This window comes from Bos javanicus, chromosome 3, assembly GCF_032452875.1.
Source record: "Bos javanicus breed banteng chromosome 3, ARS-OSU_banteng_1.0, whole genome shotgun sequence".
Classification (NCBI taxonomy): Eukaryota; Metazoa; Chordata; class Mammalia; order Artiodactyla; family Bovidae; genus Bos; species Bos javanicus.
Genome location: NC_083870.1, coordinates 106,132,722 through 106,257,483, shown reverse-complemented (window position 1 = coordinate 106,257,483; position 124,762 = coordinate 106,132,722). Strand labels below are relative to the sequence as shown.

General features: G+C 38.9%; 2 protein-coding genes across 7 annotated transcripts; both read left to right on the top strand.

The window, feature by feature from the left end:
* Positions 1–31,288: 31,288 nt before the first annotated feature.
* Positions 31,289–111,564, top strand: RLF (RLF zinc finger). 6 transcript variants are annotated; one of them, XM_061412371.1, is made up of 8 exons: positions 31,301–31,593; positions 62,576–62,730; positions 63,635–63,716; positions 66,340–66,472; positions 73,202–73,404; positions 96,775–96,911; positions 101,759–101,900; positions 106,449–111,564. In XM_061412371.1, exons 1-8 carry the CDS (start codon positions 31,357–31,359, stop codon positions 111,096–111,098), a joined length of 5,739 nt encoding a protein of 1,912 aa, XP_061268355.1. In that variant the 5' UTR covers positions 31,301–31,356; the 3' UTR covers positions 111,099–111,564. The 6 variants fall into 6 exon arrangements, with proteins under 6 accessions (XP_061268359.1, XP_061268360.1, XP_061268355.1 ...); XM_061412372.1 differs by lacking the exon at positions 31,301–31,593 and adding an exon at positions 31,610–32,059; XM_061412376.1 differs by lacking the exons at positions 96,775–96,911; positions 101,759–101,900; positions 106,449–111,564 and adding an exon at positions 72,441–72,529 and having other exon boundaries at positions 31,294–31,593; positions 73,202–73,271.
* Positions 111,565–118,800: 7,236 nt separating this feature from the next.
* On the top strand, positions 118,801–121,529 carry TMCO2 (transmembrane and coiled-coil domains 2). The gene is made up of 2 exons (XM_061412378.1): positions 118,801–119,188; positions 121,129–121,529. The coding sequence occupies exons 1-2, from the start codon at positions 118,955–118,957 to the stop codon at positions 121,441–121,443; spliced, it is 549 nt and encodes a 182-aa protein (XP_061268362.1). The 5' UTR covers positions 118,801–118,954; the 3' UTR covers positions 121,444–121,529.
* The last annotated feature ends 3,233 nt before the right edge of the window (positions 121,530–124,762 follow it).

The following is a 124,762-nucleotide window of genomic DNA, read 5'->3' as shown; positions in this document are numbered from 1 at the left end:
ATGAAAACTGACTCGAAAATGTCAGTCCTGTGGCCAGTCCTGTGGAAAACTGCTGAGTTTTCCAAATTTGCTGACATATTGAGTATAGCACTTTAACAGTATCATCTTTTAAGATTTGAACTAGCTCAGCTGGAATTCCATCACCTCCACTAGCTTTGTTGGTAGTAATGCTTCCTAAGTAATGGTTTGTTGGTAAGTAATGCTTCCTAACTCCAGGATGTCTAACTCTAGATGAGTGACCATACCATTGTGGTTATCTAGGTCATAAGACCTTTTTTGTACAGTTCTTCTACGTATTCTTGCCACCTCTTCTTAGTCTCTTCTATTTCTGTTAGGTCATTCCCATTTCTGTCCTTTGCTGTTCCCATTTTTACATGAAATGTTCCCTTGATATCTTCAATTTTCTTGAAGAGATCTCTAGCCTTTCCCATTCTATTGTTTTCCTCTATTTCTTTGCATTGTTCATTTAAGAAGGCCTTCTTATCTCTTCTTGCTATTCTTTGAAAGTGTTCATTTGGGTATATCTCTGCCTTTCTCTCTATTTATATTAATACCCTCATATTAAGAGAGATCCTTTCAATTGCCTCTTGAGGAGGAAGAATTGAAATTTCTTCTACTTTCAACTCTCCTGGCTCATTTGAGAACCATTCAGAACAAAATAGAGGCCCATTTATTCATATTCTCTTTGAGGAGGTGCTCTTTTCTGCTGAGGAACAAAATAAAAGGCAGCAGTTTAGCCCTGGAAAGTACTGGGATGCTTGAAACTCAGCTTTAATGGATATTAGCCAGAAACACTAAGCCATCAGGGTAGATAGGGTCTATTCAAGCGGACATGGTCATTTATTTGCTTAAAACAAAGAAAAATTCTTATCAAAGTGAAATTTAAAATGCACATAGGATTATTCCATCATAAGAGCAATTACCAAAACTTGCAGACTACACAACATTAATTGAGCCATCCAGAGATAGCAATCCCTGACTGCTTGCTGGTTACCCTCAGAGGTTTTTGATACCAGCTATCAAAATGTGATAACTCAGCTGTTAGTAATAGTTGAATGGCAACTTATAATAAATAGATAAACTGAGTTACAATGATCAGTGGGCCTTAATAGAATAATATGATTATAGCCATTGGGGAAAAATCTACAGATAAGAACGAACTGGATTAGTGCACTGAGTTTTTAATATTGCAAGTGGAAACAGTGGCTGACTTTATTTTTCTGGGCTCCAAAATCACTGCAGATGGTGACTGCAGCCATGAAATTAAAAGACTTACTCCTTGGAAGAAAAGTTATGACCAACCTAGACATCATATTAAAAAGCAGAGACATTACTTTGCCAACAAAGGTCTGTCTAGTCAAGGCTATGGTTTTTCCAGGGGTCATGTATGGATGTGAGAGTTGGAGTATAAAGAAAGCTGAGTGCCGAAGAATTGATGCTTTTGAACTGTGGTGTTGGAGAAGACTCTTGAGAGTCCCTTGGACTGCAAGGAGATTCAACCAGTCCATTCTGAAGGAGATCAGCCCTGGGATTTCTTTGGAAGGACTGATGCTAAAGCTGAAACTCCAGTACTTTGGCCACCTCATGCGAAGAGTTGACTCATTGGAAAAGACTCTGATGCTGGGAGGGATTGGGGGCAGGAGGAGAAGGGGACGACAGAGGATGAGATGGCTGGATGGCATCACTGACTTGATGGACGTGAGTCTGAGTGAACTCTGGAAGTTGGTGATGGACAGGGAGGCCTGGAGTGCTGCAGTTCATGGGGTCACAAAGAGTCGGACACAACTGAGCAACTGAACTGATCTGATCTGATTTGGTGGTCTAGTGGCTGACTCCAATGCAGGGAGCCCAGGTTCGATTCCTGGTTGGAGAGCTAGATCCCACTTGCTCCAACTAAAAATCCCAAAAATGCCAATGAAAATTGAAGATTCCACGTCCTGCAACTGAGACCCAATGCAGCCAAATAAATAAATAAAAATGAGTATTTTTTTCCAGAAGTCTATTATAATAAGTGCAAAAAGTATTTTTCAACTATAAAATCAACTTAAAAATTAAATGCTAACAAAAAGAACTTGAATTTATGGATGATAACATGAGGGACACACATTCATAAAATGTGTTTTTTGAATGCCTACTGTATTCCAGGCACTAAGTTGGGTCCTGGGGAAACAGATGAGCAAAAAGGAGTAGGCCTTGCCGTCATGGGACCTGTAGTTTGGTGGGGAGGCAGATACAAATGGAATATCTGTGAAAAAATTATGACATTACACTTCTGATTAGTTCTATTGGTTCTAGAAAGGGGACTTGACCTAGACTGGGAGGTCAGTGAAAGTTTTCTTTTGGAAGTCACTCTTGGCCTGCAATATGAAAGATATGTTTACTTTGCAGAATTGGAGTTGACAATGAACAGAACATTTCAGGCAGAAGAAGGAGGCCCTGCAGAAGGAGTAAGTGCAGAATCTGTCCCTCATGTAGGTGCTCTTAACGCCACCTAAGGGTTCGATCAAAACCACCTGAAAGCTACGTATTTGCTTGTGAGTGTTTGTTGGTAGTCGCAACTTCCCTGGAGGCCCAGAGTAAGGACAAAGACAGATCACTATCACTGTGAAAATTAATAAATGGAAATCTCACTAAAGCGGAGTCTGTAGGCCAGGAAGGGGAGCTCTCACTGCAGTAGCACTCTATGTGGCTTACACGAAGAGCTGTCAATTACAGACCTCGATGAAAGAATCCACAGGGAACAGCCATCAGTTATAGGCTCCAACAGGAAAAATACGTGGGAAACAATGGAAAAGTGACAGACTTTATTTTCCTGGGCTCCAAAATCACTGCAGATGGTGACTGCAGCCATGAAATTAAAAGACGCTTGCTTCTTGGAAGAAAAGCTATGACCAACCCAGACAGCATGTTAAAAAGCAGAGACATTACTTTGCCAACAAAGGTCCGTCTAGTCAAGGCTATGGTTTTTCCAATAGTCATGTACGGATGTGAGAGTTGGACTATAAATAAAGCTGAGCACATAAGAACTGATGCTTTTGAACTGTGGTGTTGAAGACTCTTTAGAGTCCCTTGGACTGCAAGATCAAACCAGTCAATCCTAAAGGAAATCCGTCCTGAATATTCATTGGAAGGACTGATGCTGAAGCTGAAACTCCAATACTTTGACTACCTGATGTGAAGAACTGACTCATTGGAAAAGACCCTGATGCTGGGAAAGATTGAAGGCAGGAGAAGAAGAGAACGACAGAGGATGAGATGGTTGGATGGCCTCACCGACTAGATGGGCTTGAGTCAGACAAGCTCCGGGAGTTGGTGATGGATGGGGAAGCCTGGCGTGCTGCAGTCCATGGGGTGGCAAAGACACAACTGAGCGACTGAACTGAACAGGAAAAGATGTGCACTGCATCTCCTACAAGAAATTGACTACACCAGCAACTCAGTCAATGAGAAATCTTCGTCACCCTGAACTCTCACTTTTTTCCAATAGATTTTCATTGAAAACAACCCCTTTCAACTTCCTCCTTTTTCTCTATAAAGCAACATTGCTCTCGTTTTGTTACTGGGTTTGCCTATGGCTTTTGCTATAGCTTGTTTGTCCCAATTGCAATTCCCCAGCTATTCCTGAATAAACCTGTTTTTGCTGGTGAAATAACTATTTTATTTTTAAGGTCAACATCACTGATATTTATTGAACACTTACTATGAGCCATCAATTTTTTTGTTGTTGTTTGGTTTTTTGGCTGTGCTGGGTCTTCACTGCTGCGTACAGACTTTCTTTAGTTGCAGAGAGCAGGTACTATTCTTTGTTGCTGTGTGAAGGCTTCTCATTTTAGTGGCTTCTTTTGTTGCAGAACCTAGGTTCTAGGGTTTGGGCTTCAGTAGCTGTGGCACACAGGCTTAGTTGGCTGTGGCTCCACAGCACGTGGAATCTTTTCGGACCAGGGATCAAACCCGTGTTCCTTGCATTAGCAGGTGGATTCTCAACCGCTGGACTAGTAGGGAAGTCCCAAGAGCCGTGAATTTTGTTAGAGGTCATAAAGAAAAATCTGCACTCCTCCTGTGTCTTTCTCTTTTACTCTCACACTACCTTAACACTGCTTCTGACACCAGATGTGTGGGTTTTCCACATATCAAGTGATTCCATGACATCACCTGTTATACTATAACAAAACTTATTTTAGTTTAGCATGTTTCTAAACATATTATTACTATAAAGTTCATTGTTGCTGCTGCTGCTGCTGCTGCTGCTGCTAAGTCGCTTCAGTCATGTCCGACCCAATGTGACCCCAGAGACGTCAGCCCACCAGGCTCCCCTGTCCCTGGGATTCTCCAGGTAAGAACACTGGAGTGGGTTACCATTTCCTTCTCCAATGCATGAAAGTGAAAAGTGAAAGTGAAGTTGCTCAGTCATGTCTGACTCCTAGCGACCCCATGGACTGCAGCTCACCAGGCTCCTCCATCCATGGGATTTTCCGGGCAAGAGTACTGGAGTGGGGTGCCATTGCCTTCTCCGAAGTTCATTGTTAACTTTGTTTAAATTACATTTATGATACACAGAGATAAATTTAAACTTTTTCCAATTTAACAATTGACACACACTGCTTATTTCATCTTAATTAAGAAGATTCATAATTTACCAACATATCAATTTAAAAATTACATATTTGTTGACCAGATATATTACAAAGTGAAAAACAAGCAAAAGTTGTCTTCCTGACTAATTTTTAAGGTACTGTGGGTTAAAAATGAAGAATTATTTGACTCTATGTGGTAGGGTGGTTGACTGCCAAATAAAAGCTGCCTGATTCAGGGAAATAATTTGGGAGTTTTCCAAATCTTTATGAACAAAAGTAAACTATTGCTTTTAAGGATAATTTTTCCTGTAATTTGTGTGCACATGTGTGTATGTTTATACTATACACCCATGGAATTCTCCAGGCCAGAATACTAGAGTGGGTAACTGTTCCCTTTTCCAGGGGCTCTTCCAAAAGCCCGTATGTTTATACAGGGAAAGTGTTTTCTCTATTTGCAGTTATTTGGAAAATCTATGGGCAAAACAAATAAACAGTGATGGACTTAATTTTGTTAATATCTAAATGCAGTGTATTTTCAAAATACAATGAACAGAGCTAGGGTAAGCAGGCCAGTGCTTTATGAGAATGCAATTTTATCTTGAATATTCAATATGGAAGCAATGAGATTCTGGGAACCCACTTGGTGTTTAACTGGCTATGCAATTTATTTCCTGGAGACCAGCACAGAGAGTTTGATAGTTTCCTAATTCAATCCATAGACTGTCAAAAAGAAAATCTTGTTTGCAGGTGAGAATGTATTGTTAGGTATAATTTATAATATGTAGTGTGGATTTTTAGAAAATTCTTGATTTTTAAAAGTCTTTTGGAATTTTGAAATTGGTAGTGAACAGAGAAGATATATATGCTTTCTTAAAAAATCTATTGAAGTATAATTGATTTACAATGTGTTAATTTCTATTGTACAGCAAAATGATTTAGTTATACACACATATACATATATATATATATATACACAACATACTTTTTCATGTTCTTTTTCATTATGGTTTATCACAGGATGTTGAATTCCCTGTGCTATACACAGTAGGACCTTGTTGTTTATCCATTCTATATATAGTTTGCATTTACTAATCTCAAACTTCCAATCCATCCCTCCCTGCCCCCTCCCCCTCGTCAACAACAAATTTGTTCTCCATGTCTAAAATTTGTTTCTCTTTCATAGATAAATTCATTTATGTCATATTTTAGATTCCACACATAAGTGATATCATACGGTATTTGTCTCTCTTTGGAGAAGGCAATGGCGACCCACTCCAGTACTCTTGCCTGGAAAATCCCATGGATAGAGGAGCCTGGTGGGCTGCAATCCATGGAGTCACTGAGTTGGACACGACTGAGCAACTTCACTTTCACTTTTCACTTTCATGCATTGGAGAAGGAAATGGCAACCCACTCCAGTGTTCTTGCCTGGAGAATCCCAAGGATGGGGCAGCCTGGTAGGCTGCAGTCTATGGGGTCGCACAGAATCGGACACGACTGAAGTGACTCAGCAGCAGTGACTTACTTGTGACTTAGTATGATAATCTCTAGGTCCATCCATCTTGCTGCAAATGATAGTGAAAATGTCTAAATACTTTAAAAAGCTTTGGAAATTATCAAGTTCATCCATTTAATTCATGCAATTAATATATATTGACAGTTACTAGTGGGCTTCCCTAATGACTCAGCAGGTAAAGAATCCACCTGCAATGCCGGAAACAGGAGACGTGAGTTCAATCGCTGGGTTGGGAAGATCCCCTGGAGAAGGAAAGGGCAACCCACCAGTATTCACGCCTGGGAAATCCCGTGAACATTGGGGTGTGGTGGGCTACAGTCCTTGGGATAGTAGAGATACGCCAGGCAGTGTTTCTTGGACCTCCCTTGTGGCTCAGCTAGTAAAGAATCAGCCTGCTGTGCAGGAGACCTGGGTTCGATCCTTGGGTTGAGAAGATCCCCTGGAGATGGGAAAGGCTACCCACTCCAGTATTCTGGCCTGGAGAATTCCATGGAATGTATAGTTCATGGGGTTGCAAAGAGTCAGACATGGCTGAGCAGCTTTCACTTCACTTCAGGAAGTATTCCAGGCACTTGGGGTAGGTCAGTGAGCAAACTGCACAACATTTCCTGTGGTGCTTATCACAGGGATAACAGACAACAGCAATAAACACGATAAACAAGCAAAGGAAAACAATGTTAGTAGATGATAAGTAAAACAGAATTAAGAAAACAAAAATAGAACCGAGCAAGGATTGCTAGCGCCTGCGCAGGTATTGTAATTTTATGTAATGTGGTCAACGTAGATCTTATTGAGAAGGGACATTTATTCCAAAACTTGTAGAAAGAGGGGGGACTGAGCTGTGTGGTTATTGGGGAAAGAGGCTCCCAACTAAAGGAACCAACATATGCAAAGCCCCCAAGGCAGAAATGTGCCGGGGAAGTCTGAGAAAGAATAGATCAGTGTGATTGACGGAGAGTGGGTGGAGCTGACAATAGAGGCAGACTGCACCAGATCAGGTAGAGCTGTATCAGCCATGGTAAGGACCTTGCTTTTTACTCTAGATCAAGATGGCTCAGCCATGGCACTGCAGAGATTTGGGGCTGAATATTTCTCTCGTGTGGAGGACTGCCCAGGGTATTTTAGGATGCTACGCAGCATCCTTGGCTTCTCCCCACTAGGTGCCACTAGCATCCTGCCAGTGAGACAAGTCAAAATGTCCCCAGCCAATGTCAAATGTCCCTTGAAACAAATCCTCTTCCCTTCTGACCCTGGTCAGGAAATCCTACCTTTCAGCATCTTCCCCACTTTTACTTCCAAAACTACTGTCTTCTTTATTTTTACATGATCAAGATGGGAAATATTTACATCCAATCTTCTGTGCTGTGCTTTGTCTGTAGGTTGATTCTAGAAGTGGAAATCAACAGCATAGAACTTCTGTTGTTCTGACTATGTAATTATTATTCAAAGCAAAGACAAATAATAAATGCTAATTTATATCAATTTCTTGTGGTTTTTATCCAGAAGGCAGGAGGAATAAAGCAGAGTTAAAGCTGTGCTTGGTAAAGAAGCAGCTGCTGTTGCTGTTATTCAGTCATTAAGTTGTGTCTGACTCTTTGTGACCGCATGGACTGCAGCACACCAGTCTCCTCTGTCCTTCACTGTCTCCCGGAGCTTGATCCAATTTAGGTGATTGAGTCGGTGATGCTAACTAACCATCTCATTCTCTGCCACTTCCTCCTTTTGCCTTCAATCTTGCTAGCTTCAGGGTCTTTTCCAGTGAGTCGGCTCTTCACATCATTTGGCTAAAGTTCTAGGGCTTCAGCTTCAGCATCAGTCCTTCCAATGAATATTCAGGGTTGATTTCCTTTAGGATTGACTGGTTTGATCTTGCAGTCCAAGGGACTCTCAAGGGTTTTCTCTTGTACCACAATTCGAAAGCATCAGTTCTTTGGCGCTCAACCCTCTTTATGGTCCAACACTCACGTCTATACACGACTATTGGAAAACCCATAGCTTTGACTATACAGACCTTTGTCAGCAAAGTGATGTCTCTGCTTTTTAAAACACTTGTCATAGCTTTTCTCCCAAGGAGCAAATGTCTTAATTTCATGGCTGCAGTCACCATCCATTGTGATTTTGGAGCCCAAGAAAAGAAAATCTGTCACTGCTTCCACTTTTTCCGCTTCTATTTGCCATAAAGTGATGAGACTAGATGCCATTACCTTAGTTTTTTAATGTTGATTTTTTTTTTTTTGGATGTCCCGCTGGGATATGAACTTAATGTTGAGTTTTAAGCCAACTCTTTCAATGCTCCTCTTTCAGCAGTAGTCACTCTTATTATCCAGGGAAAGGGAATATGTTATTGTGGTTTAGACAAGCTCCTTGTTTTTGTCTGCTCAGACATGATTATGGAGTAGTCCTGTTTTGTCTGCCTCTGTCATAATCAGAATGCTCTTATCTGATGTTTGTGTCCTGTAAAATTGTTTATGTTGAACAGGGGAACTCCATGGCTGAGTGGTGAGCCCCGGGCTAGCTCAGGCCCAGATGTGAGTGCCAGGACAGTTCCAGAAAACAGTCAAGGACTGCTTTCAATTTTTAACGATATTAAGAATGTGGGGACTTTCCTGGTGGCACATTGGATAAGAATTCACCTGTCAATGTAGGGGACACTGGTTCGATCCCTGGTCTGGGAAGATTCCACATGCCACGAGACAGCTAAGCCTGTGCGTCACAACTACTGAGCCCATTTGCTGCAACTACTGAAACCCAAATGCCCTAGAGCCCGCACTTCGTAACGAGAGAAGTCTCCACAGTGAGACGCCTGAGCAACACAACGAAGAACAGCCTCAGCCTGCCGCAACTAGAGAAAGTCCGTGCAAACAGCAAAGACCCAGCACAGCCAAAAATAAAAAATAAAATTAAAAAATTAAAAAGAGAAATCAGGAATATTGGAGAGGGAGAATTGCACTAGTAAATAATTAGAATTAAAATTTCTATTTAGAATTATTATTCACATTAGAGTAAAATAAAAGTAAGGAGATTAGTGTTGAATTGAGCTCATGACTCTGAAAGGCTTCCATTCAGCCAGTGAAATGATTAATGTTTATTTTTGGCCAGTTGACACCCAACAGTCACTGAGAATGATACAAATGTAGCTCTAATACCTAAATCCTTCAGGTTTATCCCTCACTAAAAGGAACCCAGGCTTCTTGGAAGAGAGCCAGTGCCAATTCTCCAGGCAGAGAAATGCCTGGTACATATTGTTACTGATGGGAAGCACCGGTTCTTTGGGGAGTTCATGTATAGTGTTGGAGGAGGCAAACAGGACAGTTTGAGAAGAAAGTTTTCACACCCAGGGACAAACTAAATATTGAAAATCAGTGACTGTAACTAACTGAAACAAGTTGAATCTAGAAACTGTCTTGAATCCAGGATAATATGGGGGAAAAAGAGATATTAACATGAAGTACAGTTAAAATATAATGGCATGTAGAGGTAAATTATTAACATACCTTTATAAACATTTGGAAATGTTACTGATTAAGCAAAATTATGAGAATTCCAGCTTAAAGCTGTGGTCATGACTTTAAACAATCATCCAATTGTTATCCTATGAGGTAGCACTGTCCAGTTGAAATAATGTGTGAACCACATATGTAACTATTTTTATGAAGAAAAATTTTAGTGAACTTTATTTTTTAGAGCAGTTTTAAGGTTACAGCAAATTTGAGGGAAGTTGCAGTGATTGCCCATGTACATCTGGCCCCCATACATGCGCAGCTTCCTCCATTATCAACATCCCCACCACAGGGAAACATTTATTACAATGGATGAATCTACACAGACACTTTATTATCACCCAAATCCATAGTTCATGTTAAGTTTCACTCTAGGTGTTGTTCAGTCTCATGGTTTTGGCAAGTGGGTACTGACATATATCCACCATTATCAGTTCAGTTCAGTCTCTCAGTCATGTCCGACTCTTTGCGACCCTATGAACCACAGCATGCCAGGCCCCCCGTCCATCATCAACTCCCGGGTTCCACCCAAACCCATGTCCATTGCATCGGTGATGCCATCTAACCATCTCATCCTCTGTCAAACCCTTCTCCTCCTGCCTTCAATCTCTCCCAGCATCAGGGTCTTTTCTAATGAGTCAGTTCGTCGAATGAGGTGGCCAAAGTATTGGAGTTTCAGCTTCAACATCAGTCCTTGCAATGGATATTCAGGACTGATTTCCTTTAAGAGGGACTGGCTGGATCCCCTTGCAGTCCAAGGGACTCTCAAGAGTCTTCTCCAACACCACATTCAAAAGCATCAATTCTTCGGCACTCAGCTTTCTTTATACTCCAACTCTCACATCCATACATGACCACTGGAAAAACCATAGCTTTGACTAGATGGACTTTGTTGACAAAGTAATGTCTCTGCTTTTTAATATGCTGTCTAGGTTGGTCACAACTTTTCTTCCAAGGAGTGTCTTTCAATGTCATGGCTGCAGTCACCATCTGCAGTGATTTTGAAGCCCCCAAAAAGTAAGTCTGTCACTGTTTCCATTGTGTCCCCACCTATTTGCCGTGAAGTGATGGGACCAGATGCCATGATCTTCATTTTCTGAATGTTGAGTTTAAACCAACTTTTCCCCTCTCTTCTTTCACTTTCATCAAGAGGCTCTTTAGTTCTTCTTCACTTTCTGCCATAAGGGTGGTGTCATCTGCATATCTGAGGTTATCGATATTTCTCATGGCAATCTTGATTCCAGCTTGTGCTTCATCCAGCCCAGCATTTCTCATGATGTACTCTGCATATAAGTTAAATAAGCAGGTTGACAATATACAGCGTTGACATACTCCTTTCTCGATTTGGAACCAGTCTGTGGTTCCATGTTCAGTTCTAACTGTTGCTTCTTGACCTGCATACAGATTTCTCAGGAGGCAGGTCAGATGGTCTGGTACTCCCATCTCTTGAAGAATTGTCCACAGTTTGTTGTGATCCACACAATCAAAGGCTTTGGCATAGTCAATAAAGCAGAAATAGATGTTTTTCAGGAACTCTCTCACTTTTTTGATGGTCCAACAGATGTTTACAACTTGATCTCTGGTTCCTCTTCCTTTTCTAAAACCAGCTTGAACATCTGGAAGTTCACTTTTCACGTACTTTTTAAGCCTGGTTTGGAGAATTTTGAGCATTACTTTACTAGTGTGTGAGATGAGTGCAATTGTGTGGTGGTTTGAACATTCTTTGGCATTGCTTTTCTTTGGGATTGAAATAAAAACTGACCTTTTCCAGTCCTGTGGCCACTGCTGAGTTTTCCAAATTTGCTGACATATTGAGTGCAGCACTTTCACAGCATCATCTTTCAGGATTTGAAATAGCTCAACTGGAATTCCATCACCTCCACTAGCTTTGTTCATAGTGATGCTTTCTAAGGACATTTGACTTCACATTCCAGGATGTCTGGCTCTAGGTGAGTGATCACACCATCGTGATTATCTGGGTCGTGAAGATCTTTTTTGTACAGTTCTTCTGTGTATTCTTGCCACCTCTTCTTAATATCTTCTGCTTCTGTTAGGTCCATACCATTTCTGTCCTTTATTGTGCCCATCTTTGCATGAAATGTTCCCTTGGTATCTCTAATTTTCTTGAAGAGATCCCTAGTCTTTCCCATTCTATTGTTTTCCTCTATTTCTTTGCATTGATCAATGAGGACGGCTTTTTTATCTCTCCTTGCTGTTCTTTGGAACTCTGCATTCAGATGCTTATATCTTTCCTTTTCTCCTTTGCTTTTCACTTCTCTTCTTTTCACAGCTATTTGTAAGGCTTCCTCAGACAACCATTTTGCCTTTTTGCGTTTCTTTTTCTTGTGGATGATCTTGATCATTACCTCCTGTACAATGTCATGAACCTCCATCCATAATTCTTCAGGCACTCTGTCTATCAGCTCTAGTTCCTTGAATCTATTTCTCACTTCCACTGTATAATCATAAGGGATTTGATTTAGCTCATACCTGCTTGGTCTAGCGGTTTTCCCTGCTTTCTTCAATTTGAGTCTAAATTTGGCAATAAGGAGTCACTTCATGGCAAATAGATGGAGGGAAAGTGGAAACAGTGACAGATTTTATTTTCTTGGGCTCCAAAATCACTGCAGACGGTGACTGCAGGCATGAAATTAAAAGATGCTTGCTTCTTGGAAGAACAGCTGACAAACCTAGAAAGTGTATTGAAAAGCAGAGACATTACTTTGCTGACAAAAGGTTCGTATAGTCAAAGGTATGGTTTTTCCAGTAATCATGTATGGATGTGAGAGTTGGAACATAAAGAAATCTGAGTGTTGAAGAACTGATGCTTTTGATCTGTGGTGCTGCAGAAGACTCTTGTGAGTCCTTTGGACACCAAGGAGATCAAACCAGTCCAACCTAAAGGAAATCAGTCCTGAATATTCATTGGAAGGACTGATGCTAAAGCTGAAGCTCCAATATTTTGGCCACCTGATGCAAAGAGCTGACTCACTGGAGAAGACCCTGATGCTGGGAAAGATTGTGGGCAAGAGGAGAAGCAGGCAACAGAGGATGAAATGGTTAGACGGCATCACTGACTCAATGGACATGAGTTTGAGCAAACTCAGGGAGATAGTGAACGACAGGGAAGCCTGGTGTGCTGCAGTCCACGGAGTCGCAAAGAGTCAGATAGGACTTAGTGCCTGAACAACAACAGTAACATACAGTCACAACATCTTTAATGACCCAGTATCACCCAGCAGTATAAAATGATCTGTGATTTATTTCTTCAAACAATACATCTGAAAGCAAATCTTCAACATGACCCTCCTGTAAGACCGGAAAAAATAATAAGTAATGCATATTTTTAAAATAAGCATACAAATTGTGGATCTGCACTTACTTAATTTCTTTGTGTCTCAGATTTTTAAAAAAGGAATAATGAAAGAAATAGCATCATATAGTTGCCTGAGGATTAAATGCATTAATATATATAAACTTTGAAGAACACTTATATAAATGACAATAATTATTATTACATTACTGGGTATTGACAGAGTAAAATAAATGAAATAACCCTGAAACTGAGCAGGGCTCTATGGGGCTCCCAGGCATGGAGGCCTTTCTGTACCCATTTTTGTAGGCAAGACTCCAACCTCCATGACCTTCCTTGAGTTCCAAAGGGCAGATCAGAATAGTTGCCAAACGCAGATTAGAATAATCAAAGGAGAAACAGGCAAGGAATCACCTGAGGCAAGGTTAAAGGGATCAGAGACTAGCAGACTGGTCAAGACTAGGAGACTGATCACCTGAGACAAGGTTAAGGCCAAACAAGCCCTCAGTTCAGGTCAGTTCAGTTCAGTCGCTCAGTTGTGTCCAACTCTTTGCAGCCCCATGGACTGCAGCACTCCAGGCCTCCCTGTCCATCACCAACTCCCGGAGTTTACTCAAACTCATGTCCATCGAGTCGGTGATGCCATCCATCTCATCCTCTGTCTCCCCCTTCTCCTCCTGCCCCCAATCCCTCCCAGAATCAGGGTCATTTCCAATGAGTCAACACTTTCCATGAGGTGGCCAAAGTACTGGAGTTTCAGCTTTAGCATCATTCCTTCCAATGAACACCCAGGACTAATCTCCCTTAGAATGGACTGGTTGGATCTCCTTGCAGTCCAAGGGACTCTCAAGAGTCTTCTCCAACACCACAGTTCAAAAGCATCAAATCTTCGGTGCTCAGTTTTCTCCACAGTCCAACTCTCACATCCATACATGACCACTGGAAAAACCATAGCCTTGACTAGCCGGACTTTTGTTGGCAAAGTAATGTCTCTGCTTTTTAATATGCTGTCTAGGTTGGTCATAAGTTTCCTTCCAAGGAGTAAGTGTCTTTTAATTTCATGGCTGCAGTCACCATCTGCAGTGATTTTGGAGCCCCCAAAATAAATTCAGCCACTGTTTCCCCATCTATTTGCCATGAAGTGATGGGACCAGATGCCATGATCTTCGTTTTCTGAATGTTGAGCTTTAAGCCAACTTTTTCACTCTCCTCTTTCACTTTCAACAAGAGGCTTTTTAGTTCCTCTTCACTTTCTGCCATAAGGGTGGTGTCATCTGCATATCTGAGGTTATCGATATTTCTCCCAGCAATCTTGATTCCAAGCTTGTGCTTCATCCAGCCCAGCGTTTCTCATGATGTACTCTGCATATAAGTTAAATAAGCAGGGTGACAGTATACAGCCTTGACATACTCCTTTTCCTATTTGGAACCAGTCTGTTGTTCCATGCCCAGTACTAACTGTTGCTTCCTGACCTGCATACAGGTTTCTCAAGAGGCAGGTCAGGTGGTCTGGTATTCCCACATATTTCAGAATTTTCCACAGTTTATTGTGATCCACACAGTCAAAGGCTTTGGCATAGTCAATAAAGCAGAGATAGATAATAGCAGAAACAAGCCCTGCTCACACCCTAATATTATCAGAGACTGAATCTTTGACCCAGTGTCATAAGTATTCTCATCTAGTTCTCTGGGGCTGAGACACAGTTTTTCAAGGCAGAAATCTTGTGTGCCTCCTCCCTTTGGCAAAGCAACAACGCTGTCCTTTCCTGCTTCACGCATAACTCTGTCTCTGGGATTTGATTTGGCACTGGTGTACAGAGAAGCCAAATTTTTGGTAATAACCCTTGTGAGGCTCATGGTACAGTGCCTGACACATAGAAAGTGCTAAATAAGTGTTGGCTAGCATTATAAATAGAGATTTCTGTGATTTCCTATGAAGCTCACCCGTTTACTTGGACATATGAAGAATAAGTTATCATAATAAGCATTGATTTTTTTTGACATTTACCCTCCAACCAAGCAACTCATTTTTCAGGCCTTATGTCTGCATTTCCAACATGGTAGCCTATTGTCACTTAAGGTTATTGAGCACTTGAAATGTGGCTTGTACAAAATAAAATGAGCTATAATTGTAAAATACACACAAATTTTCTAAGTCTTAGTATAAAAAGAAGGAAAATTTCATTAATAATTTTCTATTGATCACATGTTCAAATCATTATATTTTCAATGTATTGGATTAAACAAATATATCATTAAAGTTAATTTTAATTGTATCTTTTTTTAACATGACTACTAGAAAACACCTTAACAGACCAAAGAAAAAGAAATGCAAAAAATCAAAATGGCTGTCTGAGGAGGCCTTACAAATAGGTGTGAGAAGAAGAGAAGAGAAAAGCAAAGGAGAAAAGGAAAGATATACCCATGTGAATGCAGAGTTCCAAAGAACAGCAAGGAGAGATAAGAAAGCCTTCCTCAGTGACCAATGCAAAGAAATAGAGGAAAACAATAGAATGGGAAAGACTAGGGATCTCTTCAAGAAAATTAGAGATACCAAGGGAACATTTCATGCAAAGATGGGCTCGATAAAGGACAGAAATGGTATGGACCTAACAGAAGCAGAAGATATTAAGAAGAGGTGGCAAGAATACACAGAAGAACTGTACAAAAAAGATCTTCACGACCCAGATAATCACGATGGTGTGACCACTGACCTAGAGCCAGACATCCTGGAATGTGAAGTCAAGTGTCCTTAGGAAGCATCACTATGAACAAAGCTAGTGGAGGTGATGGAATTCCAGTTGAGCTATTTCAAATCCTGAAAGATGATGCTGTGAAAGTGCTGCACTTAATATGTCAGCAAATTTGGAAAACTCAGCAGTGGCCACAGGACTGGAAAATGTCCAGTCAATCCCAAAGAAAGGCAATACCAAAGAATACTCAAACTACTGCACAATTGCACTCATCTCACACGCTATTAAAGTAATGCTCAAAATTCTCCAAGCCAGGCTTCAGCAATACGTGAACCGCAAACTTCCAGATGTTCAAGCTGGTTTTAGAAAAGGAAGAGGAACCAGAGATCAAATTGCCAACATCTGCTGGATCATTGAAAAAGCAAGAGAGTTCCAGAAAAACATCCATTTCTGCTTTATTGACTACGCCAAAGCCTTTGACTGTGTGGATCACAGTAAACTGTGGAGAATTCTGAAAGAAATGGGCGTAACAGACCACCTGACCTGCCTCTTGAGAAACCTGTATGCAGGTCAGGAAGCAACAGTTAGAACTGAACATGGAACAACAGACTGGTTCCAAATAGGAAAAGGAGTATGTCAAGGCTGTATACTGTCACCCTGCTTGTTTAACTTATATGCAGAGTACATCATGAGAAATGCTGGGCTGGATGAAGCACAAGCTGGAATCAAGATTGCTGGGAGAAATATCGATAACCTCAGATATGCAGATGACACCACCCTTATGGCAGAAAGTGAAGAACTAAAGAGCCTCTTGATGAAAATGAAAGAGGAGAGTGAAAAAGTTGGCTTAAAGCTCAACATTCAGAAAACTAAGATCATGGCATCTGGTCCCATCACTTCATGGCAAATAGATGGGGAAACAGTGGAAACAGTGGCTGAATTTATTTTTTGGGGCTCCAAAATCACTGCAGATGGTGATTGCAGCCATGAAATTAAAAGACACTTACTTATTGGAAGGAAAGTTATGACCAACTTAGACAGTATATGAAAAAGCAGAGACATTACTTTGCCAACAAAGGTCTGTCTAGTCAAGGCTATGGTTTTTCCAGTGGTCATGTATGGATGTGAGAGTTGGAGTATAAAGAGGGCTGAGCACTGAAGATTTGATGCTTTTGAACTGTGGTGTTGGAGAAGACTCTTGAGAGTCCCTTGGACTGCAAGGAGATCCAACTAGTCCATCCTAAATGAGATTAGTCCTGGGTCTTCATTGGAAGGACTGATGTTTTTGTTTTTTTTTTTTGGAAGGACTGATGTTGAAGCTGAATTCCAAAACTTTGGCCACCTGATGGGAAGAGCTGACTCATTTGAAAAGACCCTGATGCTGGGAAAGATTGAGCACAGGAGCAGAAGGGGACGACAGAGGACAAGATGGTTGGATACCATCACCAACTCAATAGACATGAGTTTGAGCAAGCTCCAGGAGATTGTGAAGGACGGGGAAGCCTGGCGTGCTGCAGTCCATGGGGTGACAAAGAGTCAGTCAAGATTGAGCAACTGAACAACAACCACTCTGCATATAGGTTAAATAAGCAGGGTGACAATATAGTTTTGAAGTACTCATTTTCCAATTTTGAACCGGTCCGTTGTTCCTCGTCTGGTTCTAACTGTTGCTTGTCGTTCATATGAGTTTCTCAGGGACAGGTAAGGTGGTCTGGTATTCCCATCACTTTAAGAATTTTCCTCAGTTTGTCTGGTATTTGTTGAATGTTTTTCTCCATGAATAAGGTAAAGCAATTCTATCAAAAATGTTAAACTCCACCTAACTCTTAAAAAGTCTTTGGAACAAATAAACCAATGTCAGATAAGCTCTCTTTTCTGATGCAATAACTTCAGGAAAAGAGGACCAGGAGGGTTATCGAGCCTGATCTCTTATGGGTAGAAACAGGGACTGGAGATCTCATAAAATACTGTCTTAGAATTTTCAATTTCCTCTGTACAGACATTCCTCTGTACAGACATTAAGGCATGTCTCCAGAGGTTCCCTAATTTCATCTCCATGGCTAGTCACAAGCTTTCTAAGGAGAATCTTGAATTTTAAAAATGTGTACCAAGGATTTCCCTGGAAGTTTGGTGGTTAGGATTCAGTGTGTTTATTGCTGTGGCCTGGATACTATTTCTGGCTAGGGAACTAAGATCCCGCAAACTGTGTGGTTTGGAGGAGGGAAAAAAAAGTATACCATTTCTTTCCATAGAAAAATATTTCTAAAAGTTTGTATTTTTATAGAAAAAAAATCAGCCTAAAGTTCATATAGTATCTCAAGGGGTCTCTAACAGCAAAAAATAATATTGAAAAAGGACAAAGCTGTAGTTCTCACAGTTCCTGATTTCAAGTCAGCTTAGCAACTAAATAACAATAATGGATTAGCTACCACAGAGTACAAATTGTGAACTATTTCACTAACTGCCCTTGTGTGTGTGCTCAGTAGCTCAGTTGTGTCTGACTCTTTGCAACCCTATGGACTGTGGCTTGCCAGGCTCCTCTGTCCATAGGATTCTCCAGGCAAGAATACTAGATTAGGTTGCTCTCCTCCCAGGGATCTTCCTGACTCACGGTGTGAACCTGAGTCTCTTAAGTCTCCTGCATTGGCAGGCAGATTATTTACAGCTATCACCATCTGGGAAGCTCCTCCTGGTTTCAAAGCTTAATCCAAAGCTACAATAATCAAAAAAGTGTGGTATTGGCATAAAGACAGACATATAGTTCAACAGAAAAGAATAGAAAGCCCAGAAAAAATAACCTTGCATATATATATATATATATATATATATATATATATACACACAGTGAAATGATTTTTGACAAGAATGGCAAGTCCACTGGACAGGCAGAGATCAGGCTGGAGGCTCAAGGGAGAATCTTTTATTTATCTCTTCCAGCTTCTGGTGGCTGCTGATATTCTTGCCTTGTTGTTATACCACTCCAATCTCTCCCTCCTGCCTTGTCATCTTCCTCCATGTTCTTCTTCAGACCTTTCTTAAAAGGACAATTATGACTGCATTTAGAGTTGACCTGGATAACCCAAGATAATTTCCCTGCCTCAAGATCCTTTATTAACTTCATCACATCTGCAAAGACCCTTTTCCATGTAGAGTAACATTTATGGGTCCCAGGATTAGAACCTGATACTGATGAGGGTCAATATTTAGTTTACTACCTCCTCATTCTTTGACCAATTCTTTTAGTAAGGAACAAATAACATATTTTACTACCCTAGTCATGGGATCAGCTATTTCTCCATATATGTTTGTTCTTTTTTTAATGAAGAATGGTATTTAGAAGTCAAAATGTAGATGCTAGGTGGGCTTATGGCTATTAGAATATCATTCTTGTACATCCTTTCTCTAGGACTAGGAAGTAGGACACCCATAGGGAAATAATGTATGATTACACACACACACACACACACACACACAAAGATACATATTATGTGCACTCTAAACAGTTGATCTGGAATCAACTTCCAAGGGTTTGCAAAAGTCTACAATTAAATATACTGGAATACTGTTAAACTAACGGCATTTTGAAATCAGCTATGGTGGGAATACTTTCACCATGGAAATCAGCAAACATTATAAAGCAGTTTTTGTTTTAAATAAGAAAGCCCTTTTACTAGCACATAATTACATCTAACACACATATACCTTCTCTCTCTCTCTCCTTATAATGGTTAATATTATACACACACATGTACACCAAGTAGGCTCACACCTCTACTTCTAATTCTAGTCCAGCAGCACAGGGTTTGAAAGAGACTTTCCTGCTTCCTATATTTCTATCTTCTTCAATACTCAGAAATCTGGCTCACATTATTCTGAATATATTGACTTATTTACTCATTTTCCTGGCTATAGGAACCATCTCATTGGCCCTGTCCTTAGTGATCCCGACCAAAAGAACTGCCTCCCTAGCCCTGAACACGAAGGCCTTTTTCTGTCCTGACCTTTTGAGTTAGACCTAAGCCCCAGCCCTGCCAGCCCAGACCATCAGAGTTGTCTCCTTGGCCTGGGACCCCCAGCCCTAAACTCTACAACCAAATCTTGCCTTCAGTTCAGTTCAGTTCAGTCACTCAGTCATGTCCGACTCTTTGCGACCCCATGAATCGCAGCACGCCAGGCCTCCCTGTCCATCACCAACTCCTGGAGTTCACTTAGACTCACGTCCATCGAGTCAGTGATGCCATTCAGCCATCTCATCCTCTGTCGTCCCCTTCTCCTCCTGCCCCCAATCCCTCCCATCATCAGAGTCTTTTCCAATGAGTCAACTCTTTGCATGAGGTGGCCAAAGTACTGGAGTTTCAGCTTTAGCATCATTCCTTCCAAAGAAATCCCAGGGCTGATCTCCTTCAGAATGGACTGGTTGGATCTCCTTGCAGTCCAAGGGATTCTCAAGAGTCTTCTCCAACACCACAGTTCAAAAGCATCAATTCTTCGGTGCTCAGTTTTCTCCACAGTCCAACTCTCACATCCATACATGACCACAGGAAAAACCATAGCCTTGACTAGACGGACCTTTGTTGGCAAAGTAATGTCTCTGCTTTTGAATATGCTATCTAGGTTGGTCATAACTTTCCTTCCAAGGAATAAGCATCTTTTAATTTCATGGCTGCAATCACCATCTGCAGTGATTTTGGAGCCCCCAAAAATAAAGTCTGACACTGTTTCCACTGTTTCCCCATCTATTGCCATGAAGTGATGGGACCAGATGCCATGATCTTAGTTTTCTGAATGTTGAGTTTTAAACCAACTTTTTCACTCTCCTCTTTCATTTTCATCAAGAGGCTCTTTAGTTCTTCTTTACTTTATGCCATAAGCTCCTTAAGGATCATAAGCTCCTTAAGGATCTTGCCTTAGCTCCTCATATTTCCTTCTTTTTATACTCTTTGCATTAAAAATGCTTATTTCCCTATTTTCTCTTTTAAGTGCATGGTGACAAGTGGTCAGCTTGACTCATTTATGTCAGATAAAATACTGTTAAGTTTGGATCTGGGACATACTTATACTAAAACATTGTTTATCTCAACTGGAAATCTAACTGGATGCTCTGCATTTTTCTTTGCTAAATCTGGCGATCCTAGTTAGAGAGAACTACAGACAAGCTTCTTTTAATCCTAAACACCATCTATAACTCTAGACCTCCCTGCGCCTCTGGGCTTCTAGCGGTTAGGTGTGCCTCTTTCTAGGCTTACTTTCTATACCACACCTTTTCTTTACCTTTGACCTTCACATACTGTTTTTGCTCCCTCCAAACAGCTATCAGAGCTCGGGACAGTGTCACACAGCTGCACACAGCCTACCACTAGAGAGTTTATTTTACTAATTAGTTCAAGTGTTTTTATCTTGGAATATGCATAAAGAAGACGAAGCAGCCTCATCAATCCTCCAGAAACCTTTACCTAGTTAGCCAATAATCTGTACACCCATGGAATTCTTCTCATTCCTCTACCATTATTTTTATCTTCTGTTAACCAGAATTTGAGAAACAAAGAACTGATTGAAATGAAAGGGTGTTTATTTGTGGTTTGTTAGGATTGCAGCCCAGGAAACACAAATTCAAGAAGCACTTGAAGTGTGTTCCAACGGACTACAAAATGAGGGGGGCTTATAAAGGCAAAAGCTGCAAGGTTACAGTTAGTTACATGAATTGTTTATCAAGATTGGAACTGGAGCTGGCAAAAAGTAAGGGTGCATGCTAAGTAAGGATTTCTTGGGGTTGAAATGATTGTACAGTTACAAGGACAGAACTTGTGATCATAAGGTGGCAGGTGGTGTTCTGAATACAGCTGGTAGCGTCCTTGGGCCTGCTACAAGTCAAAGAAAGTTCCATTTCTCAGTGGTGCAGAGAGGTGTCTGGGACCAGATCCTCCATGGCCATCTCACTCTATTTTGGTATGCCTGAACTGTGATTACTCCCATTATAATTTCAATTTGTCATCACTTCTTGTATTGAAAACTACCTATTTGATTTGTTTGTTGTGGAATTATCTCCAGAGTAGACTGTTCAGTTAAAAGACCAACAACAAGGAGAAGAACTAGAATAAAGAGAAAATAAAGCTACTATAATATAATGCTATCATATCTATACTATATACAAACATGTGTGTATATGAATAGAATAATCTGTTTCATGATAGTTGCTTTCAAGGAGGAGAATTATGAGACTGAGAGACAGGGAAGGGAGGGACACTTTTACTGTCTATCAATAGATATTTGATCAGTAAAAATGTTTAAAAACTAAATGCATATTTTAATTATTCAAAAATATTTAATTTTTTAAAGGTGAAATTATCTTTCTCTGTGGATGTGCCCCTCCTTAGACAGTAAGCTACTGCTTGAGATCAGGGACCATGTCTATCTCACTTTATACCCCAAGAGCCCAGCACTGTGTCTAAGTCAGAGTCATAATTTTGGCTCTTTATATGTGTATAAAAATAGCATGCCCCCCCTACCATTTCATTTCCATTGCTATTACTGATATTATCTAAGTTAAACTAAACTGTATTAAATTATTTACTATCAAACATAAAAATTAATGAATAATAAAAATAATAAATGCCAAATTCAGTTATTAAATTAATTTAAAGGGGATAACTATTAAAATAATAAGGCCTATAAAAACATTGGAATTTTTAAAAAATTAGCTCTACTGAGGTACAGTATACAAATAATAAAACACCCATTTAGATTGGTTTGATGAATTTTGACGCATGTATATACACATGCAATGACCACAATCAAAAGACAAAAAATTTCTGTTACCCTAAAAAGTTCTGAATGTCCCTTCTCAATCAATTTCTGCCTCTACCTCTCACCCCTGGCCACTGGCAACCACTGAATAATCACATTGCCACCTATTAATGAATTTTAAATAAATTTACACACATTTATTAACAGAAAGTTTATATTTTGCAATTAAATCAAAAAGCAAAGACTGCCCCCACCCCCAAAAATACATAGTTTGATCATGTTCTTATTTCAAGTCATTAAAAAAAAATCTTTATTAGAGTAAATTTGTCAAGTAGCATAAGAAGGAAAAGTAGAAAGCCTGCCTTCTTTTCAAGAGCAGTAATAGCAGTTGCCATTTATTGAACATCTAATATCTACCAGCACCATATTTGCACTTTACATGAATCCCTTTTCTCATTAGATTCTCACATCTACACTGACAGCTGAAATAGTCATTATTATCTTCCTTTTGCATATGGCTTAGAAGTACCCCTGACCTCAACTATGGTTAACACAAATGGATCACCCATTTTAAAATACCCCAAATTCCAAGCTCTAAACAACCCATGGCATACCTTCAGTTTCAGTTCAGTTGTTCAGTCATGTCCGACTCTTTGCGACCCCATGGACTGCAGCACGCCAGGCCTCCCTGTCCATCACCAACTCCTGGAGTTTACTCAAACTCAGTCTATTGAGTCGGTGATGCCATCTAGCCATCTCATCCTCTGTTGTCCCCTTTTCCTCCTGCCTTCAATCTTTCCCAGCATCAGGGTCTTTTCCAGTGAGTCAGTTCTTTGGATCAGGTGGCCAAAGTACTGGAGTTTTAGCTTCAGCATCAGTCCTTCCAATGAATACTCAGGACTGATTTCCTATAGGATGGACTAGTTGAATAGTAAATCCAGTCACTCAACCAGGTCCCCTCTCTAGTTCTCAAAAACTCTGTGGCTCAGGATTGCTGATCTTATCCAAGTCTGTGCTTGGATAGAAGCAAAAGGCAAAGGAGAAAAGGAAAGATATATCCATTTGAATGCAGAGTTCCAAAGAATAGCAAGAAGAGATAAGAAAGCTGTCCTCACTGATCAATGCAAAGAAATACAGGAAAACAATAGAATGGGAAAGACTAGCGATCTCTTCAAGAAAATTAGAGATACCAAGGGAATATTTCATGCAAAGATGGGCTCGATAAAGGACAGAAATGGTATGGACCTAACAGAAGCAGAAGATATTAAGAAGAGGTGGCAAGAATACATAGAAGAACTGTAGAAAAAAGATCTTCACGACTCAGATAATCACGATGGTGTGATCACTCACCTAAAGCCAGACATTCTGGAATGTGAAGTCAAGTGGGCCTCAGGAAGCATCCCTATGAACAAAGCTAGTGGAGGTGATGGAATTCCAGTTGAGCTATTTCAAATCCCAAAAGATGATGCTGTGAAAGTGCTGCACTCAATATGCCAGCAAATTTGGAAAACTCAGCAGTGGCCACAGGACTGGAAAAGGTCAGTTTTCATTTCAATCCCAAAGAAAGGCAATGCCAAAGAATGCTCAAACTACAACTGTACTCATCTTGCATGCTAGCAAAGTAATGCTCAAAATTCTCCAAGCCAGGCTTCAACAATACGTGAACCATGAACTTCCAGATGTTCAAGCTGGATTTAGAAAAGGCAGAGGAACCAGAGATCGAATTGCCAACATTTGTTGGATCATGGAGAAAGCAAGGGAATTTCAGAAAAACAATTACTTCTGCTTCATTAACTACGTGAAAACCTTTGTGTGGATCACAACAAGCTATGGAGAATTCTTAGAGATGGGAGTAGCAGACCACCTTGGACTTCCCAAGTGGCACCAGTGGTAAAGAACTGCCTGACAATGCAGGAGATGTAGGAGACCAGGGTTTGATCTGTGAGTCAGGAAAATGGAGGGCATGGCTACCCACTCCAGTATTCTTGCCTGGAGAGTTCCATGGACAGAGAAGCCTGCAGGCTACAGTCCACTGGGTCACAAAGAGCCAGACATGACTGAAGCAACTTAGCACACACACACTAGACCACCTTACCTGTCTCCTGAGAAACCTGTATGCAGCTCACAAAGCAACAGTTAGAATCTGACATGAAACAACTAACTGGTTCCAAATTGGGAAAGGAGTGCCAAATATACAAGGCTGTATATTGTTACCCTGCTTAACTACTATGCAGAGTACATCATGCAAAACCCCAGGTTTGATGAATCACAAACTGGAATCAAGATCAGATATGCAGATGATACTACTCTAATGGCAAAAAGTGAAGAGGAACTAAAGAGCCTCTTGATGGGAGTGAAAGAGGAGCGTGGAAAAGCTAACTTGAAATGCAACTTTAAAAAAACTAAGATCATGTCAGCTGGTCCCATCACTTCATAGCCAAGAGAAGGGGAAACTGTGGAAGCAGTGACAGATTTTCTTTTCTTGGACTCCAAAATCACTGTGGACAGTGACTGCAGCCATGAAATTGAAGGATGCTTGCTTGTTGGAAGGAAAGCTATGACAAACCTCAACATTAAAAAGCAGGGGTATCACTTTGCTGAGAAAGGTCTGTATAGTCAAAGCACTCCAGGCTTCCCTGTCCTTTACTAGCTCCCGGAGTTTGCTCAGATTCATGTCCATTGAGTCGGTGATGCTATCTAACCATTTCATCCCTCCTACTCCTTTTGCTTTCAATCTTTCCCAGCATCCGGGTCTTTTCCAATGATCGGTGTGGCTCTTTGCATCAGGTGGCCAAAGTATTGGAGCAGCGGCTTCAGCATCAGTCCTTCCAATGAATATTCAGCCCTTCCTTTATGATTGACTGGTTTGATCTCCTTGCAGTCCAAGGGACTCTCAAGAGTCTTTTCTAGCACCACAAATCAAAAGTGTCAATTCTTTGGCGCTCAGCCTTCTTTATAGTCCAATTCTCACATTCACATGTGACTACTGGAAAAACCATAGTTTTGACTATATGAACCTTTCTTGGCAAAGTGATGTCTCTGTTTTTTAATACACTGTCTAGGTTTGTCGTAGCTTTCTTTCCAAGGAGCAAGCATCTTTTAATTTCATGCCTGAAGTCACCGTCTGCAGTGATTTGGGAACCCAAGGAAGTAAAATCTAGATGGTACTATATCTCAATTCTATTTAGTCCAAGTGGGATGGAGTTTCAGGAAGAGGTTACAGGTTGACCAAGGCATAGGCAGAAAAACTGTAATGTGCGATGGAGTGGGGACATGATTGGGGAACTACAAACAACTCTGTGCTTTTAGAAGTAGCAAGCAGTTGAACTTAAAAGCCAGCTTGAGTATTTTTATTCTATTTGAAGCAAGAAAGGGCTATCATGTTTAAGCAATGGAGGTAGATTTAGAAGATGAATCAGTGAGTAAGTGGTAGGATCTGGAAATAGCAATATCCCTTGCAGGGCTCCTGCAATAGCCTAAGCAAAAGAAAAGTAAGACTTGTCTATGAGTGGTTGTGCAATGAAGGAACGCATCCTTCCTTAACCCCAACAGATAAAATTCCCCAAAACGAAGAGCAAAGAAGAGTTGTCTGGGGGGAATCTCCGGCAAGAGGGAAAAGGCTGAAACAGAGTCTGTGAGGTTTTCAGAGTTTCCACCTCCTTTGGGGGTTCTCTACCTTTGAGGTCCCTGACTCTTCATCAAGACACAACAAAAAAGCCTCCAAGCAAGGAACACCTGAGCTCCCAGGGTTTCAGTGAGCTGACCATCCCAAGTCCAAAGGTGAGGGTTTAGGAGGGAGTGGTGACAGTCATGATGGATAATCACTCAAAAAGAGATTCTAGGGTATAAACACTGCTCCCACCCACCAAGCTCTTCTTGGACCTTTAGAGGAGATGTTGTCATGCCCCTGGGCAAGGCTAAGTGGAATTAGGTTAGAGAAGAGGTGGGTGGAAGAAAATTTCCTAAGGACAAATTGATAGGATTTGGCATCTCACCTGATTAGAGTTTGAGGAAAGGAAAGAGAGAGAATGGAGAATAATTCTGAGAAGCCTGGGTGTTGGTACCAGGGTGACTTAAGACCTTCTAGCTGCCTTTCCACTGATTCTTACCTCCCTAAGCAAACTTCTGGTGCTAATTTTGTTTGTTTCCCAATCCATCTTTTCTATAGGGATTCCATTATATTTCTTACAATACATTAGTAAATTGGGCTCTTGTGATTTAATTACCATCTGAATGATATCATAGAACCAAGTTCTTGAATCTGCAAGTCAGAAATTCTAGCCTGATCAATTCCTTTAATAATCCACAGTATAGGTCTGTTCTCTGATCATTTTATTACCCACAGGGTAATCATGAAAATAAACCATTTCTACAGTCAGTATATGTGTGTGGGTCCGGAAGGTCTACAATAAGAGAAGCTAAAGCTATTCTCTGAGACTGAACCTCAGAGAAGTAATGGTAATATTTACTTAGAGATTTCTCTGTGTCTGTCCTAAAGATAAACTTTGGCTACATTTTATTAGACCTTATGGCATTCCTATGAGATATAGGCTACAGTTATGCCCATCTTAAGAACGTGAGGTTCAAAGAAATTAAATGATCTAAAGGCACACTACTAACAAGCAATGGAACTGGGGTTCAAAGCCAGCAATTTGGATGTTTACATATATTATATGAAATTATCACTACAATAGTAGGCATCCACAATGCTTTTTGAATTGGAATAGATGAATCTGCAAAAAGAAACAACCCTACTTCATCACTTGTAAATGTGTGGCTGATGGTGTACTGAAACATACCCAGCTTCAATCAACGGGAACTGTGAGTACCCATGAAACTGGAATATAAATTTAAAAAGTTGCAAATAAATTGTTGCTATTGTTGCTCAGCCGCTCCGCCCTGTCCGACTCTTTGTGACCCTATGGACTGCAGCAGGCTAGCCTTCTCTGACCTTCACCATCTCCCGGAGCTTGCTCAAACTCAGGTCCACTGAGTCGGTGATGCCATCCAACCATCTCATCCTCTATTGTCCTCTTTTCCTCCTGCCTTCAGTCTTTCCCAGCATCAGGGTCTTTGCATCAGGTGGCCAAAGTATTGGAGTTTTGGCTTCAGCATCAGTCCTTCCAACGAATATTCAGGATTGATTTTCTTTAGAATTGACTGGTTTGATTTCCTTGCAAAGGGACTCTCAAGAGTCTTCCCCAACACCGCAGTTCAAAAGCATCAATTCTTCAACAGTCAGCCTTCTTTATGGTCCATACATGACTACTGGAAAAACCACAGCTTTGATTAGATGGACTTTTGTTGGCCAAGTAATGTCTCTGCTTTTTAATATGCTGTCTACGTTTGTCATAGCTTTCCTTCCAAGGAGCAAGCATCTTTTAATTTCATGGCTGCAGTCACCATCTGCAGTGATTTTGGAGCCCAAGAAAATAAAGTCTGTCACTGTTTGCATTGTTTCCCCATCTATTTGCCATGAAGTTATGGGACCATACGCCATATTCTTAGTTTTTCAAATGTTGAGTTTAAGCCAGCTTTTTCACTCTCCTCCGTCACTTTCATCAAGAGGCTCTTTAGTTCCTCTTCAGTTTCTGCCATAAGGGTGATGTCATCAGCATATCTGAGGTTGTTGTTATTTCTCCCAGCAATCTTGATTCCAGTTTGTGATTCATCCATCCCAGCGTTTCTCATGATGTACTCTGCATATAAGTTAAATAAGCAGGGTGACAATATACAGCCTTGATGTACTCCTTTTCCTATTTGGAACCAGTCTGTTGTTCCATGTCCAGTTCTGACTGTTGCTTCCTGACCTGAATACAGATTTCTCAGGAGGCAGGTCAGGTGGTCTGGTATTGTTGTGATCTACACAAATGCTTTGGCATTGTCAATAAAGCAGAAATAAATGTTTCTCTGGAACTCTCTTGCTTTTTTGATGATCCAACAAATGTTGGAAATTTGATCTCTTGTTCCTCTGCCTTTTCTAAAACCAGCTTGAACATCTGGAAGTCCCTGGTTCATGTACTGCTGAAGCCTGGCTTGGAGAATTCTGAGCATTACATTACTAGTGTGTGAGATGTGTGCAATTGTGCAGTACTTTGAGCATTCTTTGGCATTGCCTTTCTTTGGGATTGGAATGAAAACTGACCTTTTCCAGTCCTGTGGCCACTGCTGAGTTTTCCAAATTTGCTGGCATATTGAGTGCAGCACTTTCACAGCATCATCTTTTAGGGTTCGAAATAGCTCCACTGGAATTCCATCACCTCCACTAGCTTTGTTCATAGGGATGCTTCCTAAGGCCCACTTGACTTCACATTCCAGGATGTCTGGCTCTAGGTCAGTGATCACACCATCGTAATTATCTGGGTCGTGAAGATCTTTTTTGTACAGTTCTTCTGTGTATTCTTGCCACCTCTTCTTAATATCTTCTGCTTCTGTTAGGTCCATACCATTTCTGTCCTTTATTGAGCCCATCTTTGCATGAAATGTTGCCTTGGTATCTCTAATTTTCTTGAAGAGATCTCTAGTCTTTCCCATTCTATTGTTTTCCTCCATTTCTTTGCACTGATCACTGAGGAAGGCTTTCTTATCTCTCCTTGTTATACTTTGGAATTCTGCATTCAGATGGGTATAACTTTCCTTTTTTCCATTGCTTTTTGCTTCTCTTCTTTTCACAGCTATTTGTAAGGCCTCCCCAGACAGCCATTTTGCTTTCATCAGGCACTCTGTCTATCAGATCTAGTCCCTTAAATCTATTTTTCACTTCTACTGTGTAATTGTTAGGGATTTGATTTAGGTCATACCTGAATGGTCTAGTGGTTTTCCCTACTTTCTTCAATTTAAGTCTGAATTTGGCAATAAGGAATTCATGATCTGAGCCACAGTCAGCTCCTGGTCTTTTTTTTTTTTTTTTTTGCTGACTGTATAGAGCTTCTCCATCTTTGACTGCAAAGAATATAATCAATCTGATTTCTGTGTTGACCATTTGGTGATATCCATATGTAGAGTCTTCTCTTGTGTTGTTGGAAGAGGGTGTTTGCTATGACCAGTGTGTTCTCTTGGCAAAACTCTATTAGCCTTTGTCCTGCTTCATTCTGTACTCCAAGACCAAATTTGCCTGTTACTCCAGGTGTTTCTTGACTTCTTACTTTTGCATTCCAGTCCCCTATCATGAAAAGGACATCTTTTTTGAGTGTTAGTTAGTTCAAGAAGGTCTTGTAAGTCTTCATAGAAGCATTCAACTTCAGCTTCTTCACAATTACTGGTTGGGGCATAGACTTGGATTACCATGATATTGAATGGTTTGCCTTAGAAAAGAACAGAAAATTACCTAGCACATATTAAATCTCAATGAATATCAATGATGATGATTACTATTATTATTAGGAATTGCTGGCTTACAGGACATGTGCATCTTTAATTATTACACATTCTTCTAAATGATGTATCAATTTATACTATCAGCAGCATGTAAGTTCCCTTTTCCTAATTCCTAACACATGGTTCTAACTTAAAACTGCCAATCTGATGAGTATGGAATTGTTAGGTAGGTAGAATAGGGAAAAGGAGTCCAAAATGGCGGTGGCTAAAAGACAAGGAAGGTCCGAGGACCAGAGTGAAGACTTCAGGCAGAACAAACAGAACAAACAGCACTCCTGGCTAAGCCCAATTTGCATAGGGCATGCCCAGGTGGAGGAAAAAACATATAAAAGGAGGAGCCAAAGCGCTTTCTCTCGGACTCTCTCTCCTGCGTTTGTGCGCTCGCGCTCTCTCTCTCAGTCTCTCTCTCTTCCCACGCACTCCTCCACTCTCTTCTCTTCAAGCTGTAACACTGATTTGCCCAAGAGCTGTGGCACGGTTTGTCCAAGACCCAAGAGCTGTGACACACCAAGGGCTCTAATGTCCGTTGCTCCAAATTTTTGTTGTGACGAGACAAAGAACCGAGGAACATACACTCACATGACGGATATTAATTCTTTCATGTTTATAAATGTAACGAATATTGTCTAGTCTTTGGGTTGTCATCATGCACCAACTTTTTAAACTTGTTACTGCAGAATCAACAGTTTTAATCTAATAATACTTTCCCTTATGGTTTGTGCTTTTTGGATCTTAAGAAATTCTTCTCTATTTTGATATCATATTTATATTTCCTTTACTCCATCCAGTGTTTATTTTTAGATATGGTTTGAGGTAAAAATCCATTTTTTTTTTCTTTTGGAAAAAAATGTTCCAGCGCCATTTATTGAAAAGTTCATCCTTTAGCTGCTGCTGCTAAGTCGCATCAGTTGTGTCCAACTCTGTGCGACCCCATAGACTGCAGCCCACCAGGCTCCCCCGTCCCTGGGATTCTCCAGGCAAGAACGCTGGAGTGGGTTGCCATTTCCTTCTTCAATGCATGAAAGTGAAAAGTGAAAGTGAAGTCGCTCACTCGTGTCTGACTCTTAGCGACCCCATGGACTGCAGCCTACCAGGCTCCTCCGTCCATGGGATTTTCCAGGCAAGAGTACTGGAGTGGGTTGCCATTGCCTTCTCCGCATCCTTTAGCTACTGACGTGTAATGCCCTCTGTATTATAAACCACGTTCCCATGGGGTAGTCTTCATTTCAACCTCACAATCTCCACAACCTTGCTTATTATTATTATTTTCTACTGGGGATGCTTTCCTTTAAAAAGGCTCTTCTGGCTACATCTCTCTCGTTCTTCAGATCGCAGCTCAAACGTCATTCTTTCATATATAGATTATGTCTACATGTATGTCCCATCTCAGTGACCCCGTAACTCCAAAAGTAATGGAAGGACGGCAGTGGACAGGAACTTCTGGTTAGTTGTTGCCAGGCGGTTGCCAGGTAGCCTGTAGAGGAGGCCGCGGAGGGGAGGAGCGTCCAGAGTTCCAATGACGGAATCCAGCGGGCGCCTGAGTCGCCCCTGAGTGCGTCAGCACGCGCGGTCGGCCGGGGGCGGGGCCAGGTCTGAGTCACGTGGCTTGGTTGCCTACGCGCTGCTGGGCCGTGGGAAGATGGCGGACGGAAAGGGAGACGCCGCCGCCACCGCCGGGGCTGGGGCTGAGGCTCCGGTGGGAGCCGGAGCCGGAGACGGAACCGAGACTGAGTCCATGGCTCGGGGCCATAGTCCCGCATCTCCGGCGCCGGTAGCCTCCGGATTGCGACCCTGTCTGTGGCAGCTGGAGACAGAACTGAGGGAGCAGGAGGTGTCGGAGGTCTCATCTTTGAACTACTGTCGGAGCTTCTGCCAGGTGAGGGGCGGACTGGCTGGCTGAGGGCGGCGGGGCGGGGAGACCAGGGGAAGAGGCCCCGGATCCGTTGCTGCTGCCGGGGCTGGACTGAAAGGCGCCACCTCCGTGTCTTGCCGCGCCCCCGGGGCCGGGAAGGCCCAGTTCGAAAGCCCAACCGCTGGCCCCCCTCCGCCAAGTGCCCGACTTTGGCCACCGCCAGGGAGGGTAGCGCTGGGTCAGACTGAGAGCTGGGAGGGCGCCGGCGGCTCCCTAGAAGGGCCGTGCCCTGTCGTCGTTGCCTGTCCCCCAGCCGGGTGGTTGGAGCGCCATTGCCTCTTGAAAGATTGATTGCTCCTTTCTGCCAGGAGATCCTTTTTTGAGTGCAGATGTCCAAATTGGAATGCCTGGATTTTCCTAAATAATTCGGAGATATATGTTGGGGCCAGAGACTTATCTTTGGAGTCAATGTCTTTTGGGCCCCTCAAAGGTATGACAGTTGGCTTTGAAAGGCGTCTAGGGCTTTCTGTTTAGGGATGGTGGAGCTGGTTGGTTGTTTGGTTTTGGCTGCCTTGGGGGTAGGGTATTAAAGCTGTTCTTTCGCCTTTTCTATGTTCTTTGGAGAATTGTGCTGCCAGAAATGAGGCTCTTAATCCTTGCAATGGTTATTCGGGTCTTTGAGTAGAAGAGGATTGGGAAAGATGTGGAGTGTGGTCTGTTTTGGCAGTTCTATGACCATTTCTGTGCCATAGTGGGTCCTAACCTATGATTATATATTTCTTGGTATGCTGAGTTTTCTCTCCATGATCACGTCGCGATTTTTCTTTGTAAATTTGAAGATGTACCATGATTATTTCTTCCTCTGCTTGTTCTAATCAGGTTTTGGAAGCACCCCTCTGCTTCTCACCTGGTGCACCTTAAAGAATGCAAAATAATCGTAGTGTGTTGGCACTTGGGCTCTTAATGAGTAGTTGGGCGTGCAGAATAAATTGCGGTGTGCCAAAGTTATTATTTTGAGGGACAATTTGCTCTGTTGGTCCGGAGGAGAATCAAAAATTGACTTGATTGATTGCTTTTCTCCCTCCTCTCTGCTGAGCCAGAAGCGCTTCTCCTCTTGAATATATTTTGTCCTTGCCAATGAATCTTTTCCATGCATTGTATCACTCGTTTGTCTACAACCTGCAGCCTTTACCCTGAACTGTGAAGTACTAAGGTGTCCTCTGCATTTTCACTCTCAATGAACATTCTTACTATACAGATTTACAAACTTTTACTGACTCCATAGAATGGTGCCAAACACTTTGCCAAGTGCTGAGGAAACATGAATCAGACAGCATTTACCCTTGATGAGTTTACCATTTGGAGGAGGTAGTAGAAATAACAGTATTGCTGATGTAGTTTTGGTGATGATGGAAGAGGATACCTTGTACAAAGGGGGGGCGGGGCTCATGGGACATCTTTTGGGAAGACAGTCCACTAGTAAAAATAAACGTAAAGGTTAACTGCAGACTGTAATACATATCAATACGTAGAAGTAACTGGGAGAGGCCAATTTAGATGGAGTGGCCTGAGAAGGCCCTGTGCCTGAAGGGTTGAAAATGAGTCTTGTTAAGTATCGGAAAAGGAGGTGGCATTGTAGTGTTAATGGTGAAGAGAACGAAAACAGTGCTTTGGGAGAAGAGGGAACTAATTGGACCAGGATTAGTGAGGAGGAGAGCAGAAGAACTGTTGGTTTGGGATAAGCCTTCTAAGCTTTCGTAGTCTTCTTGGAAGGATAGCAGGAATGGATATAACCAATCAAATTGAAGCTTGTCAGAGAATAACACACACACACACACACACACACACACACAGAGGAATGGATATAACCAATCAAATTGAAGCTTGTCAGAGAATAACACACACACACACACACACACACACACACACACTGCTTTAAGTCTAGTACTGGCGGATTTGATTTTGACTGATTTTTTAATGTATTGTCTTTGCAACACTTAAGATGCGAGGGCACAGAAGAATTTTTAAAAGAAAATATTTTTGTAATTTTTTTTAGTGAATTTTTTTTTTTTTTTGGTCTGAAATTTTCTTGAAACAGTTTTTTACACTAATAAAGTAAAAGTATCAGTGACAATATGTAGTAATAGAAAGCACATTGGATTGGGAGTTATTTGGGTCTTAATTGTGACTCTACTGCTTACTTGCTCTAGCTAATAACCTTGGGCAAAATGTGACTGTGAGATTATGTTTTGTTTTCTGACCTTTATCTGCTTGTAATGCTTTATACAAATAGAGCAGAAAGTTTATTTTCAATTCTTCACAATATTTGTCACATTATTTTGGCACATTTTTTCCCATAGCCCAGTCAACTTAGGGTGTCCTTTCTTATCAGATACAGAATTTTTTTTTAATTTTATGATGAAGTAGGATCATTTCACCATCCAAATTTGGTTGAATAGCTTTTGGTTTCACATTGGAAAGGCAGAGTCAGATTTTTTTCACCTACTGACTGTATGTGTGCCTGACATTGCACTTAGTGCTGGGAATAGGGACCTGTCCTGCAGGGAGTACCTAATGAATGTGTAAAGAGAAGTAGTGATGTTAGATTATCATAAAGGCCTCATCTGTGCTCTCGGGGATGCTTAACTGCCACAAAAGGTATTTTTATCATGTGTTTAAGTTAGAGATATTGTCTTAGGGACTTAGAGTGCCCAAAGTAGAACCTGCAACAGGCTGGGACCATATTCCCTCTAGCTTTTGCAGCACTTAAAAGAAATGGCTCTGTTTTTGGAATTGCACCAAATCAAGAAATAAACTAGCATATGAAAGGATAGAGAAGCTTGTTTCATTCTGGGCATGTTTTCAATTTTCAGAAGTTTGTAAAGATGATCAGAATGAAACTTCATAAGTAATAGTTACTAAGAAAATGATTTTTAGATGAAGTCGTAGTCAGTGAAAATTTGTATTCAGTGACAGTTGGATGTGGATTTTTCTTTCCCCTTTCCTTCAGTTCCTTTTCTAAAAACATTGTCTGCCAGACATTGTGGATAAAATTAACTCTAGAAAACAGTCTTTCTTTGTTCTGCTGAAAAATTGATGATATCCTCTCAGGTTCTTACTATGTTTTGGGAACTCAGATTCCTGAAGTTTTCCAACTGGTTGGTGTATTTGTAACACAGATTTTGAAGACTTTTACAGTAGACTTCATTTACAAAATTGACATTATTGAGTGAATGATTATACTTTGAGAGTATTGGGCAGTATACTGCCCAATATATATCAATCAAAGTATATTGATTATACTTTGAGAGTAGCTTTATGAGTAATCCTTGTTTATGAGACACTTCCAGTTTTGGACTAACAGTGACTTTGTAGATTTTTAAATGTTAACTCGGTGAGTATTGAATATATTTCAGTTTTCCCTGGATTAGTGATTGGGTCCAAAGGCCTAAGTCAGATTGCCATTCTATAACATCTTTACCGTTTAAACTAGCTGTGTGACCTTGGGTCATGTTAGTTTTCTTTAAACCGAAGTTTCTCATTTGTAAATGTAATAATAGTACTTACTGTTCTCTATGTAAATACATTGTTGTGTGGACTAGATAAAACAACCTCTATAAAAAGCCAATGGCTCTAAAACTGAGTTATCCGGATTTCTTGGGATGAGAAGTCTTAACAGCCTCGCCCCCCAGCTTACTTTTCAGCTCTTAAGTAGCCAGTCCCACCACCCCAGTTCTACTCTTACTCAGAATTACTGTACTTGGATGCCATGGACCAAGTATGGGAGCTCAGTTACTCTGTGACTAAAATTGTGCCTACAAGTTTTTAGGTGCATTATTTTGGAAAGATGATCTTAATTGTCATTGGATTCATCAGATCCAAAACACACCTTAGGCCTTCAGTAAGTATTTCCCAGGTGACTGATCCACAAAGGATGGCATTACTACTTTAATAAGAACTCAGCTCATCAAGCATTTTTAGGTCTTTCCCTTTCTTTGTGCTGTGAAAAGTGAAAGTGACAGTCCCTTGGTCCTTTCCAACTCTTTGTGACCCCATGGACTGTACAGTCCATGGAATTCTCCAGGCCAGAATACTGGAGTGCTTAGCCTTTCCCTTTATCAGCTGAACCACAGGGGAAGCCTAAAAATACTGGAATGGGTAGCCTATCCCTTCCCGTTGGATCTTCCCGACCCAGGAATCGAACCAGGGTCTCCTGCATTGCAGGCGGTTCTTTACCAACCAAGCTATCAGGGAAGCCCCCTCATCGTGCTGTTCTATCCTTTCTCACATTTTTTGCATGGCTGACTTTCCTTCTCTAGGGCCCTGTGCAAATGTCACCTTATCTGTGACGCTTTCTTTGATTTTAATAGATTTCCTTTAGTTGTTTGCTTTCTTTTGACACTTTGCATATACCTGTTGTTCAGTCGCTCAGTTGTGTCCAACTTTTTGCAACCCTGCGGACTGCAGCACACCAGGCTTCCCTGTCCTTCACCATCTTCCAGAGCTTGCTCAAACTCAGGTCCATTGAGTCAGTGATGCCATCCAACCATCTAGTCCTCTGTCGTCCCCTTCTCCTCCTCCCTTCTATCTTTCCCAGCATCCAGGTCTTTTCTAATGAGTGGGCCCTTTGCATCAGGTGGCCAAAGTATTGGAGCTGCAGCTTCAGCATCAGTCCTTCCAATGAATATTCAGGGTTGATTTCCTTTAGGATGGACTGGTTTGACCTCCTTGCTGTCCAAGGGACTCTCGAGTCTTCCCCAACACCACAGTTTGAAAGCATCAGTTGTGCGCTGAGCCTTCTTTATGGTCCAGCTCTCACATCCATACATGACCACTGGAAAAACCATAGCTTTGACTAGACAGACTTTTGTCGGCAAAGTAATGTCTCTGCTTTTTAATATGCTATCTAGGTTCGTCATAGCTTTCCTTCCAAGGAGCAAGTGTCTTTTTATTTCGTGGCTGCAGTCACCATCTGCAGTGATTTTTGGAGCCCAAGAAAATAAAGTCTGTCACTGTTTCCTTTGTTTCCCCATCTATTTGCCATGAAGTGATTGGACCAGATGCCATATTCTTAGTTCTTTGAATGTTGAGTTTTAAGCCAGCTTTTCCACTCTCTTCTTTTACCTTCGTCAATAAGCTCTTTAATTCCTCTTTACTTTCTGCCGTAAGGGTGGTGTCATCAGCATATCTGAGGTTATTGATATTTCTCCCAGCAATCTTGATTCTGGCTTGCATATACCTGTTTGGTTTTAACTCTTTTTCTTGCTGTCATGGTCTTAGTTCAGGCTTCATAATGTCCTTTTACATCTCTTCACTAATCTTCCTTGCCTTCCAAGTGACCTTATCTACAGTCTATTTTGGTGTTCCTTCTAAATTATAAACATGATCTTGTTGGTCACTGTATTCACTAAAATTCTTCCTTTTTTTTTTTTTTTGCCCCAAAGCCAAGATAAAATTCACACTTATTAACCTGGCAAGGAAAGCTTTTTAGGATCTGGACTGTTCCACCCCTTACACCCAACTCTCTCTCTCTCTTTTTTTGTCTATCTTCACCTCAGTGTTCATTTCTAAGTCTGCTTGATTAATCCTAGGGTCCTCCCTTAACTCATCTGCTTATCTATCCTTGAATACCTGGCTCAAGTAATAAGCTTTTTCAAACATTTCCTGATTTCATTAGATAGAATGAGGTGACTCTTCCCCTTAGAATATGTACTCCAGTAGCATCTTGTACATCAGCATGGTACCTGAATTTTTTTTTCCATGTTTATTTCTTGTATTGACTAGTAAGCCAACAAGTCTTTGTTTTATTCTTGGTACCTAGAAATTAATACAATGCCTGGCCCACAGAACTAATTTGTTGAATAAATTTTGTAGGAACACCTAATGTAAAATCTGGTATGTTAAAAGGCAGATTTACCACAGGAAATTACTGTGAAGAAACAGGATAGGCGATTTTAGAGACATTACTTGTCAATTTGGCTTACATTCATATTAAGGTACAGATTTACATGTGTGAAATGAGGGCTAGAGTTGATGGAGGGGGCAAATAGGAGACATGATGTAGTATTGAGTAAGATGCTAGGGCTTCCCAGATGGCTCAGTGGTAAAGTATATGCCTGCCAATGCAGGAGACTCAGGAGACTCGGGTTCGATCCCTGGGTTAGGAAGATCCCCTGGAGTATGAAACGGCAGCCCATTCCAGTATCCTTGCCTGGAAAATCCCATGGACAGAGGAGCTTGGCGGGCTGCGGTCCATGGGGTCGCAAAGAGTCAGACAGGACTGAGCACACATGACTTGGAGATGCTGAGATAGCAAGGATTAGTCTTCCAAACTCCTTGAGGTTGGTGGCCATGAAGACTCTTGAACAATATCTTTTTATTTTTGCTTCTTTCAATTATTTAAAGGATTTTTATTAAATGCATTAGCTTTTCTTCTTGTGCTGGCTTCTCTTGGGAGATATCTATATAGGAACTAGAGAACAGTTAGTTATAATCAGAAAAGCTAGTTTTTCAGTGCATGTAACCAAAACATTATTGTAAATGTGATCTGTGAAGCAGTGGGAGCTTTAGGTGCCGTCGTTTACTGCGGTACCACCTAGTCTCTTATACTGTGGCCTCTAGTGACTTCTGTGCCTACCAGTGGATCATGCTCTCCTGAACCACGTTAGTAAAAAATCTAATTAGAAAACATCACTTATTTCAAGACTGCAAAGGCATTCGCAGACCAAAAAATATTTGTTTTCATTCTGTTCTAGACGCCTGTCGCCTGTCCCAGAGGTCTCCCTTGACTGTCTTATCTGAAGCAGCTCATCCCCATCCTCTTTTGACTCCCTAACACTCCTTTATAGTTCTTTGAGTCACTGACTACTGTCTGATACGTCTCTTTGTCTGTATGCCCACTTGGACTGTAAGCAGCATGAGGGTGTTGATTGTTTTGTTTACCCCTACCTATATTAGTCCCTGGCCTTTAGTAGCTACTCAGTCAGTATTTGTTGATCCTTTGTCTCCTTCCTTCCATAAATCCTTGACTAGACTTCTTGAGAGTAACAAGTGAGTTTTAACCTATCTTAATCAAGAAATAAGAACTTTTTTGTCAAGAAGGTCATGCTGCTTCCAGTAGGGATCAGGTCTTACTGTTCTTGTATTTTGATTAACTAAAAGTAGAATCTCGTTTTAATTTTGTTTACATTTTCTAAGAACTTCCCCTGGTTTCTTATATTCCACAAACATTTAAAGTAATGAATTTTTCAGCAAGGTTTATTTAGATTGAAGTATTTATTTTGGATATGATTGACACCATATTAGAAAACCCAAACATAGATTGCAAGTTGATATAAAAAAGTAGATTCCTGAAACTTTCATTGCTGACATAGGCCAACATGGAAACCATGTGAAAAAATAGATATTTAATTTGTTGAGCATCTTTTTGTGTGCCAGGCACTTGGGTAAGTGGTGGTATTTTCCTTTTACAGATAGAAAACTGAGACTCAGGGAAATTATGTAACTTTCCCAAGATCACACAGCTGTGGTGAAGTCTGACTCCAGAGCCTATGCTGTTCTTTTTTAATCAGCATTTCCTAAATTATGTTTGCTCCATGAAATACATGTATTCATAAGTACTTCATGAAATAAGGATTCTGTGTTTATGTAAGTTGGGATGATGTTTGGAGAAATGCTTTTTTAAAAAATAGAAGACACACTGTGACGCCTAGAAAGACATTTAAGTTTAGTATAACATTTGCTAAGATAAGGCTGTCTATAAAACATTTTGCCATGTTCTAAACCTTGTATCAGCCCCCAAATCACATGTTTTGCTTTCATTCAGTTCAGTCGCTCAGTCGTGTCCGACTTTGCGACCCCATGAATCACACAGCACGCCAGGCCTCTTTCATTATAGTAAAGCAAATCACTATGGTGAATAGTTGATTGCCTTATGTTTCTGCACACCACTGAGTTTTGATTTCTTGGTTTCAGCCTAAACGACTGTGAGCTTTTTATAAAAAAAATTTCCCTCCAAAGTTTTTGTAGTTTTTAGATTATACTTATTGTCCCCAAATGAACAATATTTTAATGTATTATAACTTTTTTGGAAATTGAGAATGAATTGCAGTTTATTCATCTAGGTTTTCCTGTATTTCTGCAGCACAGCTAGCTTGGAAACTATTAATACTGATGTATTTATCTGTTTCTCCTCACTTTTGTGCTATACTGATTTCTCAATGTGTTTTTTCGAGGCCTTTTCTTGTCCTTTTTTGGGGGGGATCTAGTAGCTGATTGTGCTGACATTTATTTGGTTTTAAAGTATTTTTACTCCCAAAGAGATAACCTGAGTGTGCCACATTAGCCAGAACAGTAATGCCTTTTAATATGGACACTTATAAGAATTACTGCCAGGTATGATAGAATAAATGACTTAGCTTGGGAATTGTTATTTTTATGATGAATGATTGTATAAAATAGGTGTATTTTAATTTGTGATTTCATTTTCTTTTTTCATGTATATGTATATTTATGTGTTTAAGGTATATAAGATATCTTAAGGTAATAAAACTGAATACTTATTTTTTGTTTTTTGTGACTCCAGACTGATGCATGCTCTTTCTAGAAGTTTAAGACAAGACATATAAATGCATAAAGCAGAAAGTGAAAGTACCATGCAGTCTCACTGTTTAACTCATAAACACATTCTAATTGTAAAAAAGTAGAATAATGTAAAAGAAAAGAAAGTAAAGATGAAAGCTATCACAAACCTCTATATCTCAGTGCTACATTTTCTTTAGATAACAGTTTGGGAATTAAAAGTTACAATACACTAAAATATTTTTCATTTTCATCATTCATTCATATACTTACAGAATTTTTCTGTATGATATGTACTGTCTTTAAAAAATAGTGTCAAGTTTATATACTAAAACTTGCTTATTTCATTTAATGTAGATATCTTTTCATGTGGAAGACATGCATATTGACTATATTAAAAAAATAACTTCTTGGTATTCCATTGAAAACTGCATCAATTTTAAATTGTGCAGGTAGCAAAACCGTCAACACTTAAAAAAAAATTATTCATTTGACTGTGCTGAGTCGTAGTTGTGATATCTTGATATCTTTAGTTGCAGCATGTGGGATCTAGTTCTCCGACCAGGGATCGGACCCAGACCCCCTGCATTGGAACGTGGAGTCTTAGCCACAGAACCATCAGGGAAGTCCCAACACTCTTAATTGAAAAATTTTTTTTAACTATAAAAGCAATGCTCGTGGCAGAGTATATAAAGTTACAGAAAAGTTTAAGGGAAAAGTAAAAGCCCTCTTCTGCCTTCAGTTCCTCCAGTCACTTGGCAGAGAAGTTAACAGTGTCTTGTGTATTTTCAAAAATGAAAATATACACTCTTCTGAAATTTGCATTTTAATTTACTATATTGAGGACAATTTTTTGTATCAGGACAATTTTCTCTATCAGTACCCCACAATTAAGTCATTTGTGTTCTTTTTTGTTGTTATCACAAATAATATTGACGTGAATAACCTTAAACATTAAGCACCAGTTATTTAAATCCATATCAGGAATTTCTGGAATTGAAATTACAATACTGGACTAAAGAGAATGTTTTTTAAAATTTTGATAGATACTGGCCTTGCCATTTCTGATACTACTGAACTTATTAATATTTGCCCATCTGGTTGTGGCAGATAATTGCTATTACACTATTAAGTTAACAACATTTGTGTATTTTTTCATGTGTATTAGGTGTTTACTTTTTCCCCCTGTGAGATTTGTCTTTACTTTTTAAACATACCTCTATTTGAAAATGTTATTAGTTAAAAGTCATTAAAATTTGATTGTGTCTAATTATTCAGTGTGACCTTGTAACCTTAGGATTCCATGCTGTTTGAGATTCTCAAGAAGCAGAACATACTGTAGAGTTAGTTGTGGCCTAACCTGAGACCGTTGCAATGTATGATACAATTTAGTGATTTTTGTGAGAGATTTGTCAGTGTACTCATTTCCAACAAACATTTATTGATCATTTCTATTTGGGGGAGATTTGGAAATCTTTAGAAAGACTAATTCATAGCTGAATCAATGGAAAGACCCTCGTGCTTTTCATTAGCTAAGTTTTTTTCTGTGGTGTTATCTTTATACATTTTCAAATAAAGTTCCACTGAATGGATGTATTACCTTGAGCCAAATCAGTTTGTTATGGGGCTTCAAATTGCTACTTAAATGAGATGACCTTTTAGATGTGATTCTCCTTCAAAAGTAAATAATTCTATTGGGAAACATTTGCTAAAGATTATTTTTCTAAGTCATCTCCAAACATTTGCTTTGTGCATCCTTATTGAAATAAATGAATATTAAAATTTTTAAAGCAATACCAATATATAAAGTACAAGCAAACACAGAAGTATAAAAAGGGTGAGGTTTTAAAAACTAATTTGAATAAAAGTTTCAATATTGGACTTCCCTGGTGGTGCTTATGTAAGAATGCACCTGCCAGGGCACGGGACATAGGTTTGATCCCTGATCTGGGAAGATTTCACATGCCGAGGAGCAAGTAAGCCCATGGACCACAACTGTTGAACCTAGATTCTAGAGCTTTCAAGCCACAACTGCTGATGCTGTGTGCCACAACTGCCAAAGGCCGCACACCTAGAGCCTGTACTCTGAAGCAGGAGAAGCCACCCCAGTGAGAAGTCCACATACCACAACAGAGACCAGCCCCTTGCTCGCTGCAACTAGAGAAAGCTCACATGCAGCAACGAAGACATAGTGCAACTAAACAAAAGGTTCCGTATTATATTTCTGCCCCTTGATGGGTTATCATTTATCCCTCTAGGGTAGATGGCCGTCCCAGTGGAAGCTACTCGACTAATTTGAGCTGAAATTGTTTACATTCGTTGTTATGCTCACTATCCTTATTTGGCTCTTCCTTCATAGTGAAATCTTGATTCTGATGTTTAAAGGACTTGGTTAATGAGAATGTTAAACCTAAGACAGATTATCTTATGAAGTTCTAAAAGTAAGTATGGGTAAAACATCATGTTTGGTCAGTCATGTTTTATCGTCTAATGAAATGGAGAACATACACAGGAACGTACATTTGAAGTTAAGAGGTTTCATTTTAAATCCTCATTCTGATCCTTTCGTGACCTTAAACTTTGCTGTGCCTCTGTATTCCTGTCTATAAAATAGGGAGTAATTAAAAAGTCCCTGATGCTGGGAAAGATTGAGGGCCGTCATATCCCTACATAATTACTGGAAAAACTATAGCTTTGACTATACAGACCTTTGTCTGCAAAATGATGCCTCTGCTTTTGAATATACTGTCTAGGTTTGTCATAGCTTTTCTTCCAAGGAGCAGGCGTCTTTTAATTTCATGGCTGAAGTCACCATCCACAGTGATTTTGGGGCCAAGAAAATAAAATCTGACACTGTTTCCACTTTTTCCTCATCTGTTTGCCATGAAGTGATGCAGTGAGAATTGAAATTAAATCTCCTTAGTTTGAATTTGTTTTGGTATATAGGCATATTAATCAAAGATATGTATCTGAAAAACTGTCTTAATCAAACTTCAAAAATAAGTTGTCAGTTATATTTAAAATGAGTAGCCAACAAGGACCCGCTGTATAGCACAGGGAATTCTGCTCAGTGTTATGTGGCAGCCTGGATAGGAGGGGAGTTGGAGGGAGAATGGGTACATCTATATGTATGGCTGAGTCTCTTTGGTGTCCACCTGAAACTATCACAACATTGCTAATCTGTGATACTCCAATATGCTGCTGCTGCTGCTAAGTCGCTTCAGTCGTGTCCAAGTCTGTGTAACCCCAAAGACGGCAGCCCACCAGGCTACCCCGTCCCTGGGATTCTCCAGGCAAGAACACTGGAGTGGGTTGCCATTTCCTTCTCCAATGCATGAAAGTGAAAAGTGAAAGTGAAGTCGCTTAGTCGTGTCCAACTCTTAGTGACCTCATGGACTGCAGCCTACCAGGCTCCTCTGTCCATGGGATTTTCCAGGCAAGAGTACTGGAGTGGGGTGCCATTGCCTTCTCCACTCCAATATAAAGTAAAATATTTTTTAAAAAATTGTAAAAAAAAATAAGTTAGATCTTTAATAACTTGGCAAAGAATCAAAAAGCAAATCATTGTAAAATACCTGCTACGTTCTATTCAGGGTTCTGGTCTACAGTGAGCTTATTGTCTAGTGGAGAAGATAAATATTAAACATTTTTTCCTATTGCATTTGCTTATTGTTACAGTAGACCAGTAGTCAGTGTTTGATGGTCATATGTATTTATCCACCTTCCAACTAGTTTGTCCTTAGGTAACAGGAAAGTAAGTAAAACAATTTCCTTGCCTAACTATTATGCAATAATTTAAAACATAAATGTTTTGAGTAAACAGCATTATCTCGCCTTCCAGTTGGTATAGACCATAGAAATGAATTTCCATGCCACTTTTCTATAATCATCTTCATTGCCAAACAAAATTTGAAGCAAGTGTATGAGAAGAGAAAAAAACCCACTAATTTAAGGGAAAGCAGGAATGCCAGAAATCCATCTTGAAATGGATGAGGGCTTTTTTATTTTAGGTTTGAAAATGCCAAAAAAACAAGTACCCCTTGAACATCCCAGAGCTATAAAATATTTGAGCTCAGGAGATTATTACAAAGAATCAGAAAGCTTTTGTTTATGTATATAAGGCGTATGTACCAAGACATACCAAATTGTATTTATCAGGGTTATTTGGCCATAGAGAGTAGGAATAGAGTTAGGTGGAACACAGGAGTGATCTTTTACTTCTTTATGGCATAGAGAACTTTAAAGTAGTAGGACTATGTGTGAATTTTCCTTTTTGGTGTATTTCAGGGTTTTTTTTTTTCAAATTTAAACAGGCAAAAAGGGATACTCTTTCTATCCCCTTCTGATATCTATGTCAGAAGCTTTCTCTATCTCCTTTATACTTTAATAAAACTTAAAAAAAAAAAAAAACAGGCAAAAAGATAGTGCTGTATGTATTGATTTGAAAGGTTATCCAGGATCTGTTGTTTTTTATAAAAAATGTTAGAAAACTATAATATACTATTTTATAAAGCAGTGATAAATGGAAAAAGTTTGAAACACAGTTACTAAAGTGTTATCATTTGTTGCATTTCAGTGAAGAATAAGTGGAACATCCCTTTGTATTTCTTGTGTTTTTGTATGGTTTGTACTTATGCCACACTTTTAAATTAATTTTCATTTTATCATCTGTTGTTTCAGTACTTGTCTTTGCTTTTTTCCCTTGTTAGATCCTGTTTTCTGGCCCTCATGCCTTTGACTTGCTATACTCCCCTATTTGGGGGGTGAGTTACTCTCCAGTAGTTCCTGAGGAGGTTTCCCCTCTCTTTTGGGTTAGTTAAGCTGGGTATAGGAATCTAGGTTGAAAATCAGTTTTGCGCAAAATTTTGAAGGATATGCTACTTTCCAAAACAAGTATTTCCAGCGTACAAGTAGTAAAGTGCATAATGCTAAAATAAACACAACCTCAGAAATAATTGAAGCTACCTGTGTATGCCGTGTCAGAGATTGTCTACCTCCCACTGTCATCCTGGTTTTGCTATTTAATGTTTCTCTGGCATCTCTTTACTTTGTATTTGTGAATTTTAATATAATGTATAGTATTATGTCTTATGTTTTCCAGCTTTGCTTAAATGATGCACTATATAACACTAGTGGTAAAGAACTCACCTGCCAATGCAGGAGGTGTAAGAGATGTGGGTTTGGTCCCTGGATTGGGAATATCCCCTGGAGGAGGGCATGGCAACCAACTAGTATTCTTGGCCTGGAGAATCCCATGGACAGAGGAACCTAGCAGGCTACAGTCCACAGGGTCACAAAGAGTCATACTGAAGTGACTTAGCACGAAGGCATGGACATGCATTCTTCTGAAGCTTTTTGAATACTAAGAGTTATCTAGTTATATGTATACTTTTTGGTATATATAGTTTTGATAACATTCATTTTTTGATACATTCATGATGTAGTATTTCATTATGTAAACACATCACAGTTCATTCTTTTATTAATGGATTTGGAGGCATTTACATTAACTGCTGGGGTAGACATCTTTTCTTTGTATAGTTATATATGGATGCAAGAATTTCTTTTAGGGTATATGCTTTTGAGTGGAATTCCTGGGTTCATACATAGGCCTGTCTTCAACTATAATAAATACTTCCAAGTTATTCTCCACAGTACTTGTAGCAGTTTATGCAGTTATCAGTGTTTGAAAGTTACTATAGGCCTGTATTCTTGCCGATACTTGGTGTAGTCAGACAGTTTAATTTTAGCCGTTCTGGTGGGTGGACTGTGCTATCTTATTGTGGGTTTTTGTTTTTCTGATGTGAAGAGTTGCTTATCTTTTTGGTTACATTTATTGCTATTCAGATTTCCTCTTTTGCGAGTTATCTTTTCCCATTTTCTGCTCATTTTTCATTTGGATTGTCTTTTTCTTAACAGGTTTTATGAAAGTATATTCTAGACATGAATTGTATGTTGGTCCTTATTTCAGAATTATATTTTCTTCGGTTTATCTTTTCACTTTTTGTATTACCTTTATGTGCAGAATTTTTACATTTTATTGCAGTGAAAATAGTAAATCTGACAATTAAAATGTAAAACTTATTAAAATTTTTTTTAATGGTTTTGTGCATTTTGTGGACCATTGTCTTTTCTTAAAAATAGCTTTACTGAGGTATAATTGACATACAGTAAACCTCTCATATTTAAAACTTGATAAGCTTTGGCATATTTTTATACCCATGAAACCACAGTCAAAATAATGAATATACCCATCACTCCTAGAACTTTCTTTCTACTCCCATTGTATTTCCTCTTTCTTACTTTCCTTCCATAATAACTTTGCATCCTCACTCAGTTACGCTGCTTTCTCTATAGATTAGATTATAGATTATATTCCATTTTTAGAATTTTACATAAAAAACCTATACAGTCTCTTTTTGTGTTTTTTCAGCCAGTATAATTATTTTGAAATTCTTTTATGTTGTATATATTAATAATTAACTCCTTTTATTGCTGAGTATTCTTTGTATGGCTTTATTATGATTTGTTTGTCCATTTACCTGTTGGCCATTCAGCTTGTTTCCAGTTTCTGGCTAATACAAACAAAGCTGTTATGAACATTCATGTGTAAGTCTTTGTGTGAACAAATGCTTTCTCTTTCTCTTGGATAAATGAATGGCTGGGTCACATGTCAGGTTTTTCAGAGTAGTATCGTTTTACATTCCTAACAACAATGTATGAGAGTTCTTGTTTTCCACTTCCTGATCAACACATGGCGTAGCCAGTCTTTTTCTTATAGTTTTAGCCATCCTAAAATTAGTGGCAGCTCATTGTGGTTCTTATTTGTATCTCCCTAGTGACTTTTGTTGGGTATCTTTTCACCTGCTTATTTACCAACCATATATCTTCTTTGTAAATGTATCTTTTCAACTCATTTGCCGGCTTGAAAAAATTGGATTGTTTTCGTGTTGTTGAGTTTCGAGAGGAGTGTGTGTGTGTTTCTGGACCCAAGCCCTTTATTTAATATATTCTTGTTTTTTGCTTTTTTAAATGTTGTGGCTTAGATGGCAAAGGGTAGACAGATTGGAGGTGGTGATTTGTATCACCTTTAAGTTACACACATTCTGTCACTGGTTCACTTGGTATCTCTGGAGGGAACACCCTTGACTGTGATACAGATTCCACTGTGCTGAGGGTGGGCATGAAGAGAGCCTAAGGTGCTCACTACCAGCTCAGGGAGAGCAGATCATGACAAGGATGAACTGAGGCAGAACGACATAGTGTCAGCCACACACTGTGGACAGAACTGTTGGTAAACTCACACAAGACACTATCAAGAACTTCAAGGGAAAACTGGGTGAGACATTAACAGGAAAGAGAAGGCCTACATTACTAGATGGCCCCAGGAGCAGCCAAGCCATGGCTTGTTGGCATGTATTTTCCTAGGCTGTGGCTTGTCTTTTTACTCTCTTAACAGTGTCTTTTGGAGAAGGCAATGGCACCCCACTCCAGTACTCTTGCCTGGAAAATCCCATGGACGGAGGAGCCTGGTAGGCTGCAGTCCATGGGGTCGTGAAGAGTCAGACATGACTGAGCGACTTCAGTTTCACCTTTCATTTTCATGCATTAGAGAAGGAAATGGCAACCCACTCCAGTGTTCTTGCCTGAAGAATCCCAGAGACGGCGGAGCCTGGTGGGCTGCTGTCTATGGGGTCGCAGAGTCGGACGTGACTTAAGTGACTTAGCAGCAGCAGCAACAGTGTCTTTTGAACACATGTTCTTAATTTTGACAAAGTTCAGTTTATCAACTTGTTCTTTTATTGTTAGTTTTCATGTTATATCTGAGAATCTGCCTAAGAGCACAAAGATGTTCTGTGTTCTCTTCTGTGTTATTGTTTTAGGTTTTACATTTAGATCTATGATCCATTTGGAGTTACTTTTTGTATGTTGTGTGAGTGATGGATGGAAGTTCTTTTTTAAAAAGATAGGAGCATCTAAATGTCCCAGCAGCGTTTGTTGAAAAGACTGCTTTCCCACTGAATTGAGAAATCTCCTTTGCACTTGGCTGAAAATCAATTAGCCATGTGTATGTAGGTCTATTTCAGGACTTTATTCTGTTCCATTGTTCTATTTGTATACCTTGATGCCATTACCACACTCTTGTGTTGCTTTTTTCAAACAGAAAATACAATATTATGAAAGTATATTGCACACAGATAGGAAGTAGAATGGTGGTTGCCAGGGGGTGGAGGGAAGGGGGGATGGGGAGTTACTGTTTAATCGGATCAGTTTCAGTTTTGTAAGATGGAACAAGTTGTGTGGATGGATGTTGATGGTGGTAGCACAGCAGTGTAAATATACTTAATATCATAGAACTGTTCGCTTAAAAATGATTAAGATGGTAAATTTTGTTACGTGTGTTTTGCCATAGGTTTTTTGTTTGTTTGTTATGTTTTTACGCTATATTGCACATTGTCTGGTGCAAAATGAGTACTCAGTCATTTCAGTTGAATGTTTTTAAAAAAATCAAGACCCACTGTTAGCTGGCAAATAATGGAGGTAGAAGTTTGACTCCCCAACTGAAAGGCATTTTTATTTCACTGTTTTACATAGCTGCCTCAGAATTGTAATCTTCCCCAGTGATAAAGCTCAGATTTTAAAATTTTCATATTCAAGAAGTATCCTAGATCTCTTTAGTAGTAGTGACTTACTAAAACAGAAATGGGAAATATTTGAATTTATTGTCCTCTCTTTCCCCACTCTTCCTGTTCATGCTCACCCACTTCTGTTTCTTGAAAATTGCTCTTTTTAAATCTCAAGACATAAAGTTAACTTTTTTGGGTATTTTTTTACATTGTGGTAAAGTATGCAGAATATAAAATTTGCCATTTTAGCTATTTTTAAGCATACATTTCTGTGGTATTAAGTACATTATGTTGTTATGCAACCATCACCACCATTCATCTCCAGAACATTTTCATCTTCTCAAACTGAACCTCTGAACTCATCAGACACCAATTTCCCATTCCTCCCTGTTTCTTGCCTCTGGTAACCACCATTCTATACTTTTTGTCTATGAATTTGACATAAGTGGAAACATATGTCACTTTGTGGCTTGCTTATTTTGCTGAGCATGAGGACTTTAAGATTATTGACTTTGTAGCACATGGAGAAGGCAGTGGCACCCCACTCCAGTACTCTTGCCTGGAAAATCCCATGGACGGAGGAGCCTGGAAGGCTGCAGTCCATGGGGTTGCGAAGAGTCGGACACAACTGAGCGACTTCACTTTCACTTTTTACTCTCATGCATTGGAGAAGGAAATGGCAACCCACTCCAGTGTTCTTGCCTGGAGAATCCCAGGGACGGGGGAGCCTGGTGGGCTGCCATCTTTGGGGTTGCACAGAGTCGGACACGACTGAAGCGACTTAGCAGCAGCAGCAACAGCACATGTCAAGTCTCCCTTTTAAGGCTGAATAATATTCCATTGTGTTTATATGCCACAATTTGTTCATCTATCCCTTGATGTATTCTTGGATTGCTTCTACCCATTGTAAATAATGCTGCTATGAACATGGGTACAAATAACTCTCCAAATCTCTACTTTCAGTTCTTTTGGGTATATATTCAGAAGCAAAATTACTAGATCATATGGTAATTCAGTTTAATTTTTGGAGAAACCACCATACATTTTGCACAGTGGCTGTACCATTTTACATTCCCATTGACAATGCACAGGGGTTCCACATTTTCCACATCTTTACAAACAATTGTTATTCTGTTTGATCTTTTCAGGTACTTATTGGCCACTTGTGTATCTTTGGAGAAATCTAAGTCCTTTGCCTATTATTGTTGGGTTGTTTTTTCTGATGTTGTGTTTTAAAACTTCTTTATATATACTGGATACTAATCCTTTAACAGGTATATGATTTGGCAAATATTTTCACCTGTTCTGCAGGTTTTCTTTTTACCACAAGGATAGTGTCCAGATTTCAGGGTAGACAAGTTTTTATTTTGATATAGTTTATATATTTTTACTTTTGTTATGTAATGCTGTTGGTATCATATCTAAGAAATAATTTCCAAATCCAATATCATGAAGCTTTTTCCCATTGTTTTCTTCCAGGAGTTTTATGATTTTAGCTCTTAGATCTATTTTTTTCCTTTTTTCTTTATTTGAAGTATAGTTGATTGACAGTATGTGTTAGTTTCAGGTGTACAGCAAAACTATTCAGTTACTTTTTTTTTTCAGATTGTTTTCTATTATAAGTTATTGCAAGATATTGCATATAGGTCTCTGTGTAATACAGTAAATCCTTCTTGCTTATCTGTTTTATGTGAAGCAGTTTGTATCTATTAATCCCATAGTGCTCCTAACTTATCGCCCACCTCCCCCTTTAGTAACCATAAATTTATTTTCTGTGTCTGTGAGTCTGTTTTTTGTATATAGATTCATTTGTAGCATTATCCATGCATAAGTGATATCATAAGGTATTTGTGTTTTTCTATCTGATTAACTTCATTTAGTATGATATTCTCTAGGTCCCATCTGTGTTGCTGCAAATGGCAATATTTCATTCTTTTCTGTGACTGAGTAATATTACATTTTGTGTGTTTGTGTACATGTGCACACATACTTGTACGACATCTTAAGTCAGTTGTCTTTTGATGGGCACTTGAATTTTTTCCATCTTGGATACTGTAAATAGTGCTGCTGTGAACATTGGGGTACATGTATCTTTTTAAATTAGAGTCTTTGTCTTTTTGGTATTTGTACCCATGAGTAGAATTGCTAGATCATGTGTAGCTTTCTTTTTCGTTTTTGAAGTAACCTTCATGCTGTTTCCTGTAGCGTCTGCACCAGTTCACATTCCCAGCAAGAGTGTAGGAGGGCTCCCTTTTCTCCACACCCTCTCCAGCATTTGTTATCTTCATACTTTCTGATGATAGCCATTCTGACTGATGTGAAGTGATACCTCATTGTGGTTTTATGTTTCTCTAATGGTGATGTTGAGTATCTTTTCATGTACCTGTTGGTCATCTGTATGTTTTGTTTTTGGAGAGATCCCTGTTTAGGTCTTCTGCCCATTTTTTGATTGTGTTGTTTGGTTTTTTGATATTGAGTTGTACAAGTTATTGGTATATTTTAGATATTAATCCCTTGTCAGTCATATCATTTGCAAATGTTTTCTCCCATTCCCTGTTTCAAAAAAAGACATTTCATTTTGTTGATAGTTTCCTTTGCTGTGTAACAGTTTTTAAGTTTGATTAGGTCTTGTTTAGGGTTTATTTTTGCTTTTATTTCTTTTCCTTGGGAGTCTGATCTTACATCTATTTTGAGTTAATTTATGTATATGGTATACGGTAAGAGACAAATTCTTTTCCATATGAATATTCAGTTTTTCCAGTAGCACTTGTTGAAAAGACTGTTCCTCTGCTGAATGGTCTTGGCACCTTGGAAAATCATTTGACCATATATATGAGGGTTTATGGCCCTAGTGGTAAAGAATTCGCCTGCCAGTGCAGGAGACATAAGAGACGCCAATTTGATCCCTGGGTCTGGAAGGTCTTGTGAAGGAGGGCATGGCAACCCACTTGCCTGGAGAATCCCATGGGCAGAGGAGCCTAGTGGGCTACATACAGTCCATAGGGTAACAGTCAGACGTGACTGAACCAGTTTAGCACACACAAATGCGCACACGACGGTTTATTTCCGGACTCTCTAGTCTGTTTCGTTGGTCTGTGTGTGTTGATGCCAGTACACGCTGCTTTGATTACTGTAGCTTTGTAGTAAATTTTGAAATCAGAAAGTGTGACATAGGGGAAAAAAAAAGTGTGAGATCTACAACTTTATCCTTCTTTTCAAGTTTGTTTTGGCAATTCAGGGTCCCTTGAGATGCCCACCCCCCCTCTCGCAAAACTGAGATTTTGATAGGGATTTCATGAATCTGTGCATTGCTTTGTGTAGAATTGACATCTTACACTGTTGTCTTCCATTCCATGAACATTTTTGTGTCATGTCTTGCCATTTATTTGTGTCTTCTTTAGCATCTTTGATTAAGTTTTAATATTATAGTTTTCAGTGTGTAAGTCTTTCACTTTGAAGCTTGGTTAAGTTTATTCCTCTGTTTTTAAAATTTGTTAATTTTTGGCTGCACTGGGTCTTTGTTGTAACCCATGGGCTTTTCATTGTTGCATGTGGGCTTTCTCTAGTTGTGGCACAAGGAGCTACTCTTCATTGCAATACATGGGTTCTCAATTTGGTGGCTTCTCTTGTTGAGGACCACGGACTGTAGGGCGGGTGGGCTTCAGTAATTGGAACACAAGGGCTTAGTTGTCCGATGGCATGTGGGCAGACCTGGGGTTAAACCCAGGTCACTTGCATTGGCAGGCATATTCCTAACCACTGGATCAACAGGAAAGTCACTGTTCCTGTATTTTTGATGCAATTATAAATGGAATGATTGACTTCTTTTTCAGATTGTTCATTGTTGTTGTATAAAAACACAACTGAGGGAATTCCCTGGCGGTCCAGTAGTTAGGACTCTGTGCTTTCATACCTGGCTGGGGAACTAAGATCCTGCAAGCTGTGTGTTGCAGCCAAAAACAAAAAAACAACACAGCTGATTTTTGTGTGTTGATTTCATATTGTGCAACTTTTCTGAACTTGTTTATTTGGTTAGTTTTTTTGATGTGGAATTTTCAATATTTTCTACATATAAAATCATGTCATCTGCAAACAGTGATACTACTTTTCTTTCCAATTTGGATGCTGTTTATTTCTTTTTCTTGCCTAATTGCTCTCACTAGGACTTCAAGTACTGTATTGAATAGAAATGGGGAATGTGGACATCTTTCTTCCTGACCTTAAAGGAAAAGCTTTAAGTCTTTCACCATTGAGCATAATGTTAGGATTTTTCATTCATGGTCTATATTATTTTGAAGTACTTTTCTTCTGCTCCTAGTTTGTTGAGTGTTTATCATGAAAGGTTACTGAATTTTTCAAATATTCTTTCTACATCAGTTGAGGTGGCGTGAGGTTTTTTCGCTTCATGCTCTTAATGTGATTTCATATGCTGAACCATCCTTGCATTCCAGGAATAAATACCACTTGATCATAGTGTATAGTTTATTTTAATATGCCGTTGAATTCAGCTTGCTAATATTTTGTTGATGATTTTTGTATCATAAGGGATATTGGTCTGTAGTTTTCTTTACTTGTAGTCTTTGGCTTTGATATCAGAGTCATGCTGGCCTCATAGAATGAGTTAGAATTTGTTCCTCTTCAATTTTGGGGGGAAGTTTAACTGTTGATACTGTTCTCATTCAAGCTCTCTTCCTTACTATTATTGATAACTGAGATGAAGATACCATATAGATGCTGTAGTAATTAAAGATATCATAAAATATCATGAAAATTTTTATTCAATCACAGTAGTAATGAAAGGATTGTAAGTTGAATAAACAAAATACTGTATTTGCCCTATCCATGTGACCTTGAAAAGATTGTATTTAGGTTGTAATGTACAATAATTGTGATAATTTCTCAATCTGTCGATATCTTACATAAATAATAGGAATATAAATTGGAACAAATTTTCTGGTGCAGAATTTAGCACTGTGTGAATTCTTAAAAATTATGCATCCTTTGACCCAGCAATTCTATTTATAGAACATTGTGCTAAATATTATAATAATTATATAAATATTGCATATAGAAATTTCTAACTTTGCATAGTAATGAAAAGTTAGAAACCATCATGTCCAGAAACAGGGACTTGTGTAATAAATTGTAGTATACACATGAGGTATAAAAATATTGGTGTTGAAGAAAGTTTTACAAAATAATATAGCTTGAGTCCATTAATATGCTACTATTTAGGCATAAAAACCCCTCAAACTTAATTTTATCTGTTAACAGTGGTCTGTTTGGGGAGTAGTGGTAGTGTTTATTAATGACATTTTTATTTTTACTTCTCCACTTATCTATATATTTTTTTAAACAATAAAGGATATTTTATTACAAAAAATTTATTATTTTATTAAAGCAAAAGATATATTTATAAAATTTTTATGTATTTATTTTTGGCCTTATTGGGTCTTCGTTGCTGCAAGGGCTTTTCTCTAGTTGCAGAGAGCTGACGCTGCTCTCCAGTTGCAGTGCACGGGCTTTTCATTGTGGTTTCTCTCATTGCAGCTTTCGTGGTTGCGGCTCCTGCCTCTAGAGTAGAGGCTCAGTAGTTGCGGTGCACAGGCTTAGCTGCTGCGTAGTATGTGGCATCTGCCCGGAGCAGGGATTGAACCTGTGTCTCCTGCATTGGCAGGCAGATTCTTTACTACTCAGCCACCAGGAAAAAGCCCAGCAAAAGATATTTTTTTAAATTGAAAATGAAATTAGAAAGCATAGTTGAATCCCATGACAGAATCAGTATCTAAAAATAATCTTGGTCGGCTCAGATGATGGATTGCATCCAGTGAAAGTTAATCAGAATAGATAAATAGGTAGGTAGATAAAGTAACAAGTCATATTTCTGGGTTTAAAAAGCCAACTATAACCAATATAAAAAGTGTGAGGTGCAGTCTAATAGCCATGTATGTTTTAAGACTTAAAAGTTGTAATTTACTCTAGCCACTTTCTGAATGTAAGCAGCCAGCTGTTCACTTCCCATTCCATTTCGTCTCACACCCAGCTTAGTCTCTTCGAGAGAAATCTCCTATGCTTCCTCACCAAGTGATGTTAAGTCTTGTCACTGTTTTGCCCCATCTGTTCTATTGATTTTTTATGATTTTGTTCAAGTTGCTGTCTACCTGTATTTCTTTTCCCCTCACTTTCACATTTGCAGACTTGACCCATACCTCAGAAATCCAACTCAAGTGCTACCCTGCTGGAAGTCTGTCATAGTACAGTCACATTTTACTCAAATTTATTTAATTCTGGGAATTTCATGTGTTGAGAAATTAAAATCAATAAGATTTCTCGCTTACTGGCCAAAATTTAAAATAATGCAAATCCTCTTCTATTAAAAGTCACATACAGATTTAACAGTAAGGACCAAGTACCAGATACCATTTGTCACTTCTTTGTGAACCACCAACATTCTAGTGTGGAGCGTCAGTCTCACTATGGCTGAAAAACTTTCCCCAGAAGCAGTCATTTTAAATGGGAATTAAATGTTGTAAACTCTTGGGAAGAAGATCAAATGATACCTATGATACTACTTGTTGTAGAAGATTAAAGCTAATGCTTGGGGGCAGGAGGGGCAGAATTTAAAATACAAGTAAAATAGTTGTAGAATTGTGCATTCTTGAAAGTCTTGTAGCAGAGTGGTTAAGTGTGGGCTCTGGAGTCAGATGACCACAGTTCAAATCCTAAATCCAGCATTTACTACAATGGTGACTTTCAGAAAATAATCTCTCTATGCTTTTGTTACCTCATTTTAAAAATCGGCTGGTGATAAATCACTTAGCTCTTTGGGTTATTGTATTAAATGTTAGTACCATGTAAAGCTCTTAGGAAAATACCTAGTGCATAGTGTGTGCTCAAAAATACTATCTATGATTATTCCACTGGAAAAGTTAGTCTCAAACCATTTGAGTCTTAAATCGGAATGCATCCCTGCATAAACAATGACCATTATGAAAAAAATTTCTCCTTCCCTGGTAGTTTTCAGAGAATAGTCCAGATGCTAACCAGCCTGTTTGAAACCATATAGTGAGGAATGTAGATAGAATTGGGATAAGGGGAGATAATCTTTCCTTCTTCCTGTAAATATAATAATGCTTAATAAAGAAAATTTGGGAAGAATTTCAGTCCTACTACTGTTGTTCAGGTGCCCAGTTGTGTCTGACTCTTTGAGACCCCATGAACTGCAGCACGCCAGGCCTCCCTTTCCCTCACAATCTCCCAGTTTGCCCAAGTTCATCTTCATTGCATCAGGGATGCCATCCAGCCACCTCTGACGCCTGCTTCTCCTTCTGCCCTCAGTGTTTCCCAGCACCAGGGACTTTCCAATGAGTCGTCTGTTCGCATCAAATGACCAAAATACTGAAGCTTCAGCATCAGTCCTTCCAGTGGTTCTTCCTAACGTTAATACGACTGCATTCCTTCTAATTTTTCCCCCTGTGCATTAATTTTTTATGTACAAAGAACTTATGATTATAACACATACACAGAACCGAAGAATATTTAACCTAGAGAAGTAAACTGTTGTGGCATTCCAGATGACGGATGTTCAGAGCTTGGTCTAGGCCACTGGCTATGGAAATAAAGCATAAGATCAGAGACAAAGGTATTAATGTTTTTGCCATTGAGTCAATAAGCTTTGGTGTGGTGATTTCAGAGAGAGTTTTTTTTAGCTCTGGCTCCTGAAAAGAGACAGATGGAACATAGGAGGAAGAGCATATTTGCTGGGGAAGATGTTTGTTTTCACCATGTTGAATTTTAGATTTGAATAGGACATCCAGATGGAAATGTCTAACAGGCATTTGAGGTATATAGCAAGGACTTGAGAGAGAATCTGCCTGAGATATGAATGAGAACATCCTGTGAGAATGTTTAAAATAAAGATGGTATCTGATTGGGCTAAGTGTACTTAGTTCTTTAAGGGCAGGAATGGAGTCTCCATCTCTTTTACCCTCCACATTATTGCTACATAGTAAACTTTAGTAGAATAAATAAGTTTACTGAAACAAAGAGAAGAGGCCATTAATTTGGTCATAATTTGGTTTCTGAAGAATGCCAATGAACTTGAGGGAGTCATAATTATCATTTACTGCCCTTTTCTTAGTTTTGTTGGTGTCTAAAATTTAAATTTCTAAAGAGAAATAAAAGACTCCCATTTTTCTTTTCTGCTTTTGATGGAATTTTGTTTACATGAGTTACTTAAAAATGTTATTTCAGTTCAGTTCAGTGGCTCAGTCGTGTCTGACTCTTTGCAACCCCATGAATTGCAGCACGCCAGGCCTCCCTGTCCATCACCAATTCCCAAAGTTCACTCAGACTCACATCCGTCAAGTCGGTGATGCCATCCAGCCATCTCATCCTCTGTCGTCCCCTTCTCCTCCTGCCCCTAATCCCTCTCAGCATCAGGGACTTTTCCAATGAATCAGCTCTTTGCATGGGGTGGCCAAAGTATTGGAGTTTCAGCTTTAGCACCAGTCCTTCCAAAGAACACCCAGGACTGATCTCTTTAGGATGAACTGGTTTGGCGCTCAGCTTTCTTCACAGTCCAACTCTCACATCCATACATGACCACTGGAAAAACCATAGCCTTGACTAGACGGACATTTGTTGGCAAAGTAATGTATTTGGATGGCTATAATTCATTCAGTTTAATCTTGCGTTCTTAAAAACGATGATAGTAAAGAAGATCGTTCCAGTGGTTCTTTCAGTGTCCAGAGTATGCACATAGTGGATATGTTAAGGACACCTCCCTTGTAAAAAAAAATTTTTTTAACCATTTTAACTTTTTGTTTTATATTGAAATATAGCCGATTAACAATGTTGTAACAGTTTCAAGTGAAGAGCAAAGGGACTCAGCCATTCTCCCCCAAACTGTCCTTTCACCCAGGCTGCCACGTAACGATGATCAGAGTTCCCTGTGCTATATACGGTAGGACCTTACTGGTTTCCATTTTAAATATAGCAGAAAAGGACACTTCTTTAATGTGATTAACATATAAGGGGGAAAAGATTTGGGAATATAAAAAGTATATAAATAAGTATAGGGGAAGATGTAAACATAAGTACTCACAGGGTATTGAATCTTGTGTGACTTGGGAGGCTTAATTGGACATCTGTGTCAGAAGATACTAGATTGGTGGCAGGAGCTTCTGAGAAGAACAGCCTCGTCTCTGTTCCCTCCGCGCTTCTCTCTGCACATGGTGGCCAGCAGCTGGTTAATTTGCACATGTGGTTTCAACCGTCAGGTTGTGTTGACTCATTCTGAAAGCTCCAGGATAGGCCCCTGTGTCTTTCCCCCTAGTACCTAGCTCCTTACTGGAGTAGGCTATGAAAAAATATTTGGCAAATGAATAGAATGATGAATTTATTCAGTAAAATGGTAAATTTATTCAGTAAACATTTAATGAGACTTGAATGTCCTATGGAGATGGAAGTGAGTGGAGGAGTGTTTGGCCTACTAAGGTTGGTAAGATGTTACCTGATCTTATGGAACATAAATTCTGATACTGAATATAAATTTGTAAAGCCTTCTGGTTTTCAGATTAACCAATGCAGAAAATAAGTAATTTGCTGACCTAAAACAGTTTCTTTCTGACATAGATTTTAAGAGATTTTTTAAGAGATATGTGAAATAATCCAAAATCACTGTGGATGGTGACTGCAGTCATGAAACTAAAAGATGCTTGTTCCTTGGAAGAAAAGCAATGACAAACCTAGACAGAGTATTAAAAAACAGAGACATCACTTTAAAAAGCAGAGACATCACTTTGCTTACAAAGGTCCATATAGTCAAAGCTTTGATTTTTTCCCAGTAGTCATGTATGGATGTGAGAGTTGAACCATAAAGAAGGCTGAGTGCCAGAGATGCTTTCGAACTGTGGTGCTGGAGAAGGCTCTCTTGAGAGTCTCTTGGACAGCAAGGAGATAAACCTGTCAGTCCTAAAGGAAATCAACCCTGAATATTCACTGGAAGGACTGATGCTGAAGCTCCAGTACTTTGGCCCCCTGATGTAAAGAGCTGATTCACTGGAAAAGACCCTGATGAGGGTAGGAAGAGAAGGAGGCGATAGAGGATGAGATAGTTGGATGTCATCACCAATTCAGTGGACATGAGCTTGAGCAAACTCCAGGAGATAGTGAAGGACAGGGAAGCCTGCAGTTCATGGATTTGCAAAGAGTCAGACATGACTTAGGGACTGAACAGCAAGTATGAAGTCTTATTTATGTAACTAATAAGCACACAATTCTGCATGCTTTCTCTTCACTCATTTAGCTAGAAAGGATTATTATGGGATCAGTTTTATGATCCTCTGTTATCATTCAGTTTTTTCTTATTTTATTAAAATTTGGGATTTGATTAGATGGGGACATAATGCTCTTCTGAAAATATAGAAGGAATCCACTTCTCTAAAGTGACTGGTAAAGCAGCAAGATACTTAATTGAATGGATGTACTGAAATAGTAGGTTGGTGCAAAAGTAATTGTGATTTTGCATTGTTGAACTTTGCTGTTTGAAATTGGAATATATTCTTAAATGAATGTGGTTATGTTATACATCATTTTCATGCACATTTGTCACTTTATGGTTTTTGCTAATGACTTATTGCTTGCTGTATATTTTATATTTGTTTTAGACTGTGGAAATGATGTTAGACAAAAAGCAAATTAGAGCGATTTTCTTGTTCGAGTTCAAAATGGGTCGTAAAGCAGCAGTGACAACTCAACATCAACAGCGCATTTGGCCCAGGACCCCCTCCTGTGCACACAGTGTGGTGGTGGTTCCAGAAGTCTTGCAGAGGAGACAAGAGCCTTGGAGACGAGGAGCATAGTGGCCGGCTGTCAGAAGTTGTTGTTCAGTCGCTCAGTCGTGTCTGACTCTTTTGCAGCCCCATGGACTGCACCATGCCTGACTTCCCTGTCCTTCACTATCTCTTGAAGTTGACAGTGCCCAATTGAGAGGCTCGTCAAAGCCGATCCTTTTACAGCTACATGCGAAGTTGACAAAGAACTCAACTCCTACCATTCTACAGTTGTTTGGCATTTGAAGCAAATTGGAAGAAGCTCAGCTAGTGGGTGTTTGACTGCAAAAAAAAAAAAAATCGTCTTTTTGAAGTGTTGTCTTCTATTATTCTGTGCAACAACAAAGAACGTTTTTTTTTTTTAATTTATTTCATTTGTTTATTTGGCTGTGCCTGGTCTTAGTTGCAGAACGTGGGATCTTTGATGCAGCCTGTGGGTTCTAGCTCCCTGACCAGGGCTTGAACCCAGACCTCCTGCTTTGAGAGCACGGGGTCTTAGCCGCTGGGCCACCAGGGAAGTCCCCAATGAACCATTTCTTGATTGGACTGTGATGTGCAACAAAAGATAAATTTTGTATTACAGCTGGTGATGACCAGCTCAGTGGTTGGACTGAGAAGAAGCTCCAAAGCACTTCCCAAAGCCAAACTTGCACCAAAAAGGGTCATGGTCTCTGATGGCCTGATCCACTACAGCTTTCTGAATCCCGGCAAATGTGTGCTCAGCAAATTGAGGAGATTCATCCAAAATTGCAATGCCTGCGGGCGGCATTGGTCAACAGAATGGGCCCAATTCTTCTCCACGACAATGCTCGACCACACGTCACACAACAAATGCTTCAAAAGTTGAATGAATTGGTCTATGAAGTTTTGCCTTTTCCACCTGACCTCTCACCAACCGACTACCACCTGTTCAAGCATCTCAACAACTTTTTGCAGGGAAAATGCATCCACAATCAGCAGGAGGCAGAAAATACTTTCCAAGAGTCTGTCGAATCTCCAGGCACGGATTTTTATGCTACAGGAATAAACAAACCAACTTCTTGTTGGCAAAAATGCATTGATTGTAATGGTTCCTATTTTGATTAATGAAAATGTGTTTGAGCCTAGTTATAATGATTTAAAATTCACAGTGCGAAACCGCAATTACTTTTCTTACCAACTTAATAGCTTAAGTATCTTGATCATTCAAGTATGCAATGATCAGATAATTCAGTGTGTAAGTTAAGTGAGCTTTTAATAAAGTATATGATATAATGGTTTATCATTAGTTTCCCTGTTTTTTTTTTTTAATAATCAAGACAGTACTTAATTATCAGAACTGATACAGGGACTGTTCTTGTAAAAACTACAGGAAAAAACTACAGAAAATCAGTGGAATCCTGCAATACCACCAAGCTATTTGTACTTTGCTAGGCAGAAAGATCAGAATACAGGAAGTTAGGAATCCTTGAAGAGATTGTTACTGAAGTAGCCTTAACTGCCTACCTACCCAGTCAGAATGTGTTTTCTAGGGGGTGGGAAACTTGGATAATTCAAGTCTTAACCTGTTAATTAAGCATGTATCAATTAAGCATAAGCAAAACCTATTCAGTTGTTAGAGGAAAGAAGTATATTACTAGAAGGGAGAGCAACTTTGTGGAACCTAGAGAGACTCCAAACAAGAACTTAGCCTATTTCCCACACTGTCCAAAGAGAAGAGAAGCCAGCTTTCCATTGTGATTTGAACATGTAATTTTTCAGGCCTTCTGGTTTTCCTTTGTTTTAGATTTTTAACTCACCAGAAAACCTATTATATCAAAATATGGGGAATGAGGTACTCTAGGTGTTAATATGACTGTCCCCTTTGTAAACAAATAAACTGGCATCTGGGATTGTTGTTGTTTGGTCGCTAAGTCGTGTCTGACTTTTTGCAACCCCAAGACCTGCAGCACGCCAGGCTTCCCTGTCTTTCACTATCTCCCAGAGTTTGCTCAAACTCCTGTCCTTTGAGTCAGTGATGCCAACCAACCATCTCATCCTCTGTCACCCCCAGCTCCTCCTGCCCTCAGTCTTCCCAGCATCAGGGTCTTTTTTAATGAGTCAGCTCTGCATCAGGGGGCCAAAGTACTGGACCTTCAGCTTCAGCATCAGTCCTTCCAATGAATATTCAGGGTTGATTTCCTTTAGGATTGACTGGTTTAACTTCCTTACTGTCCAGAGGACTCTCAAGGGTCTTCTCCAGCACCACAGTTTGAAAGCATCATTTCTTTGGTGCTCAGGCTTCTTTGTGGTCCATCTCTCATCCCTACATGACTCTTGGAAAAACCATAGCTTTGACTATAGGACGTTTGTAAGTAAAGTGATGTCTCTGCTTTTTAATATGCTGTCTAGGTTTGTCATAGCTCTTCTATTGAGGAGCACTTCTTTTGATTCATGGCTACTGTCACTGTCCACAGTGATTTTGGAGCATCTGGCATTTATGTTAGTTTTCGAAATAACTTCATTAAATATAACCATAACCTTTTATAAATTAGTAAGTGTAAATTAAGCCTAATCAGTCCTATGTGGGAAAAAAGAGCTAAGGGCCACACACAGCAATGTCTTTTGTATAAGGCAGGAATCATAATCTTGTATAGCCATTGTATTGGTACATGGTTGGTGCTCAATTTAGTGTTGTATTAATGAAACTTATTACTAAATTTCAGAGATGATAACTCCAGACCTCTATTGAGAACAACTATCAGCATTTTATGGCTCTATTCGTAGATTTATTCTCATGTCAAAAGAGCAGTTCTGGCTTTTCTTTAATTCAACAGAAACAATTCATTAAGTGATGAAAATAGAATTCTCTCAAGAAACTAGTGCCAAATAAAAGGAGTATGCATCTGTTAGAAAAAAGGGAAGGGGTAGTGCATTTGAGAACAAAGATAGTCTTGTTTGTTTCATTGTCTTTATTTTTAAAATAATTAAAACTTTATTTTTTAGACCTTGTTGCAGTATGCAAGCAACAAGAACGCATCAGAACATATTGTGTATCTCCTGGAGGTGTATCGGCTTGCCATCCGAAGCTTCGCCAGTGCTCGCCCGTATTTAACTACTGAGTGTGAAGATGTCCTGTTAGTGCTTGGCAGATTAGTACTGTAAGTTTAAGAACTTAAATCACTGTTAAAATTGAGTATTTTTGGTTGTAATGTTTGCCGGACTTCTCTTTACTATGGCATCACATTGTTTAAAGGGTCATACCTTTGAATGAAATTTCCTTTGCTCTGACCCCTTTATATTCCCATTTTCAGGAGACAAGTATAAGTGAAACTGCAGCCAAGCAGCCTGATATTTAATTGCCCCTACAGTCTCTTTTTCTCCTCAGGCTTAGATTGATAACATTTTCTTTCTGTCCTTAGGTATAGATCAACTGAAGTGACAGAGTATCTGGAAGGTGTAGTGGTCTTTGAGGGAATTACCGTGAAATTCTGCAACTCAGTTGTATTATTTGAGTTTTACTAGCAGAAAGTATCAGGGCACAGTGTAAAATTACCACCCTAAGAGCCCATAACAATTTAGTTGATATTTTAATACTTCACTGCCTAATAGCAGACAGAATTACACCTTTAATGTATTTTATTTGCAGAGTGAAAAAATATAACAGCTGTTAGTTTTTAGTTCTGGAATCACCTTGATTCAGTTTACAGATTGTTGGTAGGATAAATTTTAGTCTGGATGATCGATTTTACTTTTCTGTGGTCTTAACTGTTTTCTTTCCTATTTTCCAAAATCCCAGACCTCTAACATCATACTTTTTTTGGAACACAAACATTCCTTGTTTTATAATCCTATTATTCCTTCTCTAAAGCTTCATAGTTTTTCTTTTTTCTCTTTTTTAAAGTTGAAAAGTTAATATAACAATGTTGAATAAAATTTTGAAGAGTAAAAAACAAATTTGAAATAGTCTAAATATATCTAAAATGTGTATTGTGTCACTGTCATACTGTACTTGATTATGACTATAACCAGTGTTATATACTGACTTAGTTTTTCATATTCTAGGAGTTGTTTTGAATTACTGCTTTCAGTGTCTGAAAGTGAACTGCCATGTGAAGCCTGGGTACTCTTCCTTCAGTCTTTACAGGTGGGTTGATTTGGCCTCAAAAAAGGTCTCTGTTTGGATATCTAAGACACCTAGTTAATTTCTCCCAGCAAACTGAAATTGGAAACTTAGAACAAAAACAAGTTCATTATATATTGTATTAAGTTCATGGAATGAGAAAGAGGCCTTCCAGATGAAGAGAGTATCCTAAAAATTATTGGTTTTTTTTTCCTTTCATTTGGTTTTGTTAGTCTTTACATAGCTTAGAAGTCAAAAAATTTTTCATTCTTCAGAAACAAAATTTTAGACAGAATAAATCTATTAAAATATAAAATTGTATATGTTTATTATACAATACTATTTGGTTCATTCATGATACATTTATCTAGTAATTTCCCCTAAAATTTCCGGGACTTACAATGCTAACAATTAAAAGTAGTCATCAGGGATTCTGTTCATGCATTTTACTTACAGGAGAGCTATGTTAGTTCATCTATTGGCTTGATAATAAGCATTCTCAGATGAGCAGATCAGAAGATAGCAAGTTGGGGAGAGGAGAGTAAGGTAGGAGAAAAAAAGCAAGTGTACTGCCAGCAATAGAAAGCAAATTTACCTGTTAGCAGTGGAGATAGAAAAACTGTTTAAAGAAAACAGACTTAATAAGTAAAAAAGCTATCATTCAGTTATTATCATTAATTATGTGGCAAACAGTGCTCTACATTGTTTTCACATTTTGTATGTTTTAATCAAATTGCAAACCTTATATAACATAGAGATCATTTGAACCACAATTTAAAAATAGGGAGGCAGGCATAGAGAGGTGAATTAACTTGCCTAAAGTTAACACCTAGATTTATACCTAGAACTTGCTTTGTTTAACTGTTTCCTCAAGGACACAAACTCCATAGTAGCCTGGACCTGTTTCATGCAGGCATAAGCCAAGGTTTGTGTGTTAACAGACACACCTCATTATTTGAAAATTTCTTTCTTCTTGACTGTATAATCCAAATTGAAATGATATAATGTTCAGTTCAGTTCAGTCGTTCAGTCGTGTCTGACTCTTTGCGACCCCGTGGACTGCAGCACACCAGGCCTCCCTGTTCATCTCCAGTTCCTGCATAATTGTTACTCTTTAGATTTTCTGTTTAAGATGAATTCTTTGTTATGTTCTAATCCCTATAATGTCCTAACTCTTCACATATTCATACAGTTGTTAAAATCATCTTTCATACAGAGCATATTGATTTTGTCATTCTTTGTTTTGGGGTCTGCCAGTAGTTTTGCCCTGGCATTAGACATTTTAATTCTAGAAGGGCAAATGAACTTATTCTTTTATTAGGGCTGTTACTGTTGTTTTTTATTAGTATCCCTTTGCAGAGTGATACTTTCTTAGTATCTCTCCTTAGATTTCTTCATTCTTTTTTTAGATTTTATGCCTAAATAAAATATTTGCCTTCCTCCTTGCTTGTACAACTTTGTTAAAATATTTATCAGACAATTTAGGATATATATATTCACATTTCTGAATATGTGTTCAATAAAATAAATACAGTAGAGGTACAGATAAAATATGACACAATCCCTGTAGAAATATAAAGCATGAAAAATGGAAGTTTTCTTATTTTAGGTAAAAATGGATAAGGCATCAGAATATGTTTTGAGGATACCTTTGGTAAGAGAATAGTTTTACCAGGCAGGCCGCAGAGAGCATTCTCAACCACTATTTACAGCTTGTGTAACCCTTCCAGACCTTTTCTTTATGGATATAAAAATACATTCTGAAATGGGGTTTTAAATAAAAACGAGATCCTATGTTTTGCAACCTTTTTAACTTAATGATTTTATCATGGACATGTGTCTAGGATTGCATATGTCTAGGATTGCATCTTCCTTGATGACTGCCTGGGATTCTCTTATGTGGCTGCACCATAAATTATTTGGCCAGATCTCTTTGCTGTTTATTGTAAATAATGCTAGAGTGAACATCTTGCACTTGTATTTCTATATTGTAGATTTCAAGATGTGGACTTCGGATAGTTTTACCTTAAACAAGAAATTATTTTTAAAATTCCACCATAGTTTTTGAAGACTCTATTTGAGGTTATTAAAAAAAATTTTTTTTTCTCTATTTGTTTATTTGGTCATGCTGCTCACCTTGTGGAATCTTAGTTTCCCAACTAGGGATTGAACCTGTGGCCCCTGCATTTAAAGTCCCTGGAGCCATCTATCGTTTAAAGTCCTTTGATAGAAGAATTTAAACAATTAAAAAGATACATAACAGTAGATATCATTGTCATGCTTATGTTAGAAGGAATAGGTTGCCTATGTGAATACTGCAGAATCTTTTAAAAGAAAGCTATGCCAGTGACCTTAAAATAATTTAGTAATTCAAGGATGTAAACTGAATTATGGTGATAATTTTACATAGGGGAATTCAGGAAAACATTTTAAAGGTACTCTTTAACTTAGTGAAAATGCCCTAGTTTCATTATTTAAAAGCAGCAACAGAATTTCATAAAACTTTGAGGATAGCTATTTTTTTTCCCCCTGCTTATTTATTTTTAAGAAATCCAAGATACAGGGCTTTTCATAGACTTTCAGATATATTGAAAAGGCAAAAAGACTTTATATTGCCTGTTTTCTGGATATGCTTTTTTTTTTTTAGGAGTCACATGATGCGTTATTGGAATTTGGGAATAATAACCTACAAATACTGGTTCATGTTACCAAGGAAGGGGTGTGGAAAAATCCTGTTCTTCTTAAAATTTTATCTCAACAGCCAGTAGAAACAGAAGAAGGTAAGCTTAAAACTATACTGACTACTGAAGGAGGATTTAGTTCTAAGAGAATTAAAAATTTTTATGGGTTAAAATTTTGTGAATGTCACCTGTGTGAAATAAACAGTCATTCTGGTCTCCTTTGAATAATAAAAACTAGCCATTAGCACTTAATGTTTTATTTAAAGATTCTTGAATTTTAACATAGAGTTTTAAAAGTATCCCTTTGTACTTGTTTTTAAATATTGCTTTGAATAACAGTGTTTATACAGAGCTCCTGTGATAGAAATTAATAATCTGCTTCTAGTCCTTGGTATATAGTAGAGCTTTGCTTATATTTTGTTTACTGGTTACTAGAGCTGAGGACTATTGACAGAAAATTACTCTTTATTTTAGATTTATGAAACATTGGAATTTAGCATTTTATAGAGATACACAAAGAAGAAAATTTTTATTTAAAAATTGTCAGTTGAAGACCAACAGATTGATGGATTTGGATTGATGTTTCCATTTAGACGCACAAAATATCTCATTTTACATGTCCAACATTTATGATTTTGTTTGCTTTAAGTTAGTAGAAAATTAACAAGGATCACATCTTTGTTAAGTGTGTTTCTGGAATAAGAATGAGTTTCAAAACAGTTTTTATTTATACTTTTGATATATCTTTAGTTCAAGCCTCAGGCCTTTTGTATGTTGATGTCTTAAAATACGGGCATCCCAGGTGGCACTAATGATAGAACCTGCCAACGCAGGAGACATAAGAGACAAGGGTTTGACCCTGGGTCAGTAAGATCTCCCATGGCAACCAACTCCAGCATTCTTGGCTAGAGAATCCCATGGTCACAGGAGCCTGGTGGGCTACAGTCCATAAGGTCGCAAAGAAATGGGCACAACTGAAGCTACGTAGCATGGAGACAGGTCTTAAAATATTTCAGTTAACTTATTCATTTCCCAAGTTTGATAACCTACTGTATACATGTTATTTGGGTTTTTCTTTATAGTGAGATGATTGATAATAAGAGTGCTTAGATTTTCTCTTGGTTCCTTACCTCTGATAATTCTACTGCTTATCAGTTATACTGATAAGAAAAAAAAAAAGACCTGTTAAATAGAAAATAGATTTGTATATATGTTTTATGTTGAGGTTCTTGATAAATGGCATCCTTTTGTAAATATAGGCAGGTAGACGCTCAATGATTACCTTTTATCATTATTAAAAATTGCATTGGCAGGAGGGATGTTTACCACTAGCGCCACCTGGGAAGTTTTAAAAAAAAACAATGTTAGAGGACAAGCCAAATAGTTGCAAAAGGATCCTAGAATTAGCAGATTCCCAGATAAGGTTCCAGGAGTGAAGAGTGCATGACCTTTGTAGACAGGCTCAAGCCCCAGAGGGAAGAGATGGAATTGCATTAAATGTCCCTCGTTTTTTTTCCTGATGTAACTAATCAAATATTTCACCCTCCTACCTCTGGAATTAATAGTATTCAGGTTTTTTTTTTACATAGAAAAAAAAAAGAAATGGGGAGAAGCACTGTTTACCTAATATCCCATGGTATCCTGTATATTCAATAAAGATTAAGTACCTAACATCTGTAGAATTCTGAATGGGTATAGGATACCTACATATGTAAGGAATTTTTCTGAGAACCACAATGTAAGTGGTAAGCAGCCTGTGACCTGCTTGCTTTTGCAACTGGCCCTTACTAATTTCAGATCAACAGATTTAGAAAGCCTCCTGTGTAGCTTCATTGCCCTTGCAGCCGAGATATTAACACATTTGATACTTGAGAGCAGTGACTATCATTTCATTAATTGCAGTTTTTCAGTAGTGTACTAATCAGAAACATTAAAAATAAATTTTTTAACTTCCAAGTAACTGAGTAAATGCCTTTTGGTTTAGTTTTTGAATTAAAAAAAAAGGTGCATAAGATTTTTATTTTTCCTGCCATGAAGTCTCAAATTTACCACTGCCCCCCTTCCCGCCCCTCAAAAAAATGGGTTTCCCCTTGTGGCTCAGCTGGTAAAGAATCTGCCTGCAGTGTGTGAGACTTGGGTTTGATTCCTGGGTTGGGAAGATCCCCGGAGAAGGGGAAGGCTACCCACTCCAGTATTCTGTCCTGGAGAATTCCATGGACTGTATAGTCCATGGGGTCACAAAGAATCTGACACAACTGAGTGGCTTTCGCTTTCACACCTACCCCCCTGCCCCCCCCCCCAAAAAAAAGACATTTCTTACTGAAGCATGTAATATGTACCAGTTGTGGACACTTTTGCCGGCCTGATCAGCAGGGAAATGAACAAGTCCTCCCACCCAGGTATCAAAGGCTTTTACCCCAGGCCACCCTAGCAGCCTACCACAAAATGTAGAGATGGCAAGACCAAGCCCAGCCAAGGTCCTCCTGGTGGTTCCTGGCCTGAGCCCCAGTGCCCACAAACCACCTGTACTTCCAGTGGTGATGGCAGCAACCCATAGCTTCAAAGTCCTCAGGCCCGTCCACCTTGGAGACCCTCTTTCACTGTGCTAGAGGAAACCCAGAGCTGCCATCTGGTATCTGTCAGTTTTTCCAACTGACTTGTGCCTTCCCCAGCATCCTCCTCCCCTCTTAATTCATGACATCAAAACACTGGCTTTTCCTTATTTTTCTTGAAACTCAGGAGGGCCAAATCAATAGGCTTTTGCTCTTTTATTTCTCTCCGTACTATGGGTTGAGGGAAGAGAGCCATCCTAATTGTTCAGAGGCAGTAACTTCCTCCCCTCAATCTAGTAGAGAAGGAACCAGCCAGCTCTTACTTCTTCCTGGTTGTTTTTCTTCCCACCGCAGTCTGTTTTTTGTTTCCCTTCTACCACATACCTCTAAAGCTATTGTATGACTTCTCATGTGTCACCTGAGCCTTCAGTAAAATAAGCAAACAAACAACACTCTTCTGTTAAAAAAGACAAAGATAATTTTTCACTGGACCTTGAATGTTACAATTTATTACATGTTGAAGTATATAGGAGGTAAACTGTCATGATGTTTGCAACTTACTTTTAAGTGGCTCAGAAAAAGCAAAACTAGACAAAGAAATATGGCAAAATGGTTCAGTTGTTGAATCTAGCTGGAGGAGAGGCTATATGGTTAAACATTTTTTTTATTAAAACGTTTGAAAAATGAACACAGAAGGGAACACAATTGGGAGTGAGACTTCTTAGTGTACACTTTGTTGTGTCGTTTTAAATATTGACGTGTATGGATGGATTCCTTTTTAAAAATACAGTTAAGGATTTATAAAATAAGTAAGGATTGATTTTAACATAACAAAGTGTTTTTAAAACGCAGCTTTGATCTCTGTGTTAAAAATTGATAGAGTGGTTTAACTGTGACTGTAATATATTGAGTAAAGTAGTTTTACCTCATAGAAGTAATAGCTGTGATTTATAGCATGCCTGTTATGTGATGGGCACTGTGTTTTCCGTCTCATTTAATCCATTCAACAGGCGAGATATTACACATGGGCAAGGCCATGTAGTTAAAATTGTGGAGACAGAATTTGAGCCCAGGTGAGGAAATATTTAAAAGTTTTTGATTGATTAAAAGTGATAACCATTTGGTTTCTAAATACATGGTTTTATCCAAAAGTTAACAAGACACGGTATTTGTCCTCAAATTGCTGATAGTATAATGTAGATATCAGAGTCAAAAAATAGCAAGTAGTATTGAGCATTCACTCTGCCTGGGCCCTGTGCTCTGTGTCTTACTTGCATTCTGGTATTTCATTTATGATTCTTTCATCTTTGTGAGGCAGTCTTTTCATAGTTAAAGAAACTCGAGACTCAGGAAGGTCTAATTTGTCCAAGGGCCTCATAACTTAGTATGTGTGAGAGTCATGATTTGGCATCAATTAATTGATTCCAAAATCTAAGATCTTAACCTTTATATACTCTGATCACTTATTACTATATGTAAAGAGAAAAATACGTGTGGTAAAAGAAGTAAATGTTACAGGAATTTAGAAGGGGTTGGGTTGTACAGCTAACATACCTGTTTTCAGGTGTGAGATTTGTGAAAATGCATATACTTGATAGAGTAGATAAATGGAGCATAATCTGATGTTAGGCAGTTTAGGATGGAGGGGACAGATGTGGCAGGAAATAACATGAAGTAATTAGGTTGAAGAGAATTTTTAAAAGAATTGCTAGGACACGGTAACTAAGTTGATTTTCTTAGGAAAGGAGTTGGCAAGGAAAGGGTAATGCCAGAATTTCAGTTTTTTAAAAAAATTGAGAGAATACCATTACTGAAAATAGAAGTAAGGAATGAGGAGCTCTTTGAGATATGATTGTGAGTTCATTTTGTGGAATTTAGTGCTTGTAGGACTAAAATAAAGAAGTCCACATGCAAGTAATCTATTTTCTGTCCATGCCTTTTGACCTTGACTGTGTATTAGAGAATCTGTGGAATTTAAAGCCAGAACGCACAGACACATATCCCAGGTCCAGGCTCCATCTGCTAAATCAGAATCTCCAGAGTTGAAGCTCTGAATACTGACCTTTCTGAAGTGCCACAGGAAACGAGCCCCTTCCACGTATGCCTGCTGGGAGTATAAATTGGTACAATCTCTGGACATCCACCTGGCAACAGTTTCACTTCTAGGAATTTATTCTATAGATACAGCCATGCATTGTGAAATGGTCTCTGTACAAGGATGTAAATTGTAGCATTATTGACAGTTGCCAAAGATGGGAAACAACTTGCAAGTTTATCGGGAGGGGATTGGTTAAATTAGTTATATTTGATCTGTACAGTGGAATAACACACTTGTTAAAAGTATTGAGCTCTCAGTGTACAGTGATGTGATAGAATGACCTGTATGATATATTAAATAGGAAAAGAAATAGGTCTTCTGTACTCAGAAGGATAAACAAACTGTACTGGCTGCTGCTGCTAAGTCGTTTCAGTCGTGTCCGACTCTGTGCGACCCCATAGACGGCAGCCCACAGGCTCCCCCATCCCTGGGATTCTCCAGGCAAGAGTACTGGAGTGGGTTGCCATTTCCTTCTCTAATGCATGAAAGTGAAAAGTGAAAGTGAAGTCCCTCAGTCCTGTCCAACTCTTAGCGACCCCATGGACTGCAGCCTACCAGGCTCCTCTGTCCATGGGACTTTCCAGGCAAGAGTACTGGAGTGGGGTGCTGTTGCCTTCTCCGAACTGTACTGGAAGGATAAACAAAAATGATTATTGTTTCTTGAGGGAAGAGACTAAGAGACTGGAGTCAAAGTAGAAGGGAGACAGCTTCTAACTGTACATCTTTTTGTGTGCCTTTTGACTTTTGTGTCATTTGCATGTATAATGTTACCTATTTTTTTTAAAAAGAGAAAATTTTAAAATCTCTATAGTTGATTCTCATATGTAGTTAAGATTGGGCCATTGGTTCCCCCAACCCTGGTGGTTTATCATTAATTTTAACGATTTCTGTTCCACATGTGGCCTGTAGACCTAGTAGCATGGGTATCATCTGTGAGGCTTATTAGAAAAGCACAATCTCAGATCGCACTCCAGACCTACTGAATTAGAATCTGCATTTTAATAGGATTTCCCTGGTGATTCAGAAAGCACTTTCAAGTTTGAGAAACACTGTGTTAGGTGAACCATCTAAAACACCTAGAGTGCTGGCTTGCCACTCAGCTTCGCATGTACGTTCCCACCTCTGTTCTTTCAGTGATACTGGGTAACAGTGCCACACACTTGTTGAATATTTACTACTTATAAACCAAGGGCTTGCTCAGAACACTGTACAAATCAATGTGAGTACTGCTCCGAGCAGCATTTTCCAAAGTGTGTACTGAACCAGGAACATGGACTTTATGTCATGTTAATGATACGTGTAAAAGGGTTCTCTGGTCAAATCAGTTTGGGTAACATTGGGTTTAAATAAGAGTGAACAGTTTTCTTCATTGCAGGACTGTTCAGAGATTTGACCAAGGAATCCTTTTTTTTTCTAGGACTATCTCTCAGGTCTTTTGCTCGGTGGAACACACTTTGAGAAATGCCTGGTTTAGAGGAAAGACCACCACTGGCTTTGGAATCCTTGGCAAGTTACCTAATTTCTCTGAGTATTGATTTTCCTAACCTTAAACCGGGGATAACAATACTTGCCTTGGTGGTGGTGTGAAGAGTAAATGAGAGGTGTGTAAAAACACTCAAAGCTTGGTACTTCATGAGTGTTTAAGTGGTAGTTAATATTACACAGGATACTTCATTTTCCGTGTTCTTATGTTTATAGTTCATTTCACTGTTCCTTACTATCCTTATCAGGATGTGAGGGAGGAGAAAGTGAAAGAATGAATTTTGGTGAAATGTTAGTAGTAGCTTTATTAAAAGGTTTGGTGTTTGTGCGACTTCACTGGTGGTCCAGTGTTTGGGGCTCTATGCTTCCAGTGCAGGGGGACACGGGTTCAATCCTTGGTCAGGGAACTAGGATCCCACCTGCCGTTTGGTATGGCTAAAAAATAGAGTTAAAAAAAATTTTTTTTAATGGTTTGATGTTCAGAATAAAACTGCTAATATGGGAATAATTAGCAACGTTATTTTGCTCTTTGCTCTGTTAAATGAGTACAGAGATCAGAATAAACTTCCAGTAATGTCAGCTGACCTTTTATCTGCTAAAAACAAACAACAACAAAAGATATCAAACTTTCATCTTCACAACCTTGATATGTTATGTGGTATGTTATCAAACTGTTTTATTTTTCCTTTTTTCTAGTCAATAAATTGATTGCACAAGAAGGACCTTTCTTTCTGCAAATGCGAATAAAACATTTGTTGAAATCTAACTGCATCCCCCAGGCTACTGCTTTATCAAAACTGTGTGCAGAATCTAAAGAAATTTCAAATGTGTCATCTTTTCAGCAAGCCTATATCACATGCTTATGTTCCATGCTTCCTAATGAAGATGCTATTAAGGAGGTAGGTAAAGCAAGTAACTGCTGTTGTCATTCATACAATGAATTTATTAGATTTTAATAATTGTTGCATGACAGGATGAAAACCAAGACTTTTTTTTGGTCAGGCTACTGATAAGTACCATTTTAACTGTATATTTAACTGTTCAGCACATTGAATATAAAATTGTGTCTTTTAGGTGTATTTGAAAAGTAGATAATTAAAAATATGCAGATAAATGCTTATGAATTTGGCTGATGGTTTGTTTTGAAATGTTTAAATGTGAAAGTCACTTTTTCTTCTTAAACTAACAATTTCTCTGGGAAATGTAGACATTATTAATAGTGGTGTCAAGAGATAAACTAAAGATAATGGCAGTTAGCTTAAGTTACTTTATACATTTAACTCTGTAAGCAGAGAAGTATAGGACTTTAGAACCTGTGGGTACACTTTGAACAATAATTAAGCAGACAAACAGGGGTTTTTTTTTTGGTGTGGTTTTTTTTTTTTTTTTTTGGCCTAAATCATCGTTTTCCTTAGAAAAGTTGTAATTAGTCTTTTGATAAATTATAGAGAGAAAAATAATAGATATTTCATCATCTGCCTTTAATTCTCTTACCTGCCATTCAGGTCTTAATATAGATTCTCGTTTTACCTCTACACTGAACTTTCTTGTTAAATGAAGGAATCACGAGGATCTGGTTCTATGCTGTAGTGATTCTTAAACTTTTATGACAGTTTCAGCTGTAAATATCTTTTCTCCAAGTGAAACTGTCTTTCCGTTTTAATAATTTTATTTGTTTATTTTTGGCTGTGCTGGGTCTTCGTTGCTATGTGGGCTTTTCTCTAGTTGCTGAGAGCGGGAGCTACTCCAGTTGTGGTCCTCGGGTTTCTCATTGTAGTGGCCTCTCTCGTTGCAGAGCCGGGGCTGAAGGACGCGCAGGTTCCGGTAGTTGTGGCTCCCAGCCCCTAGAACACAGGCTCAAGAGTGTGGCTTAGTTGTTCCTTGGCATGTGAGATCCTCCCAGATCAGGGATGGAACCCATGTCTCTTGCATTGGCAGGCGAGTTCTTTACCATTGAGCTATAAGGGAAGCCCCTATCTTTAGACTTTAATATACAGACTCCACCAGGACCAACCAATCTATCGGTCCTATCCGCTTTTCACTCTCCTTCACTCTTCTTATGTACTCACTTCCCTCCTTACCCTGCTTTTCCATAGTCAATCACTATTATCACTCCTTTGCATATACCCTCAACTCCTCTGCTGGTCTCTTCCTTAATTATACTTATTTGACTAACCTGTATCCTCATTATCCCTACATCTCCACCTCCTTTGTATCTTTACCTGCATTAGTGGTTTGGGTGGGGAAAAACCTGCTGATTTACTTTAATTGAGTCACACTATGTTTCTGTAGTCTATTCACTCTCCCACTCTCTGAGGTTACTATTTCATACTCTTAACTTTTTCTTTTAACGTATACTACAGTACTTTCTGTCCCATCCCTTTCCCCACGGATGAGCTTTCTTCCCCTTTCTCTGAGGAAATTGGAAATGTTGGAAGAAAATTTCCATGGCATCTATTGACCTACCTGCATTTATGTATTTACACCTTCTTTTCTGTTCTGAGGATAAACTATATGTGCTTTCCCCCTACAAAGGCCAACAGCCTCCTAGACTTCTGTATCAGATCCCATCTGCTCTTATCCCCTCAAGGTTAATGCTGCAGCAGTTCCCCTTTTCTCTACTGCATTATCAATTCCCCCTCTGCTTGTAACCATCGTAGCAGCACTTATGCTGTTATTTCTTCCATTTTTTAAAAAGAAATGCTTCTTTCAGCTATCACCTTGTTTCTCTCCTCCCCTTTCAATATAATTTCTCGAATGAATTTTCTGAATTTGCTGTTTAATGTTTTTCTCCTTGAACATATTCTGCTATGGTTGGTGCCTTGTGCCGGCCTACCACATCACTAAAGCCAACTACAAAAGCAAAAGAGGGAGTTTTATAGCAATACAAGCCTACCTCAGGAAACAAGAAAAATATCAAATGAACAACCTAACTTTACACCTAAAGGAACTTACAAACAAAACCCAAAGTGTAGAAGGTAAGAAATCATAAGGAATCAGAGCAGGAATAAATGAAAGAGAAATTAAAAAGAAATAGAAAAGATCATTGAAACTTTCAACAAGCTGGTTCTTTGAAAAGATAAACAATTTGATGTCTTTTAGCTAGACTCAATCAAGAAAAAATGAGGGCCCAAATCATTTCAGAAATGGTGAGGGCTCACAGCTGGCACCAGGGAAGTACAAAAGATCGTAAGAAGTTACTGCAGACAGCTATATGCCAATAAACGGATAACCTGGAAGAAATGGGCAAATTTCTAGAAGTTTACCTCTCCCAACACTGAACCAGGAAGAAATAGAAAATAGGAACAGACCAATTACCAGGAATGAAATTGTCAGTAGTTTTTAAAACTCCTAAAAAACAAAACTCTAGGTCATGATGGCTTTACAGGTGAATGTTCCAAACATTAGAGAAGACTTAATAACTGTCTTCAAACTATTCTAAAATCTTGTAGAGGAAGGGATACTTCAGGACTTACCTGGTGGTCCAGTGGTTAAGAATCCACCTGGCAATGCAGAGGACACTGATTTGATCCCTGGTCTGGGAAGATTTCACATACCTTGCGGCAGCTAAGCCTGCATACATCAACTGCTGAAGCCCAGGCGCCTTTAGCCTGTGGTCTGCAACAAGAGAAGCCATCACAATGAGGAGCCCATGCACTGCAACTAGAGAAAGCCCATGTGTAGCAACAAAACCCAGGCCTAGCCAAAAATAATAAATAAATACAATTAAGAGGAAAAAATACTTCAAACTCATTACACAAGGCCAGCATCACCCTAATACTAAAACCAGACAAAAAAAGACAGCACGAAAAAAGAAAATTATGGATTAATATTACTGATGAACATAGATGTAAAACTTCCCAATGAAATATTAGCAAAGTGAATTCAGCAATAAAGGATCATGTACTATGATCAAGTGGGATTTATCCCAGGGATGTGATTATGGTTTGATATCTGGTCTTCCCTGGTAGCTCAACTGGTAAAGAATCCACCTGCAATGCAGGAGACCCTAGGGTTGATTCCTGGGTCAGAAAGTTCTCCTGGAGAAAGGATAGGCTACCCACTCCAGTATTCTTGGGCTTCCCTGGTGGCTCAGATGGTAGAGAATCCACTTGCAGTGCAGGAGACCTGGTTCAATCCTTGGGTTGAGAAGATCTCCTGGAGGAGGGCATGGCAACCCACTCCAGTATTCTTGCCTGGAGAATTCCATGGACAGAGGAGCCTGGCGGGCTACAGTCCATGGGGTCGCAGAGAGTCAGGCATAACTGAGTGACTAAGCACACACACATCTGCAAATTGGTCAGTGTAACTCAGCACATTAAATTGAAGAATAAAAATTATGTTAATCTCAATAGATGCAAAAAAGGCATTGACAAAATTAAAAATCTGTTTGTGATTAAAAAAAAATAAAAAACTCAAAAAGTGTGAATAGAGGGTACATATCTCAACATAACAAAGGCCATATCTGACAAGCCCACAGCTAACATCATACTCAATGGTGAAAAACTGAAAACATTTCTTCTAAGATCAGGAACAGAATGAGGATGTTCACTTTTACCACTTTGATTGAACATAGTATTGGAAGTTCTAGCCAGAATGGAAGTGAAAGTCACTCAGTTGTGTCCAACTCTTTGTGGCCCCATGGACTGTAGAGTCCCTGGAATTCTCCAGGCCAGAATACTGGAGTAGGTAGCCTTTCCCTTCTCCAGGGGATCTTCCCAACCCAGGGATCAAACCCAGGTCTCCCACATTGCAGAGTAGTCAGACAAAAAAAAAGAAGAATCCAAATTGAAAAGGAAGAAGTAAAATTGTCACCGTCTGGAGATGACATGATGTTTTACATAGAAAGTTCCAAAGACATCACCAGAAAACTACTAGAGCTCATCAGTGAGTTCAGTAAAGTTCATCAGGAGTTTAGGATACAAAATAAATATACAGAAATCTTTTGCACTTTCTATATAGTAACAGTGAACTGTCAGAGAATTGAGAAAACAATCTCATTTATAGTCACATGAAAAAGAGTAAAGTACCTTGGATGAGTTTAAGTATGGAGGAAAATACCTGTAATTCAGAAAACTTTAAGACCCCCCTGGAGTAGGCAGTGGCAACCCACTCCAATATTCTTTCCTGGAGAATCCCAGGGACAGAGGAGCCTGGTGGGCTACAGTTCATGGGGTTGCAAAGAGTCGGACACAACTGAGCAACTAAGCACACAGGTGAATGGATAATTAAACTGTGGTACATCCAGACGATAGAATATTATTCAGTGTTAAAAATAACATGAGCTGTTGAGCCATAAAAACACGTGGAGGAAATTTAAATGCATATTACCAATTGAAGAAGCCAGTCTGAAAAGGAAGGGAGGGAAGATTAGGTGGAGCAAGTGGGAATTTTAGGGCATTAGATTGGGGACAGGAGGAAAAGGGGACGACAGAGGATGAGATGGCTGCATGGCATCACCTACTTGATGGACATGAGTTTGAGTGAACTCCGGGAGTTGGTGATGGACAGGGAGGCCTGGCGTGCTGCGATTCATGGGGTCGCAAAGATTCAGACACGACTGAGCGACTGAACTGAACTGAACTGAAACTGCTCTGTGTGATAATATAATGTATCATAATTATACTATATGTATAATACCATAATACTATAACATAATGTATAAAACATGTCACTGTGTCTTTGTCCAAACCTATAGAATGTGCGACACCAAGAGTGAACCGTAATGTAAACTGTGGACTCTGGGTGATTGTGATTTGTCAAGTAGTCTCATCAGTGTAACAAATGTCATGCTCCAGTGGGGGAATGCTGATAATGGAGGAGGCAGTGACAGGGGCTAAGAGGGAAATCTGTGTACCTTTCTCTCAATTTTGCTGTGAATCTAAAATGGACCTAAAGAAATAAAGTGTTTTATTCTAAAAAAAAGGAAAACTGTAAGACACTCATGAAAGAAACGGAAAGTGACACAGATGGAGAGGTATGCTGTGTTCCTGGATTGGAAGAATTACTCCTGTTAAAAAGACCATACTCAAGGCAGTCTACAGATTTCAGTGCAAACCCTATCAAGTGCCAGTGGCATTTTTTATAGAACTAGAACAAAGAATTCTAAAATTTGTATGGAAACATGAAAAATCTCAAGTAGCCAAAAGTCTTGAGAAAGAACAACGCTGTAGGTATCATGTTCCCTGACTTCAGACTGTACTACAAAGCCACTGAAATGTTGGGAAGGGTAAGGAGATGGAAGATTGCTTGCCTCTAATAACAGCTGCAATATTGTGTGTTGGGAAGCTTAATCAGAGTAAGATGGAGTAATGGTTAGTCTCAGCACCTGATATATGCCAAAAGAATTCAGAAGAACCAAAATTGCTAGACCTTGGATTTGATTCTTCTTCTGTAATAACTACTTTTCCTTTAATCTCTCAGACTTTGTTTATTTGAAACCTGTTTTGTTTTTAGCATTGCACTAGGCAATGGCAAATACAAAAGTGTGTGTATGGCCTTGTTTGGTTGCCAGAAACAGTAGTAGATACTTAGCTATATGATTGTTCCCTGAGATTATGTGGAAATGGAGAGCATATCTTTGTAGAGTGGTGTAGAGCCTTTTATAAGGCTTTATAAAAACTGATCCTTGAGTTGGACCTTGAAATAATGGTGGGGTTTATGTAGGTAAAAAGAATGGTTTAGGGATAACTGATAGTAAAGGTACAGAAATGAATGTGCACTTTGTAGGGAACCACTAGAGAACACCTTGTCTGGGGAAAAGCGTGGATGTTGAGGTCTTGCGAGAAGTAATAAGACCTGTTGGATAGGGAAAAGAAAGGCCTCGGAAACGGCAGTGCATTTGAACTTTTGATGCAGTAGAAATTAGAACGGTTTTGAACATGAGAAGTAAAATGACTGAAACAGTGTTTTAGGAAGCATAGACAGAAATAGATTTAGGAGAAGAGATTGGAGTTAGCAAGAGGAAAAAGAATGGGACTTGCTGACAGGACCAAAATAGAGGATAATGTACAGAGATCCCTTCAAGAGACTCATGAGACCTTGAGAGACTGGAAGAAAGGGAGTGTTCTGCTGCTGACAAAAATGGCAAAGAAGGGAGAATATGGGACACTTTGTGCCGAATCTCTCCTGGTTTATTAATAACAAGGCAAGAAAATAGGATTTCTTCCTGAGGTTATATAAATATCAACAAATTTTTTGAGAATATGAGGAACTGGGTTATTGGAAGTATGATTTGGTTTTTCTACAACAGGGACTGGCAAACTATGGCCTGTGGACCAGATCCACCCTGCTGTTTGTTTTTGTAAATAAAGTTTTACTGGAACACAGTCACGCCCATTGGTTTATTATCTATGACTGGCTTTGCTCCACAGTAGCAGAGCTGAATAGCTGTTACCAAGACCATTTGACCAGCAGCACTGAAAATATTTTCTCTCTGACCCTTTACAAAAAATGTTTGCTGACCTTTGTTATGCAAGATTCAGATTTCCTGGTGTGTTACAACCATTAATTATCATTTAGTTTAACCTTCCATGTTTTATCAATGGTGAGACTGAGGCCAAGAGGTAGTGTTTCCAAGGCCCTACCTTCATTAAGCTAATTATTAAGTCCAAGCCCAGGCCAGAACTGAGATCTCCTGACTCTCTGGCCAGCTCTTTTTAGAGCTCTGTACAACTTATTACTAGTTGGTAAACATTGATGAGTCGTGTTCTCATGGGAAACATTTTGGTGGTATTTCATTCCATTCATGTTTATACATTTATGTATAGGTGCAACTTAAAATATTTTTATAATGATTGGGGTTAATTTGTTAAGTATGTTGATGTGAAAACATTTGGCACACTTCGTAAAATTATTTTTAAAGGAACACTGGTACCATCATAATTAGTCTTTTATCCAGTGATGCTATTTTTTGCAAGTGAGAGCACAATTAAAGAAATCTTAAAAATTTACTGTGGAAAAAGACCAGTGAATCACTTGATGTTCATTAATTGGAGTTTAAAATCAGCATATGTTCTAAGGCAGCAAAGTTACATATACATTTGCCATCTTCTTCTGAGTTCAGGAGAAGAGTCAAATTAACTTCGGCAACAGCTGGGAATAAAAGTACTTATGTGTTGGCACCTGTGGGTATCACAGTAATGGGTGTATGTAATGGGAAACCTCTGCTGGGGAAGATTTAGCCAGGCACAATTAAGATTAGTTGATGGAGTCAGCTTCAAAGCCAGAATTTGTATATTTTTATTACTGAGAAAGAGAATCTTTACAAAGATCAAGTTTTCCACATATAGTATAAAGGATAAAGCTGTTTTAAACATGAAGCACTTCTGGTACTATGAAGAGCAAGAAATTTGTCTGCAGAGTTGTTGGCACAGATAAGGTAGGGGTTCAGTTTTGATCCTTGAGTGAACTACATCTTCAGTGTCGATGTGGTTACGAGGCTTGTTTCTTCTCTTGATGGGAAAAGGAAAAGACAAAGACAAACAGGACCTGATTTACTCACTGGTCTAACACTGTTGGGAATTAACATAGTCACTAGGTATATAAATGATAAACAGAGCAAATACATTTAAACGGGACCCACTGGGAATTCAGTTTGGGAATAGAAGAAACAGTAAACAAGAGCATAGAAATTCCGGGTGTAGTTTAAATAAGATTAAGATGGATCCTGAATGAGGAATAATAAAGTGTGTAATTAAAATCTGGATAATTTACTTCATGTAACCTTATGGTCATATGGTGAATAAGATGTACACTCAGAAAATACACTAAAGGTAGATTGTATGAAGAAGTGGAAGGTTTGCCAATTTAAATATTTATCCCCTAAAGCAGAGTTCTTTTATTTATTTATTTTTTAATATTTTATTTACTTGGCTGCATTGGGTCTTAGTGGTGTCATGCAGGATCTTTCGCTGCTGCACACAGACTCTGTAGTTGTGGCTTGTGGACTTAGTTGTTCTGCAGTGTGTGGAATCTTAGCTTCCCAATCAGAGATCGAACCCATGTCCCTTACATTTCAGGGTGGATTCTTAACCATTGATCGCCAGGGAAGTCCCCCAGAGTTCTTTTAACTAACTTTGAAGAAACTTCTTCCTAGACCTCAGTATATATTTGGATCTCACTTTTACTGTTACTTTGATGGGTTGTGCTCAGTCGCTTCAGTAGTGTCTGACTCTTTGTGACTCTATGGACGGTAGCCTGCCAGGCTCCTCTGTCCATGGGATTTTCTCCAGGCAAAACTATTGGAGTGGGTTGCCATTTCTTTCTCCAAGGGATCTTCCCGACCCAGGAATCGAACCCACATCTCCTGCATTGCAGGCAGATTCTTTACCAACTGAGCTACTTGGGAAGCCACTTTCATGGGTTACATGTAGGTATTTTGGTTGATACATGATTACACTGTAGGGATCATTATGGAGAGTTAGTCAGACACAGTCATTTTCAAGAATTCAGTAGGACAGTTCAGGTGTCTCTCAGATACTCATAGGATTAAGCCATAGGATTTAATCAGAAGCATCAGTGACCATTTATTTCTTCAAGAAACATACAAATGACCAACTTGATAGCATAGTGTTGGTCTGTGGTATTGCTGCAGTTTAAAAGAAACCTGGTTTTTAGAAGCACAGCCTTTTTTTCAGGTAATGTCTATGAACCTGATGAATAATTCTCCCAAAGTAGACTCAGGGTTATTAGACATGAAGACTTGCTAAGAATAACTCCTCCCTTTTTCCTACTCAGGGATTCAAGTGAGAGAGATCTCATTATATGGAAAACCTTAAATCCACTTTGTCTCTGTTTTGAAAGAAACATTTACCAGCTTGTTTTTTTAAGATCTCCTATTAGGAACAATGGAGAAGGAAATGGCAACCCACTCCAATACTCTTGCCTGAAAAATCCCATGGACTGAGGAGCCTGGTAGGGGTCTCAAAAAATCGGACACGACTGAGTGACTTCACTTCGTTTCACTTCATTAGGAACAAATTACTTGCCTTATACTCCAGAACTGATCAGGAGAATACTAGATTGAAAACCATCATTCTAGAGAAAGGTAAATGTTAAAATATTACAGTAATGCCACTGGCCAGAATACTAGTTTACCTGGTAGCCTAAGCGTGATGATAACTAAAGAAGACAAATAAGTCGTCTAAACGCACATTCTTTCATGCCAGTGACTACCTCTTGTACCATTGGTGTTTAATTCACTGATTATCATGAAAGCCTTCTAATAACATCTGTTCTTGCCCCAGAATTTATTTTCTACAACAACTGAGGTGATCTTTTTTTTTCTTTTTCAAATTAAAACATTTTATTTTGAGATAATAGTACATTCTCATTGTTACTATAAGAAATAATACAGGCATGCCTTCCAGTCATTTAATGTATATTCACTGGGGACTGTGCTAGGCACTGGGAATACAGAGATGAACAAGACACAAGGGAGAACCAGCAGCAGTGTTCACACAGTGTGAGATTTGGGGAAAGGTCGGTGCTGGAAATTGAGTTCCAAGTTATCAGCATTTGAAACCAGAGTGTGGAGGGCATTCACTTTTTTAGACCTCCGGAAATTAAAGGCTTACCATAATCCTAGAAAGTTTTATTCAAGAAAAACAGATGAATGTCAGAACAGTGAGCTTGGTGGCGTTTGAACCTTGAACCGGTAAGCTTCCTAGCAGCCACCCGAGGAAGCAGAATGGTTGTGGAACTCAGCAAAAGCCTGACTCCACAGAATTGTCACTCTTTGACCTGTTTGGCAACATTCCGAAAACCTCTGCTCTCAGCATTTGTTTTTATTTGATTCAGAGCCCACTCTGCCAAAAGATCTGTTCCAGGGCACTTATCAGAAATAATCATTGGGAATTGTTTCACATGACATTTGTCTGAGGAGGAATTACCAGTTCAGGTAACAAAAGGCTGACAAATTTAAAAAGAAAAACTGAGATAAAGGATATCCATAGAGGACTTTGAAAACCTCTGATGTATTCCTAGTGCTCTGGAAGGTAACACAAATGTATAGTGCTGTGTGTCTGCCAAGGAATGACTTGAGAAGGCTATAATCCCTCACTCTTGTTTACCGAGAGGCTGCATACAAGTAGGAGATGAAGGGCAAGGAAGAGCCATTAACTTCCTACTGTAATATTGAAAGGATGCCCCGACACACACACAGAGCTGTTCGGCAAAAACAGAAAGACTACTGGTGGTCCAGTAGTAAAGAATCCACCTGCCAGTGTAGGGGACACTGGTTCAGTCCTTGGTCTGGGAAAATTCCGCATACCTTGGGGCAACTAAGCCCATGCACCACAACAACTGAAGCCTTCATGCTCTAGAGACCATGTTGCGCAACAAGAGAAGCCACTACAGTGCGAAGCCCATGCACTGCAACTAGAGAAAATAGCTTGCCACAGTTGGAGAAAGCCTGCATGTAGCAGAGACCCAGTGCAACAAAAAATAATTTTTTTAAGAAAAGTAGACTTACTTTTTCACAGCATTTAGGCAACATATTTAGCTTGTTGAATTAAGCTAATGAAGCAGAGACCACATATGACAGAATATAGGCTTTACAGAATTATTCCAAGAAAACCACTAAACAAATATTAACAATAGTAAACCCCAAAGAGATGGAAGATTCTGATTTCTGGAGTTGCCACAATATATTTTTTAAAATATTCACTTATTAAAAAAAAAAAAAAAGGTAGCCCATACACAGGGAAACAGTATGAAAAGCAAAAAGATATGAAACTGAAAGATGAACTCCCCAGGTCGGTGGTGGTGGTGGTTTAGTTGCTAAGTCGTGTCTGACTCTTATGATCCCATGGACTGTAGCCTGCCAGGCTCCTTTGTCCATGGGATTCTCCAGGCAAGAATACTGGAGTGAGTTGCCATTTCCTTCTCCAGAGGATCTTCCTGATCCAGGAATCGAACTCGGGTCTCCTGCATTGCAGGCAGATTCTTTACCGACTGAGCTATGAGGGAAGTCCTGTGAGGGTACCCAGTATGCTACTGGAGAAGAGTGGAGAAATCACTCCAAGAAATCACTCCAAAGAATGAAGAGAGCGAGCCAAAGCAAAAACAACTCCCAGTTGTTGATGTGACTGGTGATGGAAGTAAAGTCTGATGCTGTAAAGAACAGTATTGCATAGGAGCCTGGAATGTTAGCTCCATGAATCAAGGTAAATTGGAAGTGGTCAAATAGGAGATGGCAAGAGTGAACATAGACATTTTAGGAATCAGTGAACTAAAATGGACTGGAATGGGTGAATTTAACTCAGATAACCATTATATCTACTACAGTGGGCAGGAATCCTTTAGAAGAAATGGAGTAGCCATCATGGTCAACAAAAGAGTCTGAAATGCAGTTCTTGGGTGCAATCTTAAAAACGACAGAATGATCTCTGTTTGTTTCCAAAGCAAACTATTCAGTATCACAGTAATCCAAGGCTATGCCCCAACCAAATAATACTGAAGAAGCTCGAGTTGAACAGTTCTGTGAAGACCTACAAGACCTTGTAGAACTAACATCCATAAAAGATGTCCTTTTCCCAACCCAGGGATCGAACCCAGGTCTCCCACATTACAGGCGGATTCTTTACTGTCTGAGCCACCGGGGAAGCCCATGAGCAACAAAAGAGCCCCAAAATACATGAACTGGCAGAGTCGAAGGATGAAATAGACAATTCAAATACAAAGGTTGGAGACTTTAATACCCCACTTTGAGTAGTGGATAAACCAACTAAACACGGATATGGAAGGCTTGAGCACTACTGTAAACCAACTAGACCAGGCAGACATCTGTGGAATACTGTATCCAAGAACAGCAGAATATACATTTTTCTCAATTGCACATGTAACATTCTCTAGGATAGAAATATGTTAGGCCGTAAAAACAAACTTTGGTAAATTTAAAAGGATTGAAGTCAGACAGTATGTTCTTTGGCCACAATAGAATGAAATTAGAAATCAGTAACAGAAGGAAATTTGGGAAATTCACAAATAATGTGAAAATTAAACACCTCAAAATAAGCAGTTGATCGAAGGGAAAAAAATGGTAAATTAGAAAACACATTGGATTGAATGATAAAAACACAACACACTGAAATTTATGGGATGCAGCTTGAACAGCACTTAGGGGAAATTTATGATTGTAAAATATCAGTCTTAAGAAAGATCCTGGGAGTTCCCTGGTGGCCTAGTGGTTGAGATTCCGGGCTTTTGCTGCTGTGGCCCTGGTTCACTCCCTGGTTGGGGAACTGAGATCCTGCAAGCCACATAGTGTGGCCAAAAAAAAAAGAGACCTCAAATTAATAACTTAACCATCTGCCCTAAAAGACAGGAAAGAAGAGCAGACTAAACCCAAAGCAAGCAGAAGGAAGGAGGATGATCATGATTAGAATGTAAATAAATGAAATAAAATCAATAGAAAAAGCAGTAAAAGTTGCTTTTGTTTTTAAAGATCAACAGAATTGATAAAGTTTTAGTTAGACTGAACATGAAGAAAGAATACTCAAATTATGAAAATCAGGAACAAATGAGAGGACATGACAACTGACATAGCAGGGATAAAGATTATGAGAGTATTCCTTGAATGACTATATGCCAAAATGTTGGATTTGCTAAGATGAAATGGACAGATCTCAGAATAAAACAAGCTACTAAAACTAACCAAAAAAAAGAAGAAAAACTGAATATACATACCTATGACTAGTAAAGAGATTGAGTAGGTAATTGTAAAACGTCCCGTAAAGAAAAACCCACACCTTCACTGATCAGTTGTGCAAAGCACATTAGAAAAGTTTACACCAGTCCTTTACAAAGTCTTCTAGAAAAAAAAAGAGGAGGGGGTGCTTCCAAACTCATGCACTGAGGCCATTATTATCCTGACAACTAAAACCAGACAACGACATCAAAAGAAAGATACAGATCAATATCTGTAATGAGTATGGATGCAAAAATCCTCAACAAAACCCAGCAATATAAAATAAAGGAGTGCTGTCTGCCCTCTGTATCCTTAGGTTCTGCCTCCACCTATGGATTAAAAATATTCAGGGAAATATTTTCCAGAAAGTTCCAAAAAGCAAAACTTGAATCTGTGCACTCCAACAACTGTTTACATAACCTTTACATTGTATTGGGCTTCTGCGATGGCTCAAGGGTAAAGAATTCACCTGCAGTACAGGAGACACTGGTTTGATCCCTGGGTAGGGAAGATCCTCTGGAGGAGGAAATGGCAACCCACTCCAGTATTCTTGCCTGGAGAATCCCCTGGACAGAGGAGCCTGGTGGGCTACAATCCATAGGGTCACAGAGAGACAGACATGATGGTATTATGAACAATCTAGGGGTGATTTAAAGTATACAGAATGTTATATGTCCGTAGGTTATATGTGAATACTGTGCCATAGAAAAAAGGACAAAAAGTATGTCTGCCTCTGTCGTCAGCGACAGAAAAAGCATTTAACAAGATCCTGTACACTTTTGTGTTAAAAACATTCAGCAATCTAGGAATAAGCTGAAAACTTCCTCGCCCCAATAAGGAGCATTTGTGGAAACCCACGGCCAACTTTATACTTAATGATGAAAGATTGAATGGTTTTCCATAAGATCAGGGACAAAACAAGAATGTCTGCTTTTGCTGCTTCTATTAAATATTGTATGGGAAGTTTTAGCTGGAGCAGTTAGGCAGGGAAATAGCTAAAAGGCATCTCGATTGAAAAGTAAGGTGTATAAGTATTTCTGATTGCATGTATCATGATCTTATATATAAATGATTCTAATGAGAACAATATACAAAAATGATTTTTATGTATATACATCTAACAATGAACAACACAAAAATATAATTAGGAAAACAATTTCATGTACAATAGCATCAAAAAGAATAAAAAATATGGGAATAAATCTTTTAAAAGAAGTACAAGACTCATTTGTATACTAAAGACTTCAAAAATTTGTTGAAAGAAGTAAATGGAGCAACATCCCATGTTCGTGGACCAGAAAACAATACCTTGAAGATGGCAGTACTCCCCAAATTGATCCTCAGATTCAGTGCTACCTGTGTCAAAATTCTGTTTTCTCTCTTGCAGAAATTGACAAGATGATCCTAAAATTCATGTGGAAATTCAAGGGGCCCTGGGTAGCCCAAACAGTCTTGTAAAAGAACAAACTTGGAGGGCTCATTCGTCTTTATTTCAAAGGTCACTAAAAATGTCAGTAATCAAGACAGTGTTTTCCTGGCAAAAGTGTAGGAAAAAAAAAATCAATAGACTGAAATTGAAAGTCCAGAAGTAAGCCTTCACACTTAATGGCCAGTTGATTTTCTACATGGCTGCCAAGAGAATTCAGTGGTGGAAAGAATAGTCTTCAATAGTTGGTTCTTTAACAAATGGATATCTACTTGCAGCAGAATGAAGTTTGACCCTTAATACCATGTGCAGAATTTAACTCTGAATGAATCACAGACTTAAATGTACTAGCTGAAACTGTATCATCTTCAAAGAAAATACAAGAATTAATCTTTAAGACCCTTGATTATGCTGTTGTTTCTTATATCCGACACCAATAACACAGGTGACAAAAGGAAAAACAAGTAGGACTGTATCCAACTTTGTATGTCAAAGTCAACAACATGAAAAGTTGATCTGCAGAATGGGAGAAAATATTTGCTAACTATATATATATTCAAGAATAGATATAGGATTAAATATATGTAGAATTGAACTGAATTCTTGAATCCTGAATATATATAGAACTCTTGAAGATCAGTACTAAAAAGATAAATAATTTAATTATTGAAATGATCAAATTGTTTTTAATCATTAGATTGTTTTTTTTTTTTTTTGAGGAGTTTTAGATTTACAGAAAAATTGAGCAGAAAGTACAGAGTTCCCATTTGTACTCCCTCACCCCTAGAGTCGCCCGTTGACATCTTGTCATTGATGTCTTAAATTTGTTAACAATAGGTGAGCCAATACGTTATTATTTACTAAAGTCCATAGTTTATCTTAGGTCCCACTCTTGGTGGTATACATTCTGTGGGTTTTGACAAACCTGTAATGACTTGTATCTACCATTGCAGAGTCACACAGCGTAGTGTCACTGCCCTAAAGTACTCTGCCTGTTCATCCCTCACTTTCCTCTCATGCTCCTGACAATCGCTGATCTTTTTACTGCCTCCATAGTTTTACCTTTTCTGGAATATCATGTAGTTGGAATCATACATTATGTAGCCTTTTCAGATTGACTTCCTTCACTTAACTATGCATTTAAGGTTCCTACATGTTTTTGTCTCTGTCTCTTTTCCCCAAATTATTATCAAACTTATATTGCCCTTATTTAATTTTTTAAAATTATTTTTTATTGAAGGATAATTGCTTTACAGAATTTTGCTGTTTTCTGTCAAACCTCAACATGAATCAGCCATAGGTATACATGTATCCCCTCTCTTTTGAAACCCCCTCCCATCTCCCTCCCCATCCCACTCCTCTAGATTGATACAGAGCCCATGTTTGAGTTTCCTGAGATATATAGCAAATTCCCCTTGGTGATCTATTTTACATATGGTAATGTAAGTTTCCATGTTACTCTTTCCATACATCTCACCCTACTCCTCCCCTGTCCCCCTGTCCTGTAAATAAATTCTTCAGTACCATTTTTCTAGATGCTGTATATATGTGTTAGAATATGGTATTTGTCTTTCTCTTTCTGATTCACTTCACTCTGTATAATAGGTTCTAGGTTCATCCACCTCATTAGAACTGACTCAGATGTGTTCCTTTTTATGGCTGAGTAATATTCCATTGTGTATATATATAACTTCTTTATCCATTCATCTGTCAATGGACATCTAGGTGGCTTCCATGTTCTAGCTATTGTAAATAGTGCTGCAATAAACAATGGGATACGTGTGTGTCTTCCAGTTTTGATTTCCTCAGGGTATATGCCTAGGAGTGGGATTGCTGGGTCATATGGTGGTTTTATTCCTAGTTCCTTATTTCATTTTTTAAACCAACCAAAGTCCATATTAGGTTTCAGTCTTTGTGCTGTGTATTCTGTTATCTGAAATTCTCAGGAGTCTAAATCTGATATTTATTGTGTGTGGTGACATTTCTGGAGTGGCTTGTTTATTTGTGCTTTTTATAGTTTGGGATTGTGAGCATCAGTTTTGGTGGGATGGATGGGGGTAGGGAATGCTTTATGTCTGAAAATTTTCATAGGCCTTGGTTAGCATGTATCTCTGTAAATCATTTTTGCATTTGCTTCTACCAGGTGATTCAAGGATATTACCAGCCAGAATCTTCTTATTTTGTTTTTCTCAGTTTGGATTTTTTAGACAAACAGAATAGTATTGTATGAGACTTCTAGTTTGAATCAGGACAGATTAAAATTCCCCAAAACTTTTTGGTCCTACAAGAACCAGGGTGAGATGGACAAACATATTTTCCTGTTATATCCCTGTTTTTCCCCCTTTTTTAGTCTGTACTTTCTCTTGAGTTTTGAGCTCTTCAGAGGTTCCAACCATATGTTGAAGGGCTCAATGCCAACTTCTTGTCCTCAGGTTCAAGCTTTATCATCTAAACACAACTTGTAAAACCCAAGCCTCTTAGTGAAATTATCAACAACCCAGAAAGTTAAGGCAGTTGTCCATTCACACTTCTTTCTTGAGTTTTCAACTGTGTATTTAAGAAACACATTAGTTGTGTTTTATCCAGGATTTCTAAGTGCTTTGCCATAGGAGAATTTTCAGACATTATTCTTGTCAAGTCCAACTCGTTGTTTTTATTCCTTATTCAGCACCAGGGCTGTCAGGGAAGCATATAACCATTATATATAAAATTCATACAGTAAAGTCTTATGTTTTTTGTCTTTGACACCTGAGTTTCCAACATTAGCCTTTATACACAGTTTTGATTCTGGTATATTTAAATGTCATTAATAATGTTTCTGCACGGTTTATATTTTTATATCATTAAGTTTATCAGACTTTATGAGGTAAATCTTGGTAAGGAAAAATCTGAGGAGACTGTTTAGGGTTTGGAAGAAGCTTAAGGTTGAAAACATGGTGTATAATGAATGAGCCTGAGTAGTCTTTCAGATGCTTCTAAGTTCTTAGCTAGTTTTGCTCACTGTCCGTTCATTTCAATTCAGTAAATGTCTAGACATAAAACAGTCACCATATTCCTTGCCTTCAAAGAGCAAACAGTTGGGGATATAGTTTCCTTTCTATTTAGTAATAGTGTATTGTGAGTTCTCCCCTTAAAGCATCTCAATAGAGCATAAGTGGCCAAGAGTGTGGACTCTAGAGCCAGACCATCTGGGGTAGATCTAGGGATGTGTACTACCTGTAAAACTTCTGTCAAGTTACTTAATCTCTCTATGCTTCAAGTTTTGTAATCTATAAATAGGGATAACAGTAGTTTATCTACATTGTAGGACTGTTGTGTAGATGTAATAATTTAGTTTATATAAATTGTAGAACAGTACATGACATACGTAATGCTGTATAAGGTTTAGAAATATTATCATCATTATTATTACTTTTACAATGCTTTTTTTCCTTCACATCTTACTTCTGTCTCTGCCTCGACAATCTGTTTACATTCTCCTTTCTGTCTTATGGACTGATTAAAAAAAACTCTTAAGTCACAACAGAACATTAGGATAAAAGAACAAATATACACTCAGCATAATCCAGCCTTTGTCTAGAATAGGTACCTATTTGCAGTAGCCATGTATTGAACCCATGCTATGTAGTTAGTGTATATAGACAGAATACTCGATTAAAATCCACTATATTTTTAACATTAGTTATTATTGAGTTGTAAGGTCTAAGGCTAATTTTTATGTTTTCAGATTTTCTAATGTAAATTTTTTATAATCAGGAGAAATATAATAAATATAAGTTAATCAAACTAAGAACTATGCTGAATTACAGTCATCCCTTTCAGGTATATATCCAGAAGAAACAGTAACAGCAAAACCTGTGATTCCCCATAAAACACAAAGGATAAATTCCATGTCCTAGAGTCTCCACTAGCATTAGCCTATAGGTACTTTTATGGAAATCAGCAAGAAATACTGTGCTCCACTGTCCCCCCATCTCACATGATTGCCTTTCAGAGGTCTCACTTCTAAGAAGAAGTGCCACATGTTGGAACTTAGGGCTTGGCAAGCTGACTAAATTTTAGCCCCTATTAACCTCCTTAGCTGGTTACCTTCGTGTAATGTGAAACTGCACAACTCTATGGCGTGGCCTCATTCATGACACCTTCTGGTGACGCAGTTGAGCTCTGTCCTAAGTCTCTGTGTGCTGTGTGCTCAGTTGTGTCTGACTCTCTGCAACCCTGTGGACTGTAGCCTACCAGGGGATTGTCTGGGGATTCTCCAGGCAAGAATACTGGAGTGGGTAGTACTGGGTTCTATTCCCAACCCAGGAATCAAACCAGGGTGTCCTCTTTGCAGGCGGATTCTTTACCAGCTGAGCTACCAGGGAAGCCCATCCTAAGTCTCTAATCTTACTTACTAATTCAACCTTTGTTTCACTGAGTGCCAGCTAAGTGTAAATATCACTCTTTACAGTTTTATCAGATAATCCTCCTCCCCTCATATGCCATGACTACTCTCACATTTGTTTGTTTGCTCATTCTGGCAGCTTTTGAGGGGTCATTTACACCTTTGACCATCTAGACACTGGTTTCCCCTGAAGAGCTATTTTTCTTAAACCCTTCTTTGCTTACTCTAGTCCACATTATGCTTCTTGTTTTCAGTCTTTCCCACTTATCCTGCCATTTTGTGGTCACTTACTTATCTTGTAGTTATCTTTCATTCCAACAAATATTTATTGATATTCCTTCATGTGCTTGGAACTGTTGTACACTGAAGATACAGTAGTGAATGGAATAAACTTTTGCCCTCCTGAAACATGTATTCTAGTGGATAAGATAAATAGTAAACAAAGATTTAATTATTTGATGCGTGTTACACTTGTCTTAATAGCTATAAAATATAAACCCAGAAATAAGATTCATATTTAAGAATAAGAAGGTTATTTCCTGTCCAGGTACAAAGTATTTCTAGATACTGATTGAAATGCTCAAAATCTTGTCAGTGACCTTTGTTTTAATTTACTTTAGCTGATAAATATTTTGTCCATGTATTTGTTTTTAGTGTGCTTTCAATTGCAGTAGCTGGGGACAAGTAATATAACTGTATTACTAATAAGGTGTTAAAAAGTATGTCATCTTAATTTTTTTGTCATATTTCCATATTTCCTCGACATTCAAGAAAATGCAGGTATTTGGGGCAAAATACTAAGATTCTTTTTACCCCCACCCCAAGAAAAAAAGTTAACTGGTGTTTATTTGTTAAACAGTGATCCTGAAGCAGGCATTTGGGGGGGTGGTGGGTAAAAGTACAAAATGAGGGTATGGTATTGGCTTTTGGGGGATTTAGAGCCTGTAAGGAGGGACAGATAACAGACACAATCAGATTTGTTTATTACTTAGTAAAATGAAAGTGGAAAGTAAGACTAGAAGAATGTTCCAGTGTTAATAGCCTAGATAGGTGTGTGTGAGGCAGAGTTCTTAATCAGAAGGTTAAAATAATTCTACTATTAAATAGGCCCACCATAAAATGTGCTACTTTCTCAATAAAAAACCTTAATGGAAGTAAAATTATCACGTTAATGAATAATAAAAAAAAATGTGTTAAAATTATGTACTTGGGTTCCCAGGTGACGCTAGTGGTAAAGAACTTAACCTGCCAATGCAGGAAACATAAGAGATGCAGGCTCGATCCCTGGTTGGGAAGGCCCACTAGAGGAGGACATGGCAACCCACTCCAGTACTCTTGCCTGGAGAATTCCATGGACAGAGAAGCCTGGTAGGCTACAGTCCATAGGGTCACAAAGATTCGGACACGACTGAAGCGGCTTAACAGGCTTGCATGTGCTTGGGTGTTACGGACCTTGTGTTAGAAACGTCATTATCAGGCATATTCTAAAATGTAAGGTAAATGGCAGTATTGAACACAAACTAAAAGAATGTTAGTATTTAAAATTTACTAGAAATGTATAGCTTTTGGAGAAAAGTTGAAGTCAGTTTGAGAAATTGCTAGAGGCTAGTGCAATGCAGGGGCTGGCTGCCACACTACCCTGTGGCGGACTCAGAAGGCACTGGGACGCTGGAAGAACAGAAGTGCTTCTCTTCCTGGGAATCGCTCGATCTGATGTCCCAGCAGTGCTGCTCTGTTCCTCTGTTATGTTGAGATATTTCTGTTCCTTCAGTACCATGCTCACTTTTAGGCCCTTGCATGTCTTTTTCTTCCTGTCTGGAACAATTTTCTTATTTCTCTCTCCTCTTTCTCATGGCCTATTCCTACTCATTCGTTTAATTCACATATCAGTTGTGACTTCATCCAAGAAGTTATTTTCAAATCCCTCCCCCCAAATTTCAGTTAGATTTTTCTGACAAAAGGTATTTGAAAAATACTCTGTATACCTCCAGTGTAGTCTTTAACATACATTATAATCTTGCTTATTTATTATCCCTGACTGTGAGTTACATGAGGGCAAAAATGACTTGTATCCCCAATGTCTAGCACAGTACATAAGTATTTAGTAAATAGCACTACTTTGACTGAAGAATACGTACATTTTCCTTCTGACCAGATTTAGTGCACAGAGGATTTTGGATATCATTTATAAGACTGCTCTTCTCCGTTCATCATCTGATTGGAGAGCCAAAGTAAAACCATGCGAAGAGGTAAAATAATAAAGGCTAAAGGCCAACGTGAATCACTAGTTTAATGGTTGACTCAAAGTAGAATTAAAAACAGCCCAATTAAAAGTGTTGACAACATGCTATGAATTCAGGGCAGGGCAACAGATCACTGGATGCTAGAGTAATCTATGAATGGAGACTTGATAATGGAAAAAGAGTTTCAGTTAGATGTTGGAGGAGGAGAAGGATTGGTTAGGCGAGAGGAGGAGCGACTGTTCTGGCCTAATAGACACTGTTACTGTTCTAAACACTTTGGTTCCAAAGGATGAAAGCCTGTACATTTCTGAAATGTACCTTTTCAAAATTTAAGGATTTCCCTTTAGGAGTAAAATGGCATGAGATTAGTTTTTCCCTTTGTTTACCACAGTTGACTTGAGACAAGAAACAGTCTGTCTTAGGCTCATTTTTTGTGTGAAGTAAGAATACCACCTGCCTTGCCAATCTTACAGATCTTAACATGTTGATAAAGTGAGATATTACAGTAAAATTATTTGAAATGTATAAATATATTCTAGAAATGCAGCTTGTATTTATTTCCATTCTAATGTATATGCCTGGCAATAGAGAGCTTCTTGAGCTATTTCTCAGCTTGGAGATGTTATACTGCTGCAAAAATTGAACCTTAGAGTTCTTGGTTTTCAACATGAGCTTTAACATGGCGTGGAGTGTAGGTGGTGGTGGTGGTGGTGGCTCTGGAGCAACTCTTGTTACTTGCTGTGGAATCCTTATTTTGATCCTTCAGCCAGCGCAATTTTAAGTGGCTCTGTTCTGGGCATTTCGTCTCTAGATGACCCTTGTGATTGATTCAGCTATGGTAGAGGACATGGAATTCCATTTTTATAATGTATGATTTTATTTTTTTCCTTGAAACCTGAATTTAATTATGTTTAGGCTTTAAGAACTTAACTTTCCCTCCCAACACTCATTAGATATAAATTTGCACCAAGTGATTTTTGCATCTGAGAATGATCTTTTCAATTACTTTCTAGTATCCCAAGGTTCACTTTTTTTCTTTTTAAAATTTGTGTTTTATGAAAACAATTTTTTATTATTTACTTTTAATGAAAAGCTTTAACTCTGACTTTAATAGGCACATGAACCACATCTTTAAAACTTGAGATATAATTGACATATACTCTTAGCAAATTTCAGATAAGCAGTATGGAATTATTAACTGTAGTCACTATGCTGTGCTGAAACATACAATTCTTGCAATAACTATAGGGAGGTTCTGTTATTCCCATTTGATAGATGAGGAAAGAGGCCGTAAGTTACTGAAAGGTTATATAACTTATCTAGGATCACACAGCTAGTAGCTATGAGCTGGGAAGAGAATGTATACAGTCTGGCTCTACAATAATTGCTTTTAACCACTGTTAAAACATTGCTTATTATGTCATTGGATTGTCCTTGAAAAGATTAAAAAACACAGAAATAAGATTCAGTTTGTAAACATAAACTGTTTACCCTGGTTAGACCGGATTTCATTTATTCCATTTAGCACATATTTACTAGGTGTATTTATGTTTCGCACACTGATAAATGCTGAGTTTTGAACAAGATGTACATAATCCTGAACCTATGAAATAAGAGACTTAGAAACACCAGAGATGAGCTAAACTATATGCTTCATTTGCCTTGAAAATACATCTCATTTGTCCTGAAAGTATCATTGTTTTGTGCGGTTGGTGCCTAGTATAATTGACATTTATAGTGCTGACACAATCATGAAATAATTATGTTCTTCATATCCTGTTTATTAAGACAGGAAAAGGATAAAATAGACTGAGAAAGGTTCTTTAGAAGTCTTAATCTCCTGTTTTATCACTATACAAAAAGATCCCCAGAAAACTCTTATTTGCTCCGAGATTGGTTTTTTGTTTTAAGATTCCTATAAATAGTATAAATATAAAAGATGTGTTTCTGAAAGTGTTTTAGTTGTGTGAAAAACTCATTTATACAAAATATTTTTTCCTTAATTATATGAGAAAACTATATATTACCGTAGCATTTATATTTAAAACAGTTTCTCAGCAGGCCTCCTTTAGCCCTACTGGGAGGAAGGGTAAGCATGGTATTTTTCTTTCTGTAACTTGAGTGACTTGAATAAAATTGAACAAGAAAGAAACAAAAAACAAGGGAAAAAAAAGATGGTACTTCAGGTGAAAATAACCTGAAGTTATGCATAATTTGATTCTTTTATATAATAACAGTGTTCATGAGTAATTTTTTTTTTTTAACTCTACAAAAATGTTTTTATCCGTGTTGGGACTGCAGTGGAACTTCCTCATAGTGTCTGTTTTCTTCTGTTTAATAATTTCTTGTGTGAAATATTCCAGCAGACTCAGCCATTAGTAGAAGAAAATTATACGCTTCTAATTCTTGCCTCATGAATTATCAAAGATAGAAAACGTTACATAAAGAAGCTTCATGTTATATAACAAAGTTTATAGAAAAGTCACCATTTTCTTTTTGACTTAGTCATCTCATTTTTGATAGATTGCAAAGGTCGACTGCAAGGAAATACTAGACATCATATGTAATCTGGAATCTGAGGGTCAGGATAACACAGCATTTGTTCTTTGTACGACTTACCTTACCCAGCAGCTCCAAACTGCAAGTGTATATTGTTCTTGGTAAGTATATTTAGTTTTTATTCCCTTTATTTGTTAGTACATAGTATAGCATTTAGGGTTTATGTAAAACATTGGTTTGTTTCAAACTTAAAGTCTTAAGTGGATTAAATGATGACATGACAATTAAATCTCACTTACAAGCTAAACCATTTAATTAAAAATATTGAGTCCAAAAATAAAGAAAGAGTGAAAAGTCTGAGCTCCTCTTGATTATTTCATGGAGGGTTATCTGTTAACTTCAATATAAATCTTCTTCTTTGAAGATGAAATCATGGCAGTATGAACCAAATAGGTGTGAGTTTGTTATCCTTTACATTTATTTCACATCTTCTGGTAGTCACTTTCACCCTCATATTTGGAAACGCACTAATTATCTAGGTTTCTAGGTCAAACTTGCACTACAGAGGGAAACCCTTTTGAATAGTAATCTTTTTTGCAACTTTAGTACTGTTCAGCAAAATTGCATTATTTAGTTTTAATTCAGTTTATGTCTTGTTTGCATACAGAGTATTTAGTTGCTAAAAAGGAAACAATAAATGTAACCCATGGTTCTTTCATCCTAACTGTATTGAAGCTATTTAGGACAGCAGGACAAACCTCTAAAATGTAACACTCTGTCAGTATCAGATTAGTGGTATGGATAACACTATAAGGTATTAGAGAAAGGTGCTCACTTGTATACCAGAGTTTAAGGAGGGTGTTAGAGAGGAGGTAGTATGCAAAGAATGGACTGGTTGGATTTGCATCAGCTTTTTTTTTTTTTTTGATTTGCATCATCTTGATTAGAAGAGCTTTTAAGGATGGCTTGAAGTTGGAAATAAGCATTTTGTTTATAGGAAAACCTAGTAAAGCCTTTTATATATACTTCAGCCCTTATTGATCTCCCTGTGGAGCATCTGTATATATTTGTAAAGTTTTATAACTGTTAGCATTTTTTATGTTACTGTATTTCTTTTTATTTACTAATTTGTGTAGAAATATTATTTGTGTTCCATAGATTATCTCACCCAGTCCTCATAATAATCATTGTACAGATAAGGGAGTGGAGGATCGAAGGAATTCTAGAAGTCTTCCGCTGCCCACCGTCTCAGGGCCAGAGTCGTAGAGTGAAGCGCAGGGTTTTGGCTGCTCATACGGCTGTTTCCTTGACAAGGGCCAGAACTCAGTGGCAGTCTTCTGCTGCCACTTCCTCTATGCTAGAGTTACATCTCCTACGAGGGAGGAGATAGTGGGACAGGACTGACTATACTTTGTAATAATCATTGCGGGCATTTTATTAGCCAACCAAAAGAAATGATGTAGGTAAAAAGAAATTTTAGCAGAGCAGTGAGATTTTTGATCACTGTCAAGTAGAAGGATTTGTTTGCTTTTCATGCATAAGAAATTAGAGATTTAACCTCAGTAAAGCAGATGTATTTATTTACTGCTGGGGGAGCAACCCCCATTTTTTCTTGCTATAGTTATTTTCTTTGCCTATAATAAATATAGGCATCTTTTCTTTTATAGTTACTTTCTTTGCCTATAAGGAGTAATATCAGCTAGCTGCAGCTAGGTTTTTAGTGCAAAGAAATCACATGAAATCACATAGGAGATGTGTTACAGATTATAAAGAGTTTTTTAAACTGTAGTCACATGGTTCTTGTAATATTCTTCATACAGCTTCCCTTGTTTCCCTAATGGGTCTTGGATTAATGCTCTTCTCCTGCAGCAGGAAGGGATTAACAGGGATTTCCCACTTGTTGGCCTCCTGAGGCGCTGTAATGAGTAAAGGAAAGGAAAGAAAATCTTAAATCACTTCACACTTTGTTAAAAGTAAGCTTCTTCCATGCATTTCAGAGGGCAATAGAATATAAAATTTAGAATTTTGAAGTATTCTTTCACCCTTCTATTTGGAGAGAGGGGAAGTGGGTGGTAAGGTAGTAGATATTAGAGTTAGAATAGTCATGACATAAAAACTGAATTTTACTAAGGAAAATAAATCCCAGGAATTCTGTTCAAATAGATTAGATTCTTTTGTTGTGATAGAGATGTTCCTGTGTTGAAGATAGTGGACTATATGGGAGTATTTGTCTAGAAAAGAAAAAAAAAATATTAATTGGCATTTTATTGGCAACAGTAAAGTTGGAATATGATAATAAAAACAGTCATTTATTTTTAAATACATATATATACTAGAATTTATAAAGTGTCATTCTTGAGCTTGGTTACCATTGAAGATAGTTGAAAGGTAAACTATGTAACTGTCGCCGAAACTTTTTTATTCTTTTAGAAATTTCCTTCAGAGATGCTTAACAAATTGCAGTAAATCTTACTGCTTCATAGCGGTTACCATATTATTGATCTCAAAAGGTATATCACTTAGCTTATTCATTAAGCTTGGCCACAAAAGATTTTTAGCTGTCTATAAAAGTCAAGGAAGGGCTGAAGGAGTGAGTTCCCTGTAGATGTTTGGCAGTGGTAATGTAATTAGAGTAGCCATGCAGGTGAGAAAGGTAACCATTTTGAATGGGACAGTGTACATACACATGTGTAGTTACCGCTGCTACTTTGAAAATAAAATCATACAGTTGAACTTTAATCTCCACTGTAAACTTTCAGTCAGTGTTTGATACGTTGACCTTCGGTTTCTGTAGCATCTCTGAGCTTAAATCTTGTGTGTTATTATTTATGTTTCTTCAGGTGTAATTTCATGTCTGTTCTCTCTCAACTAGACTGTGATGGATATACCATCCATCACATACAACATCCATATATGTTGTCCAATTTATAGGTCAGTCCCTAGCACCTGGCAAAGATCAGATCCAGGATATCCATATGTTTTATTAATATTTAACTGACATTTTTTATGAAAAAAGGTCATGAGAATCAGCCTTTCCAGGAGCCCTTTTAAGGGGGTGGTCATTCCTTAATTCCACAAAGTTGTCTTTGCCTTGCTTCTAAAATGTCTAAATTCTGGATCACAATGTGACATCATGGGCCTCCTACTTTGCAGAAACATAGTGTAAAGTTCTTACTTGGTAGGTAGATGTCTGCCAGTTTTTCCTTTAAATTTCCTTTCCAATTTTTATAAATTTGTATGTAATTTGTTATCTTGAGGTAGGCAGTGACCTAATTTGAAGGTGAAGTAAATCATCTGAACATTGGAAGTATCCATACAGTAGAATCATTTTCAGTATATTTTTCAATGATTGTCTATTTAAAAAGATCACATCATTATAGTGATTAAAGTACATGTATGATCCGGGAGACTATAATTTGCTGGTGGTAGTTCATTATTCTGGTATGTAGATTTGAATGGATGGTTAAAGTGACATCTTGACTTTCTCACTAGTAAGTAATCCACTAGTTGTCATGGTTTCAGGCATGGTTTTATGTTTGGGAGGGCAATAGTAGTTTTAAATTGTTGAATTGAAACTGTGGAAATATGTATACAGATATAAAATACATGATAGAAATTCTCTTTTTTGGTCACGGTTATTTGGAGTTAAGATAACCAGAGTTTGAAACACCTAATTTGGAATAAATCAGACCCCACACATTCTTACTTATTAAAAAAAACATTTTGAGACATTTTAATTCCCAACGTGCCTTTTATCACTTTATCAAATTTGCCTAACTTTAAACTTCTAGCTAGTTGATGAATTTTAGATAGTAGATATTCTTTACCCTTTTATCTTTATAATCAGGTTTCACTAGCTTTAATGATTTTTTCTTTTCAAATAGCATAGATTTCATGTACATATATTTCAGTAGGTACTCTTTTTTATCTCTGAGCATATGTAATTCTCCATTTTCTAAAGTTTTGTTGGTAAGATAAACATATGTGTAAGTCTTGTAAGTTTAAAAATGAACAGTCATCCCAATTACTTGCCTGGTAGCTATTTTCATAGCTGGCCTATCTTATATCTATGTAAGAATTTTACCATATCCAAATGTTGGTTACTTCCTTAAAAATATGAGAAAATGATAACATTTCTATTTTGCTAAGTAACTTTCTTTGCATTCACATTTCATATTCACGTTATAACTCATTTCTGTCCTGGATGATTTTGAGTTTCTAGTGCTTTTTCTTGAGAGTTTCTCTGAACCCATTCAGTGCTTTTATGTAACTTATTCTTTTCAAGCTTTTCTTTGTATATTTGTGGGATTCTTCTATTGTAGCCATTTCCAAGAGTGTCATTTTACTAATTTTATTAGTAATATTTAAGCATTCCAAGATACAGGCCTAAGTAGCATTATGACATTTTAGAGATGGAAAAGGATTTCTCATGAGATGAATGTGGAGAAGTATATATACCATTAGACTATTTCATAGTTGTATGCACTTTGTTAGCAGCATAGTGATGCCTGATGATCCTTGCCCACTAGAATAGGGCTTGATTCAGTCATTATAATTATCAGTGTAAGGAGTAAAACCTTTTAGGATAAGGTGGGATCTAAAGAAGTCTTTGAAAATGTCAGCATAAGGAAGTAGTCTTCTGTTGTTTTTTTTTACCCCAGGCACAAAGAAGAAAGTGGGGAAATTTTCAAGGAGGATTCTTTTTAACAATTTAACCAGTTTGAGAGGAAGCAATAGGGAATATGGAAAGGGAGGTGGCAACGCATTTCAGTGTTCTTGCCTGGAAGGTCCCATGGACAGGGGCGCCTGGCGATCTACAGTTCATGGGGTCGCAAGGGAGTCGGACATGACTTGGCCACTAAACAGCAAAAATAGGGAATATAGATGGTTTGTTCTTCTAGATTTTGTTACACTACTGTCAGCTTACTTTCACAAACTGAAAAACTGGGGTAGCGATACCAGTTCCTTTAAATGTTCTGTCATAATCTCTCTCTCTTTTTTAAAATAGGGAATTGACTCTCTTTTGGAGTAAACTGCAAAGAAGAATCGACCCTTCTGTGGACACTTTTTTGGAGCGCTGTCGTCAGTTTGGTGTCATAGCTAAAACACAGCAGCATTTATTTTGCCTGATTAGAGTTATACAAACTGAAGTGAGTAATTTATGTTTTTTGTGCTGATTGTTACTGGAAGGAAGAAATAAGTGGGGAGACAACTTCTCAGGCAACTCTTTTTAAATAAGGGAAAATGAGAAATAATGGGGTTTAATAAGATTATGGAACTAGACATAGCTAGCTGTTTCTGCAGATTTCCTAGGAATCAACAATATTTCTTTGTGGAAAATAGTGATCGACATTACAGACCACTGGAGGAAGGAAAGATTGTTTCTTGATTGTCCCCTCAGTCACCCCAACCTAGGTCTGGTTTTCCTAGAATAGTGTTCTGTATTATATACAGACATGTTTGTTGGTAAATTAGGATAGTAATTATTAGTGAAGAAAGTATAATTGTATTTTCCAGCTCCTTGATAATGGAATGACTAACTCCTTGATGATGGAGTGATAGATTATCTAGGTTTTAGAGGAATGGACTGTACACAGATTGCAAGCTTCTGTGCAAATTAGGAAGCAAGTTAGTTTTGTCTTATTTTTTAAGAAATAAATATTTCCTAAAATGAAGTGCTATGTATAAAACCTAGTGTTTTGAATTTGGCCCCATAAATTAATGCTAAGACTGGAGATTTAGACGAGCCTTATGCTATGCTTGGTTTCTGTTTTTAGTGTCTACTCAATGACAGAGATCCCTGTATACCTGTATCTATGATGGTTTATGGGTATGTTTTATGGGTTACTTCTTTGACAACATCCAAGGATTGTTTATACTAAAGTCAAGGCACAGTTGTATCATTGATATGTTCTATAGCCTTTAATGTATCCTATTTTAGTACTATCCATATCCTATTTTAATACTGTGTGTCTAGTCTTCTCCAGTGAAGATAGGAAAATGTAAAACAGTTACCAGAAGCAAATTCATACTTAGACAAGCTAGGTGAGTATTATTTCTCATCACTACAAATGAAGTTGTATCCCTATCATAGGAGCATGTTCAAGTAATTACAGAACTTGCCTGTTTAAAATAATCAGTGGTACAACTGGCCTTTTAGAAGTTTTGGTTTTAGGGTTTGTTTGTTTTTTTTAATCTTTAAGGAAAGGCTGAGTTTTTCCTTGCTGCATAAGAGAACACCACAGCTTAGCCCTGAAGTCAGCACCCATTTATTAGCTCACAGTTCTGTGGGGCAGAAGTCCAGCACAGTGTGGCATGGTTCACGGCTCAGTATCACAAGGCCAAAATTGAGGTGTTGGCCAAGCTGAGTTTTTATCTGGAGGCTCTGTAGACAATCCACATCTGAGCTCATTCGTATTGTTGATAGAATTCAGTTCCTTTCAGTTGTAGGGCTAAAATCCTCATTTTCTTGCTGGCTGTCAGCCACAGCCTGTTTTCAGCTCCTGGTAGCCACTCTCATTTTCATTTTGAAGCCAGCAAAGGCACAAAGAATTCTTCATATATGACCTCCTTCACCTCTGACTTCCAGACCTAGATTTAAAGAGCTTGAGTGATTGGGTCAGGTAATCCACTTGTCTTAAGATCAATGGGTTTGGGGCTTTAATTACACCTGCAGGGTCTCTTTTGCCATATAACCTAACATAATCATAAGAATAATTCCATATTTATAGGTTCTGCTTATACTCAAAATGAGGAGATTATACAAAAGTGAAGGTCAGGGGGTTATTTTAGATTTCTCTTTACCTCAGGGAATCACAAAAATGGGAAAATGTTAGAGGATTAGAGAAGATGGGTTTCTGACACATACCAAGGAATTTGCTGTCCATTTGTATAACCAGAACCCATTTATTTTTCATCCTAGTCCTAGGATATTTTCCCCCTGTAATCTTTACTTATGATATTTGTCCTAAAGGGTAGGAAAGCTATGGACTGGTGGGTGGAAGGGGAGTGAAATGGAATTCCTTTCAAATTGAGCAAGACACCTCTAGGTTTTCAAAAGCGAGAGGTGATCTAACCTCTATCATTTGGGATCTAGTTCTACTGTGAACGGAGATATCCCAGATGATAGTGATGTGAAGAAGAAAAAAGTTTTTCCCTCTCTTTTACAAATCAATAACCCAGCTAGATAGGCCAAGGATCCTCTCATGGCTCCACATATCAGAAACCCAGGTTCCTTTTATCTGCTGTTAACATATAGCTTCCATCTCATGTTCCAAGATCTAACTGTTCCAGTCCCAGCTATAATGTCTTCATTCCAGATAGCGAGTAGAGTGGGGAGCAGACCACACTATGACACACCTTTTCCCCCGTTCCTTCTAACGCATTCACAAACACGGTCACCTAGCTGCAAGGGGAGCTTGGAGATACACTGATGATTCTGGGTGACTTTCTAACCAGATAAAATCAGGTATTTGATTTTTGTGAAAGAGGTGAAATGATCTTAGTGCATAGCAACCGGTTACATAGCCCTTGGGAAGGAAAAGATTAATGATGCTGAAAAACTTTTGTGGGCATTGGGTCTTTTGTGGAAGGCAGGCCTTGTAATAGTACCTCCTTATTTTCTGGGTTTTAGTTTTCTCTAAATAAAGAGCTGAAAGCAGATAATCAATTAAAGGTGCTCAAGACTTCTTAAACTTTGATTCTGTGACTTGAGAAACTCATATTGGAAGGGATGACTTTAGAGAATGTAGGGTGTCTCTCAAGGCTTTAAAAATAGTATGACAGAAGAATGGATATAGATGTTGGTTATATTTGAAATGGAAGGTATAAGAAGAGGGATAATCTTGAAGCCAGTTTATTTGACCATTGAGCTCTTTTTGGTGGAACATACAAGTTAGAATCATTTTGCAAAATTTTGTCTAGTTTTATTCCCTTCTCTTCAGTAATAAAGAAGCTGAAAATTAGAAATGTGTGACTTGTAAGGATCTAGACCCTGGGTATCTTGACAAATGGCATAATGGTTATCATTTGTAAGTCAGATACAATGGTTATCATTTGTAAGTCAGAGCACAGAGGACTTGGAGAAAGTCCATTAAGTTTTAAAATTTTTCATAGGTTCTTAACAGGTTACTAAACCCCTTTCACAAGACTGTGTGAGTAAACAGCAAAGAATCCAGATCTGTTCTTTCTTAAACAGCCCAATCTAGTTGAAATGGTAAAGTTTGTGAAATCACTAAGAATACTTTTCCAAAAACAACCCCACAGAACTACCATTATACATTCTGAATGGGTAGTTACTTGTTAAAGGAGTGGTGAATAAATTAGAATTAGGGTGTGGAATGTGGAACTGAATTTTGAAGAAACTGATGGATATGAATAATTTGATAGGTTTTTAAACAGGAAACTGAAGAAGTGCCTTGGCATATTGTATCAAGGGCACGTGGGATATAGCGAAGCCAAATGAGGATAATCTATGCAAAAAGTTTATTCAGAATAATGTCCAAGATTAATAAGGGTTCTGTATATTGATGGCAGTTATTTCATTGTGTTCTCAGAATTTAGAATGGTACCCAACACAGAATAATTGCTTAGCAAATTGAACAGTGGGATTTATCATCAAGTATTTTATATGGGATTCTGTTGAATACGTACTGTGTGCCAACATTGTATTAATCACTTTCTGTTACCTTACTTCATTTTTATAACAACATTAGGAGAAAATCTAATATTGCCGCTACAGTTGTCATTTTACAGATAAGGGGACTGAGGCTTAGAGGCGTTAAGAACTTGTCACTGTTGTGAAGCTGGGGTTCAAAGGCAGTCAGTCTGGCTCAAAATTCTGTGCTTTTCAGTACTGTATTTTAAGCTACTCTGCCATAAGATCCTGCTTTTCTTTGTTCATATTATTTTCACATATCCTTTCAGCCTCTCACATGAAAGGATCATTTTAAATGCACTTGCCTTTTATCATATACAACCAGGTCTTTTTCATGATTTTTGACTAATTTCTGAGAACCTGCTGCTTTAGAGAAATTTTCTTTTGTTTTTCTATGGGAAACAGATTCAGTACACCTGTAACTATAAAGTACTGATTTTTTTTTTTTGGAGGAAACGGAATAATCATTTATTTTACCCTTGAGGTTTTGAAAACACCCAGTTGTTCATGATACATGAATTTTTTAAATTGAATTCAGTCTTAAACTCCCTTTTACACATGTATTTCCTCTTAAACCCATTTATTTAAGCCCTATCCTTCCTACCCAGCTGAGACAGTTCTTTTTTGACTCTTTCATTGACCTTATTTATTCTGAGCTCCTCTGAATTTATGTGCCTTTTTAATTTACACATTTGGCACATAGGTAGATTGCTGAGGGTTAAGGACTGCTTTAATATGCAGTGCTTTGGGACTTGCCTGGCGGTCCATTCGTTAAGACTCCACATTTCAACTGCAGGGAACATGGGTTTTGTTACTGGTTGGGGAACTAAGATCCTGCATGCTGCACAGTGTGGCCAAATAATAATAATAATATGCAGTGCTTTATAAAGTTGGATACTCTATAAATGTACATTGTTGTTGTTTATAAGTTTTAAGAAGAGTGTATGTGTGTATACTATCAGTGAAATTTATGTAGTATTTCCAAATTTATGTAGTTTTCCATATGGAAAAAAAACCTTTTCTTCCCTGTTTTTCTTAACAGGCACAAGATGCTGGTCTTGGGGTGTCGATTTTACTGTGTGTCAGAGCTCTTCAACTCAGAACAAGTGAGGATGAAGAAATGAAGGCATCAGTTTGTAAAACAATTGCTTGTCTTTTGCCAGAAGATTTAGAAGTTAGACGAGCTTGTCAACTTACAGAATTTTTAATTGAACCCAGTTTGGATGGATTTAACATGTTGGAAGAACTGTATTCCCAACCAGATCAAAAATTTGATGAAGAAAATGCACCAGTTCCAAATTCTCTCCGATGTGAGCTTTTACTAGCTTTAAAAGCCCACTGGCCTTTTGATCCTGAATTTTGGGACTGGAAAACTTTAAAACGACACTGCCACCAACTTCTAGGACAAGAAGCCTCAGATTCTGATGATGATCTAAGTGGCTATGAAATGTCTATTAATGACACAGATGTTTTAGAGTCATTTCTCAGTGACTATGAGGAAGGTAAAGAAGATAAACAATATAGAAGAAGAGATGTGACAGATCAACATAAGGAGAAAAGAGACAAGAAACCCATTGGTTCTTCTGAAAGATACCAGAGGTGGCTTCAGTATAAATTTTTCTGTTTGTTATGTAAGCGAGAATGTATAGAGGCCAGGATTCTTCATCATTCTAAGATGCATATGGAAGATGGAATTTACACCTGTCCGGTTTGTATTAAAAAATTCAAGAGAAAAGAAATATTTGTTCCTCATGTGATGGAACATGTTAAAATGCCACCAAGCAGAAGGGACCGCTCTAGAAAGAAATTACTCTTGAAAGGCTCTCAAAAGGGAATCTGTCCCAAGAGCCCCTCTGCAGCCCTGGAGCAAGGTCAGTCACTGAATGAACAAGCCAAAGGAGAGTCACATGAATATGTCACATTCAGCAAATTAGAAGATTGCCACCTGCAAGACAGAGATTTGTACCCATGTCCTGGCACAGACTGTTCCCGTGTGTTTAAGCAGTTCAAATACTTAAGTGTGCATCTTAAAGCTGAACACCAAAATAATGATGAAAATGCCAAGCACTACTTAGATATGAAAAATAGAAGAGAGAAGTGTACTTATTGTCGACGACATTTCATGTCTGCTTTTCACCTGCGAGAGCACGAACAAGTGCATTGTGGTCCTCAGCCTTATATGTGTGTATCTATAGATTGCTATGCTAGGTTTGGATCAGTGAACGAACTGCTTAACCATAAACAAAAACATGATGATCTGCGTTATAAATGTGAATTAAATGGCTGTAATATTGTTTTCAGTGACTTGGGACAGCTTTACCACCATGAAGCACAACACTTTAGGGATGCATCTTACACGTGCAACTTCGTTGGCTGCAAAAAGTTCTATTATTCCAAAATTGAATATCAGAATCACCTCTCAATGCATAATGTTGAAAGTTCAAATGGAGATGTGAAGAAAACAGTGAAACTTGAGCCGGCAGCAGGTGAAAAGCAGGATTGTATTGATCAGCCCCATCTGCTTGACCAAACTGATAAGTCACGTTTACCAGAGGATCTTCTCTTCTGTGCAGGATCAGCTAGTTCTCAGATAGAAACTACAGAAAATCTGAAAGAAAACAGTGACAGTAATTCTAGTGATCAGTTAAGTCATAGCTCTTCAGCTTCCATGAATGAAGAGTTAATTGACACACTGGATCACTCTGAAACCATGCAGGATATATTATTATCTCATGAAAAAGTTTTTGTGCCCTCCAGTTTAAAGGAGAAATGTTCCAATGTAGCAGTTTGTTTTGATGGGACTAAGTTTACCTGTGGTTTTGATGGCTGTGGTTCCACATACAAAAACGCAAGAGGCATGCAGAAGCACCTACGGAAGGTTCATCCATACCATTTCAAACCCAAAAAGGTAAAGACAAAGGATCTCTTTCCCTGTTTGGGTAATGAACACAATCCAACGACTGAAAAGTTTGATGCAGAACCTAAACCCAGCTCAGATACAAACAGTGACTCCCCAGATGAAGGTCTGGATCACAATATCCATACTAAATGTAAACGAGAACATCAAGGCTATTCCTCAGAAGCCTCCATCTGTGCCTCTAAAAGGCCCTGTACAGAGGATACCATGTTGGAACTTCTGTTACGCTTGAAACATTTAAGCTTGAAAAACTCAATAACCCATGGATCTTTCTCAGGGTCATTGCAGGGGTACCCATCCAGTGGTGCTAAGTCTCTTCAAGCAGTTTCAGCTACAATCTCAGATCTTAATTTTCAGAATCAAGATGAAAATATGCCAAGTCAGTACCTGGCGCAGTTGGCAGCCAAGCCTTTTTTCTGCGAGCTTCAAGGATGCAAATATGAATTTGTGACTAGAGAGGCTTTGTTAATGCATTATCTTAAAAAGCATAATTATTCAAAAGAAAAAGTCCTTCAGTTAACCATGTTTCAACATCGGTATTCCCCGTTCCAGTGTCATATTTGCCAAAGGTCATTTACGCGAAAAACACACCTTAGGATTCATTATAAAAATAAACATCAAATTGGCAGCGACAGAGTAACTCAAAAACTATTAGATAATGAAAAATGTGATCATGAAGGCCCATGCTCAGTAGACAGGTTGAAAGTTGATTGTCCTTCAGAACTTGGAGGTGATCCCAGTGGTAACTCTGAGAAGCCACACTGTCATTCTAAAAAGGATGAGTGCAGTTCGGAAACAGATTTGGAGTCATCCTGTGAAGAAACGGAAAGCAAAATATCTGATCTCTCATCACCAATAGGCAGCCATAGAGAAGAAGGAGAAGGAAGAGAGGGCAGAGGTAGCAGGAGAACTGTTGCTAAAGGAAATCTCTGCTACATTTTGAATAAATACCACAAACCATTCCATTGTATTCATAAAACTTGCAACTCCTCCTTCACCAATCTCAAAGGCTTGATTCGCCATTACAGGACTGTACATCAATACAACAAAGAGCAGTTATGTTTAGAGAAAGACAAAGCGAGAACCAAAAGGGAACTTGTCAAATGTAAAAAGATATTTGCCTGCAAATATAAGGAATGTAACAAACGCTTCCTGTGTTCCAAAGCTCTTGCGAAGCACTGTAGTGACTCTCATAACCTAGATCACATTGAAGAGCCGAAAGTGCTTTCTGAAGCTGAGTCAGTGGCCAGATTTTCCTGTAACCAGCCTCAGTGCCCTGCTGTTTTTTATACATTCAGTAAGTTGAAGCACCACTTGATGGAACAGCATAACATTGAAGGAGAAATACATTCAGACTATGAAATTCATTGTGATCTTAATGGCTGTGGCCAGATTTTCACCCATCGCAGCAATTATTCTCAACATGTATATTACCGACATAAGGACTATTATGATGATCTGTTTAGAAGCCAGAAAGTAGCAAATGAAAGGTTACTACGGAGTGAAAAGGTGTGTCAAACAGCTCACCCTCAGGGGCACGAACATCAGACGACCAGGAAATCGTTTAATGCCAAGGCTAAAAAGTGTGGCTTAATCAAAGACAAAAAAGCTCCAATTAGTTTTAAAACGAGAGCTGAAGCCCTCCATATGTGTGTGGAGCATTCTGAGCACACACAGTACCCCTGCATGGTTCAAGGATGCTTGTCTGTGGTGAAGTTGGAGAGCAGCATAGTGAGGCATTACAAACGCACCCATCAGATGAGTAGTGCCTACCTAGAGCAACAGATGGAAAACCTTGTCATGTGTGTTAAGTACGGTACCAAAATTAAGGAGGAGCCCATTTCTGAAGCAGAGCCCTATATAAAGAAAGAAGAAGATGGAAGCTGTGAATCAGAGCTCATACAGCATAGCCATCCCCCAGCAGACACTAGCATGCCTGTGCAGACCGCTGACCCCCTTCATCCAGGCGAAAGGGATGGAGGCCAGAAAGGATGTACAGAGAGCAACCCAGTTTTTGATGCAGATTCTCTGCTCTACAGAGGAACTCTGAAATGTAACCATAGTTCAGAAACCACTTCTTTGGAACAATGTAATATAGTTCAGCCTCCTCCTTGTAAAATAGAAAATTCCATACCTAATTCTGATGGGACTGAAAGTGGGACTTATTTCACAAGTTTCCAGCTGCCTTTACCCAGGATCAAAGACTCAGAAACTGGGCAGCAAAGTTCAGGGCAAGAAAACACTGTAAAAAATTCAACCCATGTTCCAAAAGAGAATTTCAGGAAGCATCCACAGCCCAGGTCATTTGATTTGAAGACTTATAAACCAATGGGATTTGAATCTTCATTTCTGAAATTTATTCAGGAAAGTGAAGAGAAAGAAGATGATTTTGATGATTGGGAGCCTTCAGAGCACTTAACATTAAGTAATTCTTCACAACCGTGTAATGACTTAACAGGGAGTGTTATGGCAAACAATATGGTGAATGACAATGACCCTGAAGTTGACATACCTCATTCTTCCAGTGACTCTGCAATTCATGAGAACCTGACTGCAATCCCACCTTTAATAGTAGCTGAGACGACAACAGTTCCCTCCTTGGAAAACCTGAGGGTCGTATTGGACAAAGCATTAACAGACTGTGGAGAACTTGCCTTAAAACAGCTTCATTATCTTCGGCCAGTGGTTGTCCTTGAAAGATCTAAGTTTTCCACACCAATTTTAGACTTGTTTCCAACAAAAAAGACAGATGAGCTTTGTGTAGGAAGTTCCTAAATAGCAATTTTGTTTTAGAAACAGACTGGCTCCAGCACTGCAACGTGGGGACAGTTGCCAACTTGAACAAAGGCTGAGAACCAGCCACACCATCATTAGGGTAGAATAGGCTGTGTATTTACATGAATGTATAATATCTATGTCAGCAGTATTGGCTGAGTCCATTAGCTCTCCAGTTGGTTTATTGATTGGGTTTTTTGTTTTGTTTATTAAAAAATGGAACTGTATTCTTGTTTGGTGCTAATTAATACATCAAAATATATTGGGGCTTCCTTTTTCAAATTCAGTGTGCATGATTGTATATGGAACAGATACTAAGATCCCAGGGTGGGAGGGCTAGGGAAGGGGGTATGGAGTTCTTACTTGACTTGAATGTGCGCCTGAGGGTGCTTTGTGTAATATATTGTACACTACAGCATCTTATATTTTTTGAGTTGAGTTTCAATAAATTACAATTTTTCACCCATTTTTTTTGTTTACTCATAATGAGTTTTCATGCCACACATGAATTGGAATTGCACATGTATTTTCTGAAATGTGCACTTATATTTTACCCCGGTTCTTAACCAAACCATTCAGATCAAGCTTCCTTTTGAATGACTGTTGTCTTAAAAAATTTGTGGAAAGAAAATTCTAAGATAGAGTAATAGAGTAATTAACTCTGGGAGTCAAGGTAGCTCCTGGAAGAGGATGTTCAGGAGTTTTTCAGGTAGAAAGGAGAGGGTATGCCAGGCATACGGCTCAACACATTCAGAGATAATAAAGCCATGTTTCCAGGCAACTACAAGTAATGTGATAGGCTGGCAGTAAAAGGGGAGCACTGGAGCATATGAGCTTCTTGTAGAGATAGGAACCAGACCACGAACACGGAGGACTTTGGACTTGAGTCCATAGGCAGCCGAGAGCCTTTACAGAATTTTAAACAACATTCATATTAATCTGTAGATTGCTTGAAATGAGTGTGATTGGAGGGGCTGAGAATGGAAACAGATCTAAGTCCGTTAAAGTAATTGAGGCAAACTTGGTGAGAGGCAAACAACGGCAGCAGAGGGACGAGTAGATGAAATTGAGAAATTTAAGAGGATTATTATGCACTGGAGGGTAGAGAAAATGTTTTGAGGAAAACTTAAGGTTCTGTAGTGATGGATGCAACCAACTGAGGCAAGACTAAAAAGGAGTTTGGGGGAAGACAATAGAAACACAAGATGAGTTTGGCCTCTGTGTTAAAGTTTCAGTGGACAGTGGGACATCCATGTATAATGACAAGAAAAGCACTGTTTTCTTATATAGCAGCTTTATTCTCTGTTCTTTGTGAAGTCACTTTATCATTATTTAACAATGAAATGACACAGATAGTCCTAAAATCACCTTCTTATGCCTCTGGTTAGAATTTTAAGATCTTTTCTCTGACCCTTAAACCTTGTTTTGTCAGCTCTTAAAGAATTTTATTCTACCACCTCCTCAGCCTAAGAGTCTAAAGCACCCTACCACCACTACCACCACCACCAAGCTGAAGTCATTTCTTGGCTCAGATCTTAGTAGGATACAAGATTCTCAAACAAGATTCTACTGAAAGCAAAAGTGGCAGAAACAGTGGAACTTCTTAGAGGCTGAGGTCACTACTGACTGAGTTCTTTGGGATCTTGAGCTCATTTCCCCTCTGGGCTTCAGTTTCCTGCCTTACGAAGTGTTGAGGTGTAAGTGATTGTTTCAAAAGGTCCTTTACCTGTAGTCTGAGGATGAGAAATAACCCGTGGCCTCATCTTAAAAATTCCTCATTCTAGAGATTTTTAGACCAGACCAAGAGAAAGCTGCTAATTTTAAGACTCAACTGTATCCATCCAAAAAGGGGAAGTCCCCAGTGGTCCAGTGGTTTAGTTAGGGCTCTGCATTCCCACTGCAAGCGGCACAGATTTGATCCCTGGTTGGGGAACCAAGGTCCCACATGCTGTGTGGTTTGGCCAAAAGAAAAAGACTCAACTGTATTCAACCACTCCTAATTCCTACACCCTGGAAGGACCAAGTGAGTCACTGGCAGTAGTACCAAACCCTAGTTTTTAGAACCCAGTTGAAAGTTTGCTTTAATATGATCCTAGAAGCATTTTCTATTCTAGTTGGAATGGTTTGCTTCTTTTGATCTTTTTTTTTTTTTAAAGATATTTCAATATGGACCATTTTAAAAGTCTTTATTGAATTTGTTACAATATTGCTTCTCTTTTTATGTTTTGGTTTTTTGGCTTGGAAGCCGGTGGGATCTTAGCTCCTGTGCTAGGAACTGAACCTGCACTCCCTCCATTAGAAGGCAGAATCTTGACCACTGGATCGCCAGGGAAGCCTTTGATGTTTACTGAAGATGACGTTCTGTTAAAACCAGCATGTGTGATTATATGATAATACAGAAGGTCAGAGGGTTATTTTTGAAGCTTTTAGTACTATCATTTTTACTTGATACCTCTTTGGGGATTGTCCTCCAAATCCTCCAGACCTGGAAGCGCTGAGTTTGTGCCCCCTAAAATTAATAGGTAGAAATCGAGAATGCCAGACACTTTGATTCTTGCCCTTTACCCAGAATTCTCCTGCTTCTGTGTTTCTCCATGTTTGTGAGCACATATGTGAAAAGGAACAAGTGGGCAATGTGGAGAAGAAAGGTTTTGATGAGCCTTCCTAGGGATTTCAGCCCCAGCCTATCCCCTCCGTCCCAGGTTGCCTGCTTCTGAGCTGCACGGGCAAGGACAGTCATTGAAGGACGGAGTTACTCATTAGCCAAACACTTAAGTACACACATACTTACAGATAATTACAGGTATTTGGGGGACATAAAAATAACGAATTTGTTAAGGAGTCTGCCATTATGGAGCTTCAATGTGAGGGCTGGGGTAGGCTTTCCAGGTGGCGCTAGTGGTAAAAAACCCGCCTGCCAGTGCAAGAGACTTAAGCGACACTGGTTCGATCCTTGGGTCAGGAAGTTCTGGAGAAAGACATGGCAACCCATTCTAGTATTGCTTGGAGAATCCTATGGATGGAGGAGCCTGATGAGCTGCAGCCCATGGGGTTGCAAAGAATCAAAGTATGACTGTGGGCCGGCAGCATGGATGTCATCTAGGAACTTGTTCAAAATGTAGAATGTCAAGTCCAGACCTCCTTGACCAAAATCAGCATTTCAGTAACATCTCCAGATGATTCATAGGCACAGAAAAGTTCTAGAAGCAGAGGCCTAGAATACAAAGTGGAAAGTGCTGTGAGATTGCAGGATAATTAGACTTTTTTTTTTAAGTACTTAACAATATTGTTGAATTTTCATAACTCCATGAAGTCAGTACTGTTAGTATTCTTACTTGACAGATCAAAAAGATGGGGATCAGCAGTGTCTAGCTGATAAAAATTAGGAATAAGTGGAGCTAAGTTTCTTTCCAGTCTCATCTGACTGGGAAAATATCAGGAAGGGGAACTTAATGTGAAGGATGAAAGATGGAAAGTCGCAGGTGGCATTTAAAGTACCAGAAATACCAGTTTTGTAATTGAGCTGTACTTTCTGTGAAAGCTTGTAATGGGAAATAAAGTTGGAAGCATGGGTAAAAGCCAGGTCATGCAGATCCTGCTCTGAGTCATGCAGGTTCAACTCCAGTTATGTGTCCAGTGCTGACACTTCCTCATTTGAGAAAGAGATGGAAAACAGAAATTACTGTCTCTGCGAATAACATGTGACTTTTGAAAAAGATTTTCTTTTTTTTTTTTTTTGCCACACCACAGGCTACTTGCAGTTTCCCCAACTAGGGATGGAAGCACAGCAGTGCTTCCACTCAGAGTTCTAACCACTGGAGGGACCACCAGCGGATCCTCTTGAGTTTTTCTTTCCGAAAGAAACTTCTAAAAGAAGTTGTTCAGTCCTTTCTTCATACCCAGAGTAGCCTGTGAGACCGAGTGGCTTTATACTCCTGACTTGGGACATGGCCTCCTAGTATGTAAAACTGAGCCTACCAAGAGTGGCCCACTGTGCTAACAGGCCCGCTTGGTCTACACTTGCAGAAATATACTCTAACAGCCTGCATTTGGAGGCCTGAACCTCTTCGAGGAGGGTGACCTGTTCAACAAACATTAAACAAAACTGCAAATAATGAAAAGTGCTATGAAAGATGCCCAGACTGAGGGAACCAAAAAAAGGACAGAAAAAGTTTCCGTAAATAAAGCAATGTTTAAACCTGAAGAAACAAGAAGTTGGGATTATCCAATTCTGTGCCAAATCTTTGTGGTGTAACAGCTGGGTGTGTTAGTGACACTGACAAGTCTAGTAGAGCCAGAGTTAAGGGAAAGGGAAAGAGTTAGAAGATGAGATAGGTCAGCAGGTATTTCAGTGTCTATAACCATGTTCTAGATTTTGGGTATTGTTTGACAGGAAATGAAGAGTCTAGTGAAGGTTTGAAAGTGTGTACCAAGTAAATCACAAGTTGCCGCATGTTAAGTCAGAGTCTTAATAGGGCACTACTGTGGAAATGACTGAAAGATGGCTGGATGGATGATACTAAAGCGGGGCTGAGATACACCTTCCATTGTGATCAATTCTTCCTCAGTGTTTAGGCGTCCAAGAGGAGTCAAACAATATATGGGTTTTTCAGACTAGATTCTCTTTGAGGAGCTCTATATGGTTTTTCCAGTAGTCATGTATGGATGTGAGAGTTGTACTGTGAAGAAAGCTGAGCGCCAAAGAATTGATGCTTTTGAACTGTGGTGCTGGAGAAGACTCTTGGGAGTCCCTTGGACTGCAAGGAGATCCAACCAGTCCATCCTAAAGGAGACCAGTCCTGGGTGTTCATTGGAAGGACTAGTGCTGAGCTGAAACTCCAATACTTTGGCCACCTCATGTGAAGAATTGACTCATTGGAAAAGACCGTGATGCTGGGAGGGATTGGGGGCAGGAGGAGAAGGGGATGACAGAGGATGAGATGGCTGGATGGCATCACCGACTCGATGCACATGAGTTTGGGTGAACTCTGGGAGTTGGTGATGGACAGGGAGGCCTGGTGTGCTGCAGTTCATGGGGTTGCAAAGAGTTGTACACGACTGAGTGACTGAACTGAACTGATACTATTGAAGTCTACAATACCTAGCATTTGATCATAAACATCACTATAAATGATAGTTGCCTTTACCTTCTACACAAATTACCGAATTCTCATTACAGTAGTCCTATAAGGTGGGAATTACTCTTGCTTTACCAATGAAGATACTGAGCCTCAAGTAACCTGCCCAAGGTAACAAAGTTCGTGAATAGTACAGCCAAAATTTGAAGCCAGATCCAGTAGACTCCCAAGTGCCTATCCTCTTTTAACAGCTACTCTGTAAAACTTCTATAGAAACAAGTACACCAATGGAATAGGCACTTGATGATTAAACAGTTTAGGCTATAAGGATATTTGGAATTCTTCTAGGGGACTTTGTATTTACTTAGAAATACTCAAATGCCTGCTGTGTGCCAAGCAGTGAATACAATGAACATACGGTAGTGAATCAGATGAACATGGTCCCTGTCTTCCTTCAGTTCACAGTAGTCATGGGAGACATATCAAACCCCAAATTGCACAAATAACCTTAATCGTGTCAAGTGTTTTGAAAGTAAAATGTAAGGTGCCATGTAACAGGGGAATCTAGTGTAGGATATCTTGGGTAATGATTCTGTTGTCACAACTATATTTTTCTCCAAAAAATTTCTGGTTAACATTCTTTAATGGTTTCTGGCCTATGTTTAACTTGTTATGGTAAAACAATTACCTGAGTAATTTTTATTCCTTTCTAGAAAAGATTCTAATTGTGATCAGTCACAAGCAGACTATAGGTTTAACACCATTAACAGTCACGCCTAAATCAGTATGTCATTTTGACCTGACATGGTTTTAATACTATATATCCAACACCATTCTAGACTCCATGTTCTAGATGTGTCCCTGACACCCTGGTAACTCAGTCAGTAAAGAGTCTGCCTGCAATGCAGGAGACCCAGGTTCGATTCCTGAGTTGAGAAGATCCCCTGGAGAAGGAAATGGCAACCCACTCCAGTATTCTTGCCTGGAGAATCCCATGGACAGAGAAGCCTGGCAGGCTACAGTGTGTGGGTTTGCAAGAGTCAGACACGACTGAGCAACTAAGCACACAGCACACATTGACACCTTGAGCAACTTGCTGTACCTCCCCTTCCTGCAAGAACAAGACAGTTAGGGCTTCCCTGATGGCCTAGTGGTTAAGAATCTGCCTGCCAATGCAAGGGACCCAGGTTCGATCCCTGGTCCAGGAAGATCCCACATGCCACAGGGCAACTAAGCCCATGCATCACAACTGCTGAGCACAGAGCCGCAGCTACCCAGCCCGCACACCTAGAGCCTGTGCTCCTCAACGAGAGAAGCCACCCAGTGAGAAGCCCACACCCTCAACAGAGCAGTCCCCACTCACCAAAACTAGAGGAAAGCCCAAGAAGCAACAAAGACCTAACACAGCCAAAAATAAACAATTTTTTTAAAAGAACAAAATAGTTATATTTTCCAGGCATCCCTATCCATGTTCTTTCTTTGAGTCAACCAGATGAACAAACCAGAAAAGCATCAGACAATATTTTTCCAGAAGTTTTCATAATTCCCCCTTTCTCTCCCTCCTTACCATGCCCCTCCTCTCCTCTTGGTACAAGCCCTCTCTTGGATTCTTGGTGTCTTCATAACTGATCTCACAATTTATATGATACACTTGTGTGTGAACTACCTTTTTTATGTAAGACTCTTGGGAACAGACCTTGTATTTTATCTTCATACCTCCTTGACAAGTACATAGGTACTAGTCAGTAAATAATGGATTTGATAAGATGGCATGTAGGTTATGGGACAGCATGCTACTCTTTACAAAGTGCTTAGGCAATTATACCATTTGTTCCTATATAAATCTTACGAAGGCGTAAATAGATGAGCACAATGAGGCTCAAATATGTCAAAAGCTTTCCCAAAGATACAATTTCTAAGCAGTAGTGACATACAAAAAAGGAAATGCTACAAAATGATCCAGTAATAACCTCCCTGCACATTCACCAAGTACACTATTAGCTTGGGTGTGTGTGTGTGTGTGTGTGTGTGTGTGTGTGTGTGTGTGTAGTCGTGTTGGACTCTTAGCAACCCTGTAGACTATAACCTGCCAGGCTCCTCTGCCCATGGGATCTTCCCAGGCAAGAATACTGGAGTGGGTTGCCATTTCCTTCTCCAGGGGATCTTTCCAGCCCAGAGATCAAACTGTGTCTCCTGTATTGGCAGGCAGATTCTTTTCCGCTGAGCTACCAGGGAAACCCAGCTCTTTAGAAAGTCCCTCTTCAAATCCTGTCTCCTCAAATCTCCACTTAACCTCACTTTTCTTATTTGAAATGTGAAAACTGCTCTCCATCCCGTGGATTGTTGGAAAGGCACTATACACGAAGAAGGTAACCACATGTGTCTACTTAAATTTAATTCAAATTAAATGAAATGTAAAATTCACTCCCTCAGCCACTCTCTCCACATTTCAAGTGACCGGTGGCTTCCACACTGGAAAGACCTGATACATCATTGCCGAAAGTTCTATTGAACAGTGCTGTGTCAGCGCTGGGACTGGTCAAAGATCAGAGAAAGTGATATGATTGAACTGAAAACTCAGGCCATTGCCTGGCTGGTTTTGAGTGAGAAGGTTCAGTGGGTGGGTGGGAAGCAAGCTGGCCTCCAGAACAGTGACATCACAAAGAACAGCTCACAGTGGCTCCAGAACACCTGGACTCCCAGACCACTCTTCCCAACTCATATCTAGGTTCCTGAAGCCTCTGCACATGTAGTTCCTGGAGCTGCTGGTATATTAAAATGTCATCTTCATCTTCTATCTGGGACATCATCATAGATTATCTCTCTTTGAGCTCGATATGGAATTATCTACAAGCAACTCTTCTGGGAGAGACTAGTGTGCCTCAGCAAACAAATTTGGGGCCACTAGATAACCTTGCTCCGGCTGTGCAAGTTATCCTGGGAATTTCCTTTTTGATTTTGTTGGGAGTGGGAATGTATGCCTTATGGAAACGAAGTGTTCAGTCAATTCAGGTTATACTCTTTTGTTATGGAGAAATTTAAATAGTTACGCATTGTGAAATTTGGTCAGTTCTCTCCCATACTGCTGCCACCCAGTTTTAAGACCATGCAGATGAGCGAGAGTGCACCTTTTGTCTCTGTAGTTGGTTGAAATTAGGTTATCCCTAAAATTTTTCCTTCAATTAGCTTTTTGACATAAAAATGCTTTCTCACAATGATCTTTGGCTTGCTTATAATAAACAGATTAAAGAAGCTTATAACATGAGAAGGCAGCCTTATCTCCAGATTTCTTTGATCATGTATTCGTATTCATCTTTGAGTGTCTAACCATGTGCCCGACACCATGTAGAGTACTTCTTATAGAATAGCACCACAAGTATAACTGGCATCTTGGGTTTTGCCTTTCTGTTCCTACTGTGCCTTTGCTTTGTAACTGATGAGGAAGCATGTATATATATGTTTATTTAGTCACTGCAATGAATGTACAGGGGCTCCTTAAATTACAAGAAACATTTCGGATTTTATATACTTCTGTTTAATTACCAATAATAACAGCTATATTTATAATATAGTTAAAATCTTTTGAGAATTTCAACAATTCCCTGAAATGGATAGAGTTTCTTTTCATGTGACAAACAAGGAAACAGGAGCATTGACGTTCAGCCTAAATTTAAGAAGATGGGGTTTAAAGAGGGCTTTGTTACAGAGTGACTGGTTTACTTGGTAAATGCTGAAAGAAGTTATTATTGGATTATTTTGTAGCATTCACTTATTTTCATGTCACTCCTCTTGAGAAATCACTCACCTGCATTTCTCCCAACCTTTGAAAACTTTGCATGGTAGGCAGGGCAGGGATTATTGACTCCATTTTGTAGGTGAGGGAATTTGGTTATCACCTACCCAAGGTGACATAGATTGTAAATGCTGGCTAAGCTGAGATTCGAACCCAATTTTTAGCATTCCAAATTACATTCTCCAAAATCTCATTTAATATAGTCCAACTGATTGAAATCCCTAACAGGGATTTGTGTATCTACATATGCATATTCTGCATTTCAGTTAACTAATAGAAGAGAAGGCAAAACACCAAACTCTCATCTGTGTTACTTGGTTCTGCTCGTTTGGTTATTGCTTAATTCAATCAGATGGATTCGCAGCCCTCCAGGCACTTCATCCAAGGAAAAGAGGTGTATAACAGAGTGGTAATAAACTCTGGAGTCAGACTGCAGGGGTTTCTGAGTGAGCTGAGAGCAATCCCTTAGGCTCTAAACCCCCGTTTCCTTATCTGTGAAATGGGTTTGATAACAGTGCCCCCTTGGGGTTTTTTGTGAGAATTAAAGGAGGTATTATATGTATAAAACTTAGCACATTAACAGTGCTCAATAAGCAATGCTAGTTATTATAAGGGAAAAAGGTGATTTTTTTTTTCTTTTCCTAGTTAGACTCTGTCCTAGCACCTTTAAAAAAAAATTTCCATGACCAAGAAATCCAGTGTTTCAGACTGCCGTGTCCTAAGAGAATATACATGGAAATCAGAATTCCTGGATTCCAGTCGTGGCTTTACCATTTCCAAGTATGTGACCTTGGACAATGACAGGGTCCCAACTGGAAGGTATCTAAATAATTCTCTAGTTCTTTTTTTTTTTTTCTACATAAATAGGTCCTGCACAGGCAAGGCAACTTCTAGCACAGAGCCTTGCATGAAGCAAACTTTCAGCAAACATTATTTACTAATATAATCTTTATTAATTAGATGCAAATAATAATCCCTGCCCTGCCTACCTCTCTACTTTGTGGTAAGTAAAGATCAAAAGACAAAATAGGTGTGAGGATGTTTTGTTAGGAATGAGGGATTATTATTACTATTAGAGTTTTGTTTTCGCATCTACAGTAGACTGTGGCATTTCATGTGAATAAACAAGTAACATTCAACTTCTGTTGTTTTATTTTAGAAAATACTGTTGTTTGCAATCACACTCTACAAACTTTACAAGAAAGGCTCAGATTTTTTTCAGGCTTTGCTGGTCAACCCAGAAGGGAGTGATCTCACACTTCAAGACAATAATATTTTCCTGTCTTTGGGTCTGCAAGAGAAGATTCTGAAAAAGCTTCAGACAGTGGAAAACAAAGTGAAGGACTTGGAAGGGATGATCATTTCCCAAAAACCTACCACAAAGAGGGAGTACTCCTCTGACCACTACTGCAGCTGCTCTGACTGCCAGAGTCCCTTGCCTACATCAGGGTTTACATCCACATCTGAAATGTGATGGACTCCAACCTTTTCTAGAAAAGCACTGTTTTCCTTGTGTGTGCGGTGGTGTATCAATAAAGATAGAGAACTATATTGAAATTACCTGGCCAGGACTGGTTCTCTATTCAGCAGGGCCGTTTCCACTTTTGTATGTTTGGTGGGGTCATGTGGGGAATCATGGTGGTTAAAAATGTCTGAGTTTGTGGGGCCTGCTTGGCAGGCTGGAGACCATAAGCAGCCATATAGAAAAGGAACCATGGGGAGGGAATAGAAGGGAGAATGGTCAGGGATGTGACCTTGAGCTCCATGCTGAAGAGGTTGGATTAGATGCAATAAAAACAGGAGAGTACTGTCACGGGCGATGCTGTGGACTGTCCTATAGAGAGGAGGCTGACCTTTTTGTTTGTTTTTGGTCTAAAATACGTGGCCTGGAATCTCCTTGCATTAATTGTTCAGCGGTGGGCAAGGATGGGGCTGGACATAAAGGAGATTGTTTGATTTTATCCAACTTTTACTAATTCTTACTCTGTGCTAAGAGTAAGAGCATTATGGTAATTATTGGGAATCTGTCCTGAATACTTCTGGGGCACTGTTTTGGTGGTTGGATGGGTAATTTCAGAACAAAGAATTACAAAAACAATACAGGGAATTCCCTGGAGGCCCAGTGGTTAGGAGCCTACACTTTCACTGCCAAGGGCATGGATTCAGTTTGATATTGTGCAGGGTCCCATAGGGCTCCTAGGCACAGACTCTTTCTGTATCCCCCATTTCTTTGATTATAGGAAACGGCCTTCATTCAGCCTCCGTGACCTTCCCTGAGTTCCAGTGGGTAGATTCAAGCTGCTGTTAATTAGGGAAGGGTGGTGCGTGCCTGCATTCATGAGTGCTTGGTCTTGTCCAATGACTCTTTGCAACTCCAAGAACCGTAGCCTGCCAGGCTCCTCTGCCCATGGGACTTCCATGGCAATATTACCAGAGTGGGTTGCCATTTCCTACTCCAGGGTATCTTCCTGACCCAGAGATGGAACCCATGTCTCCTGCATTGGCAGGCAGGTTCTTTATCAGCCGGGCCACCAGGGAAGCCCATAATTAAGGATAGAGGAGATAGAAGACTAGGGAGAAACACTCAAGAGCAGCCTTGGGGCAAGGTCCTGTTTCCCCATCAACAGCACAAGATCTTTGAGCTGTTTTGCAGATACTGAAACCCCTCTCAGTGGGACAAGTTATTGATTAATGATGGTGCGCTGCCCATAGCATGGAGACCCCACACCAGTCGGACCTGAAGGTTGTTGTTGCTGACTCCAACTTACTCACCACCAACCCATCAGAAGAATGTCCAGGAATTGATCATGCCATCTTTGAACAATACTATAAAACTTCTTGCTATCTTCCCCAAGTGGGACACATGATTTTGAGGGCATTAGCCTACTGTGTCCCTCTTCGTCTGGCAAAGCAATAAAGCTATCCTTTTCTGCTTCACCCAAATCTCTGTTTCCCAGATTCAATTAGGCACCAGTGTACAGAGAGGCTGAGGTTTCGGCATCAGATCCCTGGTTGAGGAACTAAGATCCTGCAAGCCGTGTGGTCAAAAAAAAAAAAAAAAAGATAATACTGAACAAGGGTCATATCATCTCGACTTATGTGAATTTTCCGCATGTGAATCTTGGCTTAGCAGGGAGGGAAGAAGGGAAGGAGGCACCTACCTGCTGTTCCACTCAATGAGTGTGTCCCCCTGATTAGACAGACAGCTTCCTGGAGAGATGGTGGCAGGTGGTCCTCACAGTGAGTCTCAGATTCCACAAACTTTGTTTTTTGTTCAGTCACTTAGATGTGTCCAACTCTTGGAGACCCCATGTACACTAATCTTTGAGACCCCATGGATCCCAGCATGCCAGGCTTCCCTGTCCTTCACTATCTCCTGGAGTTTGTTCAAACTCATGTCCATTGAATCAATGATGCCATCCAACCATCTCATCCTCTGTCTCCTCCTTCTTATCCTGCCCTCAATCTTTCCCAGCATTAGGATTTTTCACATCAGGCAACCAGAGTATTGGCGCTTCCGCATCAGTCCTTCCAAAGAATATTCAGGCTTGATTTCCTTTAGGATTAACTAGTTTGATCTCCTTGATGTCCAAGGGACTCTCAAGAGTCTTCTCTAGAACCATAATTCAAAAGTATCGATTCTTGGGCACTCAGCCTTCTTTCTGGTCCAACTCTCACGTCTGTACGCGACTACTGGAAAGACCACAGCTTTGACTGTGTACCTTTGTCGACAAGGTGATGTCTCTGTCTATGTTTGTCATAGCTTTTGTGTGTGCTTTTTGCCACAAGTGTGATTACAGTCACTGAAACACTTTGACACCTAAATGAAATATTTTATGTGCAAATAAACAGTGATTTGTTGCCATACTCGAGAAAAACTGGCTGCCTTGTTCCACAGGAGACAATATAGCAGTCTCCCAAGTGGCATCTTCCTAAGGGATTTCTGCAGGTAATTCTGATCATAACTTTTGTCTAGTGCACAGGAATTAAAATGTAACTGCTGAATAAAGATGAGACCATGCAAAAGTTGGCTAGTGAATACAGGGTGGGGGCCAGGAAAGGCTTTGCAGAGAAAGCAACATTGAGCTATCCCATAAAGGGTTACATAGGCAATGCCATGGAAAGTATTCCTACTGGTGGGGTTATCACGCAGCCATAGACAAAAGAGGGTGGCTGACCTGGAGGACAAAGAGAATTTCAGGATGACTGAGAACTGGCTATTTCCAGAGCTACCATGAAGGATTTTGGCTTCAGGCAAGGACACACTAACCTCATCCTCAAATCAGCTTTAATTCGTGAACAGAACAGATGGGGGTTATCAATAACGTACATTATCTGACAGTGTAGGTGGGAAGGTTTTTAATTGTGCTGCTGAAGGAGTGCCAATCAATCTTTTAAAGTCAGTGTCTCAATTTTTGTGCTAATTTTCAGCACCTTCCTGCAAAATCCCAGTTTTCTTGGTTACAGCTCTGGGCTAGATCAAAAGAAGGACCCAGAAGAGCAGAGTGATGTTGAAACAGGGCACAAACTTTAAAAGAATGTCCCGAGGACATGACATAAACTGATTAGACCCAAATAGGTCCAAGATGATAGACAAGTCGACTTGCGCTAGACCTGGTGCCTCAGTATACAGTCATTTTAACACATCAGAAAGCTAAATGAACACCCACAGGCATCATGAGAGGTCTGAGACTGACCATCAAAGATCACAAAGTGGGTATTGGCCCAATTCCTGGAACTCCCCACCCCTTTCCCCAAATAATTGGAATAATTCTCCCACTCATGAGCCTATG

Excerpts from the sequence above, each read along its gene's own strand:
- RLF (XM_061412371.1), top strand. The coding sequence starts at position 31,357 with ATGGCGGACGGAAAGGGAGACGCCGCCGCCACCGCCGGGGCTGGGGCT. Across the intron at positions 73,405-96,774 it reads ATGAAGATGCTATTAAGGAG|ATTGCAAAGGTCGACTGCAA; the intron begins GTAGGTAAAGCA and ends CATTTTTGATAG. Across the intron at positions 96,912-101,758 it reads GCAAGTGTATATTGTTCTTG|GGAATTGACTCTCTTTTGGA; the intron begins GTAAGTATATTT and ends TTTTTAAAATAG.
- TMCO2 (XM_061412378.1), top strand. The coding sequence starts at position 118,955 with ATGTCATCTTCATCTTCTATCTGGGACATCATCATAGATTATCTCTCT. Across the intron at positions 119,189-121,128 it reads GAAGTGTTCAGTCAATTCAG|AAAATACTGTTGTTTGCAAT; the intron begins GTTATACTCTTT and ends GTTTTATTTTAG.